This window comes from Lissotriton helveticus, chromosome 10 (assembly GCF_964261635.1).
Source record: "Lissotriton helveticus chromosome 10, aLisHel1.1, whole genome shotgun sequence".
In the NCBI taxonomy this organism is placed as follows: Eukaryota; Metazoa; Chordata; class Amphibia; order Caudata; family Salamandridae; genus Lissotriton; species Lissotriton helveticus.
In genome coordinates, this window is record NC_136071.1 from 243726338 (window position 1) to 243870516 (window position 144179).

The following is a 144179-nucleotide window of genomic DNA, read 5'->3' on the forward strand; positions in this document are numbered from 1 at the left end:
CCCATCTCTCTCCGCTACTGGACTCCGCTGGCAACCTCTCTTGGGAAAAGCATATACCTCTGAGGACTGGGCACTGCTCCTTTCAGATCATGATATGGCCCTGAGAGAATCTCAGTTGAAGTTTTGTTACTTTAAAATCCTACAGACCTGGTAGTGGACAACATGGAAGTTCCACAGTACTCGCCTACTACCTCATAATAGCGCTGGCTGTGCGATGCAGCTACCTATACCATGTCCTGTGGACTTGCCCAGCCATTGCCTTCTATTGGAAGCTCATTTGGGATCACTTATGGCTGCAGCTCACTCTTCCCTCTCAGCCACAGAATTGCTCGATTGTATTGCATAACAGGACACAAGAAACTCACAGGACGAACGACCGATCCCGTTTTTATGAAGCCATTTGGGGTCCCTTAACCAATCAGAGGTTTATTAAGCGCGCTACCCACCCGTGAGGTTCTCAAGGCGCTGAGGGGGGTGGGTTCCCAGCTCTGTTAGCCGAAGTGCCAGGTCTCGAGGGCCTTCCTGAAGGTTCTCAGGGAGGGGGAAGAGTCTGATGTATGCAGAGAACTCGTTCCAGGTCTTGGCCGCAATGTGAGAGAAGGATCCGTCACCTGCTCTGGCTCTGCGGATGTGTGGGGTTTCGGCAAGTGCGAGGTTGGAAGATCGGAGGTTCCTTTTAGGTACGTGAAAGTTGATTCTGTCGTTGCAAAATGCATTCATGCAAAAATGGCTACAATTTCCACTTGAATCCCCCATTTAGCATGCAATACACCATACCCTGCTGATTCCCATTAGTGCATGCTTTATTATTAGTACCCCCTCTGTGTTGTAGACTGTGATGGAATGCTTTTGTATTGAAGTGGCATGTTATCACTAAAGCTTTAATAAATAAATGTTGCAAAAACAAATATTGGGGACTGCTTGAAGGATTTGACATGCTAAAGCATCGTCAGTCATTCAAAAAACTACCCAAGATGCCACTCATATTCAACTTTTACCCAAACACTACATCTCACGTTAAAATTTCTACCAGAAATTACACCATATGGGGTAATGATGTAATCTCTGTATTTTCGGGTAAATTTTGTCACTCATAATTACCCAAATAACACTGGTGTATTTAAAAGTCCTCCCAGGCCTACTTGAGATATACCAACAAACTTCATAGCTGCAAGATGTCCAACGGTTATGTGCGACACCTTCAGCTAATCCTAGCTTTTTATTCAATTGCACTTAACTGCTGGAGGTTTCGACCCAACAGTAACAGTGTGTAGGAAAGTAGGATCTGATTCTTATGGTTAACCCCACTTTTTGCTTGATGTTACTGTTGACTAGTCTGACTGGGATCCTGCTAATCAGAAAACCAGTCTATCTGTTTTCTCCCTAAAATGTTATGTATGTACTTAGGTACACTCCAGATTGGATACTGGGGTACCCTGGTCAGTCCCTAGTATATGGTACACATACAGCTAGGGCATAGGTACCCCCAGAGGCCTCCCATGGGCTGAAGCATGTATTATGCCACCCATGAGAGGCCATGCAAAATGGAACAGGTCTGCCATTGCAGCCTGTCTAAGATGGTGCATGCACCACTTACTTTTGATATAGGTTTACTATATCTATAGATCACTACACTTAAAATCTATCAGTCATCCCTCTAGCAGGCCCTGACAATCCTGAAGGCAGGGTGCTGAATTTTAAGTGATAGGGTGCCCCTGCCTGAGCAGAGCCCCTCTGCAGCCTTCTGAGACCATTCTCCCGGGTGGTCGGTGACGCAGCCAGACATATAGGTAGAGGTGCATTATATGCTCTCGTAAATTGCTATCTCAAAAACGGCTGCAACAAAACAAGTCGTGTTTGGTATCAAACACCTTGGAATCATACCTCCAAACCTGTAACCGGTGTGGGAGGTATGATTCCACCCTTCTGAAGCAAACTCCGTGGGGCAACTGGTCTTCCCGTTACCAGCCTTCTCGAACCGGGCAGCATAAAATGGTTGCTGCAGACCAGAGACACATTTCTACCCTCCTGCTGAGCCAAGCTTGAGCAGGGGAAGGCAGGACAATAGGCATCCTGTCACAGGGAGCTGTGACCACCTCCCAGACAGGAGTTAGTGTTTTGGGGCTGGGTGGGTGCACTTCCAAAGTGCCTGAAAGTCTGCATCAACCCAGTCCTGTGAGCTGTTGGATCCTTGAAAAGAAGAGCCTTCATAGGTTTCTTTGGTGTCTTCTTTGTAGTTTATTGATCATACAGCATCCCAGCAAAGTACAGCATCCTTCATATCAAATGCTCTCTATCAACTGTCCTCATTGGAATCCCCTTTGACTCTATTCTATATGTCACTAAGCAACCAGAGCTATGACATAATACAACTAGACATCTCTACATATCTCACTTTTATACAATACAAAGAAATTAAATATTACATAAACATAAATAAAATGTAACCAAACAAATACCATTTAGCAACTTAATAACTAAATTGTTCTTATAAAGATACAATGAATATAGTGACTAACCAATAAGAGTGTACATCCTAACACTTTGTAGATATTTTCAAAATTAGACTCTACGGCTTACATACTTTGCAAACATTTCCTAAACTTCAAGTTGTATCATCTTCCAAAATTACAACATTAGACTTCACATTTTTAACTTTAAAAGGTCCCATATATTTGCTTTCACCTTTACGAACCCATTCATTTTTCTGTACCACAACCCAATCACCCACTTGAACAGGTAACTGTTTTACTCTTTTTCTGAAGTGTTAACCACTTGTCATTCTTTCTTGACCTTTTTCAACTTTCTTCAACATTTGATCCCGATCAATCCAGATTTTCTCTTTTTTACACAACCAAACAGGACATTCTTTTTTTCCTGGTTCTCTTTCCTTAAGAGATACAAAAGGAGCTACACCAGTAGTAGAGTGTGGAGTGATCCTATGCATCCACATCATTTTCCTTAATTCTGGTCTCCAAGATAGATTGTATGCGAGAGACAACAGTATATTATCCATTATAATTCGATTAACTCTTTCCACCAAACCATTCGCTTGGGGTCGGAATAAAGCCATCTTTTTCATGAGTAATACCCATCCTTCTGAGGTAATCTACCATCTCCCTTGAAACAAATTGTACTCCATTAGCAGTCCCAATACTAGCAGGTATCCCTTCTTCAAGGAAAATCTTTTCAAGAAATTTTAAGACCTTGTTAGTGTTAATTTCCACCCCAAACCATTTGGAATGATAGTCAACCAGTACAAGAATAAACCTATTCCTCATGCCTAACTTGTTGACAGGACCAATAAAATCCATAGACAATTTTTCCCAAGGTCTTGATGGAAATTTTGTGCACTCTAAAGGAGGTTGATGCACAACTTTAGATTTATCACTGTTTAAGCAAAATTGACAGTCCTTCACTAAAGCTTCAACTTCACTACCAACTCCAGGCCACCAGAATGATTCTCTAACTCTCCGTTTTGACATACCTTGACCCGAATGACCTTCATGAATAATCTCAAGAATACGTTTTCTTACCCCTTCAGGAGGTATAATTTGCCATCTCCTCATAACATTTCCATTACTCAAACTCAATTCTTTTTTTACTTAAAAAATTCCTTTAGTTCCATATCTTTGCTATCATTGAAATTCCAACCTTGAAAGATTTTAGATTCCACCCTCATCAATAAAGAATCACCTTCCTTGGCTCTGCTCCACTCCTCAGATAATAAGGCAATGGCTCCTTTGTTAACATCAATGTCACCATTTATATCACCACAAACTTCATTACAATCTCATGGTGTTATACTGCCTTCCAACCCCCTTCCACCTTTGAAATTGTATAATAATGGTTAATGGTCTGTACGAACCTTGAAAAGAAGACTCCATAAATAAACCTTAAAATGACACATTCCCCAACAACAAGCTAGGGCTTCCCTTTCGATGACTGAATACGAACTCTCTGCACCTTGTAGTCTACTTAAGGCAAAACCAATAATCCGTTCTTCACAATTAACTACCTGTGACAATACTGCTTCAACGCCAACACCACTAGCATCAGTATTCAAATAAGTCTTTCCAGTAACCTCAAAGTGTCCTAATATAGGTGCTTCAGAGATATTTTTTTTTATAAGATCGAAAGCTTCCTTGCACTTATTTGACCATTCAAATAAAACTTTTTTTTCATAATTTTCCTTAAGGGCTCAACAAGTTCAGTAAAACGGTCTACATATTTAGCACAATATTCTGCTACTCCTAAAAAGGATCAAAGTTCATCTTTATTTGATGGTTCAGGAGCCATTGTAATCGCTTTCACAATACTTTTCTTAGGTCATATACCGTCTGAACTTATTTCGTATCCCAAATAATCAACTTTTGTTTTCCTCAATTGACACTTTTCTTTTTTTATTGTTAAATTATGTTTCTCAAGTCTTGTCATCACAAACAACATATCATGATCTGCATAATCATTCCCAGCAATTAAAATATCAACTTGGAAACACCAAACTTTTTTAATGGCCCCAAAAATATTTTTCATTGCTCTTTGGAAAACGGCCGATGCCAAACCAAAAGGCATCCTTTTGTACCTAAATGCACCAAGGGGGGTGGCAAAGGAAGTCAGATGTCTGGATGACTCATGTAATTTAATTTGATGATATGCTTCAGACATATCTAAAAAACTGAAAATATGCCCATCACCCATGGTTGACAACTTTTCTGAAATATTAGGCAGCGGTTCTCGATCGACCCAAATATTCTTGTTAAGATCACGCAAATCTATACAAAGACAAATTTTACCACCATGTTTCAGGGCAATCACAATCGGAGCCAACCATTCAGAAGCTTCAATTGGCTCAATGATCTCTTGTTTTAATAAGTTATCAATTTCTTGACGCAAAGGCTCTAACATTAAGTTTGGTACATTTCTTATCTTATGAACAACAGACTTAGCATTTTCCTTTAAAATAATTTTATGCGAAAATCCCTTCAATAATCCTAACCTTGAATTAAAGACTTTAGGATATTTTTCAAATAACTTATTTTCATCACTTATGTCTTGAACAGATGTCTTTTCTAAAACCATAACAGGTTCTTTAGCATTTGGATCAATTAATGATGTTTAAATCTCTCTGATGACGCCACCCAAGGAGATCAGAACCAACATCTGTGATATACACTCTACCTCTAACTGTTTCACTTTTAAATTTTAAAGTCATCCAACACATTCCCAAAATTTCTAAATTTTTTTCCTGCATACCCCACAGTACGGATATCAGGATTGTATATGATTGGACCACATACCTTGGACCAAATATCCTCAAAAGATTTATTGGATATAAGAGTATATAAACTTCCAGAATCCGCCAATACTCTTATCTCCTTTTCATCAATCAAGATATTGCAATGGAGCTTTTCTAATTTATCCGTGCTTTCGATCTTCACATTAGGAGAATATAACTCTCCAGTTTTTTCTATTTCAGATTCTTTTTGATCTCCTTCAACCATTAGTAGAACATCATCAATATATTCACCAATATCTTCTACTTCTTGAACACTGTTTCTCCCAAGCACTTTCATACGGCACATTTTGGAACAATTTCCCCTTTTCCCCCAACTTCTACATAAGGTTCCTCTTGCCATGCAATTGAGACTAGTAGCTATATGCCCTGGAGCACCACATCTAAAACATCTAACTTCTCTAGATTGAAAACTTCCTTTTTCAACTTGAGATGGAGGTCTTTTAACATCAACATTTAACTTTACTTCTGCTTTCCTAACATGTTTTTTTCAATAACTTCAACTTTTTCTTGTTTTGCATTGGTAAAAGAACCTTCCATTTCTTTTATCCACATGTCAGTATGTTCCATTCATTTTGCAATTTGGATTGTTTCATCTAAAGTATACTCTTTTGTCAACAACTTTTCCTTTATCTTTTTACTGTTAGTACAACATACTATTTGATCCCTTATTAATGAATAATTTAATTGCTCAAATTTACAAGTTAGAGCTAAACCTCTTAATGTAGAAACATAAGATTTAATGTCTTCACCTTTTTTTTGATTTCTAGTAAAAAATGTATGACGTTCAAGTACAACATTAGTTTTGGGTGTACAAAGTGCAGTTCTAACATTTGCATTGACATATCATAAATGTTGCAAGGATGCCCATCACCCATTCCTAAAGAAATTTCTGGTAATTCTTCATATACTCTTCTTCCTTCAACTCCTAAATGATGTAAAATAATCGCTTCACGTCTAACTGGACCATACTTGTCTCCTCCAATGGCTAAAAGATAAGTCATGAATAATTTTTTCCACTGTATCCAGGGTATGGATGGTTCTCCTGGAGATATTAAAAAGGGTGGTGGAGATGACATAGATTGATCTGACATAGTACCTGTAATGCAAAAGGAAATAAAAGTTTAAAATAAAAATGTTAAATAATAGGTTAAAATAATGAAAATCCTTTGTTGTAGTATGTTGAGTATTATTTATCTTTTTTAAATCCTTATTTAGTTGTAAAACTTTCAATAGTTTCCAGTAAGTTGTTTAATTCTTCCTTTTTTGTGGATCTTAGCTATTCTTGTGTTTTGAAAGGAGACATTCCCTTTCTTGTGTATTTTTATTAGTCTTTCATTAGTCCTTTTATAGTGTTCATTTTCTACAGTACCCTTGTCAATACCTTGGTCCTCTTTCTATGTTTATTTTTTTTTAACAGGAAAACCTGGGCCAACGTGAACCAGACATGAGGCAGTTCAGCATGTAGAGCAGAAATACATCTGCCGAGGGGCACCGAGGACACTACATCAATCCGGTATGCAGCATAGAAGACCAGTGCCGAGACGATTGAAGGATCGAAGACAGCAATGCAGCAAGGTACGGAGCTTATATTCGCTTCACGCTTGGCTAATTTCTTTTTTCTTCATGCGCAGTAGGCACAACAGGCTTTATTGAAATAAAGCTCGCGCGCGTGCACAGCAGGCTTTGTTGAGATAAAGCGCTTGGCTAATTTATTTTTTCTTCACGAGCTGCAGTCAATTCAATTCAATCTTTATTATGTTTTGGAACTCCTTGGAGGTCCACATAAGAAAAAGAAAAAAAACACAAATACAAGATACCATTCATAATGAAAAAAGACAAATTATAGCAATTACTGCAACACAAAGTAGCTCATTAATACGCAAACCATTCTTCAGTAAATATCTAAAAAACATTTTAAAAAATTAAAAATGTTGAAACAAAATCTCTCATTAGGGGGGTTATATAAAGCGAACATAAAAGAATTAGCATTTACAATACCCATTTGCAAACATATTTGTCTTAACCATTTGCAGCGATAAGGGCGCAGCACTGGGCATATAAAAAGTACATGCGTTCGGTCTTGAATAGACAAATGACAAAAATTGCAGATTGCAGGAACTCCGTACCATTTAAACAAAAGATTATTTAGAGGTAATAAGTCCTGCCTCAAAAGGAACCAGAATCTCCGGACACCATGGGGTAAATTCCAAGTAGCGTAAGGTTGCACAAATTTTCTTGCGAATGAATCAGTAAGGGGATTAACACCCTTCTTAGCAAGGATTGAAGTGCTGTCTAATCTATAGCTAAGGTCCCAAGTAGCCTCTTTCAAGACAGACTTTAGCTGGGAAGTGGATAGAGAAAAGAGAGTACTCTCTTCCAACTGCAAGAGCGATACAGCCTTTCTGAAGTTATTGACAATGAAGAAATGTTCTCTTAAACTTCCTAATAGTTCCGTCTTTAAGAGGAATCTCATAGTCCCCTCTTCTCCTCTGGCTATGCTTGCTACCCAACGTACTACAGCTGCCAGGCCCTGCACCCAACTGCTACGCAAACCAAACTCAAGTCTGCAAGCAGCCACTGAGCAGGCGGAACTAATAGAGGTTACGCTTCTTAACAGTTTTCCCTCCACCATATTTAGAAAATCCCAATGCTTAATATCAATTAATTCTAATCCGTACAAAAGGGTGGAGGGAACTTTTGCCCTAAAGACCTCCAATAAATATGAAAAATGCCTTCTTCCCATCGCCGAATACAATGCACTTAAGCTTCTCCCTTGGGATAAAGCCTTCCGGGCATTGTTATCGGTATGGGGTTTAGCACTTAAGTTATCAGAGATTAATTTTCCTAGGAAAACATAACTCTTTACTACCTCAAGTTTGTCATCTCCCACAGACCAGGTAAAGTTCGCAAATTTATGTTTTTTCCGGCCTGAGATGCACATAATTTTACTCTTAGATGCATTAATTTTTAAATAATGAGATTCTGCATACTGATGTAGAGCATGGAGGCGTTTAGCGAGACCTTTAGGCATAAGATCCATTATTATGATATCATCCGCATATAACATACATGAAATGTGCTTTCCGCCCAAAATTGGAGCTATACCATCACAGGAAGAAAGTGAGGCAGGTAAATCTGCAATATATAATGAAAAGAGTAACGGGGCAAGGAGACAGCCTTGCTTAAGGCCATTACATGAAGGGATAATCTTAGAGAGGCCCCTGTCTCCTCCTTGCAGGACCTGACACCAAGTGTCTGTATGTAGCGCCTGGATCATATCTAACAATTGAGGCGGCATTCCCAAAGCAGAAAGCTTTCTCCACAGCAACGGGCGGTCAACCTTATCGAATGCTGTGGAGAAATCTATAAAGGCCACGTACACTCTTTCGCCGCCTACCCTTATGTATTTATCTGTAATAGTCTGAAGAGCGGCGAGACTATCCAGGGTTCCATGGCCTTTACGAAAGCCTACTTGTTCTAGTGGTAAAATTTGTTTTAATATCACCCAATCGTTAATTAGGGATAATAGGCATTTAGAAAAAACTTTCCCGATTGCGTCTAAAAGGGCTATTTGACGATAGTTAATAGGTAAGTTTCTATCGCCCTTTTCAAACATAGGGACCAGAATACTCCCCTTCCAAGATGATGGAATAGATTTTGTAATGAAACAAATCCTGAAAAGAGGGAATCAAATTTTACTCCAGGATACTGGATCTTGTTTCAGGACTGATATCGGGAGTTCGTCAGGGCCCATAGCACCTGATGGGCGCATATCCCTAATAGCCGATTCTATGGATAATTCTGAGGGGCATTCAATTGTGGAATTACTATCTTCCCCAATTCCCCTAAGTTCCACTTGCAGGACATTTTTAGCATACAGACTTAGGATGTGGTTGACCCAGGTTTGTTCTGGAATGGGGATTGGAAGGGGACGCACTCTTAAGCCGCATCCCTCCCCAATGAGAGTCCAAAATTGTCTAGAATTCCCTTGAGCAGCGGCTTCCCGCAAACCAATCCATAACAAGTCTTCTTTTTCTTTTTTCATTTTTTTCTTTATCCTACTTCTCCTTCTTTTAAGGAGAGATATTTTCTGAGATCTTTCTGCTGCTCCACATATATATTGTTCCCTCACCAATTTGTTTATTTCCTTATTAAGGGAAACAACTGCTTTAGGGAGGGTATTTTTTTTCCTAATTAAATTGGATTTTTTTACGGCAGAAATGATCTCCTTCATAAAAGCCTCAAAAGAGGACTGTTCCACCCCCTGCCAATTATTTAGGTTGGATAAAGTTTTTTCAAGGATAGGTTCCAAACCCTTCTTAGCTTTATAATCCCAGAAACATCTACCTGTTTTTTGAAAAGTGACCACGTCCCTGTCAAGCACCCAAGGGTCAGAGTTGGGGGGATCTACTAAAAGAGTTAGCATAATAACATAAAGTAGTTTCTATAACAACCAAGTCCCTTAAAAGAGAAAAAATACAGTGGTCAACAATTATATAATCCAAAATTGATTTACTGTTGGGGGAACTATGTGTATAGTTTGCGGGAACATCGGATGGAAGCCTACCATTGGCTATAAGCCCCTCCGTACTGTACAATTCCTCCAGCAGCAATTTACCCCGTTTATTTGTTTTTATATTGTCTGGGAAGAGGGCTTGGGGAATCAACATAGCCTCCTCTTTTACTTTATTCCTGAAAAGCTCCAAACTGTAATTTGAAACTTTGCAATTTAAGTCACCAACTAACAAGAAATTAGAAAAAGGAGCTGTCTCTTTAATTTGTCTAATAAAAATAAAAACTTGTTTCAACAAGGTATTAAAAGGATCACCTGGCGGTATATAGGTATTTATTATCACAAAGGGGTGTCTCTCTCCTGTTTTATCTAAATTGGAGAGAGTCACTGCCTGGAAGAGCTTACTGGAGTCAACGTAGTGGGAAAAGCTCCACTTTATTCTATTGGACAATAGGCAAGCAATTCCCCCTTTTGCATGACCTCTACTAGAGGGGGTTGCCGCCACCTCCAACACAAAGTAGTCTTTCCCTACATTCAGTTTGTCAATACACCATGTTTCCTGGATGCAGATTATGCTGGCATTCAAGGAAAAAAGATACAGTAATTTTTCAGGGTTGTTATTAATGCCAGCGGCATTCCAGGAAATAACAGAAAAGAAACTGCTAAAGGTGAGAAAATAATCTTGGGTTGTCTGTCACCTTGGACGATAAGGCACCAGGCAGCCAGTTCCATTGCTGTTCATTCTCAGTTATACCCCTGTTTATTGTTATTGGGAGGGGGATAACATGTGTAACTAGCCTTTTCGTTTTTGAGACACGGATCTTTAAGTCATCAAAAGGCTGAGAAGAACCGACTTGACCCGGGCCCCTATAATAGCCCTTCTCATTGTGGTTATCGTCACATGTGGCTGTAAAGGGCACCACGTCAATCCCCTGGCTCTGGAAGTTTTCTGCTATATTTAATATAAGATTCGCTATCAGGTTTGAATAGAACCTTACCCTGATAAATGACATAGACCCTGTTCCCAATATTGTTACTAGATCAATGTCACTTGATTGGATCAATTTTAAGCCCTCGATGTCTTTACAACATTTCAGCAGAAAAGATCTATTCAGTACCAAATCAAGGTCAAATAGTGGGACAAAATCAATGAATCAGTACGGGTTTCCATCATCTTATAGACAGAATTTTGACTGCAGTCAAAACAGGCTTTATTGAAATAAAGCTCTCGCGCGCACAGCAGGTTTCGATGAGATAAAGCTCTTCCGTTTGATTTATTTACGATAGGCAAAATTAGAATATTTTTTGGGAAACTTCTAATTAATGTTCCTTCTTTTACACGCTTGACTTCATGCATGCATTACAGGAACAGGCCGCGTCTCGCGCATTGCTAGGTGATTTCCCTTGTCACTTACACGATCGAGCGCGAAACTGGACAAAGGACAGGGGAGTATCCTCCCCACTGTCCTGACCTTCCCTGGGAAGGTCCCCTGAATCTGTTCAACCCCCTCCTGTTCGTACAAAAGATTTTACCTGCCTGTAGGACCCTAGATTCGACGTGGACAAGATTCTGATAAAAAAAACACTGATCTACGACCGTCTGGACACTCTGGACTTCGACTGGCCCCGACTTAGTCTCCCTCTCCGTCCAAAGCATCGTCTGTGCCCGTGCACCATACAGGCTCCGTGCAGGACCTGTGGAGCATCAAGGACACTGACGTATCTCCTTTGGGGTGAAGGAGTCACTTCCCTGCATTCGCAGGCACCATAACACAACAGACCGGTCTGCTGATCCTGAGCTCCTGTGGACTCCGAAGGCTCCAGCAACATAGGAGGTGGGTTCCTACGTTCCTTGAGATCAAGCTGCCCTCTCAGCTAGTTTGAGGGCAGTATCCCTCATGGGGACGCATAAACCGAACCCCTGTGCACCGCATACATTTGCAAGTGCATATGCTTGTTGGCGTTCCCCAACCAAGTGCATTGGGCTATCGATAGCCCCAACCTCTGCGCACATTTTGTACAAAGTACTTTGGCCTCCTCGCACTCTGTGCCCTGCAAGCTATTGTTTTGTGAAACTGCTAGAGGTTCCCTCACGACTCCTGTGCCTTCGGCCTGTGGGTCCATTTGAGGGACAACACTGCTTTTCTTGGGCTCTGCTGGTCGCTCCAGCTCTGCTCTGACTCCACTTGCTGTGGTGAGTCTCCTTGTCCTTGCTGGGCCAGACCGGGACCTTCCTCATGAGTTGCAGTTGCCACGGCTTGTTGGTGCTTCCGCCGGACACCGACCCCTCAGCACTCAACATCCTTCGTAGGACAGGTCATATCTGGCTCTTGGTCATCCCAGACGTCTCCTGGTCGCAGTGGCTGCAGAGTCAAGGCCTCCCTCTTCACACTTGAAGCACCAGACATTGGTGGGCATTCGTCTACCGAGACCCTGGTCACTCATGAGTGACGCAGACTCTGTCCCCTCTGCTTTCAGTTTCCTTCCTTCAAGAATCCACCTATGGGTTTCTACCAGACACTGGTCTTCTTTCCAGCAGAGGCATTTCTTTGAAGGCTCCCGACGCCACTTCGACCCTATGCACCCAGCTTCCCTGGGCTAGGTAACTCTGGTACTTCAGTATCCACAGGTGGAGTGGCTCTCCAACCTTCTATGTTCTAAAGGGTTTCTTCGTAATCTACTTGGAAGGGTCCTTAAACTGTAAAACAGTTGTGTTCTCACACTGCACCCATCCTCCATGGGATCCCTCCTTACTCACCTCGGGGGGTTCCTTGGGGTCCCAGCGATTCTACAACCCCAGATACGGTCTTGACTTGAGTCATGGTTCTTATACCACGATTCTAGTATATGGTTTGGTCTCCCCTTGAAGCCCAATGTGTATTAGTGCTACTATGTTTGTTTCTGTGTTACAGTATTGTGTGCTTTGTGTAGCAGATACTGTGAGGTATTTAAGGTGTGTTATAATAATAAATACATATTTTTATAACTACTGTGTGGTTCTCCTTTCATTTAACCAATACAATAAGGTTGCATTCTGCTAAAACCAGCTGCTTAACATTCCTTTAAGACGAAGCCTGAAGACTGCTCTGCACAGCTACCACTTAGATAGCTTTCTAAGGTTATCTTTGACCTCTTAAATCACCATAAGGGTTGTTTGGACTGGTGCAAGGTGCCCACTTTAATTAGTGATCATCATATACCAGGCCAACGTCTTACATAGTGTTAACAGCAAATGTTCGAGTCCCTGAATACAGTGTGATGTCTGTTAAAAAGTCAGGACTTCTTTAAAATGAGACATTTCCCATGAGGACACTGCCTGACTATATTAAGGTGGTGCTACTGTTGTGTAAATGTTCATAACTGCCAAGAGTGCAAACGAAGCAAGGTGAGCATGCTTAAAGCATCAGGTATAAAGTGCTACAGATTAATCTAGTGCAATTCAACGTTTTCCCAAGGCACTATGCTGTTGGCATGGTTGACACCCCTACAATGTCCTAACATTCAGTAAGAAATAGTCGACTGACCCCCAACTCTTCCCAGGTATTTATTAAAACATTTGAATATAGCACTCTCACTTTTTTAAAATCCATGAATAGTCATGTAAACCAGAGTGTCCTGAAAGTATTTGTGTGTGTGAGAGGGCAATAAGAGGCTAGTGTGGGAGAGAAATACACAGACTTGCTATGCTTTAAACAGTCCAACATGGGTCTATTGGACACACTGCCAATGGGGAGACACTACATACCCTATATTAAGTCTCTTTGTTAATTATGTGCTTTATACCAATCGCTGCAAAAAAACACTGTTTTGTAAACACTGGCCAAGCACAGTTTTTGTCTGTTTTGGAGGTTAGGCAGCTGAATAAACACTGATAAGCACCAATTTCAAAAGGTTTGGAAAATACCACTGAACCCACAAAAACTAAACACTGAAAACAGGGCAACCTACATATTACCAACTTGCTGGTGGAAAGTTGAAAAATCATGGATTGCGTTCTGTTATCTCAGATTGTCGAGCACACAGATGAAAAACATAGGGCAGCCAGAGAATGACAAAAATGGGCAGACACAGATCCCTTTGCCTATTAAACTTTTAGCCCTATATTGACACACCAGCACACTTCTTAGGGTGCTCTATCTACAATAAAGTTAATCTCTCTACGGCATGGAATTTCACTGCTCCAAGGAGTTTATCAATGCATCTGAATGTCACCCACATCCTTAGTTAGTCTGCTTCTCTGCTAGATTTTAAGAATGTGCCTTTTAATTAAACATAGAAGAAAGATGTACAAACACGGATGCATCTCTCACTCCAATAATGTAAGCATTGTGCAAATCTCCCATTCGCTTTAGCAAGAAGTATTAAACAGTGTCTTGATGTGGTAACGTATGGCAAAATATTTGTCACAAGAAGCTAATTTTCAAGTGTAAATAGTAGATACATTGCATATGTTAGAACATATTAATTTTTTCAACCATGCTACTAACAATAAGAGAAAGGGAGTTTGTAAGCCACAGCTTTTATTGTACATATAGAGTATCATGAATTTATTATAACACATTTGGGAGGAGGGCCTTGGGGGCAAGGTAGACCGATGTTAAAACTGAAAGGTAATGTCTAAATATCCTGAGTAGGAAAGGCACGCATACCGTGCAAACTCTTCGGTAGAGCATAACAGGGCAGCGAAAGAAACTACAAAGAAGGTAATACATCCTACACACAGTTCTAAGGTAGTGCAGTTGTACTAAGGTATACATATTTTTGATCAAGTAGCACCAATATAATACATACGCAATTTACATCACATCATACAAATAACGACAGAGAAAAACTGAAAGTTAAACAGCTCTGATTTTTGATGTATGTGGCACAGTTTAATTCCCTTCTCCTTCCAGTCCTATGAAGTGAACTAAAAGCTCCTGTTTGGAAATAATTTACACAAGGACATCCCACATTTTTGTACTTTCTCTCTCCCAGTTTGCCTCTCCCTTAGTCTTGTTCTTTTCATCCTGGTATCTGGTTTTTGGAGTCTAATACATAAATCCGTATTACAGATTTAGAAGAACTTTCCTACTGTGGAATGATTTCCGAACACCTAGTGAGGCTCAGAATTTTGGAACACAGTGCGGCTGCAGTGAGCCCAGTTAAAACAAGTAAGTGACCTTAGAGATAGAATTTTCTCACACCCGATGAAAGTGATCAGGCACTATGCCAATCTCTCTGCAGGAGACTGATAATGTCCAGGATTCTCTGCGCCAGATTGGTCAATTTACAAGACAGGAGCACTCTATTGCAAAAAAATATTCTCACCTGCCTTCAATAGATAAACCAATAATGGAGGATCCTAAATCTAGGCTTTTCAATCAATAAACACTCTCAAGTGCATGTCCATAAGGGGTACACCTCCTAAATAGTCGGTCAAGAGCATCAGGAGGAAGGAGACAATCTTAATATTGGTACCGAAATGCAATGCTTAATCACTCTTCCCTAAATGTGACAGACGGTACACTTCTTTGAAGTCAACAGTCTCTTGCAGAGCTGGACTAACTTTCAATATCAAAAAACTTTTTGTCTCCCCATCTACTTTGGTGGATTCCAGAACAGAAGGGACAGGAACTCACCAATCAAGGTACTCCAAACAGAACAATCTGCATCTATTTTTCAATATACAGACTGTTAGCATGACATTTAGGATTCTGCTGCCATAGAGATCCAATGTTCACTGATAGCAGGTGATCAAGCAATGTATCTTAACACTTTGGGAATATCCTCTTTATTAACATCCACATTCTAGTTTTTTCAATAAAATCACAGCTGACACTAAGGAGGCAGTGCTTAACAGCAGGGGTGCTCTTTATGAGTAGGTTAAGGAATAAATTGCTCCTCTCATGTTGCATATTGAAACCCAGGTGGACTATTTGAAACCCTTTTATCCAATTGGTTTATTGCTCTCTAAACCGTATTTATTGACTTAACTTTCCCTAGTTTTATTAGCTGGTTGTTTGTGGCATTATTGATCAGTTATCAATACTTTATCGCCTTGAGGTTTGGAAAATGAATCACCAAATTAATGTTGTATGGTGTATTATAAAAGAAAACATAGTGGTCTAGCAACACATTAAGATGTTATGCGAAATCACTTCTTGTTATTTGATTGGTATTAGGGAGCACATCATGTGACATCATTTTATTTTCTCCAAATGAAGACGGTGAAACAGTACCATAGCTGTTTAACAAAATGGTTAGGATTCTTCAGAACCTCTATTTATGCCATTTCAAGTAACATAATCTACACATTATTATACAAATTGTTTTTAATTTAGATGAAACATGTTGAGAGCATAGAATGTTGTTCAAAGTTGACAATGTTCAAAGTCTCTTGATAAAAAGCTCAGGATTACACTAAATTCAACATGGACAGTAAAATGTTAACTGCAGCCAATGGACTAAGTGGATGGGTAGAAATTGTACTGCTTGGTAACAATAGGTCACCGGGCTGGTACCAGAAACACGTGAGAATGCAAGTAAGAGTAGATGACTCGTGTCCATCATGTCTAAAATTGATTAAATAACCAAATGTGCGGCTGAAGCCCTTTATTAGGGGAAGTTTGACGACCTGGTACCCCATAAATTATCTACAGAATGCCATAGTTTTCCCATCTGGGGTAAGATGATTTGGGGAACACTGCTGTACTTTTGATCCACCCATTTCTCTTGGACGATGCTAAGGTTTTTCAAGAAAATCCATCCAGATTGCCAGAAATCCAAGGAGCAATCTGAAAAGGGGAGATTTTATACAATAGACAACTGGAGAAAAAAACAATCCAGAGACTCTAAAGGGGGACATTGCACTTCACCATTCATGATGGTACAGTGATGTATAGTTATTTTTAATGTAATGTTCTTGCAGTAACTGGATTGAAAAGAAAAAAAAATCCAAAATCAGGAATGGTGGCAATGAAAGCTTGGTCTACAGTACTGGCTCTAGAGATCATGCTTTTGTTTTTTGTTGCATTGTATGGGGAAAACAATGACAATCCAACCAAATTTTTCAACAAACAAAAAAAATATCAAATAGCTCACCAGCTTCACGTATGGGCATCAGTGTACTTACCTTTTCTGTTTAAAAATGTTTAGCCTTTGAAATAAGGCCATGGAAAGGTCATACTCTGTTTGATGTTTAAGGCATCTAGAAACTTAATACAGACCACAAACTCATGCCATCGAGGCAAAAGAACAGACAACAGTCATAATAGGCAAACCATTTGTGACATGGGTCTGGTTTCAATTAAACAAAATCACAAGCAAAGAGCTCTCAACTAGTACCAGTACCTGTCACCCGTCATCAAAATGCGCAACAATGTCTTCGGTGAGTCAACTAAGTTCCCAAGTACTGGGCAATTACAGGGGTCTTGGTTTCCTGAATAGTGTGTATGCTCATCTGAGTAAATCAAATTTAGGTACTATTGAATCACTCTTCTCAAAACAAAAAAAAAGCAACCTTATGACATTTTCTTTCTTAAAGTTGTTTCATAGGAACAATGTAACATCATTTGCTCTTTTCCTTTACTGATCCCTGAGAATCAACAATAATTAATCGATAACCCTTGAAAGAGGCTGGTCAGACAAAGAACTTTTGCCCACAAAGGTACAACGTTGAAAGTATAGCAAGCAGAAAGTAAAGATATAAAAAGTAGGCTTAGATTAAATCAAATCAAATCAACCCAGGACAATCTCATGTACAACATGAAGATCCAGTGAAAAAAGGGCTAAAATCAACATACAGTTATATGCATTGTGAGACTGGAAGCAAATTGCCAACCAGAGGTTCTGCTTTGCACACCCTGGCATGACTTAGGCATGTCTCACTGTTTCAGCCTCTTGGGTTGCATTACGTTTGAGGAAAGCTTTGCGAGATGTGTTACTCCTCCACTGTGACTCCAAACCTACAGTCGGTCAGATCCTGAGTTCGCATGTGACTGTTCTTTTCCTTCCCTCCTCAGCTTTGATTTCTGGTTCTGTCCCCCTGCTACAGAAAATCTTCAGTGCTACGTTAACTCCAGGTCCAAGCATCAGTGACCATCACAGCTGCGTTACATTGAAAGCATGCTCTTCATGCCATACAATGCTGCAAGCTCTCTAAGCATTCAGTAGCAACCTCTGTACAAAGCGACCAGCTGTAAGTAGAGCGGTCTCACAAAAAGACACTCAGCAGACCTGTAGTGGCTCTGCTCACACGGGGAGAACCTATGCAGACACCGACCAGCATCGGGTGAGTGCCTAACATGGACAACCACAGCAGCCAAGACCTGCTCTAAGCACTTCCATTGAAAGAAGAAAACCAGTGCACATGATCATTGTGCTACAGACATTTCAGGTGGTGACAGCTCAGACATATTGGGTTTGCACAGGCAACCTCTACAGTCACAAGCAATAGAGTGCAAATACATTTTGTAGGCATGCACTAGCTCCCAGCAGGTTGTTGGATTGTGAAATTGTCAAGAGAAAAAGTGACATAGCACACAGGATACTCACAGACACAAGACTTCCCTCACCTAACCAGGTCTGTGTTAATGGTCCTTTTGTGCAGGCAGGGCTTGTATCACCACAAAACTAAACAGAATGCATGGGGATACATATATTCCCGACATGCCAGAGTCACTGGATAAACATGATCCAGTCAATCCATACATTTCTAAACACCAATTGCACCTTTTGCTAGCCTTTACAGGAGTAAATACAGTTGCAAGTAAAGTTGTTCCACTTTGAAGTACAGGCCAGAGAACGTATTCATCCTGCATGGGAATATCCATGAACGAACCTTTACACCAAGCCTTTTAGTTTACGTTCCAAGAGTGGCAAATCTTACTGAAAGTTGCTCTCTGACACACTAAAGAGGGTTCATACTCTGCCATTAATGGCACGGTCTTAATTGGAAGAAACAACTTTTTTGTAACCACCTTCATACAGGAATTATGAAATTTAAATCGAAGTTGCTTTTTTGAGCTGTGCTACTTTTAACATTCTGTGGTAGTTGGCAACGCTATTCAACTTCAACCTTGCCCCCAAATGTTGAACTTAATCATATTTCATTTGCAGAGTAAAAGGACACTCAGTTCAAACCAAACCTCTGCTTGGTTCCTCCAAAAAAAGGAAGTAATATTTAGGAGAAAAAAAAAAAGACAGTATAAACAGAGACCTTTAAACACAACCCTAATATAGAGCAAATTCATTGTCAAGGTCTTTGAAAAGATGACTACATCCGTGTAACAGCTAATCCCCCTCCACCCCAAAGAAAAAACAATGTATTTTTTTTTTAGGTGGCAATCCATGTTCTTTTTTACTCTCTTCCACAGCCACCTCTTGACTTCTACATCTTGGATACTGGACAGCTTGAAAGTCATTTGAAGTGAAACATTGTCAGTATCATATGCTGAAATCCCATTCAATACAGAGTGCAACAATAATCACCAGGAAATGTTCTTCAAGAACGGATACAGCCATTGAGGAGTCCTAACAGACAGCAATCACATTGAATGGGGGGTTCCAAGCATGGAAGTCTTTCGGAAAGGGTATCAATCCATATTATAACGTGAGAGACGTGGCACATGGAAGCTGAAGTATCCGACCAAGAACAACCTCTATCCGGGTCCATGAGGCAATTACACATGATGTGTCATAGCAAGAACCAGGTGGATTAGAGAGGGTGAGGTCTGTGCAATAAGAAGAAAAAACAACAAAATAACAGCCAAGCACAGTTCATGAGTTCATGAACCGTCCAGATACTGTTTATCCCTTGGAGGTCTCTGATAAGACACAAAGTACATACCCCAGGGCTCACACAAATATGTACGTACATTTAAAATAAAAAATAGTAGCTTCAAACGTCTTTTGTTTCCCTCTGGAGACCACAACCTTTTTTGGAACCATAATAGGAAGGGGGACCTCTTGCTGGTACTGTGATATTTGGCTCGGAAGGGTCGCAGTATCAAGGTTGTAAACGTTCCAGATACTGGGGCAGAGGGTTCTCTTTTACAAACTTTTGAATGTACCAACAGGTGAGGTGGGCCTTCAAGTCTTCTTCAACCACAAAATCCATGGCTGCCTGTGGAGCAAAGAGATGATGTTTAAATAAAAGCACAGAATATATAACTCAAACAAACCTTTCCAACTGTTGTAATGCACTTTATACCAGACATTATGTAGAAATACAGTGGAAAAATGAAGAAAACTACCAAAATGCAGATCTGCTGGTAAGAATGCCATTAACACCCAGACATGTGATTTTATACATCACATATACTACACTAATTAAATTTTAAGTTTGCAAATATGTCATCATTGTTCAGTCAAGGGAGTTAAAAAATGCCCCACAATACTAACAATGCATCAACACCTAAAATGTGTTTAGGTGAACGTAACGGTCAAAAACAAAATACAATCAAGAAAGCAAAATAATAACGTGCCATACAAACCCTTCTAAACAAATGGGGACTCCTACCCTTACTGTATGCCCAGCATCAAGTAAGCAGGCATCCCATAACCAGAGTGTAAAATGATGTACCCAGCCATGCAGAGAAAACCACTCTATGAGGAGCGAAGGCATATCAGCCACTTTTTCTGCAAAACAATAGTACTCAAATACTGGAAAGCATTAAAACGTAGTTCAACAAGCAGATCTCCTAGGCTGTCAGTGCAGCTATGGGATATAGGAGTGATGGGCTTGAACAAAGAGCATACATTCGCAACTCAGTTGTGGATGATCTGGAGATCTACACAAGATTGACTTTCTACAGCTTAAAGATCATTGACCAAGAGACGCTGAGATGAAGACACAGGAATCAAGATCTTCTGCTGATAAGATGGGACACCAACCCGGGCAGAACTTAAAGACTTTAATACTCGTATTCGGCAACAGCGGCAATTTTCACACTCTGTTGGGCATTCAGACAATCAGAAGAGACGCTCAAATCTAGGTAATAGCTCATACATCTCAAGCTAGTGGCACATTCAGCAGCAATTATGCTTCCATGGAGTCAGTGGAGGGAGGGATTCTTTAAAGTACCAACCTTTGGGTGCATCACACAAACCGCCAGACTAGAGGAATAGTTCAGGCTGAATAAGTTAGAATCTCCTAGGTGTTAGAGCAAACTCTGGCACAGAATGGGACACTTAAAAAGGGTCAGGGGCATGATCACAGTGAAAATATGAGCAAATTAGAGGGGAGGTACTGTTACTCCAGATATTAGAATGAAAACACCACAAAAATATTTTATATAATGTTCTAAAGGGAGATTTAAAGTCCATGACCCAATTCAGATCCAGGTGGTCCAAAGGTGTGTGCTCTTCTTCGGCGTTCTGAGGAAGCTCAGGTGGCTTGCTCAACTCGTTGTGGATGTTGGACACAGCAAGAGGTAATGAAGCAATTGGGGACACAGTGCAGACTGTGAGCTGGGGAGATGTAGAGCCAAAGTGGTGAGCAGCAAAGGGAAGCATCCTATCCATTAATCAATTAATCAACAGGAGGACAAAGTTCCTAGATCAGGGTGCAAAAGTCACCCATGGATCAAGGTGCAAATTGTCACCGGCAAGGGTGCAAAAGTCATCCATGTGTCAAGGTGCAAAAAGTCACCAACAGGGGTGCAAAAGTCACCCATGTATCAGGGTGCTGACAGTCACCCATTTTTTTAAAAACAAAGAAAAGAGGTAGATTAAAGTAATCCTAGGTGTAAAAAAGTCCTAATGTGAGGGGGAAATAATTCTACATCCTCTGTTGCCCGCATCCTATCCAGTCAGAAAAATTATAGCTGAGAAGTTGACCAGTGGCCGAGATCAACTGGTGCATTCCAACAATCCGTTTTTTCATATTCCTCAGTGCAATGCTCCAAGTGCATTTTGTATGCCCAGAGGTGGGCCCTGTGCTCACTATGACACTGGAACCAAGCTACACACCCCTGTAGAGCTCCAACTATGATGAAATTGGACTTGGTGTGCTTATGATCCAGAGAGAACCTTGCCTGGCAGTTCAGGCTGGACTGTTTGTACTGGAGCAGAACCAAGGCTGATTTTCAAAAGGCCGATTCGTGTCAGAGATGACATGGTGTGTAAATGATGGAATGCAATGCGGCCTAGAGTGATTACCAGTGGGCGAGATTAATTCAAGCATTCCACCCACCATTTCTTCATATTCCTCAGTGCAAATGTAATCTAGTCAGAGTTAACAGAAAGTTCTCACTGGTGTAACTGAGCCCCAGCAAGACCCAGTAGGAGCTCCCTCTGCCAACAGACGGGAAACACCGAGGAGGGTTTCAGCAAGACACAAGATGACATGGATAAGAAGAAACTTCAGTCCTCAAGTATATAAAGATTTCTTTGCACTATGCTGCAGAACTGCAGCGGACTGAAAACCCGACATTCTGGACCAGGAAAATATGGATAAAGGAGCTGGGGGATCTTATTAAGCAGGAAAGGCAGGGTGTAGCCTCATTAGAAGTACTACATTAAAAATAAAAAAGACACTATGGAGATAAAGACTAGGCATAGATGCAAAGATATAAGCTATAGTTCCAGAGTGATAAAAAAGCGCAGGTGAAGCCAAAGCAGGGTGTTACGGGACACGAAGACTAGAAAATTCAGCTAGTAAAGACATGAGAGGCAGGAGAAATTTAAGGTACAAGAAATTCGATCTATTATTCAAGCCAAAAGAAGGCTGGAAATACAAGAAAATGTGAGTAGGGCGGGCATCCTGAAAGATTTGGGAGTTCCCAAACCATAGCAAGTGAAGATCTGAGGGGACAGATCTTGAGCATTTTGAACCAAGGAGGACACTCACACAGAACTGAAATAAAGACAGATAAGGCTGCCAAATAAAGGGGAGTAATGGGGCAGAGAAGAAGGAACTGTGCAAACAATACACTCAAATTTGATCGGTAGATATGGTATATTAAAAGTGGCATTAATCTAAAAAGAGGAGCAGAGAGTCCCCAGGCGAAAGGTCTTGAGGGTTTGAGGATTCCCAGATCTTATAACTGAAATAACAGAGTTCCAGGTCCCCTTTTGAGAACTGGCTGGCACAGATATGCAGGCCTCTGCCTGGTCATTGACACAAGTTAGTAGGAAAGACAAACGTCTAAATGCTTCTCGGGCCACGCCAGCTCTCTTCCTTTTTCCATTCCTGGCATGCAGATACGCTGTGCATATTATTATACAACTTCTTGACATAATTCAGCCCAGGACACCCTAACTCATTCCAATATAATGGACTAGTCCTACAATTGGATTACTGGGGACTCCATCCATACCGGAGGTGTACTTTACTCACATGTGTATCACATTAGTATAAAGCTTGACCACAGATATCATTATATTTAAAACAAAAAGCCCCAGGCTTGCACAGCATACAGGAGTCAAAACACCTCTTTTCTGTCCTAATCTCCTATTTGTACATCCTACTGTAGTTACAATATAGAGGACAACTTTAATCGTTTCATTAAATGTAAGAAATTTACTTCATTGATTTTGCATGAAAAATGACCTACTGCTTTTTCTATGTCTTTTTAAACATGCCTGGCATCCAACCAGAAAGATACCTTACAAAGGCAAGGGGAGCTGTTACAGGGATCTACTGCGTTGGTCAGCATCCCAATGTGTCTAGTCATTCCCAATAAATTGGAGGGCCTACACAATGGCATATAGAAAAGTCTTTAATCTCCCCCACATGTCCAGGCGTTCACTGATCAGACTATAGTTCAACATCACAGCTATGGACATTGAATGCAAAAAAGACATGGTCAAATTCCAACACAATGTGATCAATGCATGCCCGGGCACACTCAGGGCTGCGCTACAGGTGGTCTTTAAAGATAATAGTCGCTGGGCAAGATATTTCTTGAGGGCCAAAAAAACAATGGGTCTATCTACTGAATTTTCAACAGACACATCATTAACTAAGTGCAGTCTAAAGATCCTGTTAAAAAGGTGTGGCAAGAATATCTCGAGGCAACAAGATCTTGAACGGATCAGACAAGTCCTGGGTGCAGATGGCCTCATCACGTCACATGAAGCTACTGCATGCCAGGCCTATTTAAAAGCAGGTCTTGGAAGGTAAGCCCTACAAAATGTCATGAGGGTGAGGCTCTTAAGTTTGCCAATAACAGACTATAGAGCCCACTGGAAAAACTGGTTGTCAAGTGGGTCCGGCTGTTGTCTGTGCCAACATTACTTAGAATCTGCGGAACATGTCATTTGCTGTTGCCCAGCTTTGTTGTCCCCAAGGCGCATGTATCTAAGAACTATGTTCATACAACACGGCGTAAGAACATGCAAGGATGCCTTAAGGCATATTTACACCACCATAGTCCAGATGGAGCTGGCACTTATTGGGAGGTTTTATGCGGCTGCTGGAATGTTTTTACAATCGGCCAGAGAAGTGACAGTTGAATAAATCATGCTCAAAGGACTACTGGTGCTCACAACTACTTGGCATAGCACTTTTTAATATTATTTACATCTATACTAACTTGTACTAGGAATAGTATGCACTCTGTAACTTGCGCATCCCCCGCATGTTAAATCTCTACATGAGCGGTCCCTAAACGTTCTACTTTTGGTACAAAGTCATTTATGTACAGTCACTTTATAGTATCATTGCTTTTTAACTTCTTGTTGTTTTATTCAGATTTTATGCATCTTACTATTAACTTTTTCTAATTCGTATTTTCACATTTTAATTAATCAGACAATAAAGTATATCTGACTTGTAGTCATTTCCACTAATGGCTGATCTTGTTGCAGCTACTGGAGATTATCTGGTCATTGAATACGGGACACCTTCTCTAGATGAGATTGCGCATCATTTTAGGGCATTTTTTTTGCCATTTACCTTTTGTTTTTAAAGTGGTGCATTAGTTACATATCCAACAACTGACTGCTCTTGCTTTTAATTATTTGTACCTGGCTGGTGGGGACCCCTCAATTCACTACAAGTCGTACTATGGTTCCATTGTCCTATGCATTATATACACTGCTGCACAATACTCCTGTTTTCACTCACTGTGTGATTGCAGGCGTTACGAACTTTCATGCTTTTGGGTAAGCAGCAGAGCAGGTCCCAAAGTCCTAGTAGTATAATTACTTTGCTACTATTCCACTCCCAGTCTGATGTAGTTTGTGCTTCTGAGTGTGCTCAGATGGCAATTGTGGTGAAATAATTTTGTAAATGCCAACTAAAAGCTTGGTGCTCTGTGGTCGATATGTGCTGAGTGCAGCTGTATGAGGTTCTTGCTATCAGAGGGGTTGTGGCATAGGTGGTTTAGGCTAGGGTTCTGATTGGCTACTAGGGCTACAGTTTCCTATTGAACTTGGGGATAAGGGCTTTGACTGTGATGGCTGCTAGGGCTGTGATTGGTTAATAGGGCCAGGTCTCCCATTGGCTCTAGGGTGTATGGCTAGAGTTCCATTGGCCAATAGACCAAAGAAGACAAGGGCAGGTGCCTGTTTGGGCCTGTTCGGGTTGGGCCCAAGGCCAGAGATGCTGCCCAATTTTCACTTACGACCTACCACCTCAAGCCCTCCACATCCGCAAACATCCAAACACAATATCAGCAAAGGAAATATACTCCTGCACCACAAACATAACTCATGAAGATTTCAAAGTGTATTGAACCACTACACAACCATTACAACCAGTACAAAACCCCACACACCACACCTAAATACAATTCCACACCAACTATGGCACCTGTACAACACAACACCACACTATACATAACTTTAATGCATCCAGACACACCCTCCCTGTTCAAACAAAACACTAGCTCTATCCAGTACATGCTCCTAACAGATCCATTTTATCATGACAAAACATATACCTACTCAACCTTCTATCACACCATCCACCAACACCTGAATCCTCTTTTTACCAATTACACACAACCATGCAATCCTTACATGCAAGCCCACCAGACATTACCTATTTCAGTGACCAAATCTAACACAAATGCTCATAACTCTGGTCCATTCCCTGTTACACCCCACATACTCTTCTCCAAAACACATCACCACCCCAGTACTATTCAAATACCACTCACCAGCAGTACTGCACATACAAATCTTCAGCTGAAAACCACTACTCCACAAAACATAGAAATCTCAATATATTATATTGCTTACACATACTTCCTTACTATGTAATCATGTATCTTTAATTATTTGAGTCCTATTGTAGAAGAGAAAAAATACTCTTGAAAGCTTTACCCTATCTTACAACCACCCTACACCTCTATCAATGTATCCTCTATCAATCTATCCTCTATCGTCACTCTCTCTCATCCCAAACCCGTTCTACTATATGATCTCCACAAACACCCTTCCTTGACTTCTCCCTCCTCTACACCTCCTGGTTCACCCCAAACATCAGTTTACTACTATGATCTCCAAACAACCCAACTAAATTCCTCTTCGTGTTAGCTCTCCTTTGACTTATTCCAAACCTCATTTTTCTACTCGGATTCTCCTTCTCCCTAATTCCTTTCTACAGGCTCGTCCCTCCTCCATCTCTACTTTACTGATCCCAGACCTCAAATTACTTCTATGATCTCCCAAATAACACTTCTTCCCTCTTCTATACTTCCATTACTCTATTCAATCAAGTTCGCGCTATATAAAACTTTATAAATAAATAAATCCAACTAACAGACTCGCATGTCCTCAGCACAAATTCACTCATACCGCCTATACTAATACTATACTCATATTTCTCTATACTAATCCACCACTAATCCTTTTAGGTTGCGGAGTAGCCTGCTACTCGCCAAAAAGCGCTTTGACACCTTGTCAGGGGTAGTAAGCACTTTATAAACACAATTCTTCTGGAAAGTTTGCGCATGAAAGAACACACGTGGCACTAATTGACTTTCATTGATGGTTTTGAATTTTTACATTATTTGTGGATTGAATAACCGCATATGTATTAACTTTGATACTCTAATTGAGCACACCACAGGAAACGTTTGTTTTTAAAGCGTTTATAGCCCCTGGTTTTTGGGCTGCCCCTGTTTTATGTAACAATCAAGTTATCTGCTGCCGCACAACAAATAGTTCAATCATTCAACAACAGAATTACACGCCTATTTGAAAACATAAATAGCAAGCATTAGCAAAGCCAAAAGTACCTCCAGTCAGGTGGGAAAAAAGGGGTGCAAAGGAAATGGTTGTCCTGATGTTCCATATACCAATCTGAGATGGTTGAAAGCTTTGTTGAACTTTATTCAAACTTGTGACCCACAGTTAAGATCATATACAGTTAGTGCTAACTCACTCCGCCATCTCCATGCACTATGTATGCTGGTAGTCTCTGCTTATTTTCCATTATGTGCTGCCGCACCTCCATCATCTTCGCCCCACAAGCAGTGTTCTCCCTTGTACATTACACTTCCACTGCACTTTGTCCATCATTCCTTCGCTTGTGTGCTACTGCTGGACTGTGTGCATCGTCCTCTTTCTACTATGTTAGACTCCTACTTTTCATCTTTCACCTATCCGGCAACCCCTCTTCTCCCTCACCACTTTTGTTTGCATGTGGGTTGTTACGTTCTATCAGTGGAGTAGGATAAAAAAACATTCAATGCTCAGTTTGTCATTTCCAGAACAGACATCCTTAAGTTGGAAGGACATTAAAGAAGCTCCTGCTTGCACCTTGTGGGTTAAGCTGAGGGTTAAACATCATTGCTAAATTGTGCAGAAGAAATTGTGTGTATAATCGTTACATTTGCCCATTGCTGGTGTGTTACAGAACACCTGATTGAGTACTGTTACAATCACCTACTTAAAAATATATTAAAGTTTATACACAAAACACGTTTTCAAATGTTTGTTTTTATCCTTAATGTAGGGTGTTGTTTGGGGCATGTGACCAAAAGTAAGTTTGAGCTGTTCATGAGACACGCAGCTCATGGGAAAATGCGCATGCATAAGATTCAGTCTTTGAATGCTGCCTTCGGAGTGAGGCTTTCAAATTGAGTGAGTGAAGGGTTTCCTGCTCCACCCTAAACAGATGGTCACTGGCTTTTCAGCGACCGTATGTCTCAAGCTCAGGCGGAGTACTACCTTCAAGCCCTGTCAGTTTATAGTTTAGTTGGACCATGTGGACACAAGTGCTGTATCTCTTTTCCCTCTTTAACAGCAGTAGGGAAACACTCATGAATACATAAGTGGTAAAACTGCCATAAAAGCAGTATTATATTACTTTAATGGGTTGGGTTAGCGAGCATCAAAAATAATTAACTTAAAATATTGCCCATACACCTTTCACCACAGCAGCCATGCAAAGGCTCAGCTTGCTCCCCCATGTTTTCATAAGGGAATTATTACTGCCCCATGCACAATCTCCATACAATACCTGCCACGTTTTCAGTTTGCTTATATGTGTCATCTAAATGTATCGCTTGCGAAGTAGTGTGACATTTCAATGCAGTGCATGTGAAAATCAGACGTGGACTGTGCCTTGTAGGTAGGTAATTTTGGGTCATAGGCTACCCTTAAAACAGCTGTTATGCTGCTGAAGTGCTTGTGCTCCCAGCGAAGAGGGCCTCCTCGTTTGTTCCACCTTCAGCCTCCATTCTGAAAGGCCGAAAGAGACAGAGGCAGAAAATAGGAACATTTTGGCATGAAGAATGCAAAGTGAGAGGAGATCAGCTTGTTTCATTGTTCTAAAACACACTTCTCATATGATCTAAACACACAACGGCCCAACACAGCCATAATTTACCAAGCCAACTTAATTTCTTAATTTTACCCATATATTCTAGCAGTGGCTAAGTCACCCATCGCTTGGCAGATCAGTTATCCTGACCATACCCATGCCTATATGCTGTTGAGTAGATACTGGATGGACAAGAGGTTAAAACTAGTGCTCGTACACCAACAGCACTCACATTTTGCAGTAAAAAACTCTTTAGAGCAACTCCTATAAACCTAGGATAGCACACGTTTCCTTCTTGCACCCACCTCTTCACAATTATATATCTGCACCATGGTGTACAGCTAATAAAACTTTACTTCAGCCAAGCAATAGACAACTGACCACCTAAATCAGAAAAATGTGAGAGCCCTTTGGCACACCCACCCATACATACAAGCCTACAAAGGTCTTCCAAGACAGAATGAAAATTACCTTCACACTAATCTACACAAGTCTAAACAGTGAGCATACTGTTTATCACAATGAAGCATCAAACATCAGACAACTGATTCATGGTCTTCCCAGTTCCTAATGAAATTGGTTCCTTTGAATGATTAAACATCAGGGATTTCCAACACCCCCTCCAAAAGAATTCAAGGCCACCCAGGTTTGACCAAAGTTACTTTGTCAGTCTACTTTTAAACGCCCCATTGCAGCCAATAATGTTATCTAAATATCCTTGGAGAGTGTCCAGCCTCCCCACATTCCTCTTTAATGCTTTTCAACCCTATCCAATTTTAAGTACGAGTACTACTTCCCAGTGTGCCTATAAGTGCTTTATATGCCTCAACATGTTTTAGGATTTCTTTGTTGGAGAACCTTCAAACAGCACTTTAAAATTACCTTGGAGCCCTATTCAATTTAAACTTTATAACAAGCTCAGTGTGAGTTACAAAGTATAATTTGCTTCAACTCAATATTGGAATACTCTTGGGAGAGAACGTCCAATCCCCTCTATAAAATAACCTTTAATGTGTATCCAATTTTTACTAGTTATGACCCAACACACTTTGCAAATCACCATTATCCTCAAAATCCCTTAAAATGTCATAGGGGAAAGAAACCTCCAAATCATACCAAGCAAAAATCTTTATGACCAGTGTTTCTGATCCAATAATTTTCCAAGTGCATCTTTCCAATTGTTTTGAACTATGTTGGTAATCCAATGTGATTTGATAATTTTCCCAAAAATTATTTTGGTATAAGGTATACGCTCCCTCCATAATTGTTTATCATATCTAGTTTTATCCGAGTAGTACTCGACTTCTGTTTTCGAAAATGATCCAGAGTTTCCACAAAAATCCAGCAAGCAAACCCCCAACCACTTTCAATCACAGCCCAAACAGTTGACAATTCTGGTTACGCCTCATAGAACGCATTAAGATCTGTGATGTATGGGCAACCACACATACCACATTATGCTGAGTTGCTAGGCTGTGGTTCAATTTAAAGTGCTGCATGTTGAATTTATTTAAGGGTGCTTATGAAAAGTGAAAGTGCTCCTTCACTATTAGCAAAAAACACAGTTGATGGACAGAATGTAGAACAATGTCATACATTCACCCCAGTACAAGGATCTGGGCCTAAATCCATCGTTTTTTTGCACTCCACACCACCCTGGGTTAGACACTGGCTATATGCAAATCAGCTCTGACCCTGTGCCTCATGGGAACAGTCCAGTCCGAACTACCAAGCCATGTCTTTCCCAGACCGGAATCAAGCATCCAAGGACCGGTTTCTGGCTATCAGCCTTCATCAGCCTGGATAGCTTGACTCCAGTGGTGTGGAGAGCCTGGGACTCACGTCTGAGCATACCCAGCCCACTCGGGGTGAAAATTGCAAAAAACACAGTTGATGGACAGAATGTAGAACAATGTCATACATTCACCCCAGTACAAGGATCTGGGCCTAAATCCATCGTTTTTTTGCACTCCACACCACCCTGGGTTAGACACTGGCTATATGCAAATCAGCTCTGACCCTGTGCCTTCACTATTAGGTCAGCTTCTGAGACGGAGCTGGGTAAAGAGCTTGGATATTATGTGGCGTATTTGTACACCCACATACTTTTGCAAACCGGCTGTGCTTGCATAACTGGAGAAGGTACAGGACTATCAGAACTAACTCAATCGATGACAGGAGATCGGTGGTTTAAGGGATATTTAAGAGGTTTCTCTTGCAATCAGTTGGAGCACCAGCAGGAGATGCCTGGCTCAAGAGTATGCACAGGCATTCCTTTAAAGTGCAGGGACCCTTCCAGAGCATGCACTTTGCATAGAACAGAGGTCACCCGCTGGCCTGCATTTGGAGCCTTCTGTCCTGGAGATTTATCTTGGCTGCTTGCTGCACAGAAAGTGAGCAATGCGCATACGAGGTCACAGGCCGATTCTGAACAAACCTGCTCTTCCTGTGAACAGACGTGTTATTTATTGCCTGTACCAGTACGAAGTGCCCTTGACAAGCAAGTGAATAATCATGAGTTGAATGGCCTATGGGAGGAAGTGTCACTTTAGCAAGATTTTAATAATGAATGGTGGTGAGCCATTCTTCTGCAGGTAGCATAATGGTGGCTCTGTAGGGGTTGACTGAAAATAGCGAATACTTCTAAGCACAGAGGCAAAGGAAGTGCCACTTCCAGGTTGTCTGTCACCCTGAGCAACAGGAAAGCTCTACTTCCTGAGACCCTGTCAGATGACAAGTACAGCTTGCTACTTCATCATTACCAGTCGTATGGGATCAAAATATATGCCAATGCATTGTTGGGATTTATTACCAGCACAAGCTTTAGAGTTCAAATTCCATGTGCTGCATGTACAACACCAGCTAGGTGGCAGCCCTGGAGCTGGTGATGCTATGGAAGGGAGGAGCACATCACCGGGTCTTTGGTGGTCTCCAGGAGGTGCCAGAAGCTCTGACTCTCCCTCCTCTGCTGGGCTCAGTCAGCACGTTGGTGTTAAAACAGACCTGCACTCCTCACCAGAGAATACCATTCTACTTTTGGAAGAACTGTTGATCGTGGTATTCTCATATGGCAAGCCCCACATCCTGGCTGGTGACTCCGGTACTGCTCGAGGTATCCTGCACTTCTTGGTTGTGTAGGTTTAGGAAGCTTGGTGGCCTACTTGTAATGGGCAATTATTCACTTTTTAAGTACAGCACCATCATGTTAAGGGTAATCAAATCCATTTGAAAATGGAATGTTTTGAAACAGAAGTTAAGCATGATGAACTGTCTTTCATTTTGTCATGCATGGATATGGTGACAGGTAAAATCTGCAAGCATGATAGACAGTTATTGTTGAAAAAGATTTTCTTCCGTTGTGCTACAATCATCTCCCCATTGATCTCTATTCGGCTACTTTTGCTGTGTTTATAGATTTTTTAATAGATAATGTCATCTCCATGTTTTGGAATGCACTCCTGTTCCAAGCTGCCCTACTGTTTAGATGGCCTTGGAAGTAAATTTACAATGCGATGTGGGCAGCTCATGGCAGACTTCTTAGCCTCTAGGTGCTTGTCCATGAAATCTTAGAACAGCAAAATACAAATGCTGAAAATCAGACTCCAAACAACAAATTGCTGGCTTGGGACAGAACTAAAAGGGGATTATAACTGGCAACAAAACCAGTGGGTTAAAGGGGCAGACTGATTCCCAACTCATTGTACTCTGAACAGGAATCATAATCTGTGTCAGAACCAAAGGCGAACATTATGCATAACTTTCTTCTTTATTTTTGTCCAACAGCTTCATCAACAAAGACAAAACCATCAACTTAATTTTCTATTAACCTTTGGAATTAGAACAAAACAGTCCTCCCATCACCAGCCAGCATTCCCTAAAATAAGCATGACTCCTGCCCCCCTAATCTTTGTTGGCTGCTTCAGCTGATAAATGCTCCACTTAATCTTCTTGAAGGGACCCACGTCTGGGCATACCATTCCCACTTAGGACTACTATAGCAACACAAAAAGACAATGGACGGAATAGTTAACATTGTCAAACATTCACCCCCAAGTCACAGATCTGGGTTGAATCCATAATTTGTTTTGGGCTTAAACCCAGATGTGTGTCTGGGGGTAATGTTTGATTTGTTCAGCATTCTGTGCTTCATTTATTCTTTTTGCTTTTGTCGCCCTAAGTGGGAAGGGTATGCCCAGACGTGAGTCCTGTGCTCACTGTGCCACTGGATTCAAGCCAGTCTGGCTAATAAGGGGTGATACCCGAAATCAGTCCCAGGATGTGTCGCCCATCCCCGACTACTCCCTGCCATCAGATACTGGATGGCATTATGGTCATTCATGTTGAACTTCTGAAACAGTGGTCCTATGCTTTACCTTCTCATCAGTGCACATCTCACTGACCACAACTCTCCGCTTTCCATAAGACTACCTAATTTCACCTTATTGGCCAGAAGTCTCGAGGTTCACTTTAGCTCATTCATAAAACCAGAAGCTTTCATGAGTAACACAGCTACCGCAGCACATTTTTAATTATTTAAGATTTGTAAGATGCACTCACACACATCAGTTAATACATCCTAAACGTTAGGCAACTCATTCGTATTAAGACTGGACTACTGTGAGTCACTTAGAAGGGGATCCCTATTACCCCTTCATGCCACAATTAAAGAGCTTAACTGTGCTACAAGACAAACCCAAGAATAAGGCTTGGTTCATGCTAAAAACTCGTACATACAAAGAAGTAAATGGTCTAATCCTAGCTACCTGTATGACATCATCATGAACCACACATTTGAAACCTAAGCTCCATTTATTAAACTTTTATTCATGCCCAAGCCATCCTGCGCCACCTCCAATTCCCAGTCCTACTTCAAAGACCCCTACACTTAACTCCCTACCAACAGACATCTGCACAATGCACTCTCTTTAAGCACTTGGAATATCACTGAAAGGACATGTAACAACTCAAAAGGAAAGAGTGGTTTATGCCCAGTCAGCTATAAACGTGTTGCATGCATTTATGTTCTATTAACTAATGAAATTATATTGCATTAGATATGTGTTTGCCTTAGCCAAACATATTTGCACAACTGACACTTAATCTATGCCTCATGTCATTTCTCGAAACTATGCTATTCTACACCCTCACTTTATATGTTAGCATTGCTGCTACATAAAACATTGCTGATTGAAAAGAAGGGTTACCCCTGCTAAATAAACAAAATACATTCTCTATCTGTTCTCCCAGAGTCTGAAATCACCTCCCTAACATTAAATCTGCACCACCTCCCAACATCGTCTACTTTATAAAAGAACCAAAGGTTTAGGAGTTTCTACAACACCTCCAAACTCTTAGTTCTCAGAGTCTACAATACTTTAGCAGGCACCCTCTTTCATATGCACTGGTGCAATTTTGCCTACACGTGAAAAACCAAATGGCAGGTTTTCCTCTTTGCCCCATTCTCAACATCAGACAGCTTTGCTTTGGCTCAGAGTCCCAATTTTTAGAATTATTTTAATAAACCCTCTGTTAATTCTATGTAATCTATAAAAACTGGGATTACTCATCTGTTTGATTTCCCACCTAGTTCACGGTTTACTGTTTACTCTGATGGGATAACTCAGTGCTTTTAATATTACTACCAACTGAGATTAAAAAAAAGTGCAGATTACTGAAGCAAAATTACACTGGTACACTGAGATTAAGAAATGCATTTATTAACTCAATGAATTAGCACTTGCGCTGAAGACTGGAAGCATTGATACAAGGACGCATGGCTCTGTGTTTGGTGCTGGTGGCCACACCCATGGGACAAACATCCATTTACACTCCTTTTCATGGGAGTCTTTAAAGCCCCACTCATTTGCTAGGAGTACAGGGTGCCACCAGAGACCCTTAGTTTTCAGTCTTAATGGCCCTCAAGTGGAAATCATTGGCTCATGTCTTGAGCTAACTTACATCTTATCTAATGTGGAGACTGCAACTAAAGTTGTAAGCATTTGTTCCGTTCCAGAGATGAGGCTTTCCCTTCATCTCATTACCTATAATGGTCACTTAGAACTATGCACATTAATTCTTCATGGATTTCTAAGGACTTTAAAGCTTTTCAAAATACAGGGCCTTTTAGTTGTTGCCTTTATTCAGCAGAGGTACACTATTTGGAGTCTCCGATCCCCTAAGAGTAGTCTTAGCCAGACAAGGTTTATTCCACGTTGCACTTGGAGGAAACACATTCTTCACCATGGCAGAGAAAATGGGAAACTGACTTCCACAGGAGCTGTGATGTCCCCATGTTTGGATCTGCTAAAACGCATATTTTTTAAAGATGTTTTTTTGTCTGTTCTGCACACTCACTTTTCAATCACTTGTTGGCAAACATGCAGAGGTCCCCTCTAGTGCGTGCTTATGATCGTTCCCTGACCCCTCAAAAGACAAGTTTCTTGGTCCATCCAAGACGTCTTCAAAGCTTCTACCTTAATTGCTTACCTGGGCTCTTCCCTTACCTGGGCTCTTCCCTCACCATTTCTCTAGACAAACAGGTCTTTACATGGGGTATGCAGTTGTGGGGATGGAATTTGTTGTAAATAAAGTCAGGTAATCCATATGCTTTCTTGATGCTCCTTTATTCAGGTATGATGTTAGGTAAGATATATAAAGGGGAAACCCCGCCAGGAGTGGCCTCCTGCCACTCAGCCCACATTCAACTGCCAGACATCCACACTGAACATTCTAGCAGGCTCTTGCATCACACATTCTAAGCTGGGCAGCGGGGACAAGTATAACACATCTCCCTTCTTTGATTTGATGAACGAGAGAGATGAATAGAAATTGCGGAGAGTAAATGAGATAGCAAGTCACATCACGCAATTTCCACATAAATGTAAAACAAGATAAGATTAGCAATTTTAACATCTTCACAAACCAATCACGCAACTAATAAATAACATTCACACCACCTTCTCTCTTCCTTAAACAAACATTACTGACACAATGAAATAACCAACACACTATCACGCCCACACATCACATACTCAACCCAAAAACCCAAAAAAACGACTGGCCAGGTCAGTAAGAGGCAACAAGGTCCCAACTTACGGCGTAACAGTACAGTGGAACTCCAAGCTCCCTCAAAACTCCATGAGAGTATTAAAAAGTGGAACTCCAAGCTCCATCAAACTCCATGAAAATATCTAAAAGTGGAACTCCAAGTTCCCTCAAACTCCACAAAAATATTTGAAAGTGGAACTCCAAGTTCCCTCAAACTCCATAAAAATATTACAAGGGGAACTCCAAGTTCCCTCAAGTTGCATAAAAACATTTATAAGTGGAACTTCAAGTTCCCTCAAATTCCATAAGAGTATCTAAAAAGTGGAATTCCAAGTTCCCAGAAACTCAATAATAATGTTTAAAGGCGGAACTCTAAGCTCCCAGAAACTCCATGTAAAATATTTGAAAAATTGGAACTCAAAGCTCCATTAAACTTCAAGTAAGTACCAAACTTATCACTTCACAACCAAAAAGAAACAGAGCACACTGTGACATTTCAAACACATAGCTCCCATAACCTCAAAGAATGAGGCCATCCCAGGAACAAATACAGGGCACTTAGCTTCTACAAACTCATCACAAACCCCTTCCACTACCTTCACAGAACCATTTTGTCAAAAGTAAATTAAGCACATAGGTAAATATAGTGTCACAAGTAAATTTAGCAAACAGCAATGAAATAGCTCCGGTGAGCGATCTCTCACCCGAGGTTATCTTCTATTGCAAAGAAAACTGCTCTCCAAATGTCATCTGTCTCACCCCACTTAACTGCGGTGAGCGATGTCTCAGCCGAGGTCCTTTCCAAATTTAGTCATTTAAATGAGTAGCAAGGTTGTGCCACACAAGTACCAGTTCAGCAAATTGACCGCTAAAACTGCGGCAGAGGAAGTTCGCAGCCTGCATTCTTAGCGCCATGAAACCGCTGGGTAAAAGCGCGCTCTATAAATATTTTTAAATTAAATTAAATTAAATTCTCCATTGGTTAGGACACCTTCACAAACGAACTTATGTTGTTTAGAAAAAATAACGGCAGAGCGCAATTTCCTTTACTCCCGATGTTCCAATGATTTTCACATATCTGTCTGTCAGTAACTAAGCACTCCTTGAGCGACAGGCAATACAGATATGCTCAAAATGGCGGCACGTATCACACGTCGCACCGTGTGGCTCTCGGCACGCCAGTGTTGACAAGCGTGTATGAGCAGCAATGCACACTGAGGATGATGCGTCATAGAGGCTGTCTAGCTGCAGCTCGAGAACCGGTGAGTGTATGTCCACTTTGAATTTCAAATAAAATGACAACCGTTTGAATTTGCCACTCACCGTGAAACCAATGTTAAAAAATGTAGACAGGTGTCACAACATGAGAATATTAAATGTAATGTTTCTCCGTAGTGCCGATCTGCCGCATATGTCCAAACTTGTTTGATTTCACTGCGCACTGCCCGTGACTCTCTCCTCATGTCATTAAACAGTGTAGCATCGCATTTAAAACAGCGCATCCACTTCCACAATTGACAAAATCTGTTTTAAAAGGAAAACTCAAAGAAAGATCGCTCACAGCTGACTACTTTCCGAACCTCTGACAGCTGGGTTAATTTATGGCTGTCCTCCTCCTTTTTTAGGTCTCGCCTTTACCATTCCGAAGGAATGGGAAATGGCGAGAATTCAAGTGCTCGAACTGATTGTGAAACCACCGCTTTTTTTCGTGGCGTTTTCTTCGAGTGCACGTGGCCACAGGCACGCGCTTTTGGCCCATACACTTTCATGGCCATCTGTTCCTCAATGTCCCTCCCACCCTTCGTTTGATCTTGCCGCGAGTTCAGGCTAATGGCCCTCCCCCCTCCCCCAGCACAGAGCGCGCATCGCGGCCGCACAGCACATCAAAGGGCTTCTCCCAGCGTGTGCTGTGCGGCTTCTCCTCCCCTAATTATGTGGCCGGCCGTACTTGTGTTTCCCGGCCACTCTTGTATTTAATTAGCAGCAGCAGCATTTCTCCTGCGCCAGGCCACATCAAAGGCTCTGTGCCACTTTCACCCACACAGCAACACTTACAGACACGCAACGCCACTCACACCCACGCAAGCCCACTATCATCCACGCAACGCCACTCACACACGCAACGCCACTCACACACGCAACTCACACACGCAACGCCACTCACACACGCAACCCCACTCACCCACGCAACCCCACTCATCCACGCAACCCCACTCATCCACGCAACGCCACTCATCCACGCAACGCCACTCATCCACGCAACGCCACTCACACACGCAACGCCACTCACACACGCAACGCCACTCACACATTGTGGGTGCAGATTGTGGGTGCAGATTCAGAGTGCAGATTGTGGGTGCAGATTGTGGGTGCAGATTCAGGGTGCAGATTGTGGGTGCAGATTGTGGGTGCAGATTGTGGGTGCAGATTGTGGGTGCAGATTCAGAGTGCAGATTGTGGGTGCAGATTGTGGGTGCAGATTGTGGGTGCAGATTGAGAGTGCAGATTCTGGGTGCAGATTCAGAGTGCAGATTGTGGGTGCAGATTGTGGGTGCAGATTGTGGGTGCAGATTCAGAGTGCAGATTGTGGGTGCAGATTGTGGGTGCAGATTCAGAGTGCAGATTGTGGGTGCTGATTCAGAGAAAACTCAGCAGCACCACCACCATTGCAATGCAATAGGTCTCGTTTTAACGCAAATTTAAGCTATAGGCCTTGTAAATGACAAAGCCTTTTATTTATGTTCCAAAAACCAGAACGCAAAAATAAAGGGCATTATCATTTACAATGCTAATAGTTCAGACTCGCGTTATTGCGAGACCTATTGCATTTCCAATGCTTGTATCTCCTTGTCTGCAAATCATTCGTGTTGGGGCGCAACCACGGAGGTAGGAGGCTGATTAATCTCACACTTCTTTGCTAGAAATTATGTTCAAAATCACTTTTTTTTTTTTCTTTCAGCAAACAGTATTCTCTTTGTAAATCACTTGTTTCCTTTTACTCAGAGTTGCTTTAACTGGTCAGCTTCAGTTGAGCTTGATCTGGCACTCCTGATTCTTAGGGCGACCGATTTCTTGGTCACTGGTGGGGTTTCTTAATGCTAGTAAGCTTAAACACGCATTAGAACAGAGAGAGTTTTTACCTTTTAAATGTTCTTTCTCAGTTCTTTTCTTGAATACTCTCAAATGTTCGTTCTCTGTTTCTCTTAGATGTTCTTTTCTTCTATGAGTTCAAGACTCTTGTCCCTTTGTAGGTTCTTCTGTTTTAAAATTGTAGATTTCTGTTGCTGTTGGTTCCTCTTTCTGTCACCAAGTCGCCAAAAATGTTGTAAATAAAGTCAGGTAATCCATATGCTTTCTTGATGCTCCTTTATTCAGGTATGATGTTAGGTAAGATATATAAAGGGGAAACCCCACCAGGAGTGGCCTCCTGCCACTCAGCCCACATTCAACTGCCAGACATCCACACTGAACATTCTAGCAGGCTCTTGCATCACACATTCTAAGCTGGGCAGCAGGGACAAGTATAACAGAATTCCTTGAGAATCCTCTTCAAGTTCAGGGAGCCAACCCAGAGGAGGAGTACCCGAGAAGCACTGTGCACTTACACTGATCACTACAACAATGATTAGTGGACTCTGCTGCTTTGCGGAGTGAGTAGGTTACCTGTTGCCTTGATACCCATATTCGACATAGAAGTACTGCCAGTATTTGGGGTAGGACACATAGCCAAAGCAAACCTTAAAATAGGAAGGCATTATTTATTTAAATCATGGAATCAGTCAGTCGATATTGGCTCTACCGCAAGACACATTTTTCAGGTGCAGAAGTGATTATTTCTATTGCAGCAGAACCCAACCATGACAAAAGAGCTTGTGCCAGAACATTAGTGGACGGGAGCTTAGTATATCATTTAATGGGTAACTACACGGCTGCACACTTTAAAAGTGCCTGGTAAAGAAATTATACAGGTTTGGTCCTTTACACATTAACAGTTTTTAACACAATAAAGCAGCAGGTCAAGAATTTCCTGTAGGAACAGTCACTAACATTAACAAAGAGATACAAGCCGGACAATGCATACCTCAATGGGGTGCTCAAAGATAGTCGATGTGGCATTCCTTATTATATGGATCATCATACGACTTACTAAGGTTCATGAGGAATGACAATATGCATCCTTCCAAGGCGGTTACTGATAAGCAACCAAGACCATTACCAGGCTCTCTACATGGTGTAGTCATTTGTCACCTGCGGGGCTCAGCTAATGCTAATCAGTTTTGCTAACCACTATCTTCAAGCACGTCCATTAATTATACCTGCACCCATCTGCACGTTTGGTTTAAACGTGATTTCAAACTTGTGCTGTAGAAATCCTAAGTATCACAATGGTAAGTTTATCGTCGGACAGAGTAAATAGGTTTGCACAATACGAAAAATATGGGGTAAGATTTCCTTTGATATATTCTAGTCCTGTCATTGCAATATTTCAAGAAAACTTTACAAATGTTAATCTTAGAAAATTAACACTTCAGCAGAAATACTCCTTAAATTGAAGAAAGGACCCTGAAACAGTAGCAACCTTGATGACTGCATGCAGGAAAGTAACAGGATATTCTGTATGCATATAAGGGCGTGAAAACCACAGAGAAAAGTTTGAGCCTGTAGAAAAATATTTGGGATGGATGCTGGTCGATCTAATGGATTTTCTTTCTATTTTCAGCCTGAGGGTAGAAAAGGAAGCTAAACCAGGATGCAGTATACTCTTTCCCTTGCTCTTACCTTAGCCAGGTGTTTGGCGATGCCTCGGCCTCTGAAGGCATCAGGAACTTCAGTGTGCTGCAAGTCCACTGTCCGTTTTCCTACATATTCATACAGCAAAACCGCCCGGTCATGGCATCCTGGCAATATATATATAAACCAAGGCACACAGTTAAAGGGGGCAAGATGCTGATAAAAAGGAAGAGAGGAGACATACTACTCAGTATATTCTAGTCTTTCTCAGAGCTCCTAATCTGAACATTTAGGGCAAAACGAATGGAAAGAAGAGGCTATTGTATTGGGGTTAATTAGACACTTCTTGTACTCATGTAGCACCACAGCTAATAATATCAGCCTATGTGCTTCTCCACAAAGAGACCGTTGAGAACAACATGATAGATGGGAGACAATGAGCATAAGAGTATCTGATAAGTTTGAGATGGTGGGAAGGTGGATATAGCAAGAGAGTGTCATATACACACTTTTAATCAATACAACGAAATTGAAAGTGCAGTTTACACTCCTCGGCTGTATAGTCATCTCTAACCTTTATCCAAAACTGCAAAAAGGTTCTAACCAAAAAGTAACATACATCACTGAACTCGTATTCACACTGATTAATAGTATTGGCAAATAAAAAGGCACAAAAAATATACCTTCCATGGTTTTAAAGTAAGAAACAATAAAAATAACTTGCACAACTTTTTCAATCCACCGACACACAAAACGTTTACTTGTACTCACGGTTTCTGGTATGGTCCTCCTGGATTTGCCCACAAGGTTATGTTTGGAATGCCCAGGCAAGGTCTGGGGTCACTATGTTCTCTAGCAATCGGAGTAGCGTTTGCATCCTTGCCCAGTGGTTTGTATTAACAACTATCATCTCTCTGCTCATATTGTTATACAAAAGACGACTTCTTACAAGACTAAAATCAGTTCTTTGGGTTCACATGTAAGAAAAGTTGCCATCTTGGCTACGCTGGTCTGACTTTTCTGCACAAATGTATTGAAATGTTCTGCTTGCATACAGATCCAACGTAAAGGTGCATGCAATTACAATTTGCCTTTTCAGGAGGATGGTCGACCCTGGGGTCTGTTGGTGTATTTGGTTCACATTTTCCATGCCAGGATATTGTTCAAAGCAACTGGAGGTTTCTCACACAAACACGGTTATTCGGAGGCAACAGATGGGAATATTGAACATGAAGTGTGGTTATATTGTTTAAGTTGCAAGTTTGGTTATGGGTTTTAATTTTGACATTCCATTATATCAGCATTGTATGCAAGCAAACATTATGTGTGGGCTCTGTGAAGTGATACGGTTATTCTCCTAATATGAAAGATGGAAAGGGTGCAACACACTATTACTATGACGGTATCTTAAACATAATGATAAACATGTCAAAAATAATAAGTGAAAGGTGTAATATGCTATCTATTGCCATTGTGGAGTGTGGGGAAGGGGTAAACGTAACATGAAGTGAAGTCTCAAGTGGTTTATGTAGTCCCATTCCCCAATACGGTTAATGAAATTCTGTCTTTTTAAGTTGCGTCTGTTGTGAGGCATACTGTGGCTTACCAAGAACATAGAGGGGCTTGGAGCCTTTCCAAGGCTTACCATTGGTTAGTTTTTCCTGTCACTCATTTGCATGCTTATTTGTGTCCCTGTTTGCCAACTTTGTGTTTGTCCCACCCAGGGAACATTGCCTCGTTACTAAGCCTGGGCGGTTAACTTCGCTCCACTTGCGGAGTTTGCGGAGTTTCCCACACTTCGCGTTACACGGACCTCGCAGAGTTTTGGAAAACTCCGCATCGTAGCAGAGTTTTTTTCCTCGCTTGTGATCGTCAACATCAAGTTGGCGACGACGAGCGAGGAAAATCAACCTCCCGGCGAGATTTTTCCTCATTCGCGATCATCAACATCAAGTAGGCGAGCGTGGAAAATAAACATCCCGGCGAGATTCCTCAATGAGGGGTGGTCAGGTTTGTCATTGCGAGTGGTCATGTATGCTCGCGACCGCTCGCGATGAGAATCTGCTTGTTCGCGTTGAGAAAGCTGCTGCTTGAGTAAAAATCGACATGAGCGGCAGAAAAGAGAAAGAAGGGACTGCTTGCGCTGTACAAGGTGCCATTTGCGATGACTGCACAGTGCGGACAAGCATCCGCACTGTGCAATCACCGCAAACAGCATTTTTCTATGGAACTCCGCTGCTTGCGGAGCTCCGCATAGCGCGGCAGAGTTTTTTTGCCACTTCGCGGAGTTGCGCGTAACTCCGCCCAGGGTTACTCATTATCGTCTCTTTGCCTGGCATCTTTGCTTCGATGTCTTGCTTTTCAAGCACTAGTTTTTTTTCATTTGTGTTCAGCACTCCATGAGAGTGCACGTGGTTTTGAGCCGTAACCTCATGTACCTCTTGCCCCTTGACTCGTGTTTCTCTCTTTAGTCTAAGAGCTTCTTTCTGCTCCCTCTCTGTAGTGGTTGCCTGCATGCTTCTCTCCATCATCTCCCTGCCCCATCTGTGTTGCTTCCCCCACCTGCACTCTCCTTCTCCACCAGTTTCGTTCCCCCAACCTGTGCCCTCTGTGTTGCTTTCCTCCAACCTGGGTTTGCTCCCCATTCCTCTTGCCCTCCAGTGTTTCTTTTGCTGCCCTTCTGCCCTCCGCGGGTTGCCTGTACCTCCCTCTCACCCACCTCAGTGTGGTCTACATCTCCTTCTTGCCCTCCCCTTGTTGATTCTACGTTCCGCTGTCCTCTCGTGCATGTCTGGTGCACATAACCAACGGGCTAAAAACCATTGGGACCCCCCTGCATTTGCATGCACAATGCGGCAGGCACCGCGCGGTGCCTGACGCTTTGTGCCTGCAAATGCACACCATGCATTTTTAACTTTGCGGCGGGTGCTGCTTAAAGCAGCACCCGCCGCAATGTTAACTATACGGGATGTGACCGCCAGGGTGGCGGTCACATCCTAATTCCAACGGAGGGACCGCCGCTGCCCCTGCGGACGGTCCCTCCACCTCGGGGGTGGCGGACGGACGCATGGGATTTGGCCTTTGCACTGCAGTAATACTTTAGTGAAAATATGTTTACTAGTTTCAACTATTTTTTTTTTTTTTTTATATATTTTTATTAGATATTTCATCAGACAATGCCAGGTGCTCAAACACACACCGACAACCATAACTGTATTCGAGTGTAAATACAATCGTACAGAGTTTGCATGAGTACAGTGCATTTTCAAGTTATTCTAGGTGATCGTTCCGTCTTCAAATAATAGGTTGTGGTACACAGGTTGCTACCATAAGTTAGTGGGACAGTGTTGAAAGGAGCCCTCTCCAGCTAGCTCCCAGGTCTATGCCGTAATGTTCATCCAGGGACCCCATATTATTCGAACTTCTTGGGGCACCCTCTGGCCTTTTATGTGACGTTTTCAGCACATGTAAAAGTCCATCCCCGTTTTCCATTTCTGGAGGTTTGGCTGCTCTGCGGCTTCCCAGTACTTGGCCACGAACTATTGTGTTATTTAACCACATTTATTTTCACTGGCATGGAATAAATATATAACATGGTGCACTAATGGATGTGCTGATCTGGGGTGTAGATCACGTTTTGCCACAAAAGAATGCAATGCAGATATGTGGCACAATGTACCGTCTTCTGTATGAAAGGATGTAGACTCCTCACCTACACTAGCTGGCGTGCTTCACCACAAGGGATGCTCCTAACCAGGAAACAAGTCGATTCAGCAGATTCACTATATGCACTTTCTTTGAGCGTGTACGGATGTTTAAATTTAGAATCGGCCTCTTTCTCTGTTAAGATTGTATTGAGTAAGAAAATCCTCTAATTTTCGAATATCTATGATCATAATTATCAACGGCACATGAGCAGACAAAAATCATTGCACATACAGTACATTCGCATAAAAAAACAGTATGCAGTACTTTTTAACCAGCGGTAAGCCCCACATTCGATCTAGTTTGTCCACAAATTGTTTCGAGTGTACCTCAGCACCAATTAAAGGGAATCTGCTATTAGGCAAGTCCGTGATGCTAACCAGCATTTTGCCCTCGGCTATCAGGTCTTCCTTAACTTTTTTAATCCAATCTGCTATTTTGCCACTCTGTTAAGCCGGTGTTCCAGGCTTCTACTTCTACTGCCATAGACGTCACTCAATGTATTCCAATCTGCCTCCTTGTTGACACCATACCAAGCGGGATTTCATCTTTAAGTGTTTCCAACATGGTATCACACCCATCACCTCCACTCAGAACTTCGCCAACCATGGGCAAGCCCACGTTTAATCCTTCATTCAAGTCCTACTTGAACAGGTCTAATCACAAGAGTTCATAGAAAACCTCCATCATCCTACAGTGGTTAATATGTTTTTGCCCAAAATGTAATGGTCTTAAGTTGGCCGGCTTTCTTCAGAACCTAGAAGGACTTTGCTCCCTGGCTAACCTTCATTTCCCTACTGTGTCTCATGTGTCAAAATGATGATTGTGAAGGATGGAAGTAGAAACTCGGTCTGTGGTGGAATATAGTCCTCTGTCAATTTATATTAGGTTTAAGAAGGCTCAGAATGGTCAACTTCGTCTTTACTACGGGTGTCGGTGCATACTCATCCGATAGACGTCCTTCATTTGCTTTTAGTGCCATGGCTGTCAGATTCAATGAAGACCTTTAAATCCTGTCAAAAGCATTCCCTACTCACAAGGAAGTTAACAGGAGCCTGCACCTAGGTTTCTCACACCCTTATAATGATCCATATACCAGTGACCCAAAGACTGGAAGTACACACCCCATTAAAGAGGGACCCTTATAGGGACAGTGCATGGGAGTAGCAGTGAAGGTTTTACACTTCCTATGGAACGAGACTCCATGTTTCTCCCGCTTGTTGGAGGTACCCAAGTCTGTTTGATCTCTGCTTGTCAATTGAATGGATGGCCCGCTCCAGACAAAAACAATAAAGGAACAGGAAAGGTCCAAATCTGTGCCGTATTAAGCTATCTTCATAACTCAGTATGTGAAAGATGCTTGCTCTCACCACAATCTAGCACCACTATTCCCATCAAATCCAGGCAGGCGGCAAACTCATCAGCAATGGAAACAAACCGGTGACAGGCTAGGAATACATTTAATCCCTCCCAGAGTGGATGGGTGAGCACTAACCAGCTACTTATTTCTAAATCTATTAGTAATAACTCATCCTCACGCCGCTGAGTTTGCACTTTGATTAGGCTGTTTTTTTTTTTAACTCATATTTCTGCAGAGTGCCGAAAATTATGTCATCAAGTGGCATGGTGGTGCAACCTAAACCGCGCTAAGAAACGTTTATCGTACGTGATAAAATGTCCGCTATTTAAACAAAAAAATTAAGAAACTGCCTTTCTTCACACGTAGTTAGTATTTCACTGACTTTGCAGGTGTTAATATATTAGGATGGATACAAAATATGGAGAAATAAAATATGTAAAAAGTAGATCTTGTTTCACTCTATAAAATATCAACAAACAGAAAAATGTAAGGCGCATTGAAGCAATCTGAGCCAGAATCCCCCTGCTGCATAAGCATAAAAGGATCACTGTAAACCAATTGTATATTATGACCAGCACCTGGCCCTTCTAGATTGTCAGAAAGTTAACAAATAGTATCTAATTTCAGAGGGTAAATATATTTTTTATCATGATAATTCGCCTTGGACTCGAGTTGCTTTGGAGTGAGTAAGGGAAAGACTGTATATGAGAGTGAAAGAGAGGGGCGTGGCTTGGACGCCGATGGCGACGGCGGCGTGAGCCGATAGCTCCGCGCCTGACCCCGGGTTTAATCCTGATGAACACTCCTGACTGCAGCAAACAGCAGTGGACCGGTTACCGGAATACCGGGGGTTCATCCCGCGACTGATTTTGCGGCGACGGAGGGCTTCGTTGCGAAGTTGGAGCTGCCTGAAGGGCCGGCAGTCCGTGGCGCGGACCTTTAAAATGGCTGCGGCCGCCGGAGATTCCCACTGTCAATCACCAAAACTCCTGTGGCTGGATGCTCGTGGGCCATTGAGTGAGCCGAGATTACAAGGAGCAATTAGCGACCTGGTCCCGGGGGCCGGAGGGCTGGCGCTGCTGTGCGGGCTGCATCGAACTTGGCTCCACTGTGGGAGACCCATGATGCGACCCAAGGTCGCGGCCGCCGGGAAGATTCCCTGAGAGCCGCTGCCTGTGCGGACTTGCAGCCGGGGGGCGCCTTGGCCAGCTCACGGCGATTGTGGAAGTGGAGCGGACGGGTGCTACGCCTGCTCGGCAATTGACCTGCGGAGCCCTGGACCTCTGGGAATCACACGTGAGGTACGGCTCCTGGGCTGGTGGCTATAGTTTGCCGACCCCTGGTGGACCCTGTTACCCTGCGGGGAGCCGGATTGCTTGACGTGCGGAGGAGGTAGCGCAGAAGGTGGCAGGCAACTGGCGGCTGGGTCCTCCCTGAGGTCCTGGAGTGTGTGGGGCGGCGGACCTCCGCCTGGAGCCGCGGAGGCGGAGGACGGGATAGGACTGCGGCGCTGCTCCAGCAACTGGTGCGGGCTTCCTGATACGAGCGCTGATGCAGCCCGGTGCCGCAGCGAGTTGCCTGTTTTAACCCCTAGCGCTAGAACACTGAGGGAGCGCTGAGGAGCCGCAATCCTGGGAGCGATGGCAGAGCCTGTTTAGGTCTGCCTGCTGACACGCTGAACCCGCTTTTCTCCCATGCTCTGCGACATTGACATAGGGAAATCATTGGATGCGGACAGTGAGAGTGAGCTGCCTTCCAGCGCAGAGGTGGAGCACGCTGGTCCACTGAAGGAGTACTGAGGTGACACAGGCGCATATGCGGTGGCAGAGCCTTCTTCACCTGATCTGATAACACACTGTGCCTGCAAAGCTCACATGGACTTGAGTGCAGGTGGGGAGGGATCACCTGATGCTGGCGAAGTGAGTGGCCGGACTATTGGTGGACAGGCAAAAGCGCGAGGCAACTGAGGTGGCCTAGGCACCCTGACCACAATATGGGGGCGAACAGCGAGCTGCTGAGTGTCTCTTACCCCTGGAGGTGAGCCGTGGTGGGGAAACTGAGGGCCCCAGTGCTGAACATACGGCCGACGCGGGGAGGTGAATTGATGGTGACCGCTGTACTGGGAGCCCTGGCGTCAACTAGGGGACACCTTTGAATATACCAACCCGGACACTTCCCGGGACCTCCCGCTGCTGCAGGCAGCTCTCCTTCTGCGGGCTTGTGCGGACGTTACAGGCAATAATGAAGCCAAAGTCTAAGGCAGAGGACGTTGGGGCACAGATTGTTACCCAAGACGACGGAGAGGGCGAAGAGGGCACAATAGCGGAAAGAAGGCTGAATGATCGATTAGACAAAATCCTAGAGGCCATTACAGCGACCAAGGAGTCCTTGCACAACGACATCTCGCAGGTTGCGACGGGACTGGGACTCGAAACTGGTAGACAGAGTGAAAGAAACTGAGGTGATGGTTCAGGACTTGAAACCGGCGGTGGTGACAGTGGAACGCAAGTTGGAGGATGCACTGCAGCGCCTGGCAACCCTGGAAAAGAAGACCGAGGATGCTGAAAGCCGAAACCGACGCAATAACGTCAGAGTGGTTGGTATGCCCGAGAAAGTGGAAGGGACGGACATGGTGGCCTACATGGAGAACTGGTTCCGAACGCAGGTTGCCCCAGAGGGCCTTTCCGGTTTTTTCACACTCGAACGGGCGCACAGGGTCCCAGCCAAACCACCCCTGCTGGGCGGCCCACCTCGACCTGTGGTTGCTAGACTTCTTCACTTTAAGGACAGGGATTTATTGATCCAGAACGCACGCACGAAAGGGCCCTTTAAGGTGGAGAACGGCACTGTCACGATTTTCCCGGTCTACACGCAGGACATACAGCGACGTAGGACCTCCTTTCGGTCCGTCAAAAAAGAACTCAGGGACGAGGGGCTCCAATACTCGCTGCTGTTCCCAGCTAAACTGCGAGTCATTCTGGACGGATCGACCCACTTCTTCCTGACACCTGAAGACGCCTGGACTTGGCTGGAATCGTATAGGGCAGGCACGGATCGCAGGGGCAGAGGAGATCGAGGACGCCCGAAGCCACCGAGGGCACGCAAATCGCAACGTATCCGGAAACAGAACAGAAACCAACAGGCCCTTCTGCTCACGCAAATAGCAGCTGACAAGCAAGGTGCCCTGGCGGCGACAGCGGCGATAACGGGATCACAGAAAGAGGACTCGACCAAGGGATCCGACTCTGATGGGGACGGAAGACAGTCAGTGGCTGATTTATCAGATGCAGACAGCACCACGGGACCGGAGGTAACGCCGAGATCAGCGGATGATCTGTAGACTTAATGTACCACACTATGCCTATGGACTGCACTCTGAGTGGATGGAGCCTCTGGTAATATTTCTGACTAATATGGCTGTGCATGCTGCTGTTTGGGGTTGTGAGGCTGGAGGCTGGGGCGGGCGCTGCCGGGGCTAGACCACACCCCTATTGCCCTTAAGGCGGCCTGTAGTGACTACTGCGGGATAGCATAGAGTGTTTGTTGTAACTGTTAGGATGGGGACTGTTTATTTGGGACCTGTCCTGGGGGGGTGGGCTGAGGGGGTTACTTGGGGTGTTGAGTTTTTGGGGGTTGACAATGGTGTGGGCGCTACCACTGTGATGGGGGTAGGAGAGCGAGACTACAGTGATGGGGACATTACGTGACTTGAAATGCATCACTTGGAATGTGAGAGGCTTCCATACTATGACTAGAAGACAAAGTCCATGCTTATTTATTACGGAGGGGGGGTGCACATCGCCCTATTGCAGGAGACGCATCTTACCAAGGTAGAGGGTCAGGCATTGCAGTGGAGGGGCCAGGTCTTCAGCACAGCTTACTCTGCATTCGCTAGGGGGGCACTCGTTTGGGTACGGGCGGGAATCCCATTTCAGGTCACTAGGCAGGTGATAGATCAAGAGGGTCGGTATGTAGCAGTGGAAGGTAGACTATATGGCAGAGACGTTGTGCTGTGCAGTATCTATGCCCCAAATACTGAGCAGGCTCGCTTCCTAGCTACACTGTCAGGTGCTCTGGCTACCTTGTTGGCTGGCCCGGCCATTGTAGGGGGGGATTTTAATGCTATTTCTAATGTGGACATGGATAGATCGCATCCTCCTTTGACAGCAACGCCGGTTAGGAACCTGGCTAAAACTAGGTCGGACTGGCAAGACCACTGGGGACTCATCGATGTGTGGCGTGCTCAACATCCTTATGCTAGGGACTATTCGTTCTTTTCCTCTGTGCATGACCTACACGTACGCATTGATGCCATCCTGTGTTCCCCCATGGTGGCCCCTATGGCGGCGCACACCGAATACCTTGCTCGAACTATCTCCGACCACAACCCGCTATTGATGTCACTTGATTGGCAGAGAGCGAGGACGGCGATCCCGACGTGGCGCCTGCGCCCTGAGACTCTGGAAGACCAGGTGTTTCGGACGGAGGTGGGAGAGGGCATTGATAACTACTTCCGGGAGAACTGGGGTACAGCAAGCTTGAGAGCATTGGAGTGGGATGCTTTTAAGGTGGTCATCAGAGGACTGTGCATCAATAAGTATTCGAGAGCTAGGAAATCAGCGGTGGTTAATGTAACTAGGGCGGAAGAGGCTCTGAGAGATCTGGAGCGGCAGAGGCCGGAACTACCGTCCCTGCAAGAGCGATTGCTGGAAGCCAAAGAGAAGGTGGCGGCCGAAACGGAAAGGCTGCGATGCTTCGACCAGAGAGGGTACCTGGCGAGGGTGCATGCCGAGGGGGATAAGGTTGGCACGCTGCTGGCCAAGCTGGCTGATCCGATGCAGCGGAGTGGACCGATTTTGCAAATAGCTTTGGATGATGGCACCCTGACCCACTCGCAGGAGATGGTGTTATCTAGATTTGCTACTTATTACGAAGCTCTATATAGTAGTAGGAGAGGGGAAGCGGAAGAGGACATAGTGGAATATCTGGAGGGAATCCGCCTGCCGCGGTTAGAGGAGGACGACGCTGACAGGCTGGGACAGGATATCACACTGGCTGAAGTACGCGGGGCGCTTAAACACATGGCCCGGAACAAGACGCCGGGACCTGATGGGCTGCCCGTTGAATTCTACGCTCAATACATTGATAAAACTGGCTCCCGCCTTATTGGAGGTTTATCAGGAGGCGGGGGCGGAAGGTCGCCTGCCGGGTTCGATGCGTGAGGCCTTGATAATTCCCCTTCTGAAACCGGGACGTCCAGCGACGGACGTGGCCTCATATCGACCTTTATCCATGCTGTCGGTGGATTACAAAATCCTGAGCCGCATACTGGCGACCCGGTTATTACCGCACATGACGTCGCTGGTTCACATGGACCAAGCGGGCTTTATTCCCACGAGATGCACGGCTACGAACATTCGCCGCTTTCTCGGGGTTCTGGCAGACAATCAGTCTGATGGGGGCTCTGCGGCGGTGCTCTCTGTGGATATAGAGAAGGCGTTTGACAGCCTGGAATGGGCCTTACTCTGCAGAGTTCAGGAAAGTTTCGGACTAGGTGACAGATTCGTGAACTGGACGAAGGTGTTGTACTCTTCGGCCGCGGCAAGGGTGAAACTGGGCGAGGTGATCTCTGGTCAGTATCCAATCCTGAGGGGCACGAGACAGGGGTGCTCGCAGTCACCCTTGTTGTTTGCATTGGCGATCGAACCCATGGCAGCACAGGCGAGGCTGGGGCGGTTCTATAATGGACTGATGCATCGGGGTAGCCCACACTACATCTCTCTGTATGCCGATGATCTGCTCCTCTTTCTTCGGGAGGTCGATGTAGATCTAAAGGGAGCGACTGATATGCTGTCCAGTTTTGGGAGGGTTTCCGGTCTTCGGGTGAACTGGCCCAAGACATGCCTCTTCCCAACGAGACGAAATCTATCTCCACCTGCTGCGCTGGGAACCATCACGTGGGAACCGGTGTACATCACCTATTTAGGGGTCCGGATTTATCATACGGACCAAGATTTGTTGGAGGGTAACATAGGCTGATGTATTAGAGCTTTGAAAAACTGTATGGAGTTCTGGGCGACGCTTCCTCTGTCGGTAATGGGCAGGGTGGCGTTGCTCAAGATGGTGGCCCTCCCAGGCTCCTATATTACTTCCGTACACTGCCGATCTGGCTCCCACCGAGAATCTTTACGGAACTGAGATCGTTGATAGGGAGTTTCATCTGGGGTAGCGGCAGACGACGAATAGCCCTGGCAACGCTGACGAAACCCAGATCGGAAGGTGGCCTGGCGGTGCCGGACTTTGAACTCTATTATCTGGCGGCCCAATTGCAGGTTAACACAAAACATAGCAAGGGAATACTGAGGCCCGGAACAGGGATGGAGAAAAGGAATCCCGCGTCATGTGCAGGCCTATATAGTTCTGCAGCAAAAGCTCGACCTGCGGGACTTGACGGGAGAAGAACGGACCCTGAGACTTTGCTGGAACAGGACGCAGCGAAGGGCGGGGACTCCTCGCCCGTATGCACCGGAGATCCCGCTGGGCATACTGACAGCGCTGCCGCATGGTGGGGATTGGTCCCCGCTGGCGACTTGTGAGCAGATGGGTGTCCAGGTGGTAGGAGACCTGTATGTGAACCAGGAGCTGGTGCCCTTCCCGATGCTGCAAGAAATATATGGGCTTCCAGAGGGGGACTGCTTGCTTCATACTGCGGTTACCACCGCAATCCAAAAGCACTGGAATACGGGGAAAATGGAACCGGCTACGACCCTTGCTTGCCAGTAAACTGTGATGGCGGTGGGTACTGTTAAGGCGGTGACCTGCCTCCAATCCCGGCTGCTCCGGGAGGGCATGCGCCCCTTAGACGCTCTTAAAGCGAAATGGGAAGACAGCATAAGTCGGCAAATACCGGATACTACTTGGGCACAAATCCTCAAACGGGCATGGAAATGCACTAGAAACGCTCGTTTCCAACTAATCCAGTACTTTGTGTTGCATAGGGCCTATTTAACACCGGGGAAGATCCGGAAGTACTTCCAGGTCCGGGACGCGGCGTGCCCGAGATGTCGGGAAGAGGATGTTGAGCTAGAACACATGCTATGGCATTACCCTCGCATGAAGTAGGGGGGCTGTTGAACGCGATCATGGACAGACAATTAGATTTTGACATGGCCGCCTGCCTGCTGCACTGGTTCCCACACACGACCAAGACCAAGGTAACTAGCAAATTCATTGATTTAGGGCTTTTGCTGGCAAAACGCGAAATTACCTGGCATTGGAAGGCAACAGAGGGCCCGTCGTTTGGACGGTGGAGGAGAGAATTCTGCAAATGGGCAGGTTGCGAAAGTGTGGTGAGGCTCAGGCAAGCCACCCGCTCTGGTAATGACAAAGCGCTGGAGGTTGCACGGTCTTGGGAGGCCTTGGTCCAATCTTTGAAGGACCAACAGTTGACAGAAGAGGAGGAGTAGGTTCCACATCCATGTGATCACCACATATAGCACATAGTTTTGCTAGCCCATGGATAACTTCGTGGAGATACATTAGACGACCCTGTAAGCGCCCACACCATCATTTTTGTGAGGGGGGGAGGTAATGAGAGGCAGGGGGGAGCTGAACGGAATAGCAAGGTGGATAACTTAGTGTTAGTTTGTTTGTTGGGACATTGGGAGTAAAAGAAAAGCGGATGCAAGAATCCTTTGTTGGCCGGACAAGGTTATGGTAATATGTAGTGCTCACACACATCACGATTCTGATTATTGCCGCCCCACCTCCGGGTTGTGGGCTAAATGGCTGTGTAATCCAAATTTCATTGCCTCATCAATAACGAACGATGATTGTAAAACTGCTGACCGGCTTATATGTGTAAAAGAATATCTGCAATAAAAATATATTTTAAAATAAATGAGTGAAAGAAAGAATAGCAAGGTCATACCCTCGTCAATAACCATTTATCAGTGTTAATCTAACAGAGGTTCTGCTGAACATGATAATCACTTTGTTATATACTATTCAACTAACCATGTCCACCAGTGTGCTCATCATTGCGATACATTCAAGAGTTCAGAGAATATACAAACCTGCACTACGGAATAAGCCCATTGGCGCGAAAGACAAAAACACAACTGTTTTCAAACAAATTCACCTGTGCCACATCTTCTATATAAGAGAAAGAGAATTGAGCAAGGGAACAGTTTCCAAAGTGCAAAAAATCTGACCCAGTGGGGTGAAAGTATAAAGCCAATTGTAACTGTGAATAAACGCAAACAAATCTGTGATTAAACCAAACTGCAGTAAAGAAGAAACCTAATCATGGCTAAGATTAGCCCTATAGTGCCAGAAAATGCCCAATTTTGCGACAGAATAAACACAACTGCCCATAAGAATAAGCTCGGCCAGGCAACTGACGCAGCTCTGTCAGAAAAACATCACCTACATGCCAGAAAACGAGCACAGCTCAAGCACAGTCCCAGAGAAGGAGTCCAATCAAGCCAGAGAAGAAACCCAACCGAGCCAAAGTTTAATCCCATTATGTGGAAAATTAGTACGGTTTGGTAAACATTATCTGCGCCATCTTGCCTTTCCCCCTGATGCCACACTTTTTGTCGTGCGCGCCCCGCCATTTTAGGTGCCTTGAACAGAACAGCCCTTTTTGCATGCCACTGGCCCCAGACATAGCCCTCCGCCCTCACCAAGCCTGCACGCTGACCAACCCCCCCTGCTCGTACCCGCCTTGAGTCATAAACCCCTCTTCAGCGCAGCTCTGCCTCAGAACCCCATCCTGTTCCCAGCGCAACACCTCCCTTCATTCCTTTCATGATCCCCGGCCCTTTGATGCAAACCCCCTTTTCCCCGTGTGCCCGTTTGTCTTCCTCGTTCCCAGGCCGACACCCAGCTCTGCCGATACTATTCCTTGCCCCTCCCCGTACAGCAGAAAGCTTCCCTCATCAAAAGACCCCCGAGTTGATCAAAGCCCCCACCCCATGAGATCCGATCGAACCCCACATTCCATGAATCGACGGAATATCCAGCTGTGCGATAATCATCACCTGTTGTGACCGGGGTGGGGACTTCTACTGTAAATGTGTGTGGGAACGGGCCCGAAGGGGAGATCCCGGGAATGTCTTTCCGTACATCAAAGCATTGCCATGAATATGTAAACTGTAATAAAAGCCATGAAACCTGTATATAAGGGGCCAGGCCTCAGAGGGGAGGTTAGAGCACCTCATGACGATACCTGCTGTCTGTTTTGTTGTGTTCTCCTCCGGAGAGAATAAACCTTGTTTCCTGCTTTCCAGTCTCCAGCGCCTGCCTCTTCATTGATTAATAATTCGTGGGTTACAGAGGCAATACCGCCGGGCAAATATCGATTGTCCCCGACCTTAGGTTTTACAATTATTGTGCCATTGAATAAGACTGTTGTGGAAATGAAATGGGCAACCACTGTGATGCTGAATATACAACAGTATCAGAGATAACTTAAAGTGCTGAATCTACTCTGAGGAGTGGGCATGTATAGACGCTACTAGGAGAACATCTGAATTTCTTTATTTGGGATGTTGTTGAAACAGGTGTCATTTCATTTGTGTAGCAGTTCCAGGTTTTTTTTAATAAAGCAAAAGACAAACCTGAATACAAGGGGGACTAGGGAAGGCTGAGAGTGACACATGGTGGACTGTAAGCAGATACTACTGAGAGCCATGAGGAAAGACAGAGAAACTGAGTTTGATGATAGAGGGCTATAATGAATCTCTTAGGCTCAGAGGACATCATACCAAAGCTAATATGATCAACAGCTTACAGCCAAATCAGAATGGTCCTTACATTGGGCCCAATTCTAACTTGGCTAGTTGAAATACTGGCCAATCTTCTTGCTGCAACAACATGATGATTACGCAATTCTGATTAGTCAACTCTTTAATCAGTAAGAATTGTGCCTATATCAGTATCTGTAGCATGTTCCGAATTTTTTATTATTTTTTACATTTTTCATAGAGATGGTCATTAACTGTAACCATTTCAAGAAGGCTTTATGCGAAAACCTGTTAACTAATTGGGGAGGTTGCCTGCATTTTGTTTGTAGAAAAAAAACTAAGATGTTTCCAACATGAAAGCAACTTTAAGCGGTTTTACTTTATGCACCATTTATTGCCAAATTATCACATTTTTATGTGACAAATTTGTAGTTTTTCCACCTAGCCAAAATCATTACTTTGCATCAAGTTTAACACTATTTTTGTTTCAAATACTGAAAACCACGGACTCAAAATGGTATTTGTTGTTTGTCTCCTGTGGGTCAAGACGGCGTCTCAAAGTTGTTTCAAAACAAATGCATACCCCCACCCAATGCGGACTGATCAAGTTGCCACCCTGGTATTTTCCGGGTGGGCTTCAGGCCAAGGGGACTGTATAGGTAACTATGATCTAATAATGCCACCATTCTTGTCGAAGCCTCAAGCCTTGTGCAGTGCAACAATGGTTTGAACATTTTTGTCAGAACTTGTTTGATTCTCCTTTTCAGCCCTGCCCACTTCTCCAGTATATGTTTATACTATTCAGAAGCTCTACTCTAATGTGAAATTCAAAACAAACAAAGTCCTTCGAGATTATCAGACTACAAATGTGGTGGTGTGGTTCTGGAGTGCACCTTGCAAATATTCATACTGCTGGTGTACTTGCAGTATTTTACTAAGTATCTGCAAGCTTCTAGAGTTCGAATCTTGACACGTGAGCTTTGTCCACTGCCCACCAGCTGATATCTACAAGCTTTTCAACACCCATTGGGATGAAGGGTTGGAACATTGGGAAACAAATTTGAATACTGGCCTCAGCTCAACATCATGCGGTTCGAAAGGGGAGGGAATCATTTTATTTGTCTATGATTACAAAAAATTGAAACATAGTCTGGTTATGTTGCAAGCATGTTGATGCCTTTGTGTTAGGGTCGGGCTATAAAAAAAACCAACCAAAAAAAAACAGTTTTTAGACAAAATATAGAGTTTAAAATATTAGGAGAAAAATATCGGAACTTACATATGATGATTGAAATATCGTGATGCACTAATATGGTTTACGTGAATACCGATTTTTGAGGCAAGTAATATAGTTTTAAAGAGTACACCCACAAGTACACCCACACAAGAGTATTGATGTTTTTAATATCGTTTTCACTGTTAAAAATATTGTTTTTTCATAATTTAGTTGCTATATTAATTTTATGTGTTAATATTGTTTATATCATTTTTTATTTAGAAATATAGCTTGCAATTTTAAGTGATTTAGAATATTTAATTTAATTATGAATAGTAATTTAGTGTTGTAGCGGGTTTTTTGGTTTGTAGGGGTATAGGATCAATCAGAATCCTGATTTGGGTAGGGAGGGTGTTCCAGGTCTTGGCGGCGAGGCAGGAGAAGGATCTGCCGCTGTATGTCATACGTTGGATGCGGGGGACAGCGGAGAGAGCGAGGCAGGCGGAGCGGATCTGGCGGTGTGGAAGCAGAGTCTGCTGGTCGGGAAGGCAGGTCCGGCGTTGTGGAGTGTTTTGTGTGCGTGGGTGAGGAGCTTGAAGGTGATCCTCTGGTCGACGGGGAGCCAGTGTAGGTCTCAGGTGGGGGGTGATGTGGCTGCGGCGGGGGACGTTGACGATCAGTTGGGCGGAGGCGTTTTGGATGCGTTGTAGTAGTCGTAGGTGTTTGGCTGGGATTCCTGCATAGAGTGCGTTGCCCTAGTCCAATCTGCTGCTGACGAGGGCCTGTGTCACCGTTCTTCTTGTTTCGGTTGGGATCCACTTGTAGATCCTGTGGAGCATGCGGAGGGTGTTTTAGCAGGAGGAGGAGATGGCATTGACTAGTTTGGACATGGAGAGGGAGGAGTAGAGGATGAATCCTAGGTTGCGTGCATGGTCGGTGGGTGTTGGTGCTGTTCCCAGTATGGTCGGACACCAGGAGTCGTCTCAGGCTGAGGGGGTGGGTCAGAGGATGAGGACCTCCGTCTTGTCCGAGTTCAGCTTCAGACGGCTGCTCCTCATCCAGTCAGCGACGGCCTTCATTCCCTCGTGGAGGTTGGTTTTGGCGGTGTGTGGGTCCTTGGTGACGGAGAGGAGGAGCTGGGTGTCGTCGGCGTAGGAGATTATGTTGAGGTTGTGGTGGCGGGCCACTTGCACGAGGGGAGCCATGTAGATGTTGAACAGCGTCGGGCTGAGTGATGAGCCCTGGGAGACGCTGCAGATGATGTCGGTGGAGTCGGATCGAAAGGGTGGAAGGCGGATGCTCTGGGTGCTGCCGGAGAGGAGGGACGTGGTCCAGTCAAGGGCCTTCTCTTGGATTCCGGCTTCTTGGAGGCTTGTCTTTAGAGTGCGATGGCAGACCGTGTCGAAGGCGGCCGACAGGTCCAGGAAGATGAGGGCTGATGTTTCGCCGTTGTCTAGTTGGCGCCGGATGTCGTCTGTGGCGGCGATGAGGGCTGTCTCGGTGCTGTGGTTGCGTCTGAATCCGGACTGGGACGGGTCCAAGATGTTGTTGTCTTCCAGGTGGCGGGCCAATTGCATGTTGACAATTTTCTCGGTGACCTTTGCCGGGAACGGGAGAAGGGAGATGGGCTGTTAAGTAAAATAAAGTAAAAGATGGGAAGTTAAGTAGTAATTAATTCCTTAATAACTGTAAACCATTTAATTGAGGTTTAATTATGTAAATTATGTATAATTTTTTTTACCCCATTTATATTGTGGATGCGGGCTTTTAGGTGCGCAGGCGTATAGATTGGGAAGATGACGGAATATCAATTACTTATTAATTGATCATTATTTTACTCAAAATTATTGGATTCATTATATATATATATATATATATATATATATATATATTACCTACTGGCGGTCGCCAGTAGGTATATATAGTTAGGATTTTTTCTCTATGGGTTTTTTGAAAATTCTATGTCTAATAACTTTGGCGTTTGTGGACGGAATTGGCTGAAATTTTCAGGAAAATGGCACATTTTGTTTCTGAGCAGCCCTTGAAAATTTGGGGGGGGTTCGTCCAGTGGGGGCTGAGAAAAAAGGGGGGTCCCAAAACGTGTTTTTAACATTGAGTTTTCCATAGGGCGGTTGGCCTCACTTTTAGCCCGAACGGCTGAATGGATTTGCACGAAACTTGGCAAAATTGTAGGGACTGGTAGCCCGATGTGCCTTTTGTAGGTCTCAATATATGTGCTCCAGTGGATTTTGAGAAATTAACGTTTAAAAAAAGATATATATCTGTAACAGCGGACCGGGCAGCGCTCTGGTTCGCGGACTTTTCGCGCAACGGAGCTTTGTGAAGCGAAGCTGATTGGTTCTCCGGCGTCTGTCAACATTCCAAACAGTCCGTAGCGGCCGCCATCTTGTCTCTCGGTAGGATCGAGAGACAAGAGGAGGCCGAAGCGAAGGGGCAAATGACCATAAGGGGGCATAGTACATTGTCGCTCACCCCCTAGGTTTGATGTGGAGGTTTTAAAAGGGCCCCGCGGGGCAAAAAAAAATAAAAATAATAATAATCGAACAGCTGAATGGATTTGCACGAAACTTGGCAAAATTGTAGGGACTGGTAGCCCGATGTGCCTTTGCTAGATCTCAATATATGTGCTCCAGTGGATTTTGAGAAATTAACGTTCAAAAAAAGGTATATATCTGTAACAGCGCACCGCTTCGCGTACTTTTCGCGTTACGGAGCTTTGCGAAGCGAAGCTGATTGGCTCTCCGGTGTCTGTAAACATTCCAAACAGTCCGTAGCGGCCGCCATCTTGTCTCTCGGTAGGATCGAACAGCTGAATGGATTTGCACGAAACTTGGCAAAATTGTAGGGACTGGTAGCCCGATGTGCCTTTGCTAGGTCTCAATATATGTGCTTCAGTGCATTTTGAGAAATTAACGTTCAGAAACAAGATATATATCTGTAACAGCGCTCCGCTTCGCGGAGATAAAATTATATGTGTATTACCTAGCTGTTGCTAACACCAGTTAGCGACGGCTAGTAGAAGATAGCGACCATCTTGGGCCCCACTTTGCATGTGAGTGATATTTATCACTAATGACATGCAAAGTGGGCATGCCAAGATGTTAGCGACTGGAAACAGTCGCTAACATCGCTATCTCCTATTATCAACTTTTGGAAATATTCGAGATAAGGGCGAATATCTCTAAAAGCTACCACCTGCCCTGAGCAGTTCTTAGCCATGTTATCCAATGGGAGGTGGATAACATGGCTAAGAGCATTAGCTCGGTAATGCATGAATATCGCTGAGTTTTCAGCGATATTAATGCATTGCGGTCGTTTTTTATCGTATTTCCGATAAACCTTGATAATAGCAAGGTTTATCTGCGATAATTTCTGACGGTAAAAAAATCGTTGCTAAGCATCGTTAGGGATAAATATCGCTTAACTTTGGTAATATGCCCCAACGTCTGTTAACGTTCGATTCGAAGGAAATCAGGAAGTGTTGAAAAACATTGTCTGCGCCATCTTGTCTTTTTTCAAATGCCACACTTTTGTCGTGCACGGCAGCCATTTTAGATGCCTTGACCAGACCCACTCTGTGCACGCTGTCGATCCTTAGCATGGCTCCCCACCCTCGCAAACATCTCCCCCAGGCAGTGGTCACCCCCGCTCTCTGTCTTATGCATGGGTAATAAACCTCCCCCATCTGCGCTGCTGTTCCCTGAGAATCACACCCTGTGCCCGCCCGACACCTCCCTTTCGCCCTATTCACTACCGCACCCTCTGACACTCCTTTTCCTCTGTGTCCGATTGTCCAGGCTGGTCCTAGGGTATCAGCTAGCCCTGCAGATGTAGTTTATGGCCACAGCTGTAAAGAATCACCCCTCTTCAAAGGAGTTATAGTAGATCAAGGCCCACACTCGATGAGATTCGTCACAGCAGAAGCGTTGCTATTATCTGAAAACCATCCTGTATTGTGATTGGGGAGGGGACCGAGCCTGAAGCGGAAGATTCCAGGGATGACTGTTTGTACATCAAAGTTTTTACAATTATGTGTCACATTAAAAATATATAGCACTCCGACAAAGTAGTAAGATTATAAAACTTTAATAATTTATAAATATATACAAGAAAACAAAAATAGTAATAACATATAAACATTTTTAGGGAAAAACAACGAAGTAGCGGTCGGCTGTGCGAATAGTCCCAACGCAGCACAACGTCCAGATTTCCGGCGTGGGGCGTCGCGGGGGGTGGGTCATCAGTAGCAAACTGTTGTGCGAATAGTTCCAAGGCAGCAGAACGCGTTGAAATCTAGATGACACGAAAGTGATGTCTAGTAAGTTGCCACCCAGCAAATAACGGCATGGGGCGTCGCGGGGGGTGGGTCATCAGTAGCAAACTGTTGCGCGAATAGTTCCAAGGCAGCAGAACGATGGCACCAAGGTGATGTCCAGTAAGTTGCCGCACTGGTTTTGGTATCCTACAATGCTGCTCCGAATAACGGCGTGGAGCGCCCCGGGGGAGGCGGCGTGAACGGGCCTCTCCAGGTGGAGTGTCATCTGTTGTAGTGGGGCGCCCCTTTACCGTTTCAGTTGCCATTCCGTCCGTTTTTGGTCCACTGTGTCAAAAGCCGCAATTCAGCTGAGTTGCGCCCACTCTTGCGGTGCAGCGATAGGCGGCTGTCACAGGACTCTCAAAATGGCGGCAGGCTCTTTCCTTTTTGGGCCTGGTCCACTGAAATGGCCCTGGGACACCTTGGAAATCGGACGCTTGTCTGCTAGGTCTTGGACCTCATTCTCGAAAGCGTCCCCTCCGCCTTGAGAATTCATCAAAAGTTTTGGGGGCTCCGACTCCTGCAGGCTTCTGGTGGGGAGCGGCTGCCATGATTGCTCGCGGAATGACCACGACTGAGCTACGAGATGGTGGTGCTTTCATGCTGACGCCAGCTTCAGTCTGAAACATCCAGAAACAAGGTGGGGCTTTCATCGTTTGGGGAAAAAAAAAGTTTTCATCCTATGAAAAGTGTTGTTTTTAGGTCACATGATCAAGCCTTCCATCATTAGGAAACCAAAAGTAAAATGAACCAATGAAAAGTTTTATAAACCAGTCACATGACCTGTTATGCGGCATAGGGTGTAAAATTAGGAGAAAATACGTTGGCACGTGAGGCGGCGTCAGTAGCGGACCGATGTGCGAATAGGCCGAAGGCAACACAACGCGCCAAGATCTGGATGGCACCGAGGTGGTGTCCAGCAAGTTGCAGCACTGGTGTGGCCATCCAACAATGCTGAAAGTCGGCGTGGGGCGCCCCGTTGGCCTGTGAGTTTGCGTCAGTAGCGGACCGATGTGCGAATAGGCCGAAGGCAGCACAACGCGCCAAGATCCGGATGGCACCGAGGTGGTGTCTAGTAAGTTGCCGCACTTCTGTGGCCATCCTACAATGTTGAAAGTCGGCGTGGGGCGCCCCGTTGGCCTGTGAGATGGCGTCAGTAGCGGACCGATGTGCGAATGGGGCCAAAGGCAGCGCAACAATATTTTCTGATTTGAAGACACCACAAGGCGCTGAGATGCCAAGATCCGGATGGCACCGAGGTGGTGTCTAGCAAGTTGTGGCACTGGTGTGGCCATCGTACAATGGTAAAAGTCGGCGTGGGGCGCCCTGTTGGCCTGTGAGATGGTGTCAGTAGCGGACTGATGTGCGAATGGGGCCAAAGGCAGCGCAACAATATTTTCTACTATATTTTCGGAGTAGAAGACACCACAAGGCGCTGAGATGCCAAGATCCGGATGGCACCGAGGTGATGTGTAAGTTGCGGACGGATGTGCGAATGGGGCCAAAGGCAGCTCAACAATATTTTCTGAAGAGAATACACCACAAGGCGCTGAGATGCCAAGATCCGGATGGCACCGAGGTGATGTCTAAGTTGCGGACCGATGTGCGAATGGGGCCAAAGGTAGCGTAACAAGATTTTCTGTATGGAAGATACCACTAGGCGTTGAGATGCCAAGATTCGGATGGCACCGAGGTGATGTCTAGGAAGTTGTGCCACTGGTGTGGCCATCGTACAATGGTAAAAGTCGGCGTGGGGCGCCCTATTGGCCTGTGAGATGGTGTCAGTAGCGGACTGATGTGCGAATGGGGCCAAAGGCAGCGCAACAATATTTTCTGACTGACACCACAAGGCGCTGAGATGCCAAGATCCGGATGGCATCGAGGTGATGTCCAAGTTGCGGACTGATGTGCGAATGGGGCCAAAGGCAGCGTAACAATATTTTCTGTATGGAAGATACCACTAGGCGTTGAGATGCCAAGATTCGGATGGCACCGAGGTGATGTCTAGCAAGTTGGTGTGGTCATCCTACAATGCTGAAACTCGGCGTGGGTCACCCCATTAGCCTGTGAGATGGCGTCAGTAGCGGACCGATGTGCGAATAGGCCGAAGGCAGCACAACGCGCCAAGATCCGGATGTCACCGTGGTGGTTTCATAGTTGAGAGGCACTTCATCTGCAGTGGGGCGCCGAGATCCGGATGGCACCGAGGTGATGTCTAGCAAGTTGCTGTACTTGTGTGGTCATCCTACAATGCTGAAACTCGGCGTGGGTCGCCCCATTAGCCTGTGAGATAGCTGTTCTTTGGATTTGGGCCTGGTCCACTAAAATGGCCCTGGGACACCTAAGAACTCGAACGCTCGATTTTTTTTTCCTTTCCTGTACATGCAAAAAAAGGTAAATGCCCGGTATGTTACACGCTTCATCTGCCACGATGAACTCTCCAGAGGAACCGAAAAAATATATAGTTGTGGTAACTATACCATGCATCGTCATATGGAGAGGTGGCACCAATTAATTATAGTGCTGCATAAAAGAGAGATTTGGAGGAGAACCCCTGACCTGCTAGTACATTCATCAAAGAAGTGGCACTGAGAGCTTCAGAGGCAAGGGAAACGGTCCCAAATATTTAGAAGAACTTTGGAAAGATTAAAATGACATGTTTAGATTGTGGTAAATTAATTTCATGTGGGCAGATGAGTGTTACTCTAATAAATACAGCATATGAACATCATCATAGTCGATGGTTGGTAGAGACATTTTGACTATATCCTGGACCTGCCCGTCCTCGCCCAAAATGGCGCCGGAATAAATGGGACTCGTAACTCCTTGTTGTGTACTGGTTGCAGAACCTTGAAATCACGAGATACGTATGCAGTTTTGAAGCACATGGCGGGCGGGGACGAGAATTGATTGAATATTTCGACATCCCTATTGATATTAAGTTCTGATGTGTTATTGATTACTGTACTGTTGAAAATTCGAATTAACGTCACCCATGGTACTTGCCCGCAAATGTATATCTAGATAATTTTATTGTAACTGGCCCTGTCGTATTTTAATTATAAAATGTACGTCCACCGATTCCGTAACTGTTAGACACCTTAGTTTTTGCAACCTAATGGCCCGCCCGTTACGTTCCTCTACAGTGTAAATGTCTATTCATCATATACGATTACAGTTTGCTCCGTGGCAGGCCCACGTGGTTATAGGCTCGTATTTGTATAATGAAATTTTCACAATAAAGGTTTTTAAAAGAAAACATGGTAGTAGTGTATACATTGGTAAAGTTTTTAATAATAGTCACTGTTTTAGAATCATTAAAAGGCAAGTGAAATAAAGCAGACCAATTACATGAAGGGTAAAAGGTATAATACGAAGGAACGCAGTAAAGATAAATGGTCAAGGGCTGTTGTGTTTTCTATTCCTGCAACATAAAGTGATCGATAAGAATCTCATATTCAGGCGTATCGGCGACTAAGACAGCAGGTCGACCCTCTTTTGCTCAACGGCTCCGTCATGGGACGAAGAAACGCTCTTTTTCTCGAAAAAAGAATATATTTTACTTGCAGGACAGTTGTAAAATTTCCGGGAAAGTACATTAGCCTGGAACATTATAACATATATTTAAGAGAAAATAATGTTCGGAAGTAATTAAAAGCGTAATTTTTAGGTGATATGACCAAGGCTTTCATCATTAGAATAAGAAAAGTAAAATGAACCAATGAAAAGTTTTATTAACAAGTCACATGACTTGTTATGCTTACGTTACGCGCTGCGCGCCCCGGATGACTTCCGGATGCGCTAACGCGGCGCGTCATATGACGCATTACGCGACAACGCAGGTCCAGAATATAGTCAAAATGTCTCCACCAACCAGCGGTCGAAACACAACCCCTTTCAGCAGGCTAAATAGTTCTGTTAAATGACAACAGAAAGGACAGGCAACAAGAACCATCAGTCAAAGAGGGGAGGGCTAGTTCTTCTCTACCGGGTTACATTGGGGCGCTACCGGAACTGATCGAATTGGTAGTCTACAGTGTTTCTGGATGTTTCAGACCGAAGCTGGGGTTAGCATGAGAGCAGCACCATTTCGTAGCTCCGTTGTGGCCATTCCGCAACCAATCATGGCAGCCGCTCTTTATCGTTATTTTGGGCGGGGTGGGTGGCGGAGCCGAGCTGTTTTGCAGCCATCATTGTGTGGAGTTCAGTTCATCTCACTAGTTTTGTATTTGTCATGAGGGGTTGTTCCTAATGTTTCTATTTTAGCGAGGTCAAAAAGAGATCCCATTAGTGGCCTACTGATTTTGCTCGATTCCTTTTCTTTTTTTTTACACGATTTTTCGTTATCTGCAAAGACTAAACAGAGTATTGCGACTCTGTGTTTGTTTGTAAATAGAGAATGAACCAAAGAGAACTAATTCTAAAACAGTAAATACTTGGATAACAATCAATCAAATGGAGAGAGAAGCAGGCACGACGGATTACAACGGGGGCAAAGGCCTGCGTTAACTACCTTTCACTATCTGCAAAGAGAGAGTACTCCTAATAGAAATGAGGGGGGGGGGCACCATTCAAAGCAGATCAGTGTGCATAAACACGAAAATGTTTTCACTTACCACGTACTTGACATTCGACAGCTTATGATATTTGCTATTAAAAAACCATTGAAATTCACTGAAAAAACCATAGGTTATAGACCATATATAGTTAGGAATTAGCATTTACAAAACCTTGAAAATTCACTGAAAAAACCATAGGTTATACACCATATATAGTTAGGAATTAGCATTTAAAAAACCTTATTTTACTCACACAAAACCATTGAAATTCCATATATAGTTAGTTGCACTAACTATATATCGCGCACCCGCAATCCACTGCTGATCATGTCACATATTACATCATTCATGACATGGTCAGTGACATCACTGATGACATCACTGATGACATCTCAAATGACATCACTGATGACATCTCAAATGACATCTCATTTGACATCAATGACCACATCACTGATGATATCATTCATGTGACAATACAATGCATCTCCTCACGTTTTAATATAACCTCTGTTTCACCCAGTGTTAAATACAGAGTATAATTTTTGAAACCATTGACACACCAATACTAGTTACTACATACGTACTCACTGATTCCTACGTCTACACACACATTCACTCATTCACCCATACAATCATTCATACATACAATCACTCATCTTTACAACACTATCATATGCACTCATACACCTATACAGACACTTACACTCTGCCACTCATCCATGGAGTTACTCACACACCTAGTCAGTCCTGTAAAGAATCAATCACACTTCCATTTTCTTGTCTATACAGTTAAACATAGAGCACCTTACATTTTCAAACATATACTAACACATACTTACTTTCTTATACAATCATTGATACAAGTACACATTGATCTGCACAGAGTCACACACCTCCCAGCCAGCCACACACACACTCAGTCTCCTATACAAATACTTGGACAATCAATCAATAACCCATATAGTTAATCATATAGCTACTGATCAACACATGCAGCAGTTTACAGAACAACAGACATAATGATGCACAAATTAAGACAGTTTACTCACTAACCCATGCACTCAGTGAGACACATTTAATCACTCACTCATACATTCAGTCATGCACCTACTAAATCCTTCGCCCAGACACTTATACATCTACTCATTCTTCAATATGTAAAACATATTTAAACTTTACAGAAACACACAGTCACTGGATGATGTCATCAGTGATCTCATCAGTGATGTCATCTGAGATGTCATCAGTGATGTCATCAGTGATGTCATTTGAGATGTCATCAGTGATGTCATTTGAGATGTCATCAGTGATGTCATCAGTGATGTCACTGACCATGTCATGAATGATGTAATATGTGACATGATCAGCAGTGGATTGCGGGTGCGCGATATATAGTTAGTGCAACTAACTATATATGGAATTTCAATGGTTTTGTGTGAGTAAAATAAGGTTTTTTAAATGCTAATTCCTAACTATATATGGTGTATAACCTATGGTTTTTTCAGTGAATATATATATATATATATATATATATAAACCAACCCAACCCAACCCAGATACATAAACATGATGTATTCTGGGAGTTGTAGTTGGGACAGTTGTGCAACGATCAACAGGTGTGCTTAGTCATTTCTTGGGGGGCGGGGGGGGGGGGGGGGAGATTTCAGGGCATGTAAATCACGAACGAAGCAGCAGGATTTGGCAAACAGGAAGCAGGACTCCATGCAGTGCAGGGCGCTGAAGAAGGCTATGTGCTGAAATGCATTCGTCGCCACTGTGATGTTCCAAATAAAGCGTGTGTCCTTTCTTGGATTCCCCTCTGGCCTCCGATTTCTTCGTTGGGAGAGATGTGGTGATATATTTTTTGCTCCGGCCAGGGGTGCAGTACAGAAGGCCCTGCTGCGTGAAGTGACCCGGACTTTTTTACTGGCATCACGACTCGGGGTACCGAGATTTCCGGAGACCACCAAGTATTTAAGACCTTCACGAGAGGAGCGAGGTATTTCACCTCCATTAGGGCGCTATATTGTCGTGTGGCTGCCCCCTCTCCATTGCGGTCTTAATTTATTTGGTAGCAGCAGTCCGAGGGGACCCAAGGAGGTGGCCGCGGACTTTGGACTTCATTTGGGGGATACCTGTACCACTTACTTGCACAGAAGGAACATGCCCGCACCAACGTGTTTCACTTCTCCCCATGCCGCCAACCCAGATACATAAACATGATTTATTCTGGGAGTTGTAGTTGGGACATTTGTGCAACGATCAACAGGTGTGCGGAGTCATTTCTTTGGGGGGGGGGGGAGATTTCAGGACATGTAAAGCACGAACGAAGCAGCAGGATTTGGCAAACAGGACTCCATGCAGTGCAGGTCGCTGAAGAAGGCTATGTGCTGAAATGCATTCGCCGCCACTGTGATGTTCCATATAAAGCGTGTTTCCTTTCTTGGATTACCCTCTGGCTTCTTCGTTGGGAGAGATGTGGTGAATGAATATGAATATGAATATATATATATATTATTTTTTTACGCCAATTAGTATATTTTATATTAAGAGTTTAATATTTTTCTACATCCATGGGGTTACTCATATGCAACGTATCTGAAGTGAAGGACTTTCCCTACTCTTGCTCAGATTGCAGTAGGAATGGTAAAATTATTCTCTTCGCAGGCAACACTTTCCCTACTGTTGCGCTGTTTGGAGTGGGAATAGTAAATTTCACCCATCTGATCTTCCAACACTTTCTCTACTGCTACACAGACTGTGAGAATAATACATTTTACCATTTCAAAATCCAACGAATTCCCAACAGTTGCTCCGTTTGGAGTGGGAATAGTAAATTTCTCTCCTCTGAAGTCCAACACTTTCCCTACTGTTGCTTTGACTGGAGTGAGAATAGTAAATTTAACCCCACCGAAGTACAATGGTTTTCCTACGGTTACAAAAATTAGAGTGGGACTAGTACATTTATTATTCTCAGACTCTAACAGTTTTCATATTAGTTATATAGATTTTAATGCATGAATTGCTTTAAATATTTATACTATTTGTTTGTAAATTTATTTCACTGCTTATATTCATTTTAGTAAATGTGTTTTTTGGGGTTTTACATTTTTCATATTTTATTTATTGCATACACGGGTTATTATATTTTTGATGTTGAATTGGTTATATTTTTCTATGTATATATTGCTGTCCTGCACTTCAAACGATTACTTTCACATGTTGGTGCTCAGCAGTGGGTAAGGACCCACTTAACATCACACACAAGAACTGTGCTGAATCCAACACAAGAGCCCGCACTCCACAATGTTTAATCCACAAAGAGTTTTAATCAGCTGACTGACGCATTTCTACCTTGCCTTTGCATAAATTATGTTCATAATGTTTGTAAAACGGGCATGAATGTAAGTGTAAAACTGAGAATTACTTCATGCTACTCTTTTCACCATGTCTACAGGTGATGTTTTTGTTTTTTTAAGGGAGCTTGTGCACTCTTCACAAAGTGGTTTTGACAAAGGCTGGCAGGTTGAAACGTGTTTTTACATTAATTATCTTATAATTATATTTGATATATATATATATATATATATATTTTTTTTCACCGTGTGCTGGTGCGTTGCCTTTTCGGAGGCTACGGGGATTTCAGAGTATTCAGGCAACCATGGACATCTCGAAGTGGTACGAGCGAGGATGTGAATTGGCAGATCTGTACCAGAATGTAGCACTTCTGACCTTTGAAGAGGCACAAGACTGGTTCCAGGTGCCAACGGGGCACTTCCTGCAATATGCGAAGACCTTGCATATGGTTCGTGAGATATGGACCACATTTCCGGAGGAGGCGCCCATTGCTGAGGACACTGCTGGACCCAGGCTCAAGTAGGAGCCTGATTTCGCACATTTACAATGCGCTAAAGGAAGACCGACTTATCTGCAGTCAGGGGGAAATGGGACGAGGACTTACCTATCCCATTGACAGATGGGGAGTGGAAAAGAGCTCTAGCACAGGTGGCAGAAGCAACAAGTAATGCTAGATTTAATCTCACCCGCTTCCATTACTTGCATCGCACATATTGGACCCCACAGTATCGAGCGCGGTTTACTAAAGGGTTCACTTAATCCTGTCCATTATGCGGCACAGACCCTGCCACATTTGACACATGACCTGTAATTGAATATGTCTACAAATGTACTGGAATCAGATTACACAGACTCTTTGTGCTGCAACAGCAGTGCGTATAGAGGTCTCTATGAAACAGTGCTCATTAGGCACACTCAACTCTGAAGAAGGGGACACCGATACGGTACAGGTTTGCAATGTTGGGCCTGGTTCTGGCAAGGAGGCGGATCGTGATATATTTGATATTCCACGTATCCAACGCGTTGGATAAATGGAAAGATGATGTGCGCGAGTGGGGTGCAGCGGCAGAATGTCGCCTCAGGGCAGTAAGAGTGGGTGAGAACACAGATTTGACAGAATGGGGACAAATGCCAACAGAAGTGTCTGACAATAACCCAGAACCATGATGGAATTGCACCTACGGTCACTCAACCACACCTCACGGTACTCACCACCGAAATATGCCAACGGCCCTCTCACACACACCTTCAATTAGTTATGCCGGCTGGCCTGACTGCCCACAAAACAAGTAATAGTGCTGCAGATAGCTGCCGGGGGAGTGGGGAGTTTCATGTATCCTGTTATATGTTCTATGATTTTTATAAAAAATTTAAGTGTGTTGCAGTATATAGTAATCCACGATTTGAGTGGAAGTTGCAGTACGTCGTCGTGCAAAAAAAATAACTAATATATACAAAAGGAAAAAAAAAAAAAAGGGGGGTGGGGTTACCGCAATGTAATATGTACACGATTAATGTACATGTGATATGATGCAATGTTACCAATAAAAACAAGTTTTAAAAAAAAACAATATGTGTGTTTGTATGTTTATATAAATATATATAGTATTGGGGCGTGGCTAGCAGCCGAAGATGGCGGCAGCATAAAGGAAAGGCTCCGCGGCTGAGGCGGCCTCTCCTAAGATCCGACGAATAATCCGAAACAACTTTTCATCCCCACAGGAGGAACCCGGAGCCCAGGACCGGGCGGTGCAAGCGAATGGAAGCGGCGTGAAAATCCGACGTCTGGAAGCCGACTTCTGGCAGAGCGACGGAGCGGCCCACACGGCGCGAGCAAGCCGGGGACTGCCCTAATAGTCCTGCCCGACAGGAAGTGAAGCGACACCGGGGGTCTCGCGCCGGAAGTTCCCGCCGATCACCCGTCCAGCTGGGGTGCGCAGAGACTCGGTGTGCATACCGGCAGGACCAGACCCAGCCCACGACCGGGAGTGCTGAGACAGAGACCGGCTCTCGCTTCCCCGCTCCTCAACGTCCAGATCATGCAGGATAGACAGTTTTGAAGAATGGCGACATTGAGGTGAGCCGCCATTTTGTGGGGAGCGGAGGACACTGCTACCGGGGCCCGGCCTGATTGCAGACTACCGACACCGCGCCCGGACTCCAGCGAGGTAGCGGACGTGGCGGCGGATGCTGAAGGCGCCGAATTGCGGCGGTGTGCACCCAGGGTGAAAGAAGATCACACTTAGCCTAATTGACTGGGGAAAGCATCGGAGGACTGTGTCCACCGCCCACACTACATTGTAACCCCCCCCCCGGCGGCACTAGTATCACGGGACACGAGGCAATCAGGGAGCAACTGGGCACTCTCTAGTGGACTGACTGGGTGTTAATAAACTCCAAAATAACAGCGGGCGGCTGCCTCTAAAGCAATTAGGGACGAGGAGAAGAAGGGCCGCAGGCAATAAGGCTACGCCCCGCAGGTGAGCCAGACCGACAGTATCCGGGACACTCCCTGATCGATACAAACGATGGGGGAAGCCTACTACCCCTACACAGAGCTGGGATACGGCATTCAAGGACACTCGGTCCCTGGGTTGAACTAACTGGTGGCATCTCCCATAGGCACAAAGAACGGGACACATCCAACGATACTCCTCCTACAGTCCCCATCAGGCATAACGGGGCAAAAACGCGATTCTCTCATCACAGGCGATTCAAGGCTGGTACAACGCCTCCTGCCCGGCCACCGACGCAGGCTGAAACGTCGGCGAACAAAATCAACCGCAAAAGGGGCAGACGCGGTCCTCCGTCGCAGGAGTACCCAGGGGCCGCGGGAACAGCAGACATGGCGGGGAAGAACCTAAAGAGTGGCACTACACAGACTCGAATAGACCGATATGCCTGCGACAGGCCCGCTGTGTCCCCGACGACCGGAAAGGAGACAGCTAGTAAATCCGTGGAAGTGCCCGGGAGAAAAAAAGCGACACTGGATGATGTGATGCAGGCCCTGGCGCATCTGCAAACGACGGTGGGATCGATTTCGACCGACATTACATTGATCAGAGCTGATTTCCACAAAATGACGGAAAAAGTCAACGCCATGGAAAAGGTAACGAAATCGCTAGTGGAAGATGTGTCTGAACTTCAACTGACGGTGGAGAAGTTGGCAACAGACAATAAGGTACTACGTGAGAAGCTCGATGACCAGGAAGGGCGCTCCAGACGGAATAACATCCGCATAATTGGTGTACCGGAGTCGGAAGGTGTGAGAGCCATGGACTTATACGTAGAGAACTTGATCACAAATGAACTGCGACCAAAGGGACTGTCCACATTCTTTTCGGTGGAGAGGGCACACCGCGTGCCGGGAGGCCAACCGAAGCCAGGAGCGGCCCCACGGCCCATTGTTGCCAGACTATTCAATTTCAGGGATAGGGATGTCACTCTACAGGCTGCTCGGACATCCCCTCCGGTCAAGATCCAAAACTCCACAGTGGCATTCTTCCCTGACTACACGGCTGAGGTGGCACGCAGGCGACGGACGTTTTTCGAGGTGAAGAAAGAACTCAGAGCGAGAGAGATCCCGTATTCCATGCTCTTCCCGGCCAGGTTGCGGGTAGTTGCCGAAAACAAAACTTGGTTCTTTGATAACCCAGAGTCTGCGCGGGACTGGCTGGAGGGATGGAGAACAAACGCCCACCCTCGGCGACCTCACCGGCAGCAGAAGGATCGTACAGCTGGACATCATCCGGAATCCCAAGCATCGGGTGGAGGGGGAATAGACGAGGACTCGCCATTGAGAATCGATGTGGGCGAAGAGGATAACGAAGAGCAATGACTTCCAGATTTAAATTCTATTGAACTTACTGTGCTGCACGCCTAAGGCTCGCCACTGGGCGATGGGCCTCCGGGGAGAAGACTGAGGGGCCGCTGACCACGGAGACTCCTTCACCCCGGCGCGCAAGTACAATGGTTGGGGATTGGGAAGTGCACTCTGCTAAGTTGGGGAGGCGGGCAGGTTCGAGTCCGTGTAGCAGGGAAGCAGGGAGGGGGGCGGTCGTGGGTAAGGGGATGTTCTTTTTTTTTTGATCACTTGGTTCTAAAAGTTAGTGGTTTGACTCAACACAACACAATGCAACACGTTAAGAGCACTGCGCAGCGGTGCAGGTCACAATACAGTACATGCGACGGTACATTTCTTGTTGTTCTATATGTCTCGCCTCTGGTCGGACGCACTGCCCCGCATCAGAGGCAGTGGGCCCGCCCCCGGGAGAGGCCCCACCACATGCCACTGCCATGGCCGGACTAGATCAAATCACCCCGATGGCCCCGCTACAAATAATGTCGTGGAACGTCAGAGGGCTGGGCGATAAGATTAAACGAGGTTTGGTTTTTCAGGGAATTAAGAGAATGGGTCCCGCCCTGGTCCTTTTACAGGAAACACATCTGATGGGTGCTACTACACGGGCGATGGATAGGCGAGGCTACCACATGGTTGCGCATGCGGAGTTCACATCGGGGTCGCGTGGTACAGGCATACTAATGCGAAACTCTTCCCACTACATCGTCGAATCCACCAAGATAGATGATCAAGGCCGCTTCGCAGCGGTTCATGGCCAGTGGGAGGGCAGGCCGTTGTCTGTGGTCTCGGTGTACATCCCACCGGCACTGCATGCCGTGGCACTGCCAGACCTCGGCAAGTTCCTCCTAGAACTCCCGGAAGGTGATTTAATCATTGGGGGAGATTTTAATGCAGTACTACACAACACTCGTGACAGATTTCCCGTGCGAGCACATGTCGATGGCCCTAACAAACTCAGCGGGTTCCTGGAGGCGCAGGGTTTGGTGGATGTGTGGCGCATGCTGCACCCAGAGCAACTACAATACACCTACTTCTCAGCTACACATAATAGCCTGTCCAGGATTGATTACTTCCTCACATTAGGGAACGGTCGCCTCACCATAGATGAAGCACAAATAAAGCCAAGGGGTATTTCAGACCATTCGCCAATCACCTTAACACTGTCCAGTCGTGAAATGACCCGTAGGAGACTCTACCCGATCTATCCGGGGTATCTCAAAGTCCCATCCATTAGTAAGGACCTGCAGAAAGCTACCCAACACTATTTCAAGGAAAATCGAGCCTCGGTGGGATCACCGTCAGTGCTTTGGGAAGCGTATAAAGCTGTGTTCAGGGGACAAGCTATAGCAGCGATCGCACACCACAAGAACACACAGGGAAAGGAAGCCTCAGAGCTGGAACTGAAACTCGACAAAGCTAACACCGCCCATATGGCAGATCCGTCAAGTGCTACTTTGCATTCCCTACAGATAAGTCAACGCCTTCTTGCTGACCATATGAAACGACTGACCATGACGGACATTGCGGCCACCAAGCACAGGGTATATGACATTGGGGACAAGGCCAGTAAACTCCTGGCTTGGCTAGATAGGAAGCAAGGGGGCAACAGGAACATACTGCAAATCACGGACATACATGGGAAGGTACACACGCGGCCGGAAGACATAGTGAATGTACTGGCTGACCACTTCAGTGAGGCATACACCCCGGCAGTGACTGTGACAGAGGAGGAGGCTTAGGCCGCCCTGGGTCATGTGGCACTGCCAACGTTGACGGAAGAGGCGACACGGGATCTCGATTCCGACTTAACGATTGACGAAATTCAACTGGCTATTGCTGCAATCCACCCAGGCAAGGCTCTTGGCCCAAACGGGGTACCCATTGAATGGTTCAAAATAATGTCGGAGTCCCTGAGCGAACCCCTTCTACAGATGTATATGGATAGTAGGGATAACGGCACACTGCCCCCGGACCAACGGATGGCGACTATAGTGGCCATTCCGAAACCGGGCAAACCGCCTAATAAGTGTACGTCCTATAGACCCATCTCGTTGCTGAACCCTGAAGCAAAAATCCTAGCGAAACTATTGGCAAACAGGCTCATGCCACATTTGGATCAGTTGATCCACCCAGATCAGTCTGGCTTTATGCCGCATAGGAGTACGGCCTTGAACCTCCGTAGAGTGCAGGAAGTCTTGGCGAGAACCCCGCTGTTGATTGAACCGGCGGCGATACTATCGTTGGATGCCAAAATGGCATTCGACATGGTGGAGTGGAGCTACCTTTTTGCGGTCCTCACCTCCATGGGGTTCGGACCCAACTTTATCACTTGGATCCGGTTACTATACAAAGACCCAGTAGCGCGAGTGGTGGCAAATGGTCACATGTCGCGAGACATACAATTGGCACGGGGAACCAGGCAGGGATGCCCACTCTCGCCCATCCTTTTTGCATTGGTTTTGGAACCTCTTGCGATCACTATTCGGAACACGCCACTACTGAAGGGGATTAGGTGGGATCTTAGCTGGGAGGACAGAGTGTCTTTGTACGCTGATGATATGTTGATCTATCTCACGGATCTGGACAGCAGCATCCCTAACCTCCTCTCCATCTGCAACTCACATGGGCGGGTGTCAGGATACACCATTAATTGGTCGAAATCGACCATCTATGAACTTAAGGGCCCACTCCCGACCCTGCCGGACTCATGCACACTGGAAGTGGCCAACACGTCCTTTAAATACCTGGGAATATATGTCACCCGAGATGCGACAGAGTTCTCTAGTCGTAATCTACAACCCCCCCTCATTAGACTGCGTAATGACGTACAACACTGGCAAAGACTTCCACTGACGCTGCTGGGCAGAGCAGCATTGTTCAAAATGATGGCACTGCCGCGTTTTCTGTACGTGCTCGAAAATACACCGATACTAATACCTCCCAGTTACTTTCAGAAGGTGACTGCACTGATATCAGGCCTACTCTGGGGAAATCGGCCAGCGAGAATTGCCCACGCAAAACTCAAGAGGAGCTGGTACGACGGTGGTATTGCATTACCCAATATGCAGTTGTACTACTGGGCGACACAGCTCAAGATTCTTAACAAATGGATCCACACCCCACAGGACGACCCAGCGTTTAAGGCTGATAGGGCCCAACTGGGTACTAGCAGCATGCTAGCGCCTCTGTATCACAAAGGTATTGCAGTGAAACTGATAGGACCCACCAAACACACAGTACAGTTATGGTATAAGGCGCAATCAAAACTACATTGGGATGGAGTCATCACAAAACTCACCCGCTGTGGGACACTAAGGCTCTAGGTCACTTGAGGCGTACTAAGGGCTTCAACCAGTGGGACACCATTGGGATATCAACTGTGGGTGACATGTGGTCCAGGGAGGGAGTGGTCTCATTCGCCTCCCTTCAACAACAATACGAATTGGGAAACACAGAACAATATAGATACATACAAATCAGACATGCCCTTCTGGCAGTGCTCCCACCGGGCACCACACCCCCGGAGTCCTCCCCACTGGAAGACCGTCTGCTTACGGACTTTATGCAGGAGGGTGCGACTTCCCTAACGTACCGTAAACTATTAAATAATCTACCTGACCCACTGGGAAAACTAAAAGATAAGTGGGAGGAGGACCTCGGGGATTTTGATGAATCTGACTGGAATGCAGCTATTGCATCCCCACGTGAGGCCGGCATATCAGCCAGGTTTCGCCTGGTACAACTGAAAATCCTACACAGGATTTACTACACAAGAGTGGCTCTACATAAATTGCAGAGGGCGGATCATCCCTATTGTCTTAGGGGGTGCGGTGAGGAAGGCACTTTCTTACATACACTTTGGAGCTGCGCACGCCTCGTGGGGTATTGGCAGCGGGTGCTCTGTACCATCGCACAGACACTAAACACCACTGTAGCCCTGACCCCACGTGTATGCCTGTTGAATGTCTGGGGGCCTACTGATTTGACACACTATGGTAAGCTGTGGGTCACGATAGGCTGCATGGTGGCCAAACGAGACATTGCGCAAAAATGGGGGACGGCGGAGCTTCCCACACTGGCGCAGTGGAGCAGAAACATGGACACACTCATGATAACGGAGAGGGCAGTATACAAGATGAGAGACAATCCGCGCAAATGGAATGGGGTCTGGTTACAATGGAACTCCTACAGAGGGGACATATGCGAGCCATTGCCAGAAGACGATAGCGATAGTTCTGACGATGAGATGGACAATGTTTAATCGTGAGGGGATATGGAATAGCATGCATGGGGGCCTTGTACAGTATGTGACACAGAAAGCACAACAGGAAGGGGTTGGACACAAGGGGAGGTGGGTTCGAGTGAAGCCTACAGAGGCGATGCCCAATGGAAATGAACAGGTACGGGAACGCAAGAGTACAAGTGTGGTTGTTGATATTGAGTCATGTTTTTAGTTCTTTTCATCATTGTTTACATAAAATATAAAATGCAAGCGGCTGTACTGTCCATATACTAAAGGTTTTGGAGGACCAACATGTGTACTGATTCGCAGAAAGCCTACAGCCAAGGGGGATAGGCGCAATTGCTTACATATCGTACGTATGACGCACTTTCAGCCGGCCTCAGGGATGTAGGCGCTTGAATGTAATGTTGTTGGATTCATCAATAAAGTCTTGCTTTTCCCCAAAAAAATAAATATATATATATATATATATATATATATATATAGTATTAGAGGAATTTATTTAATTTACATTATATTTCAAGAATAAATGTCAATATTCCAAAGTACAACTTTACACTGTCGCTCATATATATATATATATATATATATATATATATATATATATATATATATATATTCGCCACAATGTGATCCTTTGCAGCCAGTTCAGCGCTCCACAGCGGGTGCTCAGCGTTAGGGACGGATCCTGGCCCCCAACAGTAACTCCTCCACAAAAGACACGGCACTCCAGAGTAGGTTACTCAATGGTATTTTATTTTACCTTATTATTATTTTAATTTATACATACATATACACACACACATACACACACACACACACACACATATATATATATACATACATACATACACACACACACACCACACACCACACATACATACATATACACACAAAGAAATGTATGTAACGATATTAGTGTCAAGGATATTCTTTTCCCGGCATTTTCTTACTTACCATTATAAGTATAGGCGCACAATATTGTGGTAAAAAATATTTTTAACACAAAATCTTTGTCAACAATATTGTTTACCATGATATTGTGTCAATGATCCTAAAAAAATTCTCACTGACGTTCCCATTCACAGGATGGAGTTAGCGTCTCGTGGGTTTTATTCCTATTCATGTACAAGCAGGCTGTTTGTTATGAATGTCTGTGTTGAAAGCACCTTAGAAAGAAGAGAATGAGCTATAAATAGGACAACGGCCAGAGATGACTTTCTCAAGATATTGCATTACTAGTGGCCCAGTGCCTGCATACTAGCCTGAGGTTCAATGCATATTTTGTTTTCCAATTCACAGTATGATATTCAAAACAGAACTGAAGGGTCCATACACTTAAACAATTATCCTGGTGCAGGGACATTTATCTTCTATATACCGCAGTATGGTAAGGAGAAGTACTGTCTCGATTTATCAGCAGGAAATCTTCAGCATATAAGGTTTCAAAATAGATTCCAATAATAAACTGTTAAGCACTTGTGTCAACGTTTTCTGAAACATATGATGGCACTTGAGCTCTATATTTTTCAGAGTAATTTAACTTGTGCCTTGATCAGTCAGGGTAGAACACCTGCAGTTTTCCATGGTATTCCATGGATGGAAAGACCCAGGGGAAATAGCCTTTTCTCTACTGGTTTTCAGTGCCCTATTCTCCTGGTCAGAGGGGCCAGCTCTCTAGTTTTATCACACACCCTACACCACACACAGTTTCAAAAGTCACTCAGTGTAATGCACTTCACAACAAAAGCCTAAATCGACCCACCCCCCTCCCAAATACACACACACAAAGCACCAACATCACTATTTTAACAAGCCATAGAACTCATACCAAGTCCCAAAACAATCCATATTCAATCAATCAATCAATCAATCAGTACATTTGTAGAGCGCACTACTTACCCGTGAGGGTCTCAAGGTGCTATGGGTGGGGGACGGGGATGCTGCTACTGCTCGAACAGCCAGGTCTTGCGGAGTTTCCTGAAGGCCAGCAGGTCCTGGGTCTGTCATAGGCGGATGGGGAGGGTGTTCCAGGTTTTTGCGGCGAGGTAGGAGAACAATCTGCCGCCGGCAGTCGCTCGATGGATGCGGGGGACGGTGGCGAGGGCAGCGGAGCGAAGCTGGCGGTTCGGGGTGTAGAAGATGAGTCGTTCGTTGAGGTATGCTGGTCCGGTGTTGTGGAGAGCTTTGTGAGCGTGGGTGAGGAGTTTAAAGAAGGTGATCCTCTTGTTGACGGGGAGCCAGTGCAGGTCTTTCAGGTGGGCCCTAATGGGATTTTGCACCAGAATCAAGATTCCATAATGTGCAAACATTACCGCTTTTGTGAGGTTTTCCCTGCATACGAACTACCTGGCAGAATTCAGTTGGGAAAACAAATGCAGCATTTTGAGTTTCTTCACTTTAAAACAATGTCGACTGGCATGGCTCGTGGGTAGTGAGGTGTGCGGGTCATGCAGGGAGGTGGAAAAGAGCACGCATATTAAACTAAATACATAAAGAAACTCACCTTGCCGCCAGGTCCCGCGTCTCTGCTCCTGCTCTCCTCGTGGAACTCAAGGAACAGGAAGCAGGCCCTACTGACCAATCACAAATCTGCAATGCAGCGTTGTGATTGGTAAGTACTCAGGTTTCCCTGCCAAATCACAACGCTACAGGTTTTGAGCGTAGAGGGTTTTGAGCATCATGGTTCGACGCTCAACCAGGGAATGGGGGCCTGGGCTTGTTCTCCACGCAGAGTGTAATGCAGCCAGCATTGAGGCTGGGGAAAGTGCGCATGACTGGTTTGGGCGGCCCGAGAGGGCCGACCAAACAGTCATTGCGCACTTAGGAGTGGGCCAACCACTCCTGCCCTGCTCAGAGAGCAAAGCAACCCCGCCCACCGCAAAGCAGAACGAAGCATTAAATAAGCAGAAATACAAACCTGTAAATAGACCGACTCTATACATTCAACAAAACCCATAAAATAATACCAGAGTCCAGGACACAATATTTCATTATTATAAGTGAACATAAAAACTCTGACATCAGCACAAAACTCCAGAATGCTTAATGGGAACACTTTCAAGGCTAATATTTGCCATCTTCTTTTTATTACCCCGCGAGTCATCTTGACTGTCTGCTCAGTTATTGTTTTATGTATTTTTTTTTTTATAATTGGGATTCCATCTATTTGATGTTGGCTGTTTTTAGGGCATATTGAATTTTAGCTTGGTTGTAAACTTTTTTTTTTAATTAATACTTTTTTTTATTGCATGTGTGAAAGGCAGCTAGTTTTTTTACTGTGGACCGAAAGCACTTGAATAAATCGAAAATTAAATTCCGACATTCAAAACAATACAATAATGCAGACCACTCCCTAAATATTACTAGAAGGCTCCCAACCAGTCATCACAAAAAGCTCCACTTAGCTATCCCTCCCAAAAACAAAGGTCAACTTTGTTACACATTTTTTTTTTTTACATCTGCTTTGATAAATTGCTTATTGTTACCAATTCGTTAAAATACATAGAGTGACTTTTGCCTCCCACAAGAGAAATACTTCTGTCTCACTTCATGCTTCTGGCTGCTTGGTATACCATTGCACCTTCTTATAAGTGCTCCCACTGAACTGTATGAGGGACTGTTTACATCTGAAAAAATGCACTCAATCGTTACACTGTTTACGTCATTCAATTCTTTAGCTCCTATATTCTCTACTGAACCCAATTCTTTTTTGCTTCTCCCATCCTAACACTTCCAAAGCAAATGAGATTCTCTTTACTGCCCTAACAAAATGTGTGTGCGCGCAATACGTTAACAGTATTTGTAAATGCCTATTTTTACCTATAACGCAATTGCATGTTTTTACATTAAAGTCAGTCCAATTGGTTTTGCCGACATTCGCCTCAAAAGAAGTCAGTATTTCTCAACACTGTTTTTTTTTCACAAAACCATAGCTTTTATTTTGCTAAGCAATAGATATCCTTGTGTCCATGAAATGTTCAAATACTGCCTGCAACTGGTGTGCCAACCTCAGTTTGATGAAAGTCAGGACTTTAGGGATAATTGGGCATTCATCCTAATTTTAGCAAAACGGTTTGCATGGTTTCAACTTCACAGATAAGTGAACCCTTCTGTGAAATACCAGTGTGCATAGAAAACCCCAACCAAATGTAAACTTGCATGGAGACATTATGGAAAAGTTTGACATTGTGAATTGAAAAATTCTTCAAAAGTTACATTTGGCGAGAAAAAGGTCTGCATATGCTTTCTAGTTTAGCCGGATTTGATTTCAGTGAATATTATCCCTCAATGTGGTGAAAATTATATTGCAAAGCGCAAAACTTTGCATGGGAGTAGCTTGAAGTAAACTGGGAAAGCGACATGAAAGAAGTAAGCAGCAAACACGTTTGCACATCCCTTCTTATCTATGAAACAATTCTTTTTATAGCACAACTGGTGACTTTCAGTGGTGTTTTGCGATTGAGCCAGAATCATAAAATAAGTTTTTACCTGGTTTTTTTCTCCAGTGAATTTTCCTTTTTTTCATGATATATTTTATTCACATCCACCATCAATGCACCATCTTTGCTGTGTGCAGTGGAAGTTGGTTTAAGGGCATTGCCTGGGGTAGGCCCCGCACCCAAACGCTACAGGTGGCCAATGCCTGCACCCAACCTGCTGGACACAGCCAGGCCCAGAGGAGGTGCCCACAGGGCCGCAAGTGCCCAATGCTTGCTCCTCACAATCCCCGCTGCAGAAGGTCTCTGGCTTCCCTCCTCTGTCATATTTTTTCTTTACCTTTCTCCATCTGTTGGTCTTCCAAACCCCCCTTTTTTCCTTTTTTAAACCCTTTTTGAAAGTCGGGAATCAAACCGAATTCACGTTTTTTTTTATTTATAAAATGACGGATGAAACCACTTCTTAAAATGCTGGCTGGTGAGAATGCGATGCTTTTCTGAATTATAAATCACATGTTTTTAAATTTTTTTTCCAGGTTTATTACTTGAGTTATCCAAGCGGATTGGTCCACCCGACCACTGCCACTTGCTTCTGTGCCTGACCTTCCCTGTGATTTTTTTTCCTACAGTATAAATACTCACAAATCAAGCTTGAGTCGCAATTTTCCAGATGGTGGAAAAAACTAAATCTACAGAGACCTATACCAGTCAAACAAATGTCAAACATTTTAAATATCATTGACAGGAGTCACTGAATCTCAATTTTGAATAGCAGAGATTTAGTGTTCACTCTTTCAATTGCACAGTATCTTTTTCAAACACTCATTTTGAAAAAACTGCTGAACACATTTTCACCAAACAGACATAACGCTTTCTCCCTGTATGAAGTTGTACTTTCATGCCAAGATAGTGTAATTTTATTCAGCAGTTTGTGCTGAAAGATGAGCAAAATGTTCTATGGTGGGTCAGCCACATTCAATTTAACTACTCTTCTACTGTTCTCTGGAATCATACTAGTAATCTAATAACGGGGACGCTCAGGCACTGTCAATATTCCTAACTTAAAACATAGAGGATTATGATCACTCCAGGGCTGCTGGATTAGTTGCATGTCCAGCACCAATTCCCACTGGTTGTTAGGGAGCAGAATTTAGTGGATTATACAGCATTTCTTATTGCTTTGAAATGTAGGGGCCACAGGGCTATCAGAAATGGTTTGACCATTTAAAAAGCCTAAATTTAAGTAGGAGAGGAAGTTAGCGCAAGATTTCCCCTTACTGCGTCTGCCGAGTGGACTACAGCATGCAATATGAGGCAAAGGGATGCCCCAGACCCCTACTTCTTCCCTCCAAGTTTCGTCCCATGTGTCTTCACGAGGGTTGATATTAAAATCTCCATAAACAAGAAGAAGATACTTTTCTCTGGGATTAACTTTTGCCTTTGTGCCCTGAATGGCTACGTGCAGAATTGCCAATTGATCCTTGGGTTTGTCGTATTGGCTAGGCTTCAGGTAAACATGAACGTCTATTATGGCATGTGATTTTCTGTGGGCCTTGGTAAGTCTTACATGTAACATACATAGCAGAGTCAGAGGAAATAACTTTTGAAACGACATAGTCCAATTTTGTAAAGATCCAGGTAGAGAGCACTGTGATTCAGCCCCTACTTTGAGGGACCATATCTAGGCCCCTCACACGCAGATGGTTGTTTTTTACTCTATCCGTTTTGGAGAAACTACTGCATAAGACGGTCACTGTACGCACCATTCCTGCCAAATGAGAGCTGCAACTAGTGCGCACACAGGGATTAACTAATTTAACATCCTGCCAGGTTATCAAGCTAAGCGCAGGGCTAGCCTCAAACACTTCTAATAAACGTGATTGATTTAGTGGTAACAGACACACTGGACCTGGGAATAAATTGACGAAGATGAATTTCGTTTGAGCCAGCACTTTGCAATTCCCAAACATCCCTGAGGATTTCGTTCCTTCTGCCATGTTAGTTGGTTCAGGCAGGAAAGACTCCGCCTGTGGGTTTAATGGTGCAGAACTCCTATCATTTGCACGGCTATGCTCTTCACCACCACACCAGTGACATTTTCTACAAGTGCACTCAAAAGAGACCCTGTCTGAATGACAGTGTATCTGGGATTGTTTCCTACATCGGACATTAAGACCCCCTCGCCCCGCTTTGCTTTTTTGTGCACTTACAAGTCAATCTGATATTCTTAATTTTCTTGGCTGCCTTCTTCCTCTTGTCTTTTACTATAAGTTGTGAGGTGGACTCAGTAAGTGGCTCTTTTACGAGGAGGTGTATTTGGAGTGCTGGTGGGTTTTTTCCCCAAAAAAATTGGATAAGATGCATATTGTCTTTCTTGCTTTCTACTTGCTCTCTAAATAGCTTTCAGACTAAAAATTTCTCCTGCTTTCTAGAGTAGGGCATTTGGTTTTCTCTTCTCGCTGATTTACGTCCATCATGGCTTCCTATTTTCCCCCCACTTCATTGGCTGACGCTATGGTATCTAGTACTGCCTCATCACTTACACCAGGGCTCTGGTCAATTCCATGATGCTTCATTTTGTGTTTTGTAGGTTCTTCCTTTGTGTTCTTCTCATTGGATGGAATGGGCCCCAAAGCGGCCTCTAAGGTATGACATTCTACTGCTACACCCTTGATCTTGTTTAATGCTAATAGGTGTACATTTGAGTTTGTTATTTTCTGACAGATGTTTCACCCCGAGCCACAAATTTGTTTTTGGAAAGGGATATCCACATTATGTATCATGGTAGCTTTGAATCTTCTGCCCGAACACACTGTGGAGAAATCCACAATACTAATGATATTACAAGTAAGGAATAAATGTCTACTGATACAATACCAAAAATATTTTCATCCAAGGACGGCACTATGTAAGGACTTCTGATTGTGTGAATACCTTATTTGGAATCCAGCGAAAGTCAGAATGATGTAAATGTAAATGTAAATGTACAGGAATTTATATAGCGCAAATCACCGAGCGGTTTCTAAGCGCTTGCTTAGGGAACCCGTCCTGGTATTCCCCTGTGAGATAACCCCGGTAGGGTATCCACAAGGTGAAAGCCAGGCATCCCGCCGCGAGGGGCCGTTGTGGAGATTAAGCAAGCTATTGCCCAGAGTCGCAGAGTGTGAACCCGTGAATCGAGTAGGCACCGGAGCGAGAATTGTCGAGTCCATGGACATTTTAGGACTCAAGAACCCACCGAGCCGGGAATTGAACCCTGGTCCCAGGCTGACCTCTGCTTCCAGGTCTGCCTCCTCTAACCAGTGAGCCACACTTCTCCTAGTGTTGCCTGGTAGGGGCCATCATTCGTTTTGCCGAGTAGTTAAGAGGCATCTGACTGATGATCTCAAAACCCTAGCTGACATCAAAACAAACATTCTAAAATGCTTACTGTATTACAGTCATATATGCAGACCTGACCAAAACACTGGATGACAAATTTGAGGCCATGGATTATTATGGGATTTCCTTTATGGTCTGGGGTGCTGAGGCAACAGCCAGTCTTAGGCATCTGATTGGAAGAACAACATTGTGGATGTTCACATGTTAAATATGTACAAGGTTACTTGGGGCATTGACCACACAGACATTTAATGATACGTCAGCTTCCAGAAGCACAGCAAAGGTTTTGGGGTAATGTCAGAGAGGATAGTACAAAGAACACATTGTGCAAGAAAGGTGAAGCTAAAAGTAACATATTTTGATTAATAAGCAGGGATGAAAAGAAAGCAAAAAATGACGCTCTCTTTAGGATGCAAAAGAGAATATCCAGACGTAGAAGTAGTAACGATATACAGGAATTGCTGCGTTTCTAATTTATTTCTGTGCTTTGTAATATTTTTGTAAATACGATGTCTTTTCTGTATATAGTTGATATGTACTTTATGATGAGATTGCGCGCTATGAAAGAACGTACATATTTCTGTTAACAGAGCGGTACTCCAAGTCAAAGCCGCAGGCTCTAAAAGTGATGCTGGCTAAAGCAGCAGGGACGACTGAGTGATAAACATGACACTGTGGTGCTTGAGCAAAGGAGGATGACGTCACTGAGACTCCACAGAGTAAACACTGAGGGCGATTATCACTGAAAGGCGACGGCCTGAGCGATGAGCGAGCAGCTACATTTATTTGGCATACTTTGTGCTCTAGAAGCCTCCGAAGTGCTGAGTCCAAACCTCAGACTATTAATAGCTGTTCCAAGGACATCGCTTCTGAACGTAACAGTACATGTTCTGTAACGTGTAAAATATGTAATCTTCCCTTCATGTAACGTTCTTGGTTCTATTGTGAAGGGCTCTGACACCTTTTGGTAAAGTTCGCGCTGTATAAATATGCACAAAATAAATCAAATAAATACATACATACAGCAGCACCGAGCCGCTAACCCTTCCCCTTGGCACCGAGGAGTCACCAAAACGAGGCGACCAGCTGAGCCTGCAGCTGTTTCCAGCAGAGGAGTCTTTCTACTCTGCACATATTTGCATTCGCTGACATTCTCGCTCTTGGGTGCAAGCAGGAAATCTCACATTGTACCATGAAAGCGATGATGAAAGAATGAGGGAAAGGAGACCCCGCAGTAAACGCGTCCCACGAGTTCAAAGGATGAGCTGGAAGAGGATGCAGGGCAGAGCTAGCTGGGCATGGCATGAACAAGGGGTGTACAGGAACGGGGGGAAGCCGAGAGCAGCATGGTATGGTGGGTGGTCAAAAGGCATGCAAAGGGAAGGAGGGTGAGAAGAGATAATAGTAGGTCAGAGAGAAAGACTTAAGTCGGGAAAAAACAAAGTTGAAAATGTGTCTGGAAAAGTGCAGGGCTTGGGGGAAGGTCCAGAGAAAAGAAAGAAGTCATAAGATATGATAGGTGAGATCAGGAAACAGACTACGTCAACGGATGAGACAGAATTAGGGGAGGAATCAATGGAGGGGGCTACGAAAAGAGATGAGGTGAAGGGAATCAAAAGGGACAGGACGCTAGAGGAATTGGTAATGATATGAGGGCAGGTGAAGAGACGCAGTGGAGCGTATGCCAAGACAAGTAAAGGTCAGACTGGAGAAAAGAATCCGAGAGAAAATTTTAAAAAACAACAACAAAAAACACAACTAAGATCTGAGTAATGGACAAGAGGTCGCTCAGAGGGGAAAAAAGGAACATTAGTGCGGTGAAGAGAAAAGGAGGGCCAGGAGAAGATTGCATTTGAAAAAAAACCTGTTGCAAAAAAAGAGAAAAGGCTGGAAAACAGGCAAAACAGACAAAAATGGAATCAATAGAAGATGCAACAAGAGACGAAGAAACGTCTGGGAGAACCCTTGGAGAAGAGTCAAGAAGGACGAGGGGTCAAGTGGAGCGATTACAGAGGGGGGTGTCAGGGGAACCGAGACTGTGGAAACGACAGGGGGAGAATCAGGGAAAATGACAAGAGAGTAGGTGAAGAGTGTGTCGGAGATCAGAGGAAAAGAAAGGGGAGTAGGCAATGGGGAATAGGAGGCTACTGATAGACCGGTATGGAACCGCGTAAAGACACTTACGAGACCAGGTTAAAAACAACAATTACATAACAAGGAAAAGACACAAATATGGAATTAGGGAAAAACGGAATTAGGGGGAAGCATACAGGGAAGGAATCAGACGAATATACAGCAGGGCTGAAAAGCAGGGGTTAGTAGAATAGACATGGGGTTTAAAAGAGAGGGGCTCATTTGTAGACATGCGGGTCATAGACAAGCGGGAGCAAAAGAGACAACTGTAATCGAGAGAAACGTCATGGGGATATCACTTCAGAAAACACAAAATGTCACTTTAAGATAATACAAGGGGAGCACGGGGGCAGGAAAAGTAACAAGAAGGGTCAGGCTAAGGGCAAGTGTAGGCGCACAGGAGAGGGAATGGGTGATGTGGCGACAAGGGGAAGAAAGACTATATATAAACGTATGTACGATCTCACCGTTGAGTCGGACACAAAACTGCCTCCTTCGGCGGTCGTGCTGGACCTCTATTGGAAAGGACTGTTCCAGGCTCTGAGGGGTCGCCATGGCTGAGGAATCTTCTGGGGTCCCTGCTCGTGCTCCTCCACCCGGGAAAAGTCTGCCACTGAGCAGAGCCAAGAGCTGGGATCAGCTGTGAACGCACGTGACGCCTCGCAGCGAATCGCCATGCCCGCGCTCTGTTTTCATTCCTATCCGTCCACTCTTTCAGCTCTGATGAGCAAGTGGCAGCTTCTAGCCAATCAGAGCGGCTATTTTAGGTATCTCCGCCCCCTTCCGCCTGGATAGTGACAGCGACGCTTGCACGGCTAATCGGTGCCGCTTAGTGGTGGCCACGTGATCACCAGGAGCCAATCTAGACTGTAGTCCCTGTTGACTTCCATGTACAAGTGTTCAGCGCCGCTCGTTCTCCCTCAGCTGAGTGATAAACGAGAGGATTTTCTTTTAACAAAATCTTTTTTATTAAACAGGCTCACAAAATCTCTTACAATACATTACACGCATACATAATTAACCATGTTAATACATTGGAGTCTAAACATTTTTTCAAAGCCAACACCACATTTAAATTACATCCCAGTTTCGTCGGAATGAGTTACACTGGATAGAACAACGTGTATGCTTAACCTGGACATCAACACGCTGAAACACATCATGATTTTGCCCTTCTCAGCTCACTGCTATCGAATTGGGAGTGGTATGTTCCCTATGGTCTTTGGTGTTCCCCGCTGGACCAGTCTCTCATTTATAAACTTATGAAAGTACATAAGGCGAGATTGAAGCATTTCTGATAAGACCAACAGATAAGCATCGTAGTCTAAAGGTTTACTTACTCAAATACGTAAAAATACAGATATGCATTAGTTGGGCCATCAAATAAGATAGTCCATAAACATACACATAATGAAGAATATAGCAAATAACTCAGTAAAGTTCCAATAGAAATCCACCATAGAATCACATTCTAAGAGTGGAGAAAGTGTCTCCTCACAGTGCTTAATTTGAGCTGGCAATTTCCTGTAATTGGCTGCACCACTCTTAATTGTTAACAGTGGCACTTATGACAGTCTTCCACATGGTGGCGCTATTTGTCCACTGTAGAGATTAATACAATCACAGTTGTTTATTTATTCAAAATACATAAAAAAATTAGTAGTACCTGACACCCAAGCTTTTCTAATAGCTACAAGGCCTGAAATAGTCTGAATTGTCAAAATTTTTGGGTGAGCAGACTTTTAGATGCAAAAACCCAGGACAGGTCAGAGATAAAAGTAGGGCTAAAGTCTTGCGTGTCACATTTATGTCTGGCCTGTCTCAGTTTTTTGCTTAGCCATGTTAATACATATAACCTACTGGTGGTCTCCAGTAGGTAGTTATAGTTAGGACCATGTTTCCATAGGAAAACAATTTTTTGATTTGCCTATAAGTTTGGTGCCGGTTTGACAAATCTTCCTGAAATTTTCCCAAAAAGTGTTGTTAGGTCTTGTTGTGCATGGAAAGTTTCAGGGTGACCCGTCAAGTGGGGGCCCGAGAAAAAGTGCACTTTCCCATGTTAATTTCCATAGGACCTTTGAACACTTCTACAGCCCAAGCCGCTGGATGGAATTACAACAAATTTGGTAGAAAGGTGGATTTTGTCACGCAGATTGTGCTTTTTTTATTTGGTGTAAATCTGTTCAGTAGTTGTTGAGAAACTTATGAGAATAAAGTTAGTAATATCTGTGGCCCGATGACTTTGCGAATAATTTCGAGCTCGTGCAGGGAAATGCTGGATTGGCTGCCAACACTTCAACCAGGAAGTGATGGCAGCCATCTTGGGGCTCAGCTTCAGCCAAGTCCCACAAAAAAAATTAAACAAAAGAAAAGGGGCCAGAGTAGGAATACCTCGACCACTAAGCCTTGGAGCCCCCGGGGACCCAGCCAGGCCAAATCAGGATTAAAAAAAAAAAAGAATTGCAGTGAAATCACGATGTTTGCAAATCTGCAGAAAAAAACAAGCACTGGCTCCTGCGCTTGCTTTTCAATGATCCCTGCGAGGGTCTGGGGCCCACTCCTTGAGCTTATAAAAACACAGAGGACCCCCACCTCCCCAGGGCACTGCTTTTAATTGATGTGGTGCGGGTGCCTACGCTGCAACACCCGCACCCTAGGTGTCACCACCTCCCCAGGGCAAGTCTCAAATGCGGGGGTGCAGTGTAGCTCCCCTTCAGCCCCTGGGGAGCACTACCTCCCCAGGGCATTTAAAAATAAGTATGCTGGTGGGCCCACTGGGCCGCCCTGGGGGCCACCACCTCCCTGGGGCTAAACATAAAAATTAATGCAGGGGGACCGCTGAGACGTCATCGGAATCCATGCCCCCTTTCTCAACCACTCTGCAAAGGGGCATCATGGCGCCCTACTGGTTGGGAGGATGAAGGCCCCTTGGCTGCTGAGGATCATTGGGGGCCAAGAGCCGCTATTGTTGTCACAAGTAGGTCCCCCACAGCCAGATTGCTGAAATGTTCTCAGAGGCCTGCCCCCTTTCTAAACCACTCTGCAAAGGGGTCTCCTGGTGCACTACAGGTTGGGGGATGAAATCCCCTTCGCTGCTGAAGATCTTTGGAGCCAATAACCCCTATTGTTGCAACAAGTCCCCCATAGCCAGACTGCTGAGATGTTGCTGTAGTCTGTCCCCTTTCTCAACCATTCTGCAAAGGGGCCTCCTGGCACACTACTGGTTGGGGGATGAAGGCTCCTTGGCTGCTGAGGGTCGTTGGAGGCTAAGAACCCCTATTGTTGTGACAAGTAAGTCCCGCACAGTGGAACTGCTGATACGTTGTCAGAGGCCCGCTCCCTTTCTGAACCACTCCGCAAAGGGGCCTACTGGTACACTACTGGTTGGGGGATGAAGTCCCCTGGGCTGCTGAGGATCATTGGGGGTCAAGAAGCCCTATTGTTGTCACAAGTAAGTTCCCCACAGACAGATTGTTGAGATGTCATCGGAGGCCCACCCCCTTTCTCAACCACTCACTGGACTCCTGGCACACTACTGGCTGGGGGATGAAGTCCCCTTGGCTCCTGAGGGTTGATATGGGCCAAGAACCCCTATTGTTACCACAAGTAAGTCCCTCATAGCTGGATTGCTGAGACATCGTCAGAGGCCCCTGCCCAAAGGTTACAGGGATGTTATAGTTAGGAAATATAATTTAAAAAACCATAGAAATTCAGTGAAAAAAACAAAGGTTACAGAGACGTTATAGTTAGGCTCAGATTTCACTCATGCAAAACCATAGCAATTCAGCAGTTATAGTTACCTGAGCTAACTTTAACTTACGCCCTCGCAATGCACTGCTGGTGACTTCACATATTACAAGTGTTTGGTACCAAATTACTCCTTTCATTAAATCCACACTGATGCCAGTGTGGGATTTATTTTACCATGTTCTTGGAGGGCACCTCTGTGATGCCCCCTGAATCCCTCCCAACTCCGGAGTGGTCTCTGACCGGCTGTAGGCAGCCAGCCACTTCCAGACATGTTTCTGGACCCCTGTGTAGAGAGCCCCTGCTCTCTGGGACCAGAAACAATGCACATCCCGGGAAGAGGTGTCATGCCTCCTCCCCCAGGATGGGCCAGTGCTAAAAGGGGAAGCTTCAAAGGCCTGCCGCCTTTGTAAGGCAAGCCCCAGCCTCTGCTGCTAGCAGCAGATGGCAGCCCCTGGTTTAACCCCCTCTTAGGGCGGGAAAACTGGTGGGAAATTTAAAAAAGATAGGAGGTGTGCCCATCTCTGCCAACCCCACCCCTAAGGTAGGGTAAACAAGGTGATGCACAACTTTCAGTCCCCGCCATCTTGGTGAGAGGACCCCTTCAATCAGGGCTATGTCTGTGCTCCGTCCCACAGGAGAGTGGCATACTAGGGGGTGAAGTCACCCCAGGTAAGGTGCCCATTGGCTCTACCTGCTGCTCCCCTAAAACGCCCCGTAAATTTAGTATTTAGGTGGCACCCCCATGCTTGACCCTCAGATCTGCGATGACCTAAGAAGAAAGAAGACACCATTCAGCAGAAGCCAGAAGACGACAACTGCCTTGGCCACAGCCTTACCAGCCTGTCTCCTATGATGACCCTGCGGATTGTCTTGCAACAGTGACCTCTGAAACCCCTGGGAGGACTGTTGCCTTCAATAAAGACTCTAATCTCTTGTGGACAGCGGACCTTCCCAGAAGAAACCAACTCCAAAGACTCCGGATCCAGGCGGATCCGCATCCCCAGCCCACTCTGCACCCGATGCCCATGGCCTGCGTCCCCAGCCCACTCTGCACCCGATGCCCATGGCCCAAGTCTCAGTGGCTCACCTGTGCAGTGAAGTTTCCCCAGCAATGTTGACCTCATGTCCAGCATTGACTGACCTCTCCTGCCCTCCATGACGGTGCCTGTAGTGTGAATCCATATCCTCCCCCCGACCGGCTCTTGTAAGAAGACTTCAAATGTCGAAAGTCACTCCTGCACCCGAAGCCCCTGGGCCATGGTGAGGTGGACCAACGGTGCCCCTATGACCCCCTACATCCCAACTTGCCTCTGCTGTCGTTGGTCTCCCTACTGCAACCTCTGGTGCCACGCATGTAGCATCTTTGCCAAAAGAAGAATCCCTATTGAAACGCATTGGGCGCCCAATGTCAAAATTGCACCCTGCACCCAGGCACCCCTCTGCTACCGGTAGTGTATGTTTGGTGCAGCTTTGTGGCCCCCCCTTGTGCTTGTGCTAAGTCCCCAAAGCTTGGCCCCTGCAACCGATTCACTTACCTGCAAGCAGTGTGGCTCAAGACACCCCTTGTTCCCAATAGAAAGCTTTGGGTCGAAATCCGATTATGAACTCTTCAACCAGCCGACCCCGTGCCCCTGGTGGTGCAGTTTTGGTACTTACCTAACCCCTGGTCCTTTCTGAATTTTGGCTCCGAAAACTAAGATTGTAAGTTGAACCCTTACCAGTATAACCACAATATTGTTTCCCGCTGGGATAACACTGGACTGTGTGAAAACGTTTCTAAGTGTTGATTTTTCAAAGTGAAAAGTATTTTTTATTAAAAATGTACTTACCTGATTAGGAAGAAATGGGTCTTAAAACAAAGTATAATTTTATAAAATTGGTTTTGATCTCCTTCTTGAGTCGTGTCATTATTGATCGCTGTGGTGAACTAAATGTCTTACACTCCTTCGTGTTAGGTCTGAGGCTGCTCACCACAAAACCACTAATAGAGCACTTTGGGTTTTACATTGAGCCCTGTACACTTTTGGGGTACCCCTGAACTCTGTGCATGGTATTACCACCTAGTGGCAATATCATTTTTTATGTTTTTAAATATTTTTATTAGCAGTGCAGTATCAAAGGTCACAAATATATGCATTTTAATAAAACATCATACTAATGCTTGTTTTTCTTTTTTTATGTCAACAAACATTTCCCTTTCCTCCCCTCACCCCCTCCCTTCCAAGTGAAACAAGATGCAGTAGTCGAGCAATGGTGAAAAATTTGTGGTGGAGTGTCCAAAGGTGGGTACTTGGGCCATAGTGCATTCGTCCCTATGTGTTTTTAGGAGAACAGTCGCTTGCTGTTTACTTTTTTTCAATGCAGGTCTACCCATAGCACTTCTCATGTGCACATTGGGGGAGGCCAAACTGCCCTCTTAATTCATTCAGACTCATTCTCTGCTGCTAACCTGTTTGCCCGGGTGCTCAGTTCTATTATCATCTGCCTCCATGCTTTCAGATCATCTTCAAGTTTTTTCGTCCCGTCTAGCCTGGCTCATTCTGACCTCTTCGGCCGTGGCCCATTCCACCAAGTCTCACAGCCATTCCCTGTGATCTTGTGGACGCAAGCTCAGCAATCTAATAGCTATATGGTATTTAACCAGAACAAGAACTAGCACCAGGTTCAGGAATCTAGGGGTAAGCTTTTTATGTACTGGATGTTAGACCTGGCATCTTTTGGCGTGTTTCCCCTGTCTTTTTGATTTCAGACCTCCGTGTTTCGACTCTGTTTTTGCTGGTTTAGTGTCTCTGGGCACTTTCTTACTTCTGTTCAGTGTTAAAGTGCAAGTACTTCTGTTGTAAATGGTGTTATCGATTGGTGTTTCTATGATAGTAAGATTTCATTTACTGGTAAGTCACTAGTACAGTGCACTGGGAGTGCCAGGGCCTGTAAATCAAATGCTACTAGAGGTCCTGCAGCACTGATTGTGCCACCCACAGAAATAACCCTGTAAAGATATCTCAAACCTGCTACTGCAGAGTCTGCGTGCAGTTTGTAACTGCCATGTCGACTTGGCAAGTGCACCCACTTTCGAGGCCCTAATCTTCCCATTTCTTACATATAAGTCAACCCTAAGGTAGGCCCAAGGTACACCTGTGGGCAGGGTGCTGTGTATGTTAAAGGTAGGACATTTACTGGTGTGTGTGGCATGTCCTGGTAGTAAATTACAGTGCATTTAGTTTTTCACTATGGAAAGGCTATCTGTCCCATAGGATAGAATGGGAGATTTACTTATAACATCTTATACGCATAACTTCCCATTGGGACAAGATGGGGAACTGGAGTTCAGCATGCCTGGACTCAGAATGTAAAAATGCATGTTTTAGCAAAGATGAATTTTTATGTCCTGTGTTTGAAAATACATTTTTTAGAAAATAGGTATTTTCTTGCTTAGCCATCCTGTGTGCTACCGCATTTTGCACCGCTGCCCAAAAGCAGGTGCTCCCGACTTCAATCGCGAGGAGTTCGATCTGCAATGCATGTCACTTCAAGGGCCCGATGATTCCTGCTCGACCTCCGAAACTGAAGCCTGCGTATGCCAGCTATTCGGGGCTCATCGAGATGTCGCCGACACCCTGCATTTCTAAAAGGTACTGTTTTGCTGGTCTACCCAACAACATAGCTGTCCCACAACGCCGTGGTCAGCCAGAACTGTTTGGATTTGTTGTTCACGACGCCGTAATAGCCCCCGGATGGAGCTATCGACTTCAAGGAACTGTATTTTAAGCCTATTTTTGATTATTGAGATTTCTGAGAACTGTATGTTTAATTGTTATCGTTTTTTGTCTTGTGTGCACAGATAAAATATTGGTTATTTTTCTGAGACTGGTGTGGTGTCCCTTTGTAGTGTTTTCACTGTATTACTGTTGGTTATGTGCAAATTCTTTACACAGCCTCTCTGAGATAAGCTTGACTGCTTGTGCCAAGCTACCAAGGGGGTGAGGAGGGGTTATATTAGGAGTGTAACTCCCTAATCCTCACTGGAAGGAAGGGTCCCTACTTGGACAAAGGTGCAAACCATTGCCAACCAGAGACCCCCCATTTCTAAGACCCAATAATATTTCACGTGGGGTCCCTTCGAGTTTCCATACTGTTACTCGTTCAAGGGTAGTAAGTGTCTCCTCCCAGTATGGCCTTATGTCCCTGCATCCCAGACCACTTGTAGAAAGTCTGCTTCAAGTTCCCAGCAGCGTGTACACTCATCTGATCTGGTGGGGTAAATAGTGTGCAGGGTCTTAGGGGTAAGATATAGCTGATGCACAAAATTAAATTGGTTCAGTTTAAACCTAGCATTCGAGCTAATTGTGAGCAGCACCTCATGATTTTTTATTTTTTAAAACATTTTTTATTTTTGAAAACAGATAATCAAACAGACACTTTGGCAGGCGTTACAGTGATTGTGCATTAATGGCTCGGCTACACATGCATCTCAGATCTAATACATTTGCACAGTATTTGAGGCAGCCCCCAGCTTTCTTCAGTGTTTTTAGTAAGACTTCCTTTTCCCCCGTTTCAATCCTCATCTCCTTCTTCGTCAGAACTGGCAATTTCATCCTCCGGCAGAGGGTCGCATATTTCCCCCCTGAAGACATTCCAAGGAGTCCAAATCTTATTCCACCTGCGTGGACTTGCCCTGGTTTTATATACAGTGCGCTCTGTAATCATTACCATATCCATATTCCTACGCCACTGTGCTAATGTGGGTAGGTCTGTTGCGCCCCACTTCTGTGCTATATCTCTCTTTGGGACCATCATGCCTACGGTGCTCCATGTTTGACCATGCCTAGATAGGTCGTTTGGGTCCCATATATTCAAAAGACATTTGCGTGGTTCTGGTACCAGGGAGACATCTAGTGTCTGTGAGATAGTGCGCATTACTTGCCTCCAATATTTGGTTATAAATGGGCATTCCCAGATAGTGTGGATAAGTGTTCCTTCCTCTCCGCATCCGCGGAGACAGTAGGGATGTTGGGCCGGTTGTATCTTGTGTATTGTGGTTCTAGTGTAATATACCCGATGCAGGATTTTGAGCTGTACCAGGCAGAGCTTGGCCGAAATTCCCACCTCTTTCGGTGACGCCAGTGCTTCGTTCCATTCCGAATCATCCATGTCGCCCAGTTCTTCCACCCATTTCTCTCTTAGTTTTAGTGTGGGGTCTGGTAGGTTGTTAATCAGCTTCCTATATGTGAGGGATGTGGCACTATGCTGCATGTAGTCTGTGAGTAGTCGGTCCTCTAATGGAGAGGCCTCTGGGACTTCTTCCGTTAGTAAAGCATGTCTAATTTGTACATATCTATACGTTTCATTCAGTCCCAACTCATACTGTTGTTGGAGCTGGGTGAATGGAACCACAGTTCCCTTGTTCCATAAGTCTCCCACGGTGGATATTCCGATATTGTCCCACTGTGTAAATCCCTTGCAACGTCTTAGTTGTCCCAATGCTTTGGTGTCCCATAGTGGGGTGAGTTTAGTGATGACACCTTTTTATCCCAGTTTCGCCTGCGCTGTGTGCCATATTGTGGCCGATTGTTTTGTGGGTCCTATCAGTTTCGTTGCCATTCCTCTGTTATAGAGTGCTGACAACATACTATTCGTGCCCATCTGTATTCTGTCTGCCCTATAGGCCGGATCATCCTGAGGTGCGTGTATCCATTGATTAATGTTTTTTAGCTGCGCCGCCCAGTAGTACATTTGCAAGTTCGGCAGTGCAATCCCCCCTCATACCAACTTTTATTCAACTTACTGTGCGCAATGCGTGCTGGGCGATTACTCCACAGTAGGTTAGACACCATTGCCGTCACTTGCCGGAAATATCTCGGCGGCACAGAATATGGTGTGTTGTCCAGAGCATAAAGAAATCTCGGCATAGCCATCATTTTGTATAGTGCAGCTCTGCCTAGTAATGTCAGGGGCAGAGTCGCCAAGTGTTTTACATCGTTTCTTAGATGCTCTAGCGGCGGCTTCAGGTTTTTGTCAAAGAATTCCGTCGAGTTACTGGTGATGTGTATACCAAGGTATCTGAAGGAGTCTACTACCAGCATAAGTGGGCAATCAATGGCGAGTGTGGGATTCGGTCCCCTTAGGACGTATAATACTGACTTTGCCCAATTTATTGTGTATCCCGATGCCTTCCCATGTGTATCACAGAGTGTCAGAAGTGCCGGTATGCTACGTTCCGGGTCCATCAGGTATACCAGCATGTCATCCACGTAAAGTGAGAGACGATCTTCCCATCCCTCCCTCCAGCAAATTCCTTTCAGCAATGGGGTTACTCTAATCAGGGTCGCTAGGGGTTCTAACACTATCGCAAATAGCAAGGGTGATAGGGGACAACCTTGACGTGTCCCTCTTGCCAGCTGCATTGTATGAGAAATGTGGCCGTTCGCCGTAACCTGTGCAATCGGGTTAGTGTACAGGAGGCGTACCCATGGTATACATTTAGGGCCAAACCCCATATGTGACAGGACTGCAAGGAGATATTGCCATTTTTGCATCGAGTGATAGTATCACTGCTGGTGCCGACAATAACGATGCCCTTGCCAGTACTCCATGAACACGCCTACGATTGAGAGCAGAGTTCTTGTTAGGCATAAAGCCCGATTGGTCTGGGTGGATCAAGTGCGGGAGGTGGGATATTAGTCCATTGACTAAGAGTTTCGCCAAGATTTTTGCTTCTGCATTCAGAAGAGATATTGGGCGATAAGACGTGCAGTCCGTCGGTGGTTTTCCGGGTTTCGGAATTGCTACAATCGTCGCGGTCCGCTGGTCTAGCGGGAGTTCGGTATTCGTGAAACTCTCAGTGTACATTGCTAGTAGTGGTTTACTAAGTGTGTCAGACATGAGTTTGTACCACTCTATAGGGATCCCGTTAGGTCCCAGAGCTTTTCCGGACTGCACCGCGTGTATGGCCCGTTGTATTTCGTCTGCCGTGAGGTCCGCCTCCAGCTCATCGACTGCCTCTGGCGTAAGTGTTCGGGTTATTATGTGGCTGAGTGAGTCTAGTGCCGCTTCTTCCGTAACTTCTCTGTCTGGGGTATAGACTGTTTCAAAGTAGTCTGCTAGTGTGTGTACTATATCTTCCGGGCGTGTCTGAGGTATTCCTTCCTTCGTGTATAACTGCTGTATTCCTTTAGCACTTCCCCCTTTCTTATCCAACCAAGCTGGCATTTTCCCTACCTTGTCTCCCACATTGTAGATTCTATGCGTGATTGCCGTAATACTGTCAATTGTCTGTTGTTTTAGATAGTCCCTGTAGTGCTGTTGGCGTAATTGCAGGGTATGAGCATTTTCTGGTGTGGGGTCTGCCATATGTGTTACATTTGCTGCGTGTAGTGCTAGTTCTAACTCTGACAGTTCTTGCTGTCGTGCTCCTTTGTGCCCGGTGATGGATGCTATTGCCTGTCCCCGGAGTACTGTCTTGTATGCCTCCCAAAGAATGGAGGGAGAGGCTACAGACGCCGTGTTTTCTTCAAAGTAGTATTTTGTCATTTTCTTGAGGTCTTTCTTAATTTTGGGGATCTTGAGGTAAGTTGCGTAAATGGGATATATTCTCTTACGTGACTTCTCCTGGCTGGAAAGAGTTAATAGTATTGGGGAGTGGTCTGATAGCCCCCTGGGTTGTATATCTACGTTGTCGATACTCTGTAGTCCATTTCCTAACATCAGGAAATAGTCTATTCGTGATAGACTATTGTGCACTGTGGAGTGGTAAGTGTACTGATTCGCGGTGGGGTGCATGTGCCTCCAAACATCTATCAGTCCCATCGCCTCCAGGAAGCCCTGGAAGCGGGAGGGTCCAGGCGATTGGGTCCAAGCCGGGAATCTATCTACCGCTGCATCTATCGTTGTGTTGAAGTCTCTCCCTATAATGATATCTCCTGCTGGTAGCTTTAGGAGAAAGTCTCCAGTGCTGGCAGTGCAGTCGTGTGGAGCGCCGGAGGTATATAAACGGACACTATATTTATGAGCCTCCCTTCCCACTGCCCTTGGATCGCTGCAAAGCATCCCTGTCCATCCACCCTGTTCTGCAGGATGACGAACGGGGAAGTCTTCTTCACTAGGATGCCTGTCCCCCTCGAGCCTGACGTGAATTCAGAATGCACTGCCATCTTGTAGCCTTGTCTGTCTAATGCCTGGTGCGCCTTCCCTATGAGATGTGTTTCCTGTCGTAGGACCAGTGCTGGTCCTTGTCGTTTTATAGCCTGTAGTACTAATCCCCTCTTGATTTTGTGCCCTAGGCCTCTCACATTCCAAGTTAGTATTCGTAGGGGTGTTACCGGGGTTTTCTGCGTCTCTCCATCATGGGTGGTGGGTTGTGAGTTGTGTGCCATGGTAGATGTGTCCAAATCTGCGTGGTTGTGTCCACACCGTCGGCGTTCTCTGTCTGCCTCGTGATTGTGTAGCTCGTGTGTGTATTCTGTCGTATCCTGCCACTACGTGTGTAACTCTAAAAACATGAACTATATCTTCTCTCCCCCCCTCCCTGCCACCCTGCTTAACGGACATTGAACCGCCCGCCCCCCCAACTTAGCAGAGTGCTTGTCCCAACCCCAAACCATTGTACTTGCTTGCTGGGGTAAAAGGTCCCATGGAGGAAGCGGCCCCTCCTGCCCTCTTTGGCTTCTCCCAGTCCAGTGTCCAATGACAGCCCGACCTCCAATGTTCGTGGCAGCTGCTACTTTTGTGGGAACCGGGTGTTCAGGATCCCGGCCTGTATTCGTTTTCCAGTGACCCTGTTCCTGGTGAGCAGTCCGGGTTTTCCCCTCCCGATGCCCGTGATCCGGCGCGATCCTCTTCCTGTTGGTTCCGATGATTTCTATTCGTGCGGCGAGGTGCTCCTACTTGTCTCCACCCTTCCAACCAATCATGAGCTGCTTCTGGCATATCAAAAAACCATGTCTTGTTATCGGCTACCACTCTCAGTCTGGCCCGAAACAACATCGAGTAAGGAATTTCTTGCGCTCTCAATGGTTTTTTAACTTCCATGAAGGTTTTCCTGCGGCGGGAGACGTCAGCCGACCTCATGAATTTTTTGACATTGAACCGCCCGCCCCCCCAACTTAGCAGAGTGCTTGTCCCAACCCCAAACCATTGTACTTGCTTGCTGGGGTAAAAGGTCCCATGGAGGAAGCGGCCCCTCCTGCCCTCTTTGGCTTCTCCCAGTCCAGTGTCCAATGACAGCCCGACCTCCAATGTTCGTGGCAGCTGCTACTTTTGTGGGAACCGGGTGTTCAGGATCCCGGCCTGTGTTCGTTTTCCAGTGACCCTGTTCCTGGTGAGCAGTCCGGGTTTTCCCCTCCCGATGCCCGTGATCCGGCGCGATCCTCTTTCTGTTGGTTCCGATGATTTCTATTCATGCGGCGAGGTGCTCCTACTTGTCTCCACCCTTCCAACCAATCATGAGCTGCTTCTGGCATATCAAAAAACCATGTCTTGTTATCGGCTACCACTCTCAGTCTGACCCGAAACAACATCGAGTAAGGAATTTCTTGCGCTCTCAATGGTTTTTTAACTTCCATGAAGGTTTTCCTGCGGCGGGAGACGTCAGCCGACCTCATTAATTTTTTGACAGTCTTGTTGAGTAATGTCTTCCTAAAAGTTCTTCCTCCCTTATAACGTGTGCTTTTAGGGTGATTCTAGGGGCGTCCTCCCTTATGGCCCTGTATAAATGTGTAATGAGCTTTTGACCCCCTGACATGTCAAGCAATCTACTCAATGTCTGAGAAGGGACAGGCTCATTGGGGAATCTTGGCCATATCTCTTGTGCTATGGCTGACATTTTTTGTATTGCAGATACTTCCCAGCATTTAGCGCAAACAAATTGTAGGTATCCTCTATGGTTATGTATTGTCCGCCCAGGTAGAGGTCTCCCAGGACTTCACAGCCGCCAGCTTTCTATTTTCTCATGGACATGGTATTTTCAATGTCTCTAAAAGACATTTAAGTATCCAAATAGGCATACCTTTTATATACAGGGCTCAACAGAGTATCGATGTGACCAGTCTTTCCCATACTTGGCCCGCCAATCGGACCAAATATGAGTACTAATCTTAGATACATGCTCCCAACACAAAGAGCTCAGGCAGGCTGATCTGACCGTCCAGCTCTCCTATTAGCCTCTTCTCCCAGTTATCCCCCTAGTGAAACCAATGGACCACGTTTTGCAGTTCTGCAGCCATATAATAAAACTCTAGGTTAGGGAGTTCTACTCCCTCTCTATCCCATGTTTGTTGTAACATTCGTATGCTGATGTGTTTTCACTTTGTCCCAGATCTCTGTACTGGGGTGAATGTATGACATTGTTCTGCATTCTGTCCATCAGCTGTTGTTTTTGCATTTGTCACCCCAAGTGGGACTGGTATGCTCAGACGTGAGTCTCGTGCTCTCCATGCCACTGGCATCAAGCTATCCTGGCTGATGAGGGCTGAAAGCCCGAAACCGGTCCTAGGATGCTTGTTTCCAGCCCAGGGAGGACCTGGCTTGGCAGTTCAGCTGGACTCTTCCCATGGGACACAGGGTCAAGACTGATTTGCATATGGCTGGGTTCAAACTGGAATGGCATGGTGAGCAAAAAAACGATGGATTTAGGCTCAGATCTCTGAACTGGGGTGAATGTATGACATTGTTCTGCATTCTGTCCATCAACTGTTGTTTTCGCATTTTTCACTTTGTAGACCATAATAGATCTACTATTAGTCTATCAACTTCATGGAAATAGTGCTGGGGAATTTCATAGAGCGAGTTCTGCATAACATACAGGCAGCGAGGGGGACCACCATTTTTACCAGGGCAACGAGACCCATTAGGGTCAACGGAAGATCCTTCCAGAACAGGACTGAAGCGCACAGCCCTGCCAGGACTCTGCCCTTGTTTAAATATAGGAACCTTTGTTTATCTAGGGCCAGCCTAATTCCCAGATAACTTGCCCCCTCTCGACACCAGGAGATAGAGAAGTGTCGGAGCAGATCAGGTTTGAGAGTCGCAAGTATCCCCAGCAGCATAATTTGTGATTTCTGTATATTTACTGAGAGACACAAGACAGTTGCAAATTCAGATGAAGCCGTCTGTATACTGGCACTGCCTCATCTGGGTTCCGGAGCTAAAGTAGGGCATCATCTGCATAGAAAGACACCACACGGGTGGATCCTCTGGTTGGTATGCCCCAGTTTCCCAACATGTCATCCTTGCCTAGTGCCCTTGCTAAAAAGGAAAGGGCTCTGAGATTTAGTCATCTGTTTGAATACAGGCTGTCGGGGCAGCCTATAAGTATCTGCACCCATCTGATATACTTGGGTCCAAACCCCATCTTTTTCAAGACCTGGCAGAGGTAGTCCCACCTCACTCAGTCAAATGCCTGCTCTATGTTGAGGAAGGTAAGCTTATGTCGAGGAAGGTGAGCTTATGCCGAGGAAGGTGAGCGCACATGGATCCATCTTGGTGTCAGGGGACTGCAGGATGTGAAAGAGTCTTCGGAGATTCAATGCAGTACTCCTTTTAGGTATAAATCCACACTGGTCTTCGTGGACTAGTGTAGGCAAGTGAGGGAGTAATCAGGTTGCCAGCAGTCCGATGAGTATTTTAGTATCGACATTAAGCATCGAGAGGGGTCTATAAGACCTCACCTCAATCACTGGTTTGCCCAGCTGGGGCACCATAACTACAAGCACCTCGCACATTGTGTCAGGGAGACGCCCCACCATAAATGCCTCATTATATACCGTTAGCAGTCTACCTGGGAGTGCAGCAGCGGACTTATGGTAAAACTCAGTGGGTGATCCATCCCACCCTGAGTTTTTGCAGGCTTCTGGTTTTTCAGTGCAGCAAGGATCTCCTCCCCATTCAGATCCGTCTCTAATACATTCCTGTGTTAATCTGACAACATTGGTAATTCTAGGTCAGCTAAGTAGGCTTGTGTTGTGGGGTCAACGATCGGTAGGTGTAGCGCATATACCTGTTTAAGATGTTCCTTCATTACTGTGTTTATGGATGCTTGAGAACTGTGCAGCGTGCCCCCTGCATCTTGCAACACCAGGATCGAGTCTGTTAGTTGCATCTGTCTTGCGAGTCTAGCTAACAGAGTCCCAGTTTTGTCCCCCTCTGTTATGTATCATTTTAGGACCCTATTTATTTTGTTTCTTAAAAAATTGTCCTCATCTCACCTTAAACATAGGCAGATTTTACAAGCCGTCTAGGTTGGACCTGGGCGCCCTTTGACTCACTGCATAGATCCATGCCCCCCAGGGCTTCCTCACGTGGTTGAGGTCAGGTGTAATCATTGGACCGGGAGACGACCACCATTAATCTAGTAGTTTATCAGATGTAAGCGACGTCCCCAAACTAGAAGGGGAGACCAGATGTTAGCATGTGGTCCTATCCTATCTCCCTGGTCCATTCGGGCGATATTCAGCACTGCCTTTACCCAGTTTTCTCTGTTGGGGGGGTCAGGTCTTTCCACCTTAGACAGATCTCTTTCCTGGCTATGATTATCAGGTATAGTAAAAGCGCCTTGTCTATGTGGGAGAACGCCTCTCCTGCAAAATCGTTTGAGCCAAAGATAACCAGGTTAGAACCGATTTCCAAATCTATACCAAAAATAGCAATCAATGTTTCCCTCACATTCTTCCAAAATAAACTTAATTCCCTACAATCAAAGAACATATGAACATCGTCAGCTTTATCACTTTTACATCTAGGGCATTTTGGAATCGAGATTGGGGCAAACTTCGCAATTCTGGCCGGGGTATAATAAAGCCTATTTAACACAAAAAAGTGGTTCTTTTTTAGCCTCGCTGGCTTTATAAATTTGTAGAGCAGTTTAAGGGAAGATTCAAATCTTGCTTCTGCAGGGAGGGTCTGGGGAAGGGAGTTCCACACCATAGTTTGGGACGGGATCTCACTGTCTTCTGCCTCAAGCAATCTTGCATACCAGTAAGATATTTCTTTTTTCCTTAATTGTGGGTCTAGAAATAGTTGCTCAAGATCCCAATTCCCTTTGATTTCACCCTTTTCCGCCTCGTGCCATGATCTCAATTGGAGGTACTTAAATCTTGAGAATGTGGGACCGATCTTGGCCAATAAGAATTCCCATGGAAGTAGACCATCCGATTCAGCCAGTTCTGACCAAGTCCGCAAACCAGCCTCCCTTAATGGAATCGCTAAGCTGTCATTCAAGCACTCTGGGGTCCCTGGAGAATCCCAAATTGGGGCAAGATCAGAAAAATACCCTATACCCGAAATTCGCCTCAATTTATACCAAGTTGACAAAGCGGCTTTCAAAACCTTGAGGCGGACTCGTTTAAAGAATCTGGGAGCCCCAAATTTATACAGGAACCCACCTTGCCCGTTATCCCCCTCTGCTGAAGCCATTTCCCTCAGGAGGCTACCCCACTTAGTCTCTGCTGGTGTTGTTAGCAGCATCCTAATACCATTAAACTGGAATGCCATTAAATACCAGTTAATATCTGGTAGAGCCAAGCCGCCCGTTAGAAGCTTTCTTCTCAGCTTCTTCCAGGACAGTCTTGCACTTTTTTGTTCCCATATGAAACTTCCAATCTTACCCTGAATTTTATTAATAGATTTCTGTGGGAAGGTGAGGGGAATTGTGTTGAACAAATAAGTCAATTTGGGGAGGATCGTCATCTTTACTAGGTTCACCCTACCATAAATGGACAAAGGGAGATTTTTCCACCTTGCAAAGAGGTACTCTATATCTTTTTCAATCTTAGCCAAATTTAGCGAGGGGCTTTTCTTCAGGTCTTTCACAATTTTTATTCCCAAATATCTAAACTCCCCACTTTCTGAACCTCCCATAATCTCTGTTTTGGCCGAGTTGGCAAGGTATCCCGACAATGAGTCAAACTCCTGTAACAATATCTCAATCCGAGGAATGGCAATATTGGGGTCGCTAGTATAAATAATAACATCATCTGCGTAGAGAGCTATTTTACACAGATAGTCTTGTGATTTCAATGGTCTGATACCATTGTCCAACCTGATCATCTGTGCCAGGGGTTCGATGTATATATTGAATAAAAGCGGGGACAGGGAACATCCCTGCCTTGTTCCCTTCTTTATTTCAAAGCTAGGGATCAGCGAGCCATTTAACAAGATTTTCGCTGACGCCCCAGTGTAACACTTTTTTATGGTCTGCACAAATACCGGGCCCATTCCCACAGTCTCTAGTACCCCCAGAGAGATCTCCAGCACACTTGATTAAATGCCTTAGCGGCATCTAAGGCCACTACTGCAAGAGGGTCATTCTTTCTCTCGGCCATGTCGATGTTACCGATCAAGATTTGAGTTTGCTCCTGGATAGATCTTCCCGCCATAAAGCCTTTCTGATCGGGATTTAGTAGGCTTGGTGCCGGTTTTTCCAACCTCCCTGATAAAATGCCCTTGAAGATCTTATGGTCGGCATTCAGCAGGGAGATTGGTCGGTAGGAATCTGACAACAACGGGTCTTTCCCTGGCTTCAATATTAAGACTATTGTAGCCTCTTTTCAAGATCTTGGAACCACCCCAGAAGTGGAATAGACTGAGTTAAAAAGTATGTGGAGAATAGGAAAAAGCTTATCGGCTAACAATTTATAAATCTCATTAGGAAGAGAATCAAGGCCGGCCGCTTTTTTATTTTTTGCCCTTTTAATTTGAGCCTCTATCTCCTCTATAGAGATGGATGTTTCTAATGAGTCTTTAGTTAAAACCGACATGGACTTATCCCTTAGCCATAAGCTAATTGCTTCAGAAGAAGGTGTTATTTCCTCACTATACAGGGTTGAAAAGAGAGACCGAAGACAATCCTGCATTTCTGTAGAATTACTTGATTTTGTACCCATATTATCAATGATAAGTTTGTTTATATCTTTTTTTGCTCGGTCCAACCTTGCCTTCCAGGCCAACAATGCCCTGGCTTTTTCCCTGTATTCAAAATTCTCCATATTCCGTGCTTGCCACTGGGCCTTGCATTTCACATCTAAGAAAATCCTTAAATTCTGTCTGGCTTTCTCAAGATCCTCCTCTAGCTCAGCTAAGTCCCTGGGATTCTCTTGAATAACAAGATTCCTTTCCTTTTCAAGAGCTGATATTCTTGACTCCAGGGACTGCGATTCTAGGGCATTTTTTTTGTTTTTAATTCTTATTTGGGTACCCAACACCCCTCTCAAATTAGCTTTATAAGCACCCCAGACTTGATCTATTGAAGTTGAGCCTAAGTTGAAAGTGAAAAATTCAGTAGAGGCCAATTTGATTGCCTGAATGATCTCTGAATCTGTCAGATATGCTCTGTTCAAAGTCCACCTTGGTTGTATACAAGTACTAGTCGTGGAATATACAAAGAGCAAAGAAGCATGATCTGAAAGATGACTTGGTGCTATGGAGATACTTTGGATCTTATCTAGGGCTTCTTTATTGATCAAAACATAATCTATTCTTGCTAAGTGATGGTATTTTTTACTGTGAAAAGTAAAACTCTGTAAACCACCCATCTTAGCTCTCCATAGATCCACCATATTGATGTTAAGAAGGAGATTTTTCGAAACCTTTCGAGATCTGGGGGATCCAATAGCATGACTGCGGTTGGACCTGTCCTTAACTGGATCAAGGCGGATGTTAAAGTCACCTCCGACTATCATCGGGGGGGCGCTATGATAAGGTTATCCTGTAGTTTAACCACAAAGGAGGGGTCATCCACATTAGGGCCATAAAATGAGCTACAAGTCAATTTTTCCCCTTTAAAATCCAACTGGGCGATGATCCATCTTCCTGATTGGTCTGTCGCAGCTAAATTCCCTCTTGACCTAAATTGCAACCCCTCGGCAGTGCATTGTTTGTTGAGAGTGACAGAAACATTGTAACCAAGGGAGTTTAGAAAAGATGCTCTTAGACTCTGTTTGATTTAGGTGAGTTTCCTGTAATAAACAAACCTGTACTGGTAGCATCTCTAAATATTTAAAAATTAATCTTTGCCGTCTAGGGCATCTTGGACCATTTATATTCCAAGAAATAAATAGGATATTAAGGCCCCCCTTCATTTTGTCTTTAAACCATGTATTCCCTGCTTAACAAACGGCCTTTACAGTATAGTTTGGGTAACCAGTGAGATGAGAGATTTTTTAAAACTTTTTTTCCTGCCACCCTGTGTCCCACCACCCACCCATCCCTCCTCCCACCCATACCCCTCGTGACCCCCTAACCCCTAACACCTTGAGGAACCCTACCTACCAAAAGGCAATTGCTCTTCCCCTCTCTGGGCTTTAAGAAAAAACATTAAAACATAATCACGAACCAGCGGCTAGACTCGAGGCTTTATATTGGACTCCTACTTCACCCCCTCACAAGCTTCCCTGTTTTTCAAGCTGAATTTTTGCTATTAGGGTGTCGACTTCTTGTGGAGAGCGAATCATGTGCATGTGGTTGTTCCACATAACACGCAATGTCGCTGGGAAGCTCAATTGAGCCCTTGCCCCCAACCCGTTTAGCTCTGATAGTCTTTTCCCCAATTCCCACTGTCTTTCTGCTGTTATATGCGAAATGTCTGATCTAATTAAAAATTTAAAAGGTGACTGTTCTGCAAATGGAGAAGGGATAGCACCTTCTTTTAAAGCAGCAGATAAGATCTGTTCTTTTACTGAGTAGGACAGGAAATTGACCAACATTTTCCGGGGTTTTAACTGACCAGGATTCCTTTTAAACAGGTCTCTATGGACTCTCTGTATTTCAAAGCTTAAATCTATTCCCGGATGGTCTTTCAGCACTGTGCGCTTCAAAAGCGAGTTCAGAAAACCCTTAATGTCATCTCCTTCCATTGCTTCGGGCATGTTCATAAATTTCAGGTTATTTTTCCTTGCATGGTTCTCCAACCTCTCAAGATCGTCTTTAAGATCCTTATTTTGGGTAGACAGTTTCTCCAACTGCGATGCAGTAGCCTCCATTGCGGTTTTAATCTTAGGAATCTCTTCCTCAATTGCATCAGTCCTTGCAGTCACTAATTCCAGTTTCTGGGCCAGCAGCTCACAGGAGGATCGAATGGCCGCCTGATGTGCCTCAGAAACCAAAAATCTATTAGCCAGATCGGCTTGGTTTGCCTCGGAAACTGTGAACCTATTAGCCATCTCATCTTTCAGAGCCAAAAGAATATCTGCCAACGAGTGGGAAATTAGAGCTGGAGTGTCCTTAATCTCCGGGGGACATACGGAACCTTTTACCAACTCTTCATTTTGCCCCTTTATTAGCGTTTCTGATGAATCTGAAGAATCTCTGGATTGTGTTTGTTGCTTACTAGGTGGTTGGTCCAGCCCCTGAATATCTTTCCCCTGCTGATCTAGGATGGAGAATCTGTTAATGAGGGTAATATCTGGATGCACTTCCAAAACCTGATTAGAATTTAGTGTACATTCTGTCGTATCTTCCCTACCAACTACACCGCTATCCACACCTCTCAACTCGGGTAAGGGATTCTCCTTTTGCTGCACACTGTTCCGCTCGGGCCCCAGTCTTGATGCTGAAGCTGCTTCAGGACCAGAAGGAACTTGAGGTTGGGATTGGGGTTGGGGGTTCATTTTTGTGGAGGTAAGAGACATGACCTGGTAGTAGGATTTCAAAGATGGGGCAATTCTTACTTTAGTTTCTGCAGATTTCTTATCTCTTAATTTCGCCTTACTCTTTTGCGCTTTTAGGAAAGCAGGGGTCACTGGTGTTCCTGAACGTCCCTCCTGTTTAATCTGTTTTCCCTTCCTAGTCACAATATTGACTTCAGCCAAAGGTGGGGAAACTCGCTGGGGAAAAATCGAGTGGGTAATCAATTTATTTGAAACAATGTGTGCTGCCCTGGCCCTTAATGAGTTTCTGGTGGGTAGGGGGGCAAAGATACCCTCTTGCGCAGAGACTCCACTCTCCATACAGTCAGACCAAACCTTGCCTAAAATATGTCCCTCTGCTGCAACAGGTTTGCCTTCAAGTGTGCCTTTTCTATTGCTAAAGAATACAATGGTAATTTATTCCTAATTAAAGAAAAGAAAACCACCACTATTCCAGAGGGAACTGCTCCCACCGATACACCACTCGGGCAAAAAACTCCATGGAAAGCCTCCTCCTCGGCCTGAAATCCCTGCCAACCTTTTCTGAACCCCAATCCAGCCCCTTCTACCTGGACCGCACTATCCAGCCCCGAAGCACCGTCCACACAGCAACGCGGCAGCCGCCCAGACCTCCTCAGTGCCGCTGCCGCTCTTCCCCACCTCCAGCTCGTCGGCCGCTCAGCTGCTGTTGCCTTTTGCCCTCTCTCCGACAGAGCTGCCGCCTCGAGCACTGCCCAGCCAAACTGGAACCAAATCTGGGAAGCCGAGAACAGGCTCCTCTCTGTCTCCGCCCCGCCTCCAACGGAGCCACTACAGCCGCGGACGCCGGCAGAGGTGCAGGTACCGGTACAGGGAAAAAGAGATTAAAATCGGTCCACACCATTTTAAGGCAAGCTAGTGAGGGTTTTTTAAATTCTGCCCCAAAGTGAAGCCGCCATTAGAGCCCAGAGGGGAACGCCGGCGGCCGTTCAGTCAGCAGCCGCCATGTTCCTCCGTCATCATTTTAGGACCCTATTGTAATTTTCCAGATTTATGCCCTTATATAGGTATAAATCACCATATCCTTATATAGGCATAGAAATCATAACCATATTTAGGCATAGCTCATGCAGTCCAAATACGGCAGGGCTACTTCCACTAGTTCCGAAAATCTACCACGATTTCTTGAAAAACTTGAACTAAGGCACTTGAACCGCGCACCACTGAGACTACAGGCGCGCTTACAGGACATTTGGCAGCGCTTTCGCGCTTTTAAAATTGCGTCGTTTTTAATAGTGTAAATTGTATTTTTGGTCCCTACATTTGGCAGCGCTTTCGCGCTTTTAAAATTGTTTCGTTTTTAATAGTGTAAATTGTATTTTGGGTCCCTCACATATAGCGCTTACCTCATATAAAAGGCTACAAGCACCGCTGTTGGGAGCGGACTCACTTAGACCTTTTTGACACACTTGGGAACTGTTACCGCCATCTTGGGTGAGGCAGGGATTCCTTGCGGCGACATTCGGCCAGCGCACTAGCCTCGCAGACCGGACTCCACGCCCTACTTAAGGCGAGCACTCAGGCTCGGTCGGCCTTGAACTAAGGCACTTGAACCGCGCACCACTGAGACTACAGGCGCGCTTACAGGACATTTGGCAGCGCTTTCGCGCTTTTAAAATTGCGTCGTTTTTAATAGTGTAAATTGTATTTTTGGTCCCTACATTTGGCAGCGCTTTCGCGCTTTTAAAATTGTTTCGTTTTTAATAGTGTAAATTGTATTTTGGGTCCCTCACATATAGCGCTTACCTCATATAAAAGGTTACAAGCACCGCTGTTGGGAGCGGACTCACTTAGACCTTTTTGACACACTTGGGAACTGTTACCGCCATCTTGGGTGAGGCAGGGATTCCTTGCGGCGACATTCGGCCAGCGCACTAGCCTCGCAGACCGGACTCCACGCCCTACTTAAAGCTCGCCATGACGACGCGCAGCGGAGACGCGCAGCGGAGTCGCCGGACTCACGCCGGAGTCCAGCCAGAGTCCTGCCCGTCTGGGCTCAGACGGGCCTAGGGCCTGGCACTATGCCAAAAACACCACCACCGCGTCGTACTTATTCACGAGAAGAGCTACTTGCACTACGCACTATGCCCATTGAAAACTACCCTGTCAGCAACAATGGTGCCCGAGGATCACCCCCACGAGGATCGGACGCATCGACTCCTCCTCATTCAGGTAAAAGCACCTTACTCTGGGGCCTGCTTAATTGCAGGTCACTTCCGTGTCACGCAGTGGAACTTAATATCCTTATTCAAGAGCAAGAACTGGATATCCTGTTTCTGTCAGAAACTTGGATTACTTCCAGTTCTGATGCTGACATCGTACTAGCCCTCCCTCCAGGCTTCCTCATATTTCATTTGGACAGACCTGAGGGACGAGGAGGTGGACTCGCCGTTATCTATCGAGATAACTTTAAATGCAGGGCTCGGAAGGGACTTGTGGCTGAGTGTGAGAGCTGCCACTTTTCACTACAGATATCGCCAACGGTGACACTGGCTGGCCTGCTGATTTACCGACCCCCTGGTAGGGTGGGCAATTTTGTAAGCTCTGTGATGGAAACGGTAACACTCTTGGCCACATCCACTTCTACCTTTATTGTTTTAGGGGATTTGAATCTGCATTTTGAGGACACCACAGACACAATTGCTGCAGATCTTAAAGGAGATCTGACTGCTTGTGAGCTCCGGTTAGTCAATACAGGAGCCACCCATGTGAAGGGCCATTTATTGGATCCTATCTTTTCGAACATCCCTCGGCTTAAGGCCAGACCAGCCCTTCCTCTTCCATGGTCATACCACTCCTTAGTCTCGGTGGAATGGCAAGTCAATCTGCCCTCAACACCGACACATCAAGCGGTTGTGGTGGACCGCATATGGTCCAGACTTTCGATTTGCGATTGGACCCACAACCTGGCAAACTCACAACCTCCATCTGAGTCGGACCCGATTAAAGGAGATGCTGACTTTAACAGATGGTTAAACGCCTCGCTTGATGCCCTCATTCCGGTGAAAACCTTACAGAAGAGGGAGAAAAGAATTGGTTCTGCTCCTTGGTTCACGGTTGAGCTCCGCCTGCTTAAGAAAGGATGCAAGAAACTGGAAAGGGCTTGGAGGAAGAAATTTGATGCTGCCAAGCGTAAGGACTACTGGATAGCGATTAGAGCCTATAAAGCAGCCCTCCGCTTGGCAAAAGCACAATTCTTTGAGGAACGAATACAACTTGCCTCAAATTCCTCCAGGGAAACTTTTAAGGTGGTGCAAGAACTCCTCAAAGTTCCCGAACCAGCAGCCACCCATGATCCTCAGAGGTGCAAGGAGTTGGCCGACTTTTTTCACATTAAAATTGTGAATATATTGAACTCTCTACCCCAGGTCGCTAAACCTCATGGGACCCAAGAAGAGCTCCCCCTAATTCAGGGGAAAGAGTGTCCTATTTCTTTGGACACGTTCGGCCCAGTTTCAGAAATTGAGACGTTAAAAGCCATAGCCTCCATAAAAAGCGGCTCCCCTATGGACCCAGTTCCTTTTAAAATTTTAAAGCAAGCAGCAACCGCTGTGGTAGGGCCCATTACGGACCTGATAAACGCCTCTTTCTCTCATGGTTTGGTGCCACCCACCTGGAAAAAAGCCGTGGTCAAGGCACTGTTAAAAAAATCTAATCTTGACACAGCGGAGTTGGCCAATTATAGGCCTATCTCTCTGTTGCCAGGTCTCAGCAAAATTGCTGAGAAGCTTGCAAACCATCGACTGTCCAACTTTCTAGAGTCGAACGGTCTGCTCCGAGACTCGCAGACCGGCTTCCGTCCCGGCCAGGTCACCGACACGGCCCTCCTGGCAGTCGTTGAAGAATCGAGACGCATCTTAGATTCGGGAGGATCAGTGGCAGTGATCCTCCTGGATCTGAGTGCTGCGTTCGACACCGTGAACCATCAGGTGTTGACTCAACGACTGTCAGGGGTGGGTGTGGCAGGGGCCGCGTTGAAATGGCTTTGTTCATTTCTTGAAGACCGGTCTTACCAGGTCTGGGAAGGAAGCAACAAGTCTCCATCCATCTCTCTCCAGTGGGGGGTGCCGCAGGGCTCGTCCTTGAGCCCGACATTATTTAATGTTTACATGGCCCCCCTGGAGGATGTGGTGACCCCTATAACATCAAAATCATCAGCTATGCTGATGATACTCAGCTGGTGGTCGCCCTTCCTCAACTGGTGGAGAACCCTGACTTGTTGCACTCATGCTTGGTGGATGTTTACACCTGGATGAGCAGCTCAGCCCTGAAGCTGAACGGCTCTAAAACAGAGATTATGCTGCTTGGAAACAAAGCTCCCCCACTGCCATTAACATGCTGGCCAAGTTGTATGGGTGACCTCCCAACCATGAAAGAGGAGATTAAGAGCCTGGGAGTCTGGCTGGAGCAAGATCTCTCCCTCAGAACTCACGCTAAAAGAACTGCCGGAGTTTGTTTTGCCCTGTTGCGGGCCGCGCGTAAAATTCTCCCGCTCCTTCCTTTTCCATCGAGGAAGCTGTTGATTCAGGGTTTGATAACATCTCGCCTAGACTACAGCAATGGTCTGTTTCTGGGCGCCCCTGAATCTACTTTTAACAAACTCCAGCAGGTGCAAAACGCGGCGGCCAGACTACTTATGGGCATCCCCAGAACAGAATCTGCAAGACCCGCTCTCAAGGCCCTGCACTGGTTACCAGTGTGGGAGAGAGTGAAGTTTAAGGCACTATCCATCGCACACAAAACTCTTCAGGGCAGCGGACCTCCTATCCTGAGGAATTTGGTAGTGCCTTACAAAGCTAACAGAGCGCTGAGGTCTGACCAGAGGTGTTTGCTCCATGTCCCGAGAGTAAAAAGATCACGCATGGGCGGGAGACGATTCTCTGTGCACACAGCAACGCTCTGGAACTCTCTGCCCCTAAAACTTCGTGCTGAGACCTGCACCCTGCGCTTTCGCAGGGGTCTGAAAACACATTTGTTTCCCGTGTGAGTCGATCCTACTATCTCATGGTCTCACGGTTGATGTACTGTTCAAAGCGCCGGGATGCCTTAGGGTAGCTGTGCGCTATATAAGTTTTAATAATAATAATAATAATAATAATAATAATAATAAAAACTCAGATTCAGCAGCTAGGGACTTTCCCTTGCTCGAGAACTGACTTGTCCAAGAACTCATGGAGTTTTCAAAGAACTGATACTCTTTGATGACGTTATTATGTCCACCTTTACATCAAACTCGGCAACTTCAAGGTATAAATATGTCCACACTTGCCTTAGCAAACACACGGTGGTTTGGAGCAGTTCGACTATCTACTTGCCCGACGCATCCTGCTACAGCAAGTGCCGAAGGAAGCCGACCCTCCAGCAGACGCACTGAGAGAGACGCTGTCTTTTCTCCTGCCGAGAAATCCAGCTCCAGCGTTTCCAAGCTACACTTGCGGGTTGTTGGGAAATCGAGCCCTGAGACTGACCTTCTCCACTCTAAACTAAGGTACAGAGCTGATTAGACCCTAAGAGAAATCTTGGACAGATTCTTTACAAAAGAATACTACATTTATGCTACACCTCACTTACTTCTTCCCTCGTACTAAGCTTAGGTTAGGTACACCAGGGTAGGCGTATTTTAGAAGCACCAGTTGAGTACTTTCTGCCTTTGTTTTTTATGTATGTATTTATCTTTGGTTTAGGAACCATACAATGCTCTTACAGTATTATTTTATTCTACTTTTTATACTGTATGCGTTATATTTTACAACCAGTTTTACAATTGTAGCAGTTCATTTCTTATGCTTGAGAAAGAAGACTGTTCAATAAATCCTTTTATTGAAAACGCACGTCGTATCTATTTCTCTGCAACTCTGGTGAAACGAAGCATGCACAATTGACTGAGTGAAATATCCATCTATTGTTTCCACGACTCTGAAGATCAGTTTTATCTTGGGGAAACAAAGTTGTCATGTTTATGCGGTTGTCAGAAACTAATCCCTTCTTGTGAATTCGAGAAAGTTTCTAGTGACCTCTGAGCTAGCTGGCACTCACAATTAAGTCTAATGTATTCGATAGAGACCTAGTCGACCTCAGTCCTACGTCTAAACATTAGGATATATTATTCCAATGCGCAGAGCCTATTGGGAATATAGGAACTACACTACAGCTCCGCATGCAAGGGCGGTCTGTATACCTTAAGAGTATATTTTTCTAATCGACGCCAGTCTTCTAATGTCAAGGTTTTCAGTTGGTGTGAATCCTCTAGTCTATAATGTTGAATAGGGAGGGTCTGCTCTTTTTCTAGTAGTTTAGTTTCGTCATGATCTAGGTCACTGTTAGAAATGGGATTTTTGGTAGACTAGGGCGTGGGCCAAAGCCAGGCAAAAACCACCACTCTAGTCAGGATAAGGGAGTTACACTTCTAAAATAACCCCTGCTCGCCCCCTTGGTAGCTTGGCACAAGCAGCCAGGCTTATCTTAGAGGCAGTGTGTAAAACATTTGCACATAACCAATAGTAATACAGTGTACGCACTACAAGTGGACACCACACCAGTTTAGAAAAATATCCAATATTTTTATATAATTAAGACAAGACCAAAAACGATAAAAATACACACTACTATACTTAAAAGTTCACAGTTCTAAAAATACGCTGATTAAAAAAGGTTCCTTGTGGGGATAGCTCTGCCCGGGCTACCATGGTGTTGTGAACAACAAAATCCAACAGTTCTGGATGGTCGCTGGGTCTTTGGCCAGCTACGATGTTGGGAAGACCCGCAAAACAGTACCTGTTAGAAATGCAGGGCATCGAGGCCCTTGAAGTCACTCGCGTTGCAGGTCAAGCTCCTTTCTGTTGGAATCAGGAGCACTGGCGTCGGCAGGCGTTGTGGGCTGCAGTGAGAAGTACAGCGGTCCGGTGTGAGGTGCCCTCAGGTTGTGGTATGAGCAGAAACTCGGTGGCGGCGTCAGATGGTGTCGTCGGTGAGACCAGGGTCATGGTACGAGATGAAGGTGGTGCTCGTCATGGTGCTAGCAGGTCACAGTGCAAGCAACGGTGTCATCGTTGCTGGAGCGCTGTCATCGGCTGACGAACTGGAGTCGATGGCACCAGCGTAGGTAGGCCAAGGCTGCGGTGCGGGATGAGGGCGGTGCGTCGTGTGACTTACAAGCGGGTCCCTTGAACCACGGTGCAAGCAGCAGCAGCATCGATTTTTGTCGGGTCATGTTGCGGCGTTGTGGCGGTGCCCTCTGCGGTGCCAAAGCTTCGGCGACAAGCAAGACGGTGCGGAGTGCGGTGCCAACAGGTCGCGGTGCAAGCAGCGGCTCGGTGTCAACAGGCGTCGTCGGTGAGACCAGGGTTGCGTTGCGGCGCTGCAGCGGTGCCTTCTGTGGGGCCTTCAAGACACGGAGTTGGCAGTGGCATCGTAGACCTCGTCTAGTTGATATTCTTTGAGTTACAGCACAAAACACACAGTCCCCAGTGCTGCGGGTCGAAGAACTTGAAGTGTTTGCTGTTCCTGAGACTTCGTGAACAGGGGGCAAGCTCTACCTCAAGCCCTTGGAGAGACTCACAAGTTAGGTTGCTGAAAGTCCAGTCCAGGCCTTTCACTGCCCAAGACAGAAGCAGCCACTGCAGGTCAGCCCAGCAAAGCACCCAGCTAAGCAATCCTTCCTTTTCGCAGCTTCTCCGGCTCTTCTACTTGGCATTCTTCTTGATCCAGATGAGTTCTAAAGTTCAGGGGTCTGAGACCCAGTATTTATGTCCAAAATCCTTTGATCTTTCAGGCAGAGGGTGTCTGTGTCCAGCCAGAACCAGTTGGGCCTTCTCTGGTGTGAATTCCTGGCAGGAGGTGGAACGGCATTAGTCAGAGGCAGACCAGGCCCTTAGAGGTGCAAGGAAATCTCCTCCCCCTTCCCCCGTCCTAGCCCCCAGGTCTATTCAGCCCTTTCCTGACCCACCTATAATATCTGGAGCCACTCCGGCCCCCCAGACTTCTGTCATCCAAAACCCAGACAGGCAATCCACATTCCAACAGAGGCACACAGGATGACTGAGTAAGAATATCCCCACTTTCCAAAAGTGGTATTTTCAAACGCAGAATGTAAAAATCAGCTTCACTAAAAGATGCATCTTTAGATTCTGAGTTCAGGCATACTAAATGTTATTTTCTTACCAAATTTTCCTGGGCCAGTTATGTTTATAAGATGCTATAAACAAACCTCCCTTTCTGTCCTATGGGAACTGGTAGCCTTGTAATAGTGAAAACGAAATTGGCTGCAATTCACTATTAGGACATGCCACACACACCAGGGCATGTCCTACCTTTCACATACACTGCACCCTGCGCACAGGGGTACCTTGGGCCTACCTTAGGGGTGCCTGACATGTAAGAAAAGGGAAGGTTGGGGACTGGCAAGTGTGTGCTCTGGCGAAGTCGATATGGCAGTTACAAACTGCGCGCAGACTCTGCAATGGCAGGTCTGAGGTACCTTTTCAGGGCTACTCACGTAGGGGCATAATCAGTGCTGCAGGCCCACGAGTAACATTTGATTCACAGGCCCTGGCACATGTAGTGCACTTTACTAGGGACTAACAAGTAAATCAAATATCCAATCATGGAAACACCAATCCATAGCACAATTTACACAGAGCACCTGCACTTTACCACTGATCAGCAATGCGAAAAGTGTGCAGAAACGTTACGGCAGCAAAAACAGAGTCTAAACCAGGAGGTCAGAAAGCAAAAAAGTCAGGGGGAACACGCCAAAAGAAGCCAAGTCTAACAGTCACATTCTAACTACTTCTTGACACCATAAGTAGTATTGATGCACATCCCCCCGGAGGACCAACTTCATCACCTCCCAGTCATAAGCCCTTGATGTGAAGGAACCCCAGTTTTCACTAAAGTAATTGTTGAGTGTCATATGTACCGTGGCTAGAAATGGGGGATCTGTCAATGCCTCAGCTCGTAGACGCTTCTGTGGATCGCGGGGCGTGGTCGACCCCACACTTTGGCCATTAGGAGGGGGGAGTGATCGGAAAGGTATATAACTAGATATTACGTTTCTGTGACTAGGGTGGGTAATGTTCGGGGTTGTGAAAATGTAATCAAGCCTACTATGCGTACCCGCTGACAGTGTATAACAAGAGATAGCCGTAGTTATTGGGTGCCTTTCACACCAGAAATCTTTGAGATTAAATTTGTGCAGCAGTGCTCGCAAACAAGCAGTCTTATGTGGCTTTATGATTGCCTTAGGGTGTTCACGGGCCATGACCGTATCCAAAACGCAATTACATGATAATGTCGGCGTTTAAAATTGCTGTTGCAGCCTGAATTAGGTCAGTAAAAAACTGTGAATGGTCCAAGGTCGGGGCATAGACTGAGATCAAACTAAGATCGCAGCTATCTAGTGAGCCCGAAATGATCACATATTGGCCGTAAGGATCCACCACATAAACATTATGTTGGAACATAACTCCCGGAGCTATCCAGATCAGGATACTTCTGGAAAACCCCAAGTAGGAAGTTGCGTATAATTGTCCCCTCCAACATTTCAGTAGCTCCAGGAGACAGTCTCCCCAAACATGTGTCTCCTGAAGGAAGGCTATTGTTATATGATATATTTTAAGATATGTGTATATTCTCTGGCACTTTTCTGGTTGCGCTAGTCTTCTAACTTTCCAAGTTATTATTTTAAGTGCGTTATCCATGCGAGTTCTAAGTTGTAGCGGACCTGTACCATTTCTGCATTATGTATGACACGTCTCCACCTCACAATCAAAGTTTGTACCCGTTCACCTGTGTGTCCCCATCTCAAAATGTGTAACAAACTGTTAAGAATTGTAACTCCGAACTTCCCTCACCCTCTGGGCAGTACCACAAACCTCCCATTTTTCGACTTGCGACAGAAAGAGTTGCTTGTCCCGCCCCATACCCCGCTCGTGTAATCCCTACAACAACACTATAACAAAAAGCATGTGTTATTTATTCTGTTGTACTAAGGATTAGCTTACCACCACCAGTTCAGGAGGCAATTGTGAGCACACAGTAAAGCGCACTCCCACCCTCTCTGTCCAAATATGGTCATACTACTCCTATAGAAGAATTTGAAAAGCTGTGAGTTTTGCAACGTTCATTTGTCAAAGAAAACAATGAAATTATTGGCATACGATCCCCATCAATACCAGTCTTACAACTCTCTACAAAGTCAATGTGAATATTAATAAAGGGCTCCAGTGCCAGTCATCACTTTATTCAGAGGTGTCTCCCTCCCAGCTCCTCCACCCGCTGGAGTTAAAAATTTTGCGCATCTGAGATTTTGTGTACAAAAATTGGCATTAGCATGTAGCAATCCGCAGTTAAGGCTCGGGAATTGGATAAGCCCATCGTGATGTACAGTAGAGGATTACGTTTTGCCGTCATCCGTGCTGTCTGAGGTTTATTCAGGGCCACTACGTCTGTCTAGGTGGGAGGCCAACGTCAACTGTGCAGCGTTTGTTCGGTCTGATCCGAACAAACCTTTATTTTGGGACTTCAGATGTGCAGGCCTCAGGGCTCGGCGTTTTTGCCTTGATAAACGTCGTCTATGCACTGAGTCAGCTGCGATTTCGATGTTCCTGTCGCCTGAGTGAGCGTCAATCCAGTCCAAAGCCTCCACCGCTGAGGAAAATACCTGTGTTTTCCCCTAATATTGCACCCTGAGTTTGGCAGGGAACATCAGACTATAGCCAGATTGCGCTCGCCTAACCTTGCCTGCACTGTCAGGAAGGTTCACCGCTGCTCCTGGACCCTCAAGGTATAATCTGGAAATATTGAGATGAGATGCCCCTCGAAATTAGGTGTGCCTCTCGCAGGTACATGTTGGAGGATTGAGTCACTGTGGTTGAACATCCTGGCAATGATGGGTCTCGGGGTCACCACCAGGGCGGGTGGAGCGGCGCTAAGGCTTTATGTGCCCATTCTACTGGAAAGAACTTCGACAGCGGCTTTGGATGCATGATCTTGCCTATCCACTCTGTTGACCGTACCTACAATTTTTCAGGAAATCCAATGAAGCGGAGGTTGTTCCTCCTGGAACGCCCGTCCGCACCCTCCACTCTATTTTTGTAGTGAGGTTATTGTTTCACGGAGGGACACTACTTTGGATCTTAAGTCCATCACTACCGTCTCAGTAGTACTCACTCGGACTGCAAGCCCTCATAAGTCTGCCCACAGGAGCGTTACATCTATGGCGACTGAGTCTATGTTTTTGGACGAAGTTGGAATGTGTTGTATGTATTGCCGCTAGAAGATCTGCTAGTGTGGGCTCTTTGGGTGGGCTGTCGTGTTGTGACTGATCCGCTGTGTCCATACGCATTCCTGTGGTTTGCCCCATGGGTATGAGCACCTGGGTATAATGGTTGATTTAATTGGACTGGGATGGCATAGTTTTCTTGTCTTTTACCATGCTGACACTGTTGCTTACTAAAATACCACGGAAGAAACCAGGCATCTTCAGTTTAGGCAGTTAACGTTGTTTCACCGGGGCTGATGAGTAGTTTAGTGGTATTATCCACTTGGCTGCAATGTTGTCCACATATTGCAGCACCAGTCCATATGGGGGCCCTTTAGGCCCTTTCTATCTCCTAATTGTGGTTAATCATGCCAATTATATATCCAATGGGTCCCAGCGCAGTGGCCGACCAAGCACCACTCTTGTCCACCCATGTATTAGGCAGTTGGCGGCTCAATGCACAAGGGGAAGGGGCAGGGCCCGAGCTCCTCTGGCCTCAGAAGCCCACCATGCACCACTTAGGGAGCCCCTCCCCCTACCCGCCGACCCAGCGGCACACAATCCAGGTAAACTCAATGCGGTGGCGGTGCCCACGACCCCACCGCTCACCTAGGGTCCGTCTGATCCACGAGCTCCACAGCACACCATCAGCAAGCCGATCCCGCTCGTCCGTGCAGCAGCAACGCCGGACCCACAACAGTCCCAGTCAAATTTCACTCAGTTTTTTAGGTCTCGCCTGTCAATGCGCATGCGCATTGAGCGGAGCGAGACTATAGGGGCTTAAACAGAGTTTAACTAGACTGGCGATTTGATGCTGTGCCCGTGCGCTTTTAGGTCAATGCGCATGCGCATTGAGCTAAAATGCGCGTGCACATCATCAAATCGCCAGCCATCTGTTCCCCAGCTTGGCGCCTCCTCTCCTGCTCTCTCCTGGCTGCTCCTCCCCTAATTATTCACGGCCGGCCGGCCGTACTTTCACTTTCACGGCCGGCAGGCCGTGTCTCGTTTTTTTTTGTTTTGTTTGTTACTATGAGACACCCTCCGTTCTTCCTATTTACCCTCAGCCTCTCCCTTTCATTAAAAAGAGTTTCTCTATTACGCCGGTGTCTGGTGGAACGGTGATCGGCAAATCCTTGCAAAAACCAGAAACTTGCAGAGAAAAGAAGAACCTTTGCACAAAAACTTTTAAATAAAATTATAACAACACTGATCAGCCAGGATGTTTATTTTCACAAGGCACGGGCACTACCACAAATATAAATTACAATGTTGTGTTCACAACTGTTCGCTGGAAGCAGACCAGCACCGCCACAGTGATAGCAGGCAAACAGCACACCTCCCCCACTTCCCAAAGAAAAACAGCTCTGCTGTAAACGTCTCTTCCTTCCTTTGATCCTCGAATGCCTCCTTCCAATATGCCCCTATCTCAGCACACATCGTAAAACGCTTCCTCTACCATCCTCCTCTCCCCTCTGCCTCTCTCTCCTCTCTCCCGTGACCCCATGTATTGCAACTTATTTCACAGTGTTTACATCTTCAGTACACAAGGCTGTTGGGCCTCAGTCAACACAGGGGCATAGTGTTAACCCCTGCAGGGGACTTAATTAAAGGCAGTGTATACCACGGCGCGCATTGGCAAATTTACATAAAACCAAAAACATTATAGTAAATCTACACTACAATAAATAAGTCGACCCCTTTCCACCTAACCCCATATTTTACAACAGTTTTGGGTGTATTTTGGGGGTGTACTACGCAAAAATGTTGGATCTCGCTCACACCAGGGGCTAACTAAAAAGTTACATGTTTAGTTTTGTCCTTTTTTACATGTATTGATGTGCAAACTCACAATTTTGTGTAAAATGTTATAAATAAAGGATAGTGACCTAATGTTATTTTTAATTTTTAATGGTAAAAGTTTTTACATGTAAAAAAGGACAAAACTAAAGATGTAACTTTACTAATGCTATAAATGTAACATTTGGTAGATTTATAACTATTCACTTTACAAAAAAACAAAATGAATACTTTTATAATTTGAAAAAATATATACAAAAAAAAGAATTACATTTGCAACACCAAAAGGTCAAACTTTTCTATTGCGAGACCTATTGCATTTTCAATGCTTGTTTTTCTTACTTGGAGATCTTCGGTGTAGTTGTAAGTCCCCGGGAGCACTGACTGCTGGCTCCACCAATGTCACCTCCTCACTCTTCTCCAGCCAAGATGGCGCACTCCGCCCACCGGACAAAGCATCAGGCGAGTTGCACTCTTCTCCGCTACTACTTCCTGGCCAAGCCGAACCTCGCAGCCTCACCAGGAACCGGCCACAGCTCTCGGCGAAGCCAGCAGGTCGCCTTTTCCGCAGAGGGGGGGCGCATTAGGAAGGACAGCCGCCCAGGCCAGAGGATGCAGGTAGGCCCAGTCCGAGTCACGGCCGGTGCTCGCAGCCAATCTCAAACCAAATTCGCCCCATCAGCTTAGGGGGCCACCACTGCATTTTCTCTCACCCAGCACAGGGAGACAGGGCAATTGCTGCCTTCTTTCACAGCAGGATACTGTCAGATGCCTGGGGCACGGTCAGAGTTAACCTAGTTTGCTACCGCCATCATGATCGTCCAGGCCATGTACCTCACCTAGTGGCAATATCATATACAGAACCAGCCTTCTACAATCTCCCTCAACCAGATAGAGATCTAGCATCGACCCAACTACAGAAACAGCTATCACAACTTCCCATATTACCAGGGAAATTTTGCAGGCTTTCCGCACCATTTTCATCTCAGGCCTAATCAAGGAAGTATTAGTTCTTAAGGTTATTAATCTCCCTATCTCTACTCTATAGGGTTCACCCTGCCTCCGAACCTAATGTAAGAGTCACTGCGTCAACTGGATGCCTGAAGGCCCAGAGTCCTCTGACTGTTGCACTAACTTATCATTTCGTTTCAGTTTGTCAGGTTTCTTTAAATCACAGCTTTGGTAGCATCATTCAATGATGGAGGTTCATCTAGGTCAGTCAAGCAATCATCTCCAATTTGTCAAACACAAGGAGATGATGGACGGAGTGCTGAAACTTTTCAGACACTCACCCCCAGTCACAGATCTGCGTTGAATCCATCATCATTCTTTAGCTCACTTTGCCACCTCAGTTCAGACCCAGCTATACGCAAATCAGTCTTGACCCTGCGCCTCATGGGAACAGTCCAGCCCGAACTGCCAACCCAGGTCTTTCCTGAACCAGAAGCAAACATCCTGGGACTGGTTTCGGGGTAACACCCCTCACCAGCTAGGATAGCTTGAATCCAGTGGCAAAGTGAGTAAGGGACCCACATCTGGGCATACCCTGCCAACATAGGGCGAACAGATCAAACACAATGAGATGATGGACAGCGTGCGGAAACTTTTCAGACACTCACCCCCAGTCACAGATCTGGGTTGAATCCAACATCATTCTTTAGCTCCCTTTGCCACCTCAGATCAGACCCAGCTACATGCAAATCAGTCTTGACCCTGTGCCTCATGGGAACAGTCCAGCACGAACTGCCAAGCTAGGTCTTCCCTGAACCGAAAAAACAAGCATCCTGGGGACCGGTTTTGGGGTAACACCCCTCATCAGCCTGGCTAGCTTGAATCCAGTGGCAAAGTGTGCAAGAGACCCACGTCTGGCCATACCTTGCCAACTTAGGGCGAACAAAGCAAACACAAGAAGATGATGGACCGAGTGCTGAAAATTTTCAGACACTCACCCCCAGTCACAAATCCAATTTGTCATCACTAAATTCTGACTTTTCCTGATTCCCTTGTTCTGCTTTGCAAATCTCTCTAATAGGCTCAGGTCTTTTGGTCTTTCATGGCAGTCTCTTTTGTCTCAGTCCTGTCTTTGGCCAGCCATTTTCGTGATGTACTCTTCCTTCAGAAGTACTCTTTATTTCTGACTCATGAGGGACAGTTTTGCTTTTTGGAGCATAGTGTTCCCTGATTGCTTCTCCGTTCTCGAACTCTGAAGAACTTCTTTCAGGCTGTTCGGTCTCTGCTTTCCAAGTGTTTCCTATCCTTCTTTGGATTGGAATCCTCAGTCTAGAGCTGAGTTCCTCAAACTTTTTGATGCTGAGACACCCCTGTAAACGTGTTTTAGGCATTAGGACCCCCTCTTGACAAAAGTTTCTAGAACCTCCTCAGCATCAAAAACCATAAAAGCCCCCAATTCCCACAGCAAAGTTTAAAAAAAATTGGGAAATAATATTAAATGCTGTTTAGCAAACCAAAGGTTAGTGGGTGACTGTTGTTCGGTTTCCGAGGTTTATCACAGTTAAAAGAAGTCTCTAAAAATAATTACCTGAAAATGCACAATGGTACTTTATTTTTCACAAACAAAACAATTTGACAAAACTTACTCCGATGATTACCCCTTTCTGAACAAATGTGATGGTGTGCCTGTTTCTCTCCAGAGAAATGGTCAAACTGTGGTTGCATCTCCTTAGTACCAGTTTAACACCCACATATAGCAATAAGCAATGAAAAGGTGACCAGTCCAGCTTTGAAAAGGGCCTTCTACTGTTGCTGCTTTTTAGTTACTTTTGAACCGTTTGAGTAATAAAAAATACATTTTTGGGGTAAAATCAGCAAATTGTGCCGCAGATGATGGATTATGTGGCAAATCGGCAAATCTATAAGTATGCTAAAATTGTCGTAGCCACACAATCGCATATTTCCAGTGGCCCTGGGTATAATGGCTGTAATTTCTGGGCTGCAACTTTAGTGCAAGACATCAGAGGAGACCCATACTATATTTCATGGGATGCTTATGGTTTGGCTTTTACAATTGCAGGGAACTGGAGGTTGTTGAACATCATTAATCATAATAAAAACACGCCATTTACAATCATTAATGAGGAACTGTAAGGTCCAAGTAGTATGCTTTCTTAAATTCCAGGGAAGGAAGTGGCCCCCTAATCTTCTTTCAAACTGTTTTTCTAAAAATGTCTTTATTTTTAACATTATGAAAACAGACGCTTATATTTGAGCAAAAACTGACTTCTGGTTATATTAGTTTGCTGCTGTTGTTGAATTCAGTCATGTTTGAGGGGGGCTAGAGGGCCTTGAGCGTCTAAACATGGAGCAGGGTCAAAGTTGTGGCTAAAACCGAAATATTCTGTACTTTTTGGGTGTTTCAACATCAGGTAGCGACATATAAAATAAAGGCCTGCTTAAATGAAAAATAAATAAATATAAAGAGTTGTGAAAACATAGAGCTCTATTTAGCACTCCCCTTAATTATTCCAATATTCCAAAGTGTACTGGATGACGATAACCATCATAAATGATGTATTCAGACTCAATTTATCTGAACAATAGTACAGAGAAGGCCAATGATAACTTTACACAAAATACAAAGAGTCCAAGGTAGGCCAAAGATTCAATTCGTAGTTATATTCCTTTTTTTGGTACTCCCAGCATGGAATCTGCTATTTGCCAACACGTGTTTCGTCTACACACAGACTTTTTCAAGGCTGGAACAATAAATACCATACATTTTATTTGTTGTTGGTACAGGAAGTTCTTTTACAGATATTAGCAACACTAGGTAAGAGTTTGTAACAGCCATAATACGGTCCAATGGTGTTCTAAGAGTTGAATAGGAGTCAAAATAAAGAAAAGATCCAGAATCAACCAATTCAGATTAAAAGATACCATAGGTTGATTGTGATAAAAGTAAAAAAGTCGAAATGTATCCACCCCATTCAAACACTGATAAAAAAGAGAAATTCAAAAAGTTTTAGAAACATTACTGTGATTATCTCCCTATACAGTGAGAGTGGAAAAAAGATGTGAATAAGAAAGTCTACTTTCCCTTATGTGAGTCATAATAAATCGATTATCAACTATCAGACCCACCGATTGATGCAACTTAACGCATTGTTTCTGGAGTACTATTTCATACCACGATGTCCTGAATTATCGCGATTTCCAAAATGTATCCAAAGAAATCTGTTTAAAGTAAACAGGTATTCGATTAGTGTATTATCCAATTTGTCCTCTTGTGCTTCAAGCGTGGTCTGATCTGAATTTAAGAATGCTCAACAGTTCGTGACCAATGTTGGGTTCTCCAGATCTAACACTGTAATAAGACGTACTAGTTAATATGCGGAGACTTGTCCCGAGATATACGTATCTTCCACGACTAGGTCCCCAATATAATTGCCTCAGTCCAAGAAATCCTGTGTATTAAGCAACCGTAAATTAAATCAAATGAAACATTTCACGCAATATGCACTGTTAGCGAGTGATTCCCCCATTCCAGACACTCTATGGAAATGCCTCAAAACTGCATCTAGCCTCAGATAATCTAGTGACAAACACGAGTATAAATACCTCCCAAACAAATATCACTCATGCGTCTTGACGTTAGCTCAGCATCAGGACCAGATATAGTGTGAAAGCGATATTTCAGTTCAAATGTTAGGATCACCACAAGGTTGCTAATATGCCACCTTCGTAGGCAACCACAAAACATAACCAATAACCAATTAGTGATTGTTTGTACAATAGTTTCTAAATAAGTCCCAACACATAGATAATTATTTAATATATTAGGCAAGTCCATAAAATCTCCTAAGAGTGTAATCACTGCTACGAAATCACTTGAAGAATCAGCACTGCTCACTATATAGAAAAACACACAAAGTCCACGTCAACCAGACTCCTGTCTATGGAGGTCCCTTTGAAATGACCCTCTGAAATACAAAAGGAATTTGTCTAGAACTGGCTAAAATAAGTCAGAATAAATGCAATTCTAATGAGAGTCTATTAATATTAAGAATCCTCACAGAGAACATCTTACCCCAAACACAAAAAATCGTCTTCTTCTGTGAATAAAAGTCACTCCACTTCTTTGGAAACCCTGATAAGTTTCCTTCATAAAAAGTATAACCCAGCCCATGATCAATAACATTTCTATGTAAGTTAATCTATATATAAAATTGACACGGTCAAATTAGTCACATCAAATCTACACACCGAAGCCCAGAGTACTAACGAGTGTAAACACGTGATCCCTCTCACCGCACCGGCTCTCTACGTGTGGTCGCCATGTTCTTTTTTGTAGGAAAGCAGGTAGGGATCACATGACACATATGCATCTTATCATTTCAACAATCTGGGGAACGTGAGGTACTATATTGTAAAAAGCTACGCCATATTGTAGGGGTGGTACTAACTAGAGAACATATTAAATCTTTGGTTTTATCAATAATCCAGCCCAAAACATCCAGTCCCAAGCGACTGGAGAAATGAGAAAATATCAATAGTATGCATGCGGTAGAAAAAACAAAAGATCTTTTGTTCTCCCAATATCACTGATGACTTAATCACACAACACCCAAATTACACAATCATAATAAAGAAAAAGTAAAGAATGATAAAGTATAGGATGTAATAAATCCCTAAAGGTCAGTCTCGCAATCTACGAGGCGAGAAATACTCGAGAATACTAGTATGTCTTCATAGTCCGAGCAATGGCCGATTGCTGAAAAAGACGCCATCTCGGAAGGGTGTCTCAAAACAAGTAGATATCTTATCCAACCATAGAAACCTACATAACTCTTGGCACTTGGAGGTATACATGTACATCAGTTCGAAAAGTAATGTCACTATTGCAAAGTGCTATTGAAGAATGACACACGTTTTTGTTTAAAGTTAAATAGATAAATCTCACCAAGTAATCAAATTGGGTGTCACAAGAGTGGGCATAATGACTCCACACATTGACTAACATAATCATGGCCCACACAAGGGTCATAGGAGTATCTACAGAGCATTCATTTAAAATCTATAGAACAGTGGACTGTACTCCACAGGTAGTTTCCTTCCTGGTAAGTGAATGTCTTACAGTATAATCACCCATCACCGGATTTAGAAAGACAGGCCAGAGAAAACATGATATGTGTACATACAGAATCTGGGTAAAAAGTACAATATACACACTCAACCAATTTGTCAACCCCATAATACATCTGGTATTCAGACAGTTAAAAAACAAAAGGAACATCACATTAAGGCCTATAATAAATGTAAGCAGTAAGATATCCGTAGCCAACAAGTACAACAGAAGTTGGACAGTTTGGTACCAATTCAGTAATGGGGGAACACATTCAAGGGTGGCAGGGTGTCACATTGACACCCTGTTACACCCCTGAATCGTGCATGTGTGCACGTGTGGCACACATACATGCCCTAAGGGCATGTATGTCTGCCACATGGCACTTTTGGAAATGCACAAAAATGCTTTTCCAAACGTTTTCGATATTTACCACCAACTTTTAGTTGGTGGTAAATACCGAATCCTTAACTATGCAATTCACTCATTTGAGTGCTCCCTACATTGCAGATTCGGTAATTTACCGATTCGGTATTTTAAGGAATCAGTATTTTACCGATTCTTTAAAATACCGATTCGGTAAATTACCGAGTCTGTAAATTGGCCACCTACACCTCAAAAGCCTAATACTGGTCGGTAACGGGCGAAATTCAGTAATTTCGGCTGTTACAGACCGGTATTAGGCTACCTACATCTGGCCCCATATTATTTGGGCTGGCTTTTTGATAAAACTAAAGATTTAATATGCTCTCTGGTCAATACCACCCCTACAATATGGCAATGCTTTTTACCCTATAGTACCTCACGTTTCCCAGATTGTTGAAATGATCACATGCATATGTGTCATGTGATCGCTACCTGCTTTCTTACAAAAAAGAACATGGTGACCTTGTGTGGAGAGCCGGTGCGGTGAGAGGAATCACGCGTTCACACTCATTAGTACTCTGGGCTTTGGTAAGTAGATTTGATGTGACTAATTTGACCATGTCAATTTTATATACAGATTAACTTACATAGAAATGTTATTGATCATGGGCTGGGTTTTACTTTTTAGGAGGGAAACTTATCAGGGTTTCCAAAGAAGTGGAGTGACTTTTATCACTGAAGAAGATTTTATCGTGTTTGGGGTAAGATGTTCTTTGTGGGAATTCTCAATATTAATAGACTCTCATTATAATTGCATTTATTCTGACTCATTTTGGCCAGTCCAGACAAATTCCTTTTGTATTTCAGTGGGATCATTTCAGAGGGACCTCCACAGACGGGAGTCCGGTTGACGTGGACTTTGTGTGTTTTTCTTTATAGTGAGCAATGCTGATTCTTCAGGTGATTTTGTAACGGTGATTACACTCCTAGAAGATTTTACGGACTAGCCTAATATATTAAATAATTCTCCATGTGTTGCGACCTATTTAGAAACTGTTGTACAAACAACCACTAATTGCTTATTGGTTATGTTTTTGTTTGCCTAGGAAGGTGGCATATTAGCAACCTCGTGGTGATCCTAACATTGGAACTGAAATAGCGCTTTCACACTATATCTGGTCCTGATGCTGAGCTAACTTCAAGATGCACAAGTGATATTTGTTTGGGAGGTATTTATACTCGTGTTGGTCAGAAGATTATCTAGAGGTTAGACGCAGTTTTGAGGCATTTCCATAGAGTGTCTGGAATGGGGAATTCACTCACTAACAGTGCATAGTGCGTACAATGTTTCATTTTATTTCACTTACGGTTGCTTAATTCCCTTACATACACAGGATTTCTTGGACTGAGGCAATTATATTGGGGACCTAGTCGTGGAAGATACTTATATCTCTGGACAAGTCTCCGCATATTAACTAGTACGTCTATTCTTACTTTACAACACACATCTTGTTACAGTGTTGGAGTTGGAGAACCCAACATTGGTCACGAACTGTTGAGCATTCTTAAATTTAGCTCAGACCATGCTTGAAGCACAAGAGGGGAAATAGGATAATACACTAATCGAATACCTGTTTACTTTAAACAGATTTCTTTGGCTACGTTTTGAAAAGTCGAGATCGTTCAGGACACCGTTGTATGAAATAGTACTCCAGAAACAACGTGTTAAGTTGCGTCAATCGGTGGGTCTGATAGTTGATCATCGATTTATTATGACTCACAAAAGGGAAAGTAGACTTTCTTATTCACATCTTTTTTCCACTCTCACTGTATATGGAGATAATCACCGGAATGTTTCTAAAACTTTTTGAATTTCTCTTTTTTATCAGTGTTTGAATGAGGGGGATACAGTTCAACTTTTTTACTTTTATCACAACCAACCTATGGTCTCTTTTAATCTGAATTGGTTGATTCTGGATCTTTTCTTTATTTTGACTCCTATCCAACACTTATAAAACCATTGGGCTGTATTATGGCTGTTACAAACTCTTACCCAGTGTTGTTAATATCTGTAAAAGAGCTTCCTGTACCAACAACAAATAAAATGTATGGTATTTATTGTTACAGCCTTGAAAAAGTCTATGTGTAGAGGAAACACATGTTGACAAATAGCAGATTCCATGCTGGGAGTACCAAAACAAGAATAAAACAACAAATTGAATCTTTGTACTACCTGGGACTCTTTGTATTTTTAGTCAAGTTACCATTGGCCTCTGTAATATTGTTCAGATAAATTGAGTCAGAATACATAATTTATGATGGTTATAGTCATCCAGTACACTTTGGATTATTGAAATTATTAAGGGGAGTTCTGAATAGAGCTCTATGTTTTCATTATTGTATACATGTTAGGTTCTAATGTGTAAGTTCCACCTCTGGTAGTAGGTGTAATTGAGCCACAATAGCACCCCGGTCAAATTGTTTGTGGAAATCAATTGATTCACACTTTTTATTTGGATACTTAGCATCTATTGACTGTGTGGTATTTCCCTTATAGGGACCACTAATACCTACCACAGTTTAGTAAATATAAAGAGTTGTTAGTGGGAAATGCACTATATTACATTAAAAAAGTCAAAGAATCTTATATAGCGCACAAATCACCGTTCCACACTCATCCTGCAAATGTCTTACTTCATCCCATGTTTTTAATGCTGAGAGTAGCATTAGTTGGCGTCTGATTCCGCTTTTCAATTTTCCAGTTCACTGGCATTTTATTTCAGGCACAGTACTTGGCAACTTGGTCAGTGTATCGATTACCAGCTACCACATAGTCATCTCCTGACAGATGTGCAGCACACTTGACCACTGCCACTTCTTTTGCCAATTGTATTGCTTCTAATAGCTCCTTCACAAATTTTCCATTTTAATAGGGGTTCCTGAGGAAGTCATGAAATCCCTCTGCATCCAGAGCTGGCCAAAGTCATGCACAGCCCCGTAACCATACTGCCAATCAGTGTAAATGGTTACTCTCCAATTTTTCCAAATTTTACATGCTTTAATTAAAGCTATTAATTTGGCTATTTGTGCAGACTTGACTCCTGGTAAATAGGATGCTTCGACTATTCCAGCCAATGTGCAGACAACATAAGCAGCACTTAATCCTCCTTCCTCATGCGTCGTGCACGAGCCATCTACAAATAGCTCCTTTTTACATTCTTTCAGAGGCTCTTCCAGTATGTCTGGACAGGGTTTGGTACAATATTCAGTAACATCTAGACCAGGGGTCTTCAAACTATTTACATGCCTTTGTAAACTGGTTACAGAGGCTTAGTATTTTTTCCTGATTCCAGTACCCCCTGGGTCCCACTCTGCCCATTCCTTACATTTGTATTTTACATTTACTGCTGTAGTGTGAGAATGCATTTCATGAAAAGGAATATAAAGTAGGGTTGCCAAAAGTAAAATGCCTGCGTGTGTTGTTTAAAGAGCCTGCAGAGACCTCCTCTTGACACTAAATAGATTTATAAATACAAAAGTATGTAGTCATTCATTATGTGACTTTTCTGTCTTTGTTCTCTTTAATTATCAGTCATGGATCATTGAGGCAGTCCTAGAACACAATTAAAAGTGCTTTCCATTTATATTTGCTGTTCGAAGTATGCACATATAAGTGCTTAAAATACAGCTTTAGGTGACTGCTTATTTTTGTACCAACTGGGCCATCAAAATAATTTGCTGGCAACCTTAACCATAGAACTGGAAGTTTGTTGCAGGATCAGCACACTATTTATTTCCTCTACCCTCGTTCCCCGATTAATGCCATAACAGCAATAGTTTAACTTAGATCTTAAACCCTACGTCGCCGTCAATAACATGCTGAGTTACTTAAAGTGTCTGGGAATGCCCCCTACATTCAGACAACTCACTCCTCATTCACACCCTTAACTTTCACGCTCACCCTGCACTCATAGCGATCACAATGCACCCACACTGATCACCATGCACTCACACCATTCACCTGCTCACCCTGCACTCACGGTGATTACTCTGGCCTCACAATGCACTTGCGCTGTTCACCCTATACCTCACCCTGCAGTCACACAAGCACACTACAAGGACACTACTCATCCTGCACTCATGTGACACTTCACTCACCTGTCTCCCTCACTGCTGAATATACAACTCACTCAAACAAGCCCAGCAGTAATCCAGCAGTAATCATACATTCATTCGTCCCATTCTGAACTTGCATCCGCTCCCAAATTCGTATGGCCACCTCACTCACCCTGCAGACACTCCTCTCACCCTCCTCTCACACTGTTGCATCACTCACCGTGCACTCAAATGGGGCACTCCTGCCACCCACAAAGTGCAGAGGGTTAATGTGCCTGCTACAAAGAATATGTACCATGCTGATCGCAGAAATTAGTGTGAGTAAACTATGAGTAGCGCTATAAAAAAATGAAATGTTTGTCAGAAAGGTGCTATGGAGATATGAGGTGCATTGTTGGTGAGTGGTAGTGAGGAAATTCATGGAGAAGAAGGAAACAGGGGTAGGGCACCAAAGAAGACTGTTGTACCGTGTGCAACCAGTGTTAGGGCCAGCCCTGGCTGGGAGCGTTAGCCCCCCGCCAGAAGTTCTGGTCTAGTGGCTCCCCTGCTTCTGCCGATTATTATTATTTACATTTGTAGAGCGCTACTGTTACCAAAAGATGTCCTGGGGCTAATAACCATCTGCTGCTTGAAGGCAAATGAGAAACACACAGAAGGAGAACCAGCCAAATGGGGTAACCTACAGAGCATAGAGAAAGGTTTTTATATCTTCCTAAAGGATAATAGATACTTGTTGGAGCGAAGCAAAGGAGGGTGCAAGTCCCATAACTGCGAGGCCGGCACCAAAACAACGAGACAGACAACTCATGCCTTCTTGAATTAGGGAACAATAAGCAGAGTGGCACAGGCTGAGAGGAGCATACAGGTCCAACCTGTATGCTTGGTGAGGAGAGATGAGAGGATGAGAGGACAGCAAGGGAGTGAGAGAATTTGATTGAAGAGGTCAGGGATGAGGAGGAATGTAAATTGCAGAAGAGAAGTGTGGACACACTAGAAGTGAGTGTGAGCCAAAGGTGAGGGTTTCTCTTAGAACAAAAGGGAGATGTGAAAGATGAATGGGGGGACCGGAGTGGTGTAAGATACAATTAGACAAAAAGTTGAATGGAGAGATGAGGTGAATGAGAAGTGCTGAGCGGAACGGATGGTGACGGGGCCAGAGAGGCCATGAGATAAATGCGAGAGACTGTTAGAGATGAGGGCAGTGAAAAGACAGAATAGCAAGAGGTGATTAAAGGTGAAGTGAGAGGTTGAATGGGGAGAGTTCAGAAGTTGTAAAATGGGATGAAAGAAAATGGCCTGCAAAGTGAGAGAGGGATCTGGGGTTGGGAGAGGAGAGAGGGATGGAAGGGAGGGCGTGAGAGGAAAACTGCATGGGTAAACTGCTTAACTCTGCACAAAACCGCCAGGGTTTTAAGGGACCCCTGCTTCTCCCGGCCAGGGCCAGGTGAGCTTCTAATGTGGCAGCATGTATTCCTGCGGAGTGGCAGGCCCTTCACAAAGGTTAACAAAAATTCTTTCTGATGTTAATTGTTGTATTTTGTTTATAAACAGGTACTGATGAGATGAAATCTTTCCTCAGTGTTACTGTGTATAAAAAATTGATTTCAAAATAATGAAGCAATGCTATCCCAAAAAATGCGGCATCATATCATTTACATTTTCTTCCCACACAATTTAGTCAAGCGTGTCGTGTACTTTGGTCCTCAACTGCCTCATAATTCCCGTAGCCCTGCCTACAGGTTTAGCCATTTTTATCAGGAGGGGGTCCCTACACCTCAAAATATTGACAGGGGGGTCTTGGTATCCAAAAGTTTGAAGACCTCTGGTCTAGAAAATCATGCTCAATTTCATCTCTTACTTCTTCCCCATGTACAGCAGGCAATAGAGTAGCCTGGTTTAGAATAGTACACCTGACTACTGTCACATTTTCTGCCCCTACAATAATTATTTCGTACTTAGTAATTCGACAAGGAGTAAGGTACTGAGTTTGTGTTCTAGTTAAAAGAATTTCCACTGAATGTGGGAAATTAAACTTTTACAGTGTGTCCCATCACAATGGACTCACTTTGTTCAAGACTCATGGAGCTGGCAGCCAATTCTTTTAAGCAGCCAGGTAATGCTGACGCTACAGGGTCCAAGGTAGCAGAAAAATATGCTCACGGACGTCGCATCAAACCATGTCGCTGAGTTAATACAGATAAGGCACAATTTTCTATTTCACAACAAAATAATGCAAATTCTTTTGCATAGTCTGGCATACCTAGGGCAGGAGCTTCACATAAACAATTTCGGAATTTCACAAAAGCCTCCATGCTTTCATCATCCCAAACTATTGGGCCCTTTGCTCGCTTCTGTGTCATTTGTATTAGTGGCTTGGCCCGTGGAGAAAAACCTGCAATCCATTGTCTACAATACCCTACCACACCAAGAAACATTCTGATTTCTCTCTGGGTTTGTGGTAACTGCATCTGTTTTATTATCTATATTCTTTCAGGCGTCACTCTTCTCACTCCTCTTTCTAATTGATGTCCCAAGTATTTAACTCTAGTTTGACAGAATTGTAATTTCTCTGGAGCCACCTTGTGTCCTCCATCAGCCAAATGATTTAACAAAGCAATGGAATCAGCAACACAATCATCTCGTGATTTTGACGCGACAAGTAAATCATCAATATATTGGACTAAAACTGAATTTCTGGGCATTACTAGCGTTTCTAGACACTTTTTCAAAATTTTATTAAATATTGAAGGGCTTTCTATGTACCCGATTCCACACAAAAATAACATCTTCAAATTTGAATGAAAAAAGATACTGGGTGTCTGGGTGTGACGGGATGGGAAAAAATGCTTGACATAAATCAATTTCAGTACACTATCCTGCATTCCACTAGGCTTCTTAATGCCAATTATAGGTGAATTACAAGGACTGCTCATTATTTCTTTTAACCGCTACCGCGCTACCGCGTTTTCCCGCTGTGCGCTGGAATTTCAAAAATGCGCGGTTTGTGACAAAGCCAGCTCGTCATCTGCGTAGCGCAGGTAACGCCCATGACGAGCTGGCTTTGTCATCCGCATCGAAGGGGTTAAAATGCCTTGTTCAATCATTCGTTCTATTTCTGCTACGACACCTGCTTTAATTTCAGGGCTCATTTTGTATTGCCTCGTGTTTGGGTAGACAGCACCTTCTTTTACAGTCACTTTCACTGGATTCACATCTGTCATTAACCCTACTTCTTTTCCAATGAAATCCCACACCTCTGGATTTACTGTCAATTTTAATTCATCGGGTAAATCATCTTTTGTCATCATTGAATACATTTCGTCTACTTCTGTACCTTGTTTTGTTAGCATTATCTTGAAAATACCATTTTCATCAGGGGTCTGAGTCGCAACACCATCCGGTGTACAATAAATTGTGCAATTCATCTTGCACAATAAGTCTCTTTCTAGCAAGTTTACTGGACTGGAGTCGCACACTATAAATTTGTGCATTTCCCTAAAATTGCCAATGCGTACCTCCATGGGTTCTGTGACTGGAGTTCTAATCTGTCTATTTGAAAAACCTACTGCTTGGATGGCTTCTCCCGAGAAGAGTAGGTTTGGGATGTCTGCTGTTCTCACAGTAGAGCGGGTAGCACCAGTGTCCAACAAAAAAGTAATGTCCTTTCCTTCTACCTTCCCACCAATGTATGGACCTGATTGATCTACCGGTAAGGATGCACCAAGTACGCACTCCTCTTCCTCCCCCCTCATTGTGAAGTTACAGAATTTGTCTTACCACTTTCTCCTGGAAATCTGGCGTCCGCAATGTACTTTGCGCTGTTAATAAAATTTGGCATGGGGCAGGTGGTAACTGACTCTGTTGATTAACAACCTGCTGCGGTGGACTCATTATCACCTCTGGATTTACATTTTGATTTGGGCCATCATTATTTTGAATATTTTTACACTTGTTTTTCCAATGCCCCAATTTTCCTCACCCATGACAAGGAAATTTCTGCTTTGCTTCCTCTCTACTCATTCTCCCTTTTGGTTTTTCCCCACTATTTTCATTCTGTCCATGTCCTTTAGCTTGATCATTAATTTGACTATTTCAGTAAAAATTCCTTTATTCGATAACTTAATATCAAAAAAGACATGGTACAATAAAGTAACAATTAAATACACAATTAAAAACTTGATTGTATGTAAAAGGAAAAATACATATTTAAACATTTCATGTTATACAATTTGACATAGTTTTAACACATACATAAATATAAATTTAAAAAACATGTTAAAAAATACTACCATCTGGATGTGCTTGACCCTAAAACCAATTTACCAAGAAATATAATATTCTAATCAGAGACGCATAGGGTTGATACTGGAATGTTGGACTTTTTCCTGACGCGCATAGCAGCAACCAGGAAATTTGCGACATGAAACATAATTCGGGGTGAATTTAATTGCTGTAGGTACACAAGTGCTGGCCTAACTTGTGTAAATCCAGCCTCCCTCAGGATTGGGAATAAAAACTTCCTTCTACATTCCTGAAAATAGTCGCAAAACATAAAAAAGTGTAATGTATCCTGGTTTGAAAAATTATCGCAGTTACAGGGATCTGCCTGTTCTGGGGAACACCAAGTTCGGAAGGAACCCAAGGAATAGTGTATCAGGTTGAGCCGAAATCTGATCAAGAGGTACCGATGGTATGGGGTATTCACTGTGATCAGATAGGGTTCAGGGCCCGCACAGCTAACCAGGGCATAGTTGGCTCTTACCATTGGTTTTCCCAGTTCGATCTCCTCTCGCTCTAGTGATAACAGGTCAGTCATAGCGCTTTTTGTCAGTGCGATATCCTTTTTCGTTATAGTTTCAGGAGAGGAAAAAAGGACCGCACGCCCTATTTTATGAAAGCCAGATTTTATGTATGCCAACCATGGTATTTTATTGGCTTTGTCCAACGCCAAACAATTTTTCAGTACAGTGTGGTTTAATGAAATTTCCTCATTGAGCCAGATCTTTAACCAATATATCAAGGGTGCAATTTTGATATGGTCCGAAACAAATCCAACTCCCAGTTCAGTATGAGTAGAGAAAGTAGGGATAGACTGAGGAACAGAGAAAACCCCTCTCAGAAATTTATTCTCTATTAACTGGATTTTACTCTGGGTTGTATAACCCCAGATTTCATATCCATATGATGCAACTGTAAGGCATTTGGCTTTGTAGGCCCTTAAGATTGCTTCTACTGGTTTGGCCCCCAGCTTTTTAGTAAACCCTGTGAGTCCTGATATGGTCCTTGCAAACGCCACACTGCGGCTGTTGTTTTGTGGGCGCCAGGTACCCTTTTCATCAAATAAAACCCCCAAATAGGGGAAAGTGGGTACCCTACAGACCTCTTCCCCACTACAGAAGAAGGTCTTTATTTTGTTCTTCCGCTTTGCCCTCCCGGCAATCAGAACCTGAGATTTTTACACATTAATTTTTAAATCCAGACTATGCATAAAACTTCCAAACGCATCCAACAACTTCTGAAGACCCACTCCAGTTCGGGCCAGAAGGATGTGGTTCTGAAAATTCTGGATTCATGTAATCGTCCTGGACTCGAGAAATAAAACTTCGTCGAAACATGACGAATTTGGTATCAAAAGACCGAGAATGACGAGCATACCTTGTACAAATATTTTCAGCATATTCGGGTGACGATTTCACCTCGAAATCGTCATTCACGTCCTGAACTCTTGGCCTCCATTTATGTGTTGCCCTTTACATAGGCCTTAATCCAGCTGAATTCAATTCCACAAGGACACATACTCCTTAATCGACTTTCCTATGACCTGTGCAAGTTGGAACCATTGCCCCAGGCCGAACTCGTTAGGTCAGTTCCCCTCCCAGTGGCCAAACAAGATAGCATCAGGGCTCAACAGGCCATAAAACCATTTCAGCGCGCACACCTGCCGTATCTTGCTCCCATCTGTCTCTACTCTTTTGCTTCACTTACTTTATGGTGGGGAGGTGCCCGTTTTTATTAGGGATCCACCGATATCTGATGAAATGTTAGGCCTTGCCGGGTGATTTGTTGTGGGCAGCACGACGTGAAATATGTACATGTCATCATGACTCTGCTTTTCCTTTGTAACCAAAACCTGTAAATGATATATTTCAAATTCGAAGAATGTTTGCCTGAAGCCGAATATTCTGTATAAAGAGAGAAGCCTGACTTTGTAAATTCGAGCAGTCTCTTGAGAATATACTTCCCCGTGTGTTGTACTTCTAGGACACCTGTTACCTTGGTTGCAGCCAATAAATCGATCTTTGACTTCACCTAGAAGACTCTGAGTTTCTGTGGTCTGGATGAGGAAGAACCCGAGGTCTCTGGGTGTACCCTGACACCGCTGGGTTACCGGTTCTGTGCCGGTTCTTAAAAACCCAGTGCCTCAGCTGGCGCCCAACGTTTGGGGCGATTCCAGTGGTACCAGTCAGCCAGAGGTTCGTGAGGAGCTTCGTGTGAAAATTCCGGAGGACGGCCAATCACCTCATCGACCCCTGCATGTCGACGTGGTCCGAAGGTCTTTGCTGCGAGGTTCCCCGCTTCCCGACGGCTACAAAGGACTGCTGCCCTGGCTATCGCCCTGATTTGGACCCTTGAAGTTTGGTAGAGTGAAACACTAAGACGAGTCTTCTGGTGACGTCATCGATATCTCAGTTAAGTATAAGTGGAGCGTCTCCCAGTCCTTAGTTGGTCTTAATCTTGGGTATCCTTTGGGATAATTATTGGTACTTGCAAGCACCAAAACCGAAGGACTCGTGTTTTCACGAGAAAAATCGTAATCGATAATCCTTTGAAGTTTGGAACTAGACTAGAGAGCGAAGATGCCTAGTCTTAGACTTGGAAATTTGTTTTGTCTTGGTTGTAATAATAGGGACTCCCGATTGGAGGACTGATGTCCTGTTCCTCCGGTTGGAACTCCAACTTACGAGTTATATGTCAAACACGGGGTAGGCCCCATCACATACAACGAAGTATGGATCAAATACACCAGGAAAGATGGTGTTTTAAAATGGCCCCAATATGGTAGTTTTGATACCGAAATCTTAGATAACCTTGAAGGTAAACTTTTCAAGAAGAAAGCCCGGCCGGCGATGTTTGACTCTTTCCGCCTATGGCGTAAGGAGGCCAAACAAAAGGAAATCAAATTAGCTAAGAAAAATAAGAGAGAAGGAGGACTTTCAGTAATGCAAGCTGCTATGCAATTTAAAGACGATGAGGAAGAGCAGATGAGTGAGCAGTTGCACAGGCAACGTAAAATGGCAATAGATAAATGTTATCCAGTTTTGCCGTCTCTTCAGCACGAGGCAGCAAAAGAGCGTGAAAAGGATCCGTTAATGTCACATTTATTAAGTTTGCCACCCCCCTATGCGCAAAATGCCACGGCACCGCCACAACCTTTAGTTGTGCAACCTGCGCCTCCTATTCCTCCGCAGCACTCACCAGCTGTTCTCCAGCTGGCTCCTGTCCCTATGGTGCAGCCTCCTCAAGGCCCACCGATCACACCTGTTTCACCTGTGCTTTCTATGATTTTGCCTAGTGTACTTTCTACTTCTCCTAATGGTCCCTCTACGATTTTGCCTAGTGCCCCTTCTATTTCTCTTGATGCCTCCTCTGCTGGTATCTCTGCCTCTGCCTTATCTCACCCCGTTCTTCCTTCAGTTTCACCTTCCATTCGGCAGAAAATGGCCAGCACTGTCACTAACCTTCTTTCACCTCTTTTTGGGTCGCCTACTACGACCCCTAAAATGGAACGAAGACAGTTGCAAAGTCGACTGCCTGACTATCAAGAGAGAGACTCACTGAATCGTTCAGCACGAAAATGGGTTATGGACACCGTAAAGTATGATGTAGAGTCTGTCATGGAAGTCTTCCATCAATGGGAAGTACCGACCCAGAGATATGTTTTTGAACAGATGTGTGTTTTCCTTTGTGAGGATTTGGAAGACAATGATTTAGAATGCATCCCGCATGAATTGTGTCGTGAGCGGTTCAGGTTTGGAGAGGGCATGATTGTAGGTCCCGATGTAGAGCAAGCGGTTGAAATATTGTTATCATACCGGAGTAAGGGGAGTAGTTCTGGATCACAATCTGAGCCTAGTGCGTCTAGTAGGAAAAAGGCACGACAATACCCCATGAGAGAAGTCCCCCCACAATGGAGAGAGGGCGACACGACTGTTAACCCACCCATTCTGCCACACTTTCAGCGTGTATGGGTACATGTCCCATGGAAGCGAGCTGAAGTTTTAGCGCTCAAACAGACATTACCTGATCCGTGTAAAAATCCTGCAGGATATTACAAAGAGTTGTCACAGACTGCTGGATCATGTATAATGAATTTAGCCGATATCGATATGCTATTTGGGAATGTTGTTCCACAGCCTTTATGGGGTAAAATTCGTCATACAGATCATGATCAGGAATTAGGTGACTCATGGGCTAATATTGCTGCTGCAGATGCCCAACAAGTTGGTGGTGCTAAGCCTGAGCCTTTGATAGCAGAACTCCCTGGTAGAATAGTTGATTACATGAAAACGATAATGCCTGCAATACGTGTAAATTGGGATAAGTTGTCTGCATGCAAGCAGAAGAAAGAAGAAACAGTCTCAGATTTCTTCACCAGGTTTGAAGAGACATTTGTCGACCACAGCGGTCAAGATATGACCACAGAAGGTGGTCAGAGATTGTTTGTCGATAAATTCGTGCACAATCTGCTTCCAGAATTGTGTAAAAAGTTAAAGGATTCAGAAAGTTCTTGGGCAGTCTCATCTTCAGCGCAGATATTAGCCACTGCACAATATTACGAAAATAGAGACAAGGACGAGAAAGATAGAGTAGAAAAGAAAACGAAAGAATTGAAAACGAAGGTTTTGCTACAGCAAGCCTATCCGCCACGTGATGGTGGTAATCAAAATAATAATGGTCAGAATCACTACCAAAATAATTTTCAGCAGCCTCAACAGTATCAGAGGAACTCGCAAAGAGTCGAGTATACTCAACCCCGTGTACCTATAGGCCCCAACCAGTGTTCGTATTGCAAGGAAGAAGGTCATTTCAAGTATTTTTGTCCTATTTTGTTACAACGTGCAAATGGTGTTCCTGGTGTAAGAGGTCGTGGTGTTCAGCAAGCGCCTAGAGGTAGAGGACGTGGAAACGTCCCCCAGAACGCACGCCCCCTTCCACCACAAAATTCTATGAATAGGTTCGATCAGCAGAACAACGCATCTGACAGGACAGCTCAATACTATGTTGATGATTACTACACAGAAAATGAATATTTGGAGGGTAATGATTGCTAGGACAGCCAAAGACAAAGAGAGGGAGTTGTTTCAGTTCCAGTAGATCAGAGTGGACCTTACGTCGAGGTGATTACATCAGGTGTGTCAGAGCCTTTTCTGTTGGATACTGGTGCTACAAAGAGTTCTATTATGCACTCCAAACTCCATGGCGCACCTTTGTCTGGCAAAATGAATGTTTCTGTAGGTTTTTCTGGCGCCCCAGTTAGAAATCCGATTTCTGACCCTTTGTCTCTTTCTGTTGGTCCTTGCGAATTCAAAGCACCCCTCATTCTGACAACAGGTTGTGGTGAAAACTTGCTAGGATTGGATTTGTTAAAAAGATTGTATGCAACTTTGTACTGTTCTCCTTCAGGAGTGCAACTTACTTTAGGTAAGAAAGTGGTTTCTCCCATGTATTTGTCGAGGGATAAACTTCCAGCAGAATTGTTGTTTCTTCCAGATATTCTTTGGGCTACTGGTCCTAATGATGTAGGCCTTTTAGAAATTCCACCATATGTTGTAACATTGAAAGCCAATGTTAAAATGCCACGAATTCCCCAATACAAAATCTCGAGTGAAGGTGAAAAAGCTTTGCTAGCGATCGTTTACGAATTGATTGAAAAGGATGTGATTGAAGAAACACGAGGCAACGTTTGCAATAGTCCTGTTCTGCCTGTTTTAAAACGGACTGACCCTTCTCAGCCACCTGTGTACAGATTCGTGATTGATCTTAGAGAGGTGAATAAAATAGTTGTGCCACAATTCCCAGTTGTCCCCGACATTACCACATTATTGACTATGATTCCAGCTTCTGCCTCTTGGTTTTCGGGGATTGATCTGAAGAATGCTTTCTTCAGCATCCCGATTGCTGAGGAGAGCAGGGATATTTTTTCCTTCAGTTTAGGAGGTCGCAGCTTCCGCTTTAAACGCGCTCCCCAGGGCTACTGTGAAAGTCCATCAATATACGGTCAAGCTCTAAAAACACAGCTTGATACTATTGTTTTACCTGAAGGTGCTACTCTTGTACAGTATGTGGATGATTTGCTCATTGCTGCAGACACTGAGGAAATTTGTAAAAAGGCAACGCTGTCATTATTGCGTCATCTGTGTGATCTTCATCACAAGGTGCCACTTTCCAAACTGCAATATTGCCGACAAGAAGTGACCTACCTAGGTCACCTCTTATCGAAGGAGGGAAGGAAACTGACCCCAGAAAGAATTCAGGCAATAGCGAAATTGAATGTGCCACGAACACAGAGAGAAGTGCGTGCTTTCTTGGGCATTACATCGTACTGTAGACAGTGGATTCCAAATTTTTCGTTATTGGCCAAACCTTTGGTGGCATTAACGTGCAAAAATACACCCAATCCCATTCCTTGGTCTGAAGAGTGTCAGAAAAGTTTTCTCGAATTGCGCATTGTGTTCGGCTCCTGTGTTAGGTACCCCTGACTACAGTAAGCCTTTCACATTATATGTCCACGAGAAAGAGGGCTGAGCATTGTCTGTGTTGACTCAGTTGTTTGGAGGTAGGCAGCGTCCATGTGCCTATTTTTCGTCGACTTTGGATCTGGTAGCTAAAGCATTGCCAAGTTGTTTAAGAGCCACAGCAGCAGCAGCTGCTTCTATTCGACAGTCTGCTGGTCTAGTAATGAATAATACACTAGTCGTGATGGTCCCACATGCAGTAGACACGTTGTTAAATAGAACCAAGACACAGCACTTAACTAGTGCTCGACTGTCCAGTTACGAATTGACATTACTAGCAAGTCATGTGCACATAAAAAGGTGCAGCACCTTAAACTTAGCTACATTGTTGCCAATTGCAGAGGAATCAGATGTTTCAGAACAGCACGATTGTTTTCTCAGAACAGAGGAAGAGACGAAAGGGAGAGTAGATTTATCCGATACTCCTCTTGCTGAATGTGATGGTACATTATGGGTGGATGGTTCATGCTTTAAGCTCCCGAGTGGTGACACAACTGCAGCATATGCTGTCACGACTTTGCATACAGTTGTTGAAGCTGCACGTGTCCCACATAATTCGGCTCAAGCAGCAGAATTAATTGCACTCACGAGAGCATGTGTATTGTCCAAGGGAATGAAAGTGACTATCTACACTGATAGTCAGTATGCATTTGGAGTGGCTCACAGTTTTGGGCGATTGTGGAGAGAACGTGGATTCCTGACTTCACATGGAGCTAAGATTCAGCATGGTCAGTTGGTGAATGAGCTTCTTGAATCACTGACCTTGCCCCTGCAAATGGCGATTGTGAAATGTAGTGCTCACAAGAAGGTGACTGATGATGTAGGTCGTGGAAATGCATTTGCTGATGAGATCGCGAAAGAAACTGCAAAGAATGTAATGAGCCGAATGTATGTTGCAGGCCCTGCAAGATGGACTGGTGATGTTGGAATGTGTGAAGACACAATAGAGAGTGTGAAGTCCATTCAAGCTGAGGCCACAGAGAAAGAATTGAGCACGTGGATAGAAAGTACGGGTAGAATGGATGCAAATGGTTGCTGGATTGAATTATCAGAGCATCAGAGATGGTTGTTACCCGATGCATATGTGCTTGCAGTGTTACAATGGCTCATGGAATGGCTCATATCAGCGTGAAAGGGATTTGCGAGTTGTTGGCCCCAGTATGGAAGAATTCAGAGATTCCCAAATGTGCAGAGAATGTTGTCAAGAATTGCATGGTATGTCTGAAACACAATCCTGGTAGGGGAACCCCAACTCCAGCTGGTCATTTTGCACCTCCTACGTATCCGTTCGAGGTTTTGCAGCTAGATTTCATCCACATGGAGAGGTGCAACAACTTAAAATACGTACTCGTTGTTGTTTGTGCCTTCTCAAGATGGGTAGAAGCCTATCCCCTAAAAGACAATACTGCCTTGTCCACAGCGAAAGCCCTTGTGAAAGAGTACTTCCCCAGGTTCGGAATGCCTAGAATGGTCTGGTCTGATAATGGAAGTGAATTTGTGGGTCGTGTGATGAAGAGAGTGTGCGAAGGGCTAGGTATCCGGCAGAAGTTCCACGCTGCAAATCACCCCCAATCAGCTGGATTAGTAGAATGTTACAACGGCACGTTAAAACTTAAACTGGCCAAAATCCAAGCGAGCACAGGTCTTAAATGGCCTGACACTCTACCCTTAGCACTCCTGTCCACTAGAATGACTGTGCATTCACGAGTGAAACTTAGTCCATATGAA

General features: G+C 44.6%; 1 protein-coding gene across 1 annotated transcript; it reads right to left on the reverse strand.

The window, feature by feature from the left end:
• Positions 1 to 14317: 14317 nt before the first annotated feature.
• NATD1 (N-acetyltransferase domain containing 1) lies at positions 14318 to 87552 on the reverse strand. Its single transcript, XM_078665236.1, has 3 exons — positions 87101 to 87552; positions 40339 to 40457; positions 14318 to 19917 (listed from the first exon to the last, which is right to left on the reverse strand). Exons 1-3 carry the CDS (start codon positions 87186 to 87188, stop codon positions 19801 to 19803), a joined length of 324 nt encoding a protein of 107 aa, XP_078521362.1. The 5' UTR covers positions 87189 to 87552; the 3' UTR covers positions 14318 to 19800.
• Between the last annotated feature and the right edge of the window lie 56627 nt (positions 87553 to 144179).

Bases quoted from the DNA above. Each gene is read 5' to 3' on its own strand.
- NATD1 (XM_078665236.1), bottom strand. From the start codon at position 87,188: ATGGCGACCCCTCAGAGCCTGGAACAGTCCTTTCCAATAGAGGTCCAG. The intron at 40,458-87,100 runs GTGAGATCGTAC...ATATATTGCCAG, and splicing joins GTTTTGTGTCCGACTCAACG to GATGCCATGACCGGGCGGTT. The intron at 19,918-40,338 runs GTAAGAGCAAGG...TTTGCTCCACAG, and splicing joins TCGCCAAACACCTGGCTAAG to GCAGCCATGGATTTTGTGGT.